Below are 143160 nucleotides of genomic sequence, written 5' to 3'. Positions count from 1 at the left end.
ACGACTTAAATGGTCAGGATATTTACTTAATGAAATGAACTTAAAGTCAGGATATTTACTTAATGAAGTTCTCCTTCTTGAGTCTCCTTCTTGGGACGACTTAAATGGTCAGGATATTTACTTAATGAATTAGTGTTGAGTCTCCTTCTTAGGACGACTTAAATGGTCAGGATATTTACTTAATGAATTAGTGTTGAGTCTCCTTCTTAGGACGACTTAAATGGTCAGGATATTTACTTAATGAATTAGTGTTGAGTCTCCTTCTTAGGACGACTTAAATGGTTAGGATATTTACTTAATGAATTAGTGTTGAGCCTCCTTCTTAGGACGACTTAAATGGTCAGGATATTTACTTAATGAAATAGTGTTGAGCCTCCTTCTTAGGACGACTTAAATGGTCAGGATATTTACTTAATGAATTAGTGTTGAGTCTCATTCTTAGGACGACTTAAATGGTCAGGATATTTACTTAATGAATTAGTGTTGAGTCTCCTTCTTAGGACGACTTAAATGGTCAGGATATTTACTTAATGAATTAGTGTTGAGTCTCCTTCTTAGGACGACTTAAATAGTCAGGATATATAATTACTTAATGAATTAGTATTGAGTCTCCTTCTTAGGACGACTTAAATGGTCAGGATATTTACTTAATGAATTAGTGTTGAGTCTCCTTCTTAGGACGACTTAAATAGTCAGGATATATAATTACTTAATGAATTAGTATTGAGTCTCCTTCTTAGGACGACTTAAATGGTCAGGATATTTACTTAATGAATTAGTGTTGAGTCTCCTTCTTAGGACGACTTAAATGGTCAGGATATTTACTTAATGAATTAGTGTTGAGTCTCCTTCTTAGGACGACTTAAATGGTCAGGATATTTACTTAATGAATTAGTGTTGAGTCTCCTTCTTAGGACGACTTAAATGGTCAGGATATTTACTTAATGAATTAGTGTTGAGTCTCCTTCTTAGGACGACTTAAATAGTCAGGATATATAATTACTTAATGAATTAGTATTGAGTCTCCTTCTTAGGACGACTTAAATGGTCAGGATATTTACTTAATGAATTAGTGTTGAGTCTTCTTCTTAGGACGGCTTAAATGGTCAGGATATTTACTTAATGAATTAGTGTTTTTTACCATCTGTATTTATTATAGTAATGTTGGGACATCTTGAACAAGTTTGAGCAAGTTCAAGACTTTATTGCTCCCGTGTTATTCGAAAACTACAAAACTAACACAAACCAAGAATTCTGAAAAATCATATATTAAGAATAGGAATGTTGAAAACGTATGACGAGTCTTCTTACCGCTGGAAGAGTAACACGATATAAAGGCGTGGATTGAGGTGTACAATATCAAGATAGGGTATATTGTACGATATATATTATGAGGATTGATAAAATAATACACACTGTAACCCATAGAAAGGTTGGCAACAGAGAAAAGGGTTGAGACATCTAGTACTTTCTTTCTTAAACCCTACATTCTACTTTTAAGTTAATATAAACCCCAGCAATAAGTGGGATTAATTGCAACATTAGTGTGTGTTTTTTTGTTTACATCGTTTTGTGTGTATTTAGAGAATATTATTACAAACTGTAACTAAGAACCATGGCGTCATAAGCTATTTGATGCTTAAATAGTCTTCAAAAATGTGTTAAAAGTCGATAGTGTCCAAAACTAATGCTAGGATTAAACGAAATAGATATTATTTTTAATAACACGATGTACTCATTGCAGCAAGCTTAGTTATTTTTGCAGAGAAACTAATTGTAACTTGTCTTATTCAATTTATTGGAATTTGTATTTTCTAAAAGTGGTCAAGGTGTCGAGTCTTTTTCTAAATAAAAAGGGTTTTATTGTCATAAAACAACATTTACCCTTCTAAAGTAATTGATGTTTTAAATTTTACCTGAAAATTGTTTACCGACTCTCAATAACATTATATAATAGTGACTTACAACAAGTTTAGTTGAAATACTATTATATCACATCCAAGTTACGCCTGTTCTCTAAATTTGTAGAAGATTCTCGAGTGTAAGAATCAACAATATGTTGTAGGGAAAGAATAGCGTGTCTTCCAATATTGTTGAATATTTGCGAATCTCACCTTTAAGTATATAAACCGACGTGCCGAGAGATAAATTATTGTTGGTCAGCTACAGTCAGTATACTATAAGCCTCCGAAGCTATAATTGGGATTAACGCTTCATAACCGGCAAACTACAGAATTTGACCAAGAACGTTTATAGATTAACATTACGAACTGTTCAACTTCACTTAATTAACTTCGGAGCTTAGTATTTCTACGAGAATATTAAACATATTCGTAGGTAAAACGTAAGCTTATAAGCAACATCAACTTTTGTATGTAAACCAATATTTTTAATAACTATTTCTAATAACCGTTATTATAAATTATATTTTTGTTTGTATATTAAGATATTTGTGCTACGAAAGAAGATTGCATGTAAACTTGTTGGCTAATATAAATTTAATACACGTCGACATTTAAATAACTTGTGATTTCCAATTCATTTGAAATCATAATGTGTAAGGTACGTAACATAATAAGTCAGAGACTCGTCCGGGATAGATTATAATGCATAACACATAATTACTGTTATCAAATTTTCGGTATCTGTCTATTGTTATGGACAAGGGTTCTTCAATATATATCATGTTCATACTTTTTTAAAAATTGGTTGAAGAACATTTTAGGGCTTCAGTCAACTTCCTCGTGCTGAACAGACGTCGGACGTTTGGTTCAGCACCATGAAAATGAAATGAAACCTTACATGAAAAAGCCGACAAGTAAAAACAGAAACGCGTCTACACGTTAACAAGTAGTATTTTATATTCAGCCTATCTGGCAAATTGTGTCAAGCCTGTCTTCTAGTTAACAAACATTACTTTGTGTTTAACCTGTCTAAATGTTCATAAGTCGTATTTGGCATCGAGTCTGCTGACATATTATTACGTAATATTTGTTATTCAGCTTGTTTATACGTTGAAGTACGGGGACATTTTCTACCCCTTTAACTTTAAAGTAATTTTCAAAATTATGTTATAACTAAAGGTCGGAAATCCCCTTTGACCAATTTTTTTTAATTAGCGGGTTAAGTTATTCTTAACCAGATTTTTGATGTGGCAGAATGATCACAGAAAAGGTTTCCTTAATAAAACATAGAAAAAACAAACAAAATTAAACAGCTATTTGTTTTAATTTCATAATTAAATCTTATAGAATTATCAATAATGTTAAAGTAATTAGCAAAACTGAGTATTTCATATATATCATGTCGCCAAATCAAAAGTGTGTCATCCAATGTATTCAGTCTTCAGTTTCAAACTGTCTATAAACAAGTCACTGGAAACTATCTTATTTTTAGAAATGCATATTACATAATCTTTGGTTTTAAAATATTCAAGAGTCTTGTTTTAAATATACGATATCATGTGGTTTGAATTTCGCGCAAGGCTACATGAGGGATATCTGCGCTAGCCGTCCCTAATTTAGCAGTGTAAGGCTAAAGGGAAGGCAGCTAGTTATCACCATCCACCGCCAACTCTTGGGCTACTCTTTTAATTAGTTACCTTTTCTCTAGTCCTACAGTGCAAAATTAGGGACGGTTAACGCAGATATCCCTCGTGTAGCTTTGCGCGAAATTCAAAACAAACCAAACCTTAAGATATGACTTAACCTATCAATGGAAAGGATCACTGTCTACATTTATATAATAATGTAGTAGCGTTGTTGTTTTTCCTTAAGTGGTTCTTACAAATTAGTTAATAAAAATAATTCAACGTTCAGTCCAGATAATGATATCAAATTAGATTACTTCCTCCTTTAACTTTCCTACTATATTAAGTACAGTGATAACTTTAAGCCATATTTACATCCACGTTAACTTCATGGCAGATTGATCTAGTACTTTAAGACAAAACTCGAACTGATTCACTGCTAACTGAAACTAAATCAATGTTTGTTTGATTCATTCTACTGAGTAGAAAATTCTCTATATTTTTTATGCTTCACTGAAGTTGCTATTTATGAATCATTATTTGATTTTTTATTTTTTTACAAAACTTGACCGTAAAAGTTTTAAAGCCTCCTAGACTTACATTGTTAAACTTATTTATCTCAATATTATGTGCTTTCTAGCTAACAATTCAATTACAACAAAAAACTATTCATCTCATAACACTGTTCCCTCCTTGAATTGAAAAGTCTCCCAAACGATCCTAAAACAAACAAAAGTTAAAACATGACACTGCAATGTCCATCATCAACTCTTTATGATGTTTTTCCTCTTCTGATATACATAGTATACAGGTGGAATGATGTTTTGTCCCTCGTCTGGATGTCTTGTTGCTGAAAGTTGTTCTCGTAGTCAACAGAATCTACTGGTGGCTCTATCCTTGATTATTCTCTGGAATCAGTCTGGAGGAGGTTGAGTTCTACTCATGTGTTTTTTTCCAGAGTATCCAGTTGATCATCAACACACTTACAAAGATGATAAGGTTGGATAACCTTTGGCTTGAATCACCTGTCCTTCTGCCTCCATATTACACGCCATTGATTCTTTTTAGGACGACGTTTGGCCCTTCTAAACATATATTCAACTTTGGAGTTTGTTCTCTGTTGCGAAGGGAGCTCTTGAGTTGTGCCATATCACCTAGATGGAATCCAGTTGGATTATTATTAACATTTTAGTGTCCTTTCATTTTATCACAAGTTGATTTAACTCTTTCCTAGTTAAAGCCATGCATAAAGTCAATAGATTAAGAAGTATTGCTTATAACTCCTGGTATGAATATTTTACTTCTTGATGACATAATTTCCACCTTATTTTTTGTCACTGGAAAGTTATCCTTTGGTATGGTAATTGCCGTGTAGCACATGGAAGATTTCATGACCATAAGCTGTTGGGATAATTCAAAACAGATTAATCTAGCATCCGTGTGTCCGTAAGAAGTTAGTTCACAACTTACACACTTTCTAGATGTTAACTACCTACACAACATGAGGTAGAAAAGTTTTCTGTTGTAAATATAACTTCCAACTTTAATTTTGCTGGAACTTTATAACTATCTGCTGCTCGCACAAGTCCCTAGAAGCAGGGTCTGACATGGCCAAATTGTTAGGGCGTTCGACTCATAATTTGAGTCGCGGGTTAGAATTCCTGTCACAATAAACATGCTTGTCTCTTCAGCCGTAGGGACATCATAATTTGACGGTCAATCTCATTATTCGCTGGTAAAAGTGTAACCCAAGAGTTGGCGATTAGTTGTGATGAGTAGTTGTCTTCCCTCTAGTCTTGCACTGTTAAATTAGGGAGAGCTAACGCAGATAGCTCTTGTGTAGCTTTGCGCGAAATTCAAAAAGAAACTAAACAAACAAACAATCGACGATCCAGGTCCACGGCGAGCAAATTAATTCTGAGTTGTTATTGTCACATTTCGCTTAAACCAGCCGGTTCAGTTGACTTAATGCCGTTTATAAGCTGATGTTTACCGTTGAAGATAGTTAATTTTCTCGTAGAAATGCTGACGTCCAAAGTTGATTAACTGAAGTTGAAAGGTTTATAATGTTTGAAATCTACAAACGTTTCTGGTATAGTTTTGTGGGTTTTTGATTAATAGACATTAACCACAATTATATCTCTCGAGGCCCATTATACACTGATTGTAGCTGTGTAATATTAATAACCTTATTTGTTTCTCGGCGCGTCGATTTTTATATACCAATTATACCTGACGCAAGAACATTCAACAAAATTCTCTAGACGACAATACTATCAATCACTAGTATTACATACACAACTAGTACTTTGCACTTTCTTATTCAAGAATCTTCAAAAAATTTCGAGAATACGAGGGACTTGTCCAATACACAGTTATGAATATACGTAAAATTCAAAAAAGAAACAATACAGAAACAAGCGAAGGTACTAAAATAAATGTATAATGGTAAATCCGTTACAATATCACGAAATCAAAACTAACGAAATAGTAATATTGTTGTACATGAGGATGTTAAATAAGCGTCCTTTTCCAGGACATTAAGTGGTTTATATGTGAATGGTCAAGAAATGTAAGTAAATATAGAACTAATGAAATAGTGTTTTATACTGACAGTATTAAATCTAGCCTTTGATGAAACACATTGATCTACTTCGTGAATGTCATTGTCTCTGACATCATGTTAACCTATTATAGTGGCCTAGCAACACGCCCCTAGCAATGCACCCTCTCTGATATCATCGCTGAGTGGCGCCAGCGCCATCTGGTTCTTGTTCATGAAACTCTGATATAATTGTCTCTGAAGTTTTTTTCTTGTTCTCTTTTCCTTGCGGCTTAGCAATAAAAAGCTAGTAATACGCCCTATTCTCGTGACATCATTGCATCTCCTGAATCCTATGGCAGTGGTCAACATATGCACTCGTAGCGTGCTCTAGTGGCGTGTTTCGCGGTATCCTTTCTAAGTACTTTTGGATTATTCTTTAAAATTATGGCATTTTAATCCTACTATAGCTATTATAGGAAATATTTTGGCAAATGGGATCAACTTAGATGGCCCTAACTGACTGATGTGTAAATAGACTAAAAAGCGACATATATCTGGAGAAATTAGGAAGAAAATAACAAAGAAGCTTTGTTTACATGATACTTGATATTTTCAATCCAGATGGTACCTAATGCGACACATGGGGCAAGTGGCCAGGTCATAGATCTCAAGATTGAGACATAGCTAACCCTAACATTTAAAATGGTGACTACAGGAAGGGCGATCAGTTAGCAGTATTCAGAGCCTACACAGTTTCTCGTAACCAAGAAGCAGGCTTGATTGTCACTCAGGTGAAGTATAAATGGTGTTTAGTGATGTGAATTTCAGATCCTTAGCCCAGCATGCTAACGACTAGGCCATGCCTAGCCCTTTAGTTCAACAAAGATCAACACTTTACCAGAAATTACACGTTCCTTCCTGAGCGTGTTTAGTTTGTTTTGACTGTTGTGCAAATGTACTCGAAAGCTACTTATGCTAGCCATTCCTAGTTGTGTAGTGATAGACTAGAAGGAAGGCACTTACTGAACAATGCCCTGTGTCAACTCTTGGGCTGCTTTTTTTTTTTCTAACAAGATTGACCTTGACCACCACACTATAATACTCCCATAGCTGAAAGGGTGAGGATGTCGAAAACTAGATTCAAACCAGCGATCCTCAGGTTGTGAGTCGTGTGTCCTGACCATCAGCTCTGTCAGTCGTTTTCGAGAAGGATACATCATTGATGAAATATGTATATATATTTGTGTATTTTACAACTAACCACAACTGTTGACTCTGGTTGTACATACAATAAAACTGTTCTATACTATTTAGCATGCCATAAATCGATATCAGTATTAGAATTTGGTTAATATTACTTTCAATGATCTATCAAAATGAGCATGGCTGATGTTAAAGAAATGGTTCGCCATGCCTATCAGTAATTATGCTGTCTCTAGTTCTCTGAGTAGAGTTCTGTGACTGGACAATGGCACATTTACAGTGCCAGTGAGAACAGCGTCACTGGAAATTGAAACTGATTCAAGGAAGAAATAGTCCTTCCGTGGTAATCATAGGAAACCAGACAGTCATAGACACGACATCGGTTGCACATAGAAAATGTCAAAATCGTGAATAATTGGCCTGCTTACCTTCTAAAAACTGAAACATAGGTTGCATGTCATAACCTGTCAGTACAACCAGTATATTCTAAACTGAGACTGACAGAACCCATCCAATAATCAAAAACTTCTACCTGTGTCCGGTTACTATAATAGTACTCCAGTATCACTGAAAAATAAGGAAGAAGTTGAATTGAAGTTGGAAGCTACTGTTGTAACTAGATTTTAATTTGGAAGTAGGGACAAATACGTTAAGTTTAAGGTTTCTATGCAAACTTGCTTTGTTATAAGTTAAATACCATTTGAATAAAACAAATATATCTAAGCCTGGTTTTCCTTTTCATTTAAAGATTATTATGTTGTTAACACAGAACATGGGATATAGTTACACAAGTTTTTCAAGTTTTATGAAATTCTAGAAATCAAGTTATCCTGTTTAAAATTACAGAAAAAGCACTAGTTACATCAAAGTTCCTTTCATGTAATGTATAGTTTAAAAGAACCATAATTTCTTTCGGTGAAAATTGACGTAATTAGGAATGGTTCATTTTAAAAATATTTGAAACACTACATACATAACAAATTATTCTATATATATATTTACATAACATACAAGACAAAAATAAGAATATATTGTAAAACGGACGTACTGCCATATGCGTAAGTAGAACAATGCTGCATAACAACCAAATGTATATACTGCTAGCTTAAAACAGACTTATTACAATTATACATTTTTGGTAATGTTGCGTGTTATAACTTATTTCATACGAGTAGTTTCCGATTTACTGTGTTACGTATTACTATTTCAAATAAACGAAAGTTTGAATTTAGAAGTTAATTATATTTATATTATTTACCGACATGATTAATGCACATAAATTTCTTTATTATCACAAATATATTGCAATATCGAACAACAACAACAAATATAATTTATTATTACGGTTGTTACTAATGGTGGTTTACATACAAGAGTTTTACAAACTGTACTGAGTTTTATAATCAGTCTAGAACTGAATATTTTATCGTCGATGAAGGTCTGCGACGAGCAAATTAATTTCGAGTTGATATTGTCAAACCTTCCCTAAGCTAACATTGTCTTTTCTTTGCAACCTCACATGGCCGTGTGGCTGGGGCGTTTGACTCGTAATCAGAGGGTGACGGATTCGAATTCTCATCACATCAAACATGCTTTCTCTTTCAGCCATGAGATAGTTATAATATGGCACTCAATTCAACTATTCGGTGGTAAAATAATAGCCCAAGAATTGGAGGTGAGTAGTGATGACTAGCTACAAGCCAATAAAATTTTATGAAAATGACTTTAGGAATGGATGTAACATCTACCTCATCCATAAGAAACGAGCTTTGGGATTGGATGTAGCATCTGTGACATGGTGGATCATGCCTTCCATGGTAACAGTTTTTTTCTTCAAATTATTGATTATTTAGATTTTGGACCATCACGGCGACAGCACGTGGCCCAGAGTTACCAGCATTATCTTGTACTAATCACTTCATCTCTTTATTATTTTGATGTGTAATGTTTGTTTGTCTGCAATGACATTTTAGTAATGTATATTAAGAATATGTTAAACGAGTTCAATCTGGAATATTTTGAGAGCTTAATCATGACCTAAATTGTAAGTGATAGAAGATCGATGTTATCAGGAAATACAGGTCACAAGTTAATACTGTCCACTGGACAAAGAAAGCAAGTTAGCATTCTGAATCAAAGCCCAGTTTGTTTATCTAGTTTTTAATTAGTCTAGCTACAGAGAACGCTTACTTTCCACTAGAAAATATTCGTCGAGACGAAAACATTTACTGGGAAGGAGGAAAATGATGTCCACTCATTCATTACGGGTATGAATAATGAGTTTTTGTATTTTATTTAAAATAAAAAATTGGTTCACTCTGTCAATAGTGTGCAGACTCAAAATGGAGAAACCTCAACTATCTCAATAAAAAAAAAATTCTCGTAAATTTCCTGCGTGAAATCTACATTTATTGTGAATTATTTTATCAAAAACATGTCGGAAAATCGGTTCTAACTGAAAATAAATATGATACATTTACTTCATTAATAAGAAGCAGCTTTATGAAATAATTTAACGTCTGAATTTAAGCCAATAGCATAAGAGAAAGGTGTAATATTTACGTACTGTGTCACAATGTGTCGGTTTGAAAAGAAGTTACTGATTAAATAAGGAGACATTCCAGTCATACAATATATACAGCACTGTAGATCTCTTGCAGTGAACATAAATCATTTTGAAAAATCTTAAATGTTTTATATTCCTGATTCATGAATAGCCACTACTGATATTATAAGTCTATTGTCTTTTTTTCTTCTTCTGAATTTCATGCTCGCAACTGGATTATAATAAAGTTAGTATTTAATACAGCTATACTAAGTCTTTAATTAATTATTCGTAAAACCACCAAGAGAACTATCGTTTGTAAACACTAATTCGTTGTAACAGTAGTCGACAGATTTTTATGTGTCTCACAACGGCTGGTGTCAGTAGAAACACTCCGAGATACATTTTTATTTCAAGTGGGTTTCTCGTCATCAAGAATCAAGTCGACATATTTAGCACCGTAGCTAGTTAGGCTACGTTTACTAACATTATGCTCGGATCCTGATACATATCGGTATATCCCAGTAATACTGGCGTTAAGATTAACATCATGGTTTATCTAACAGAACTCAACACAGTGAAAAAAAGCTTTATTTGTAACGAAATATGTGCAAAACGTTATAAAATCGTTGAATTGAGTGTCACATTATAACCATCTCATGGTTGAAAGAAAAAGCATGTTTGATGTGATAAGGATTCGAACCCGTCACCCTCTGATTACGAGTCAAACGCCCCAGCCACACGGCCATGTGAGGTTGCGAAGAAAAGACAATGTTAGCTTAGGGAAGGTGTGACAATATCAACTCGAAATTATTTTGTTCGTCGCAGACCTTCATCGACGATAAAATATTCAGTTCTAGACTGATTATAAAACTCAGTACAGTTTGTAAGTTTGTAAAACTCTTGTATATAAACCACCATTAGTAACAACCGTAATTTCGACATTTTCTTCAAATAAATTTGATTATGATTTTGTGTATTTGTGTACATTTTGATTGTCTATTTTTGTTCTTATTCTAATAAATACAGCATAAACAGTACAATAACTTTATTCACCAACATCTTACTTATCTGGAGTCAAGCAAGTATAACATTATGCTCAAACTTTATATATAATTAAGGAACTCCGTGTTCACCATGTCTAAGCCAGAATACCTGCTTAAGCCGGAAATGTTTATCGATCCCATGCAATTTCGCCTTCGACAGGTTTTACTGTATTAAAATGTTAAGCTGGTTGTTTCCTGGTTGGTCAGTGGTGAGTTTAAGATTTTACAACTTTTAAATCCGGGGTTCTATTCCCTGCGGTGGAAACGGCAGCTAGCCTGACGTGGTTTTGCTCTGAAATAAACTAAGTGAGTTTAATCAATATTCGTGGCTATTATATTTAAATAGATTTGAATATTATTACATTAATTGTAAAGTTATGACTATCATTTTGCATTGTTAACTTAACGTATTCATTTTTAGAAGTGACCTAAATATTCTACCTTGGCTGAAATTCATAAAACAATATCGACATAATGATCGAAAACACTGCACACAGAGAAGATACCCTATAAGATTTTATTTACTTATGCATTAATTCATGACACTGGGTAAGTTTTGTTAATTTGTTGTATATGATTGGCTTCATTAAACTGTAAGTTACGTTTTAGTTTCGATCAGAAAACGCTGATGTTCTTCCTTGTAACTAAAGCCAGTTAAACCACTTTTACCAATTACGTTGACTAACCATAAGTCATTACCAAATTGTTTTATCCGGTTATTTAACATTGTGCTTGTTTGCTATCGAAGGGATGTATGAACTTAATTAATTCTACAAAATATTCTCTTGAAATTAGAATAAAAACAATTTACGAAAGTTTGTATCAAACTATCCAAACTAATACTTATTTCTAATGAGTGATGCATAAACACAATTGCAAAAAGAAACAAGTAATTCATTCAGAAAGAGGAAGGATTTTCAAGTGATTATTGTGTCGGGAAATTTTTTCTCTGCATTTTGGGGCTATAGTTGTGGTATAAGAGTAGCCCACAAATTGGCGGTAGGTACTGTTAACTATCTGTCTTTCCTATGAACACTTTGCATCAGAAAGAAATATTACATAATCTTTTTTAAAGCGATTAGTTTTCGGTGTCATCACACCATCTACAAAACTTCTAACAATGTCTAAATGTAGTTCTGATACATTCCGTTTCACCACTATTTTATATCAACTGTGGGTTTCAGATAACCTGATGATTTTTATTTTCAAAATCGCTTTAATATAACTTACCTAACCTTCTGTATGTATATATGGAAATGGAAGGACATAGTTACAAAATTATATCAGTGGTTAAATTCTGAACATATGTATTGAGATCATGTATAAGTCTCTTAATTCTTAAAACTTACACATAATAGTTACACATTATTTGAACTAAAATGTGTGAAAAGTATTAATTTTTGTACAAACATTTTATTCAAAATTTTATTTAAAACATTACTTTCAAAGATGGAAGGCTGAAACCTATATTTTGCCACGCCTACGAAATACTGTTAAATTGAATGCTGTCCATTGCAAATACAAGATTAGACAAAAAACACTCATCACAAATTCTGGGTACACACGTTAATCGTGCTTGTGGAGGGAGGGGCAGAACATGCAGTTGTCCACCACTTGAAAAACAAAAAAGCAGTAATATAAAGTTACAACTATATTGTATCAACAATGCTTAAAGAGGTTAACAATGTAAACAAATAATCTGGCAAATTGTAGTTAATATTTAATAAAATAGAATAAATAAAGTCTAGGGCAACGAAGCATAACTTGTTAACTGATGTATCAAAATATTTAATTAAAATTATTAACAGTCTTATCGTGTTGCTATAATACATACATTACCAATCGTTCTTACTTTGAAAATTAACTTTCGTTTCACCATTTTAATTTTGGAGTATTAAATTTTGAAATATTGATCATTTTACGACTTTTAGTCACCATCAAGTCAAATATTTGTTGGTTATTCAACTTTCTTTTATTTTACTGTTAACAAATAAATGTGCAGTTATAAATACGTAATGCACGTTTTATATTTTATAGTGTGTTTTTTTTCTTACAGCAAAGCCACATCGGGCTATTGCTGTGTCCACCGATGGGAAGTGAACTCCCTGATTTTAGCATTGCAAATCACTAGACTCACCGCTCTCCCAGCGCGGGACTTCTGTTTTATAGAATATAATGAAGTGGAAAGTCTTTCAACAAATAGATACCGTGTGAAAGTCATATCTAGATGTCAACTTGATTATATCGCTCCTTTCCCAGTGTGCCTGGCATGGCCAAGCGCGTAAGGCGTGTGACTCGTAATCCGAGGGTCGGGGCGGGTTCGCGCCAAACATGCTCGCTCTCCCAGCCGTGGGGGCGTTATAATTTGACGGTCAATCCCACTATTCGTTGGTAAAAGAGTAGCCCAAGAGTTGGTGGTGGGTGGTGATGACTAACTGCCTTCCCTCTAGTCTTACACTGCTAAATTAGGGACGACTAGCACAGATAGCCCTCGAGTAGCTTTGTGCGAAATTCCAAAAACAAACAAACCTTTCCCAGTGGCACAGCGGCAAGTATGTTGGCTTAAAATGTTAAAAATAGGGTTTCGATACCTATGGTAAGTAAATCAAAGACAGCCCATTACGTAGCTTTGTGCTTAACAAAACCCACAGCCATTTAAACCTACTGAATTCAGATAACTCTATGTTGTTAACAAATGTAACTTTATTCAAAATGTTCTTAACTGTCACGTCCTAGATATATAAAACAGTCTGTGGACACGTACTGTTCAATGTGTATATAATTTTGTATTAAACAAACAAAAAAATAGACGTGTTGAGAATCCATAAGTTAGTATAAGGACACAACTCTCTAAATATCTCTAGCTTTTTGGTGTCCCTTTTACACATAGTTGACGTAGTATGTATATAATGTAGAAAACTATTACAGGAGATGTAACATTAGTCAGATCACGACCACTTCATGTACTTTACAGAACAACAAATACAACTTATAAAACTTTCATCGGAGAAAAATATGATGTATCCGTGGAATATAAGTTCCCAAACGTAACAATAAATATGCCTTCACCTACGATGTGGTTCCTGTCTAAACATATATCAAATCTGTTTAACATCTGTTCTGCGGTTTCCGAAAGTTTAGCTACCATGAATCAACATGGTATCTCACAAGTGAATTAATTATCGTATATGTTTGTTTGTTTCAGCACAAACGAACACGATCTGTATTTTTACAGAGCGAGAAAGTGAGCCCGGATTTAGTGTTTTAAGTCCGTAAACTGGCAGCTGACCCACCTAGGGGAGAGGTAAACTGACCTAGGGGAGAGGCTTCTCACAAAAGTGAAAAACCTAATAATGAGTAGGTATATCATGTGTGCAACAGTCATTGTAGATCGAATGATGAAAACAAGGAATATAATAGGAAAACTTCAGTCAATCCTGTATCTACTAGCAGCGGGGACATTTATTTTACGATGTCACGTGCAAGAAGAAAATCACAACAGAAACCGTAGTGAAAGTTGTTTGAATTAAATGGTTTTCTTTTCAGTCAGTCGAACGTTTTCTTTATGGAAATAACAATGTATAGAATGTTAGAGTTTGTTTTTCTCATTGCGTTCATACACGGCTTCAATAAAACACAAGTGTTAAAAATACTTGCTTCAAGTTCTATGTATCTTTTTCGCAAGAACTACTTGTGCAAAGAAGTCTTTAATGTTGCACTAGTAGATACGGGAACTTTTGAAGCACTCTTAGATGACCCAAAAGTGGACTTTGACTCTTATAGCGCACCCACGGGCTCAAATTGAGGGACACGTTTTTGGAGAAATGGAACGCGAGCTTGAATTCTCGGATTTACTGTCCGCGTACTCTTACCAATCGCAATACACCCGGTCCTAGAAAACACAATCAAAGCATTTTATTGTAAGTTCTCTTATTTACTATACAAATCACAAAATTACTTTAGGATCTTTAGGTTCAATGTTGTTTGTGAGCCGGACTTGTATTAATACTCAGTTGATTACCGTATATGTTGGAAGATAAAGATAATATTTTTCTTTTTAGTTTGCAGAGTAAAGACACAGTAGTATCTACTGGCTTACACCGTTAAAAACCGGATTTCAATACTTGTGTTGGGCAGAGCATGGATAGCCCATTCTTTAAAGCTTTGTGCTTAACTTCGAACAAACAAGCACTCGTTATCTTTTCCCAAAAGGGACAAAAAATAGTTGTAAGATGGATATTTTGCCAAGTCCAAATTTCCCATCACATGTATTACTTGCTATTTATATGGAGGTAAAAGCTGTGAACGTGTTTTGGGTATTTGATTCCTAAAAAACATTACCCGTTATGTTTATAGATAAATGAGTCAACGTGACTCGTTAGTTGACTTGTATGAAGAAATTACTCCTTCAGAATAGAAACAATAGTCTATAGTGTGCATGGTACAGCGATAATTGAAAGTATCATTTGTCTAAAACTGCATATAATTTATTTTTATTGAAGCATATTCATAATAATAAAAGTGTGGTGTAAAAATAAGTTAAATTGTTATTCTCGACATAGATTACATACTATATATATATATATACTATTACAAAGTACTGATATTTGTTTGTCAATGTTTCTGTATCATGCTATCCTGAAACAAGACCAAATAGGGACTCGTAGAAATAACTAAAAATTGGGTTTTTAACTCATTTGAATATGCGTGTTTTGAATGGTACGTATATGATGGAGGTGATATAAAGATGATGAGATATCGCACTAGGATCAGTCTGATTCAAAAATGGAATGCGTATATAATCCTGGAACTCTGTTCTGTCTCTTTCTTACCTCGTTTGGTTTGGTTTGGTTTGAGTTTCGCTCAAAACTACTCGAGGGCTATTTGCGCTAGCTGTCCATAATTTAGCAGTGTAAGAGTATAGGGAAGGTAGCCAGTCATCACCAACTCTTGGGCTACTCTTTTACCAACGAATAGTGGGATTGACTGTAACATTATAACGTCCCCACGACTGAAAGGGCGAGCATGTTTGGTGTCACGGGGATTCGAATTCATAAGTCAAGTGCCTTAACCACTTGGCCATGCCAGGCCTTCTTGCCTCGTACTGACGTGAAAAATCCTGCTCTACTCTTACAAAAACGATAAATATTCTCACAATGAACTGAAAAGTCAACCAATAAGTTAAAAATTTACACTGTTTAGAATGAATAACTATCACTACTTTTACATTTTCTTATTTGTTTTCCCTTCGTATTCCAAACTCATATTTTTGTTCTCTGCATTGACTTCCAAACTTGCATTTAATGGATACTCAATGGTTTTCTGATTAACATTAGAGTATGTGCATGCAATATGAGCCAAATGCAATAGGATACAGAGAATAAAAACAGTAACTTTTCTTAAAAAATAAACTTTATTTACGCAGTAACTTAACTGTAAGGTTGTGCATTATGAACTGTATTATGTATTCCTAGTCTTGATCATCTAATGATCAGTATTGTGTTGTATTTTACTTAAGGAAGAGTACTTATTAAAATGTATATTATCTGTAATAATGAAAAAAAACTATATGCTTTTATCCCTCAAGTTATATTGGAATTAGTTATTGATTTGTACTAGATAATACTCCTAGGATTGCAAGGACAGACACTGGCTCTAATATACAGGTAAGGTGCCTTACAAAAACATGAAGAGCCGAACTGTTATCAGTGGTCTTTTGGTTGTATAGTATCTTACTGATTCGTCTTTGTTTTTTGGTTTTTTTTAGACCATACAGTACTTTATTGTTCAACAATCTAATTCATCTGAATGTTGAGGAAAACCATCCATGGTTGTGGTTAGTAATGCAGAGAAACTTGATATCCTTTCGGTACAATTGTGATAGATGTGATATAGGTGCTTTTCTCCTGCAGGGTGTGGCATATATGTTCATATCATTCTTTTTTAACATGCATTTGTCTTGTTTTCTGATAAATAGGAAGTGCAATCAATATAACATTTACAATTGACTTACAGACAGTATACATAAAATGGTTTATCTCCAGATGGATGGCAAGAAGCAAGGCATTGTGGCTTTACACTGCATCTTTGTACTGCTTTTGGAAAGTTTGATGGTCAACAAGTCAATTAAAGATTGCTATTGCTGTACAAAATTATAGATGCTCAGCTGGTTCTCATGCTACCTGTGATGCAGAACTATCTGTGGCTGCCTGTTGACAAGTGATTGTCCATCACGATCTCTAATTAAATATTCACTCACAGGGTTTTTGTGCTTCACATTTTACCCAGTTTTGCAGTTTACATTTTTGTTGATTTCTATAGATCCCAGTGGCGTCAACTCTTCATTCCAAACAGAGAAATCTGAGTGATGGAAATAAATAATATTCTCGTTGATAACTGTATAGTAACCATCTACCCTTGGTTTTTTACTCAAGGTGCTCTTTGAACAATCCCCTTCTTGGTTGATGTATACAGGGTGTTTGTGGAAGTTTGTGTCCTAATTAAAAGGTTTAGTGCTTGCGATGAAATGCACAATCTTTAAACTACAAGAACCTAGTAAGGAACTGTACATGTAGATATTTAGACCGAGATTTGTTAGGTGCAACAGAGCCTTTATGATCATGGTTGAATCTGATAACTTAATCAACCAGTTTTTCACTATGTTGAGTAATGACAATGTGTTAAAGTTGATATGTTGACATAAATGAAAATATTTTTATATCCAACAAACAAAAAATATAGTGCAGATGAAAAAGCAATTTATATTACCGTGTTACTATTCACAGTTGAATTGACTTCTATTGAACTTATAGAATTATCTTGAAATAACTCTTTACTCTATGATCTCTAAGTAGAATTAAACCAAGGACCATGCCTAGATTGAAGATAACTTTGGTTTCTTCATTCAGTCATCAGCGTCAGCTCGTGGTTTTCTTCATAATATTGGTCAATTATTATATTTAGATATTTTCAGCTTGGCCAGCAAAGGATATGACCACCTTAATAATTTAATCTCAGCTACTACCTGTTATCTACGACAAAGAACAAAGGAACATAACAACTATATATATTCATGCACAAAACACACAAGAAAACAAAAATGAATAAATCCCTGTTTTTGACATCATTACAGAGGGTACTCAATATAAAATATACATAATAAAGCTCAATAATCAATAAATACAATAATCATTTTACTTCATGCACCTCACCTCTGCCAGTAAAGCATTTAGTGTTGTTATATTTTTTATTTAGGTTATGGGTGTTTCGAGATCTGCTTATTTGTTAACCAAGTTCTACTTAGGTTTGGCTAGTCTGTCTCACCCCTCGGTGTGGATTCCTGTATGTGGTGAGGGGACCTCCCAGATAAGGTTCTGTTATTTCAGTTAACCTCCTTTGGGATATAAACATCTATCGATTTGTTTGCCATGCGTGGCGACCCGTGTAGGAGAGAAAAGGTTCTTGGTGGTTGAGGGGTTCAACCCTAACACACCCTTTTAACTGGTCCACTAGGGCTAGGGCCAACCAAGTACCAGTGTTAGACGTTCTCAACAGGTGGTGTGGACATAGTGTCTGATGCTGGTGTTCGAATATAGTGCTAAATAAACCCTGGCGTTGCTGCAATGCCTTTGTTTGGTATTGTACTGCATTCCCTCTTAGGGCTCTATGCTGGGTAGGATCAGTGGGCACGAATATATTATTTCTTTATTATGGATCTCTCCACTCAAAATAAAAATAAAATGATAGAAACAAATCATAGGTAAACGACCACGTATTGAAGATTCTGAACAACAATTTTCAACTTATTCAACACCTGTACATCATTTTCTGACATTACATTCTTTATAAAGAAATCTTTGGTGCAAATGTCTCCCTTTTCATTCAGAAGGGACTAAAGGGGCTTGCTGTCTCTCCTAAAAAAGTTACGTTCTGGAGACATCTTTGTGGAAATATGATCTCCTAAACGGAGTTAACTGTTTTTACATTCGAAGGCCATTGGGGATATACCCATTGAGGTTATTTCTCTTGTTACTTTGAATTTTTCAAAAGCTGTTATTGTTGAGAGGAACATGAAGAACATCCCGAGTCAGAGATTCTTACTTGTTTCTCCACACACGGATTTTCTACAGTAAGGCATATCTCCAATCGCAAAGATGAATCATGATACCGACTAATGTCCTAGTTTTGACGTTTACATCACCACGTCCATCCGCCACCATCAAAGAAGGTTTTCTGAATTGCAAGGTACGGCCATATATTCTGGTTGGTTAATTTGGTGTTTTATGGCATAAAGCAGTTAGGCTATCTGCGCCAAATATCCGGAAAAAAGTTAAAATTAAACTAAATTTAGTAAAATTCATAAGAGGAAAATAATGTAAAACACAACAAAGTTTAAAAAAACATAAATAATATAAAACCATTGTTTGCATCTCATCTACAACGTTAAGAGAAAACTACAGTAATACAAGTTATAAAGAACTTTCTGTAGCATAATTGTAATTATCATAACTCGCCAAAAGGACTAACAGGTAAGTACAAAAACCACCATCAGTCACCTGAAGTTGGCCTTTCCAGTCCTGGTTTCGAGTTATTTGACGTTACGGCCATTTTATAATTTCAAATCGAGCTAGATGGACTGATTTTTAAAATGGAATCACAATAAAAGGTCTTATGTATAACTTACAAAAAAACTTAAATGGCATAAAAAAGATTAATGACCTTTAAAAAACTAAAAACATTTCCAAGGTGGACAGTGTCACCATCACCAATAATACTGTCTTACGTTATGGACAAACCTAGGGACAGAACATGTTTAAAATAGTGCCGTCGTTGAGAGTCGTAACGATGGCAAGAAAGTAAAACGTGACGTATTGTGATTTGAGTGTTACACAAACTACACACTGGTGCAGCAGTTCCAAATAAAAGAAAACGATGAGTTAAAAAACTGTGACCAATGCGTAGTCTAGTTAGAACAACTTCCTCCTTCCAAACCTTACGGAAGCTAAATGGCCAAATCCCAATGTAGGGTTTTATTTGGAAAAGTATTTTTCACTTTTCTCACTCCAAGTTGACTACCAGCTGGCATGGAGCCAAGCCTTAAATACGAGACCATAGTCCACGTATGGAATAGAAACAGCGGTGACAGTGCCAGAGCAGATAGATTTAGCTGCGATGTCGGCGAGCTCGTTCCCGTGAATAACAACATAGCCTGGTATCCAGAAAAAACTGGACAGAAGTAGATGTTAAAGAGAAATGGGCCAGTCGGTTTTGAATATCAACGAGAACAGGGTGTGAGCCAATTTGAAGCGATTCCAAAGCCAGTAGAGAACTAAACGAGTCAGTATAAATAGTGCAGTTTGAGTACTGCTTAGCTTCTGTTGATCCAGAACAAGAGAAATGGCGTACAATTCAGCAGTGAACACAGAAGCTGTAGAGGGGATTCTGCATGCAACTACAGAAACAAAACAGCAAACCATGGCACAGCCCACACAATCACCGGATTTCGAATCATCTATATAAATAGGAATGGAAGGATGGTTCGAAAGATGTTCAGCAAATAACAGACAGTACTTCCAATCAGGAGTGTCTGCGTTTCTCAGATGTCTTAAAGATAGGTCACATTTTGGGACTGTAAGAAGCCATGGTGGGATAGGCTGACCAGTGGATACAGCAATGTTATCCAAGGACAGACCTAATTCATCCAAATGTGTCTGGACACGAAGACCAAAAGAAGCAATGGCAGATCGTCTGTTCTGAAAAAGTATGGCCCACCAAGAAAGGAAAATACAACCTCAGGTGGGATGTTCTGGTAAGGAATGAAGTTTTGAAGCGTATAGTAAAGACAGTTGCAAACGGCAAAGGTCCCAAGAATGTTCATGAGACTCGATGTATAAGCTCTGAACTGGGGAAGTGTGGAAAGCCCCAGTGCAAATCTGAAGTTTTTAATGATGAAGGGGTCCAGCATCTTTAAGGCCAAAGTCCTGGCAGAGCCATTAAATAGTGATCCATAGTCGAGTTTCGAATGAATAGGAGCACGATATGTCTTTAGCATAGAACATTGATCTACTCCTTAAATGGTGGAAGAGAGGACACGGAAGATGTTCAGTGCTCTTGTACATTTGACCCATAGCTGTTTGATGTGTGGTATAAAGGTCAGCTTACAGTCAAATATAAGCCCCAAGAACTTGGTCTCAGGGACCACAGGCAGCACAACTTTGCCAATATGAAATTCAGGATCAGGGTGAATACTCCGTTAGTAGCAAGAGTGCATGCAAACAGTTTTAGAGAGAGAGAAGTTAAAGCCGTTTGCTGTGGTCCACTTCAGTAAATGATTGAGGGAAGTCTGTAGCTGCCGCTCAATATACCTCATGTTCGATGACTAACAGGAGATGTGAAAGTCATCAACATGGAGCCCATTTGCAACAGTAAGAGGGAGTTGTTCAGTGATGCCATTAATCTTTATACTGAAAAGTGTGACACTCAAAACACAGCCCTGAGGGACTCCAAGTTCCTGTAGAAAAGAAGTGGAAAGTGTCGAACCCACATGAACTTGGAATCGCCTGTCCATTATAAAAAATGTAATAAAAAATGGGCAAATGACCATGTAACCCATATATATATGGAGGTCTCACAAAATGCCATACCTCCATGTTGTATCATAAGCCTTCTTAATGGCAAAGAATATTGACACAAGATGTTGTAGTTTGAGAAAGGCTCCTCTGATTGACGTTTTAAGTCGAATCAGGTGGTCTATGGCGGATCGCTGTCGTCGAAACCCACACAAGTGGGCGAGAGGAAGTTAGTTGATTCGAGGAACCAAACAAGACGAGCATTAACCCTCTTTTCTGAGGTATTACAGAGACAGCTCGTCAAAGCAATTGGACGATAGTTTGAAGGAATCTTGGGATCCTTCCCAGGCTTGGAGAAAGGTAGGGTAATAGCCTGGCGCCAGGCATCAGGGAAAAGATTCTCCTTCCAGAACTGGTTAAAAACAATCAGAAGAATAGTAAGAGAAGCAGGAGATAGATGACGCAGCATTTCATAGTGTACATCATCAGGTCCAACCAATGTACTACCAGACCAATGAAAGGCTAGTTTGAGTTTTACCAGTGTATAGTCATAGATACAATCAGCTTGAAAGGAAATAGGTGTTCACTCTGCCTAAGCCTTACTGGCGAAGAAGGTGGAGGAAGAAGCAGAAGTGCTAGAGACCCGCAAAAGCTTTCACCTAGAGTATCGGCAATGCTCCGAGTAGAAGCCACGACCTGGCCATCACAGAGCAAGATCAAGAGGGGGACATAATTATACTGCACATTGACCTTGGCGAATCCTGTCCCATATGACTTTGGAACTGATGGCAGAAGAAATGCCATTTGTGAACTTAATCTAAGATTTCTTTTGGCCCCAACGTCTTACCTACCGAGCATGTGCGCGGGCCTGCTGGAAAGCGATGCGGTTCGAAGTGTGGTATACCTACAAAATGTATCCCATGCCCGTTCGTCAGCCCTCAGCACCACGTGGCAGGCAGGATCCAACACGAACGAGAATACTGCGGGAAACGCATCGAGGCTCCAGGAATACATTGAGCAGCTGCCTGTATAATAGTCAGTTACTGCTGCCACATAGTCGTCCATCTATGACTCACAGACAATGACAGGATCAAATTCTTCGAGAGCAGTGAAAGAGGGCCAGTTTGCGTGACTCAGCTTCCACTGGGGCACGCGGGTCGGGTTGCATCGACCACGGCCAGTCTCCCTCAAAAATACAGGAAAAGGATCATTGCCTCGTGGATAACTGTCAACTCTTCATAAAAATGAGAGAATAGTGAAGGGGAGCAAAATGAGAGATTAATAGCAGTAAAGGACCGATCAAATGCATGAAAACAAGTATAAAAACCAGTATTGAAAAGAGAAAGGTTGTGATCAGAGAGCACACGCTCTACAGAGCGACTCCTCTCATCAATATCAGCATCCCCAGAAGGGATGATGACCATTAAAGTCCCCCAGGACCAAAAAGGGAGACGGCAACTGTTCAATGTAAACACCAAGGTTTGATTGATCATATGTCTCTCCAGTGGACAGGTATAGAGAACAAATAATGATGGTACGACCCAAGGAAACATGGATAGCTATGGCCTCCAAGGTTGTGTCGAATGGCAAAAGACAGAGCGGGCACATGCTGACCAGCCAACAGTACCATCCCTTCGTGCACCGTCCATCGCACAGCCTGTCACCTCTTTACAAAGAAAACCGACGAAAGGTGACTGTATCAGCAGGTTTCAGAAATGTTTCCTGGAAGGAAAGACATAAGGATGGTTGGTTGAAGCAATCAGTGTTTTGATGTCATCCAGATTAGAACGCAAACCTCGACAGTTCCACTGCATCAAGGTAGCCATTTATATTTATGTGCAGGCAAATTGGGCGGAGAACACTCTGTTTACAACCACGTCTTTTTTCTTTACTGTATTTATTCGAGGGAGGTCTATCGACCTCCATGGATCCTGTACTGGGTCGATTAGGCGGGTCTTTGTTGTTGGGAGAGAATTCCAGTGAATGAGGAAGTAAACGAACGATTGTTCTGCATCATAGTGTGGGAGAAGAAGATGTATCTGAGGGAATGGCTGTACCCAGAACTGAAGGAAGTGGATCTTGGAATTTGTTGGCATGTATGTAAGGGACAGAGATGGGTGTTGAAGTTGACTCATCAACTCTTCCCACCATGGAGGTCAAAATACTTTTCATTTGTCTTGAGAACGATTCCTTTGAGATGAAGTGGTGGACAGTAACTTCCGAGCCTCAGGGTAAGTAATGTTATGAATCGTTTTCAAACACTCTACCTCTCCTTCTTCCAACCATTTAGGGCAAGAACGAAAGCAGGACAGGTGAGAGCCACTGCAACCGATGCAATGAGGTCCTGTTTCACACTCATAGGCATCATGGTCCTTGGCACCACAACGAATACACAACGTCAAGGAACCACAACATGACGTCTTCAAGTGACCGAACCACTGACACTGGAAACATTGGAGAGGGTTTGGAATGTATGGTTGTACTCTGCAATTAAGATAACCTGCCTTGATGGTGGCAGGTGGACGTGGTGATGTAAATGTCAGAATGAGGATATTTGTCGGTATCATAATTCCATCTTTTGAAGTGGAGATACGCCTCACTGGAGAAACCACTGGAGAATCTGAGAATCTCCGGGGATGTTCTTCAAATCCCTCTTCACAATAACTCCTCGTGATGAATTTAAAGTAGCATGAGGTGTAACCTCAATAGCAATATTCCCATGTTCCTTTGAATGCATGAGGAGTTCACTGTGTTGAGATGTGGATGTTTCCACCAATATGTCACCTAATCGAAGCTTCCTTACTTACTTTAGAGAGGCAGCAAGTCCCTCTAGTCGTTTCTGAATGAAAAAGGGAGACATTTACCCTAAAGGTTTGTCTGAAAGAGAATGTAGGATAAGAAAATGAGATACAACAGTTGTTACAGATGTTGAAGATTGCTGCTCAGAATCTTTTAGACGTGGACGTTTACCTATAGACTCTGATTTCACTATTTTATTTAAGTTTTTATTTGGGGAATCCATAATAAAAAAAGGAAATTTCGATGCCCACTGACCCCACCCACTATAAAGCCCTACGAGGGGACGCACTGCAATGTCAAGCAAGGACACTGCAGCAACGCCTGGGTTTCATGAGCACTATACCCAAACACCAGCATCAGATACAATGTTCACAACACCTGTTGAAAACACCCAACATTGGTTGACCCTAGCTTAAGTGGACCAGCCAATTGACCGAAGGGGAGTCATCCCAAGGCCACCCGTCTAGAGTTATTCAACACCAAAGTAGTGTGTTAGGGTTGGACCCCTCTACCATCAGAATACTCTCCTCCCCTTCACGGGTCGCTACGCACGCAAACACGTGGGTGGATGTTTAGATCCCAGAGGAGGTAAACTGAAAGAACAAAAGCTTCCCTGGGAGGTCCCCTCAACACGTACAGGAATCTACACTGAAGGGCCATATATTCTTAACCCTCTCAGATGTTTCCAATGTCAGTGGTTTGGTCACTCGAAAACATAATGTCGTAGTTTCTTGACGTATACTTGTCGCAGTGGCAAGGACCATGATGTCTGCCAGTGCGAAATTGGCCTTCATTGTGTTAATTGTAGTGCCTCTCACCCATCTTATTTTTGTTCTTGCACCAGGATTGGTGGAGGATAAAGAGGCACAGCATCTAAAACCCACAATGTTTCTGGCCTTTAGGCTTCAAAGTTACTGTCTACTACTCTGTTTCGGATGTATGCTGCTGCACTCTGTTTTATTGCAACAGTGAAAGTGCAGAAAGATCTCTTTGTGTCTTTGACTGAGTTTTTTCAAACCATGTGAAGAATCTTTGGCCCTTCAGGATTAAAAGAGTTGACGATTTAACGTCAACGATTTAACAGCTGCACTATCTATTCCTGAAACCTCGACACGTTTGCCACTGTATCCTCGTCTGTGGTGGAATCCTGCCTGCCACATGGTATGGAAGGATAAAAAAAGAGCCTGGGATACCTTTCATAGGTATCCCAAACTTTCAAACCACCCTGCTTTCCAGTAGGCCTTTGCACATGTTCAGTAGTTAAGACGTCAAAGCAAGAAGAAATCTTGGATTAAGTTCACAACTAGCATTTCTTTTTACCACCAGTTACAAAGTCATATTGGACATGACTTGAAAGGTCAGTGGACATTACACTTTCGGCCCCTTTCAATCTTGCTCTTCAATGGCCAGGAAATTGTCGATTTCCAGAGCATCAAAAATGCTCTTGACAAAAGCTTTTCTCGTGCATCTAGCACTTTTGCCTCGTTCCTCACCTTTTTAGCTATAAATACTCGAGCAGAGTGATCACTTCTTTCCTTTTGAGTTGATCGTCTCTATGAGTGTAATAACCCTTTTACAATGGAAGTACTCAAGCTTACTCTTCATTGGTTTGACAGTAGATCAGTCGGACCTTATGATATTCACTACGAGATGCTGCGCCAGCTCTGTCGTGCTTCTCTTGCTGTTCTTGTGGTTGGTTTTAACCTACTCTGGCAGAAGAATGCTTTTGGCGCCATGCTATTGTCTTCCCTTTTTCTGAGCCTGCGAAGGATTCCAAGATTTTTCAAACTATCATCAAATTGCTTTGACTAGCTGTCCCTATAACGTCTTAGAGAGGATGGTTAATGTTCATCTTGTTTGATTCCTCGAATCAAACAACCTTCTCTCGCCCACCCATTATGGGTTCCGACGACAGTGCTCGACAGTGGACCACCTGATTCGACTTGAAACAGCAAACAGGGAAACCTATCTCATGTGACAAAATCTTGTTTCTGTATTTTTTGACATTGAGAAAGTTTATGTTACTATGTCGAGGTATGGCATCCTGTGAGACTTCCTCTCATTCGGGTTGCGTGGCCATTTGCCCATTTTGTTAAACATTTTTTTAATGGACCAATGATTCAAAGTCCGTGTGGGTTCAACACTTTCCAATTCTTTCCCAGAGGAATTAGTTCAATAAAACAAGGAGGTAAGAAATGATATTTCTGTTGAGACTTGGATTTTCTTTCATACTATGTAGATTTTCTTTCATAAATAATTTACATATGCTTTAAATATGTACTAAAACCAAACTCAAGTTAACTGTAACATTTGATCTATGATTAGCAATTAGTTCTGTACTTATAATTCAACTCATTATTTTATATGGAACGAAGAACAAGGAATGGCGAAAGCAAGTCCTGACATCCATTTCTTAGCTAAGGAGTCAAAAAGATAAATTTGTTTAGTTTCTTGGTTCAAGAAAAATATGGTCAACTCATACTAAAAACAAACAAACACACTAACAAGAGAGTCCGACAAAAATAATTTAAAATGGAGAATCGTTTCATCTCAGAAAATTACTTCGTTTATTAACCAAGAGGTGCAAACATCTTGCCAAAATGGAAACTGATTAAAATCTAACGAATTTAGTTAATATATCTTAAATTGTGTTGAACTATGCTAAACTGTATTAAACTGTGTTAAACTTACGGACTTCAATGTTTCCCCACCAATTAAACTGAGAAGCAACAGTGGACCGACCCATCCAGCGGTACTAAACCAATCAGTTGCTTAGAATGCACTTATTACGATTATAAACAAATAATTACACGAAAAAACCAAATCTCGAGTGAAACACATCATACTATAGTAGAACTCTTGCTTATACGATAGTGGAAAAAGTTATTTATTACACAATGTGTAGCTCCAAAATTTGCAAATTTTTTATCCTGTGTGCATGTAGATTTGCATAGTGGTCACTATTTTCCCGTTTTGTCTTCGTTTCTCGTCACGGAGAACTTTATTATTCTCCATTCTCAAGTTGCAGATATGACATCATGAATACGTCACACGATGATCTAAAGCACTGGCGCTATGGGTAATTAAAAAAATAATCTTTTTGCTTACGAAATAGCAGAACAGATCTTCCAAAAAATAACTGTTAGACTAAATAGGTAGGTGTATAAACATCATTGTGATCACTTGAAACTCTTAACAGACTGTGAAGGTTTTCAACACAAAATAAACGTTATTTACTTTTATTACGTAAGTAGAAACACGTGAAACTTCTTGTTTAGTTAATCAAAGATTTTTGATGCACTTTATTTACGTGGTAGTCATTTAAACAAGTGTATAAAACACTTAGTTTTAAGACAGTTCAATGACTAACTTCTTCAAAATTTAAACAGTAAAACAATATGTTGACTACTTGGCAATATCTATAAACATAAGATATAAATATTTATGTATATGAAAATGAAGATACATTACCTATTGTGTTTAAGATAATATCAAAATTTACATAATGTGATATCTCAGGGATAAAACCTAGTACATTTACCTGATCTTTGCAATAATGGAGATTCGTGGACCAAGAGCATATCAATTTGTTGTACGTGGACTTAAACTTATAAGACATCGTGTCTCGTGAACGAAAAATGAAAACTGTTTTCTGAAGTTAAACCAAATAAGCCATCTTGTGGCTAAGCGGTAAATCTGAAAACGTATGGCCCAGCATGGCCAAGCGTGTTAAGGCGTGCGACTCGTAATCTGAGAGTCGCGGGTTCACATCCCGGTCGCGCCAAACATGCTCGACCTTTTAGTCGTGGGGGCGTTATAATGTGACGGTCAATCCCAATATTCGTTGGTAAAAGAGTAGCCCAAGAGTTGGCGGTGGGTGGTGATGACTAGCTGCCTTCCCTCTAGTCTTACACTGCTAAATTAGAGACGGCTAGCACAGATAGCCCTCGAGTAGCTTTGTGCGAAATTCAAAAAAACAAACAAACAAACTGAAAACTTACAACGGTACAAACCTGGTTTTATACCCGTGGTGATCACAGCACAGACAGCCTATTTTACAGTTTGGCACCTGACTACAAGCAATAAACTAATGAAAGACTGATAGTCTGGTTAGGTGTTATGGGCTACTGTATAGTTATATCGATTGAATTAAATATCTTGCATCTAACTTCAAAATAAATAAAAACTTTATTAAAAACATTAGCTAAAATGACTTTTTATTTGAGAATAAAAACTGGAAATGACTCGGTTGCTCAACTAAAAGGAAAGACACACATATGGCCAGTGAAGTATTATGAAGACAGTTGAAACACACATATGGCCAGTGAAGCATTATGAAGACAGTTGAAACACACATATGGCCAGTGAAGCATTATGAAGACAATTGAAACACACATATGGCCAGTGAAGCGTTATGAAGACAGTTGAAACACACATATGGCCAGTGAAGCGTTATGAAGACAGTTGAAACACACATATGGCCAGTGAAGCATTATGAAGACAGTTGAAAACAAAGACGATACTTTCCACTTGATTCTTACCTTCTCTTCATTAAAGTCCCCCCCCCATTGTCACAGCGGTATGTCTGTGGATCTATACTGCTAGAAACCGGGTTTCGATACTCGTAGTGGGCAGAACATAAATAGCCTTTTGTGTAGCTTTGTGCTTAAGGACAAACAACAATAACGCTTCTTTATAAATGAATCTAGCTCAAAGTGACAAAACTGTATTTACAATTCACCTTCTTTCTGTAGCTGGCCAATCAGAAAACTGTGCCACTAGAATCTGTAATCAACTATTCAACTGAAACTGGTGGCTCAGTATTATTATACGCGGTATAAAGTAGGACACAATGCAACTGTTCTATGAAACGAATATGGTTTCTGTGACTGCGTCTGCTACAGAACGTCACATTTAGGGCTGAATTAGCTGATGACAACTGGATTTAATACGTTCGGAATTAGAGCGTCAGTAAAATGTAAGTATTTTATAAACTTGAAATATACACTTCAGGTAAATGTGTTACATGGTATTTCCATACCACAGTATGCAATACAGAAACATCAGTTAATCAGACATGTTCGTAGTTTGTTCTTAGTTATAAAGGTACTGATTACATAAACAAATCTTAACTAACTCGATCGCACAAAGTTAAAAGTTCCTAGACTGAAATAACAGTTTGTCATTTAGTTTGACAGTTTTATCTTATGTGTATACTTGTTAAATATTAGTCAATTTTAAACATAATATTCATTCTAATTGTAAAAAAAAAAACTACAATAATGTTAATATTAACACTAGTACACGTTTTCATTCATCAAAAGCTCTCACTTTAAATGTTGCTTTTAAATATACTCTTCAAAACAAGAAATGCAAAAGAGATATTTTTTGTTAAAGAGAAATATATGTAATAACGTTACAAGCTCAGAGTATGTGATGTTATACGTGTTAAGGCACTGATTTACAGACCAAAATGACAATAAAAGTTGTGCACTTTGAAAACGGAGGAAAACATCGGATTTTTTGCCAAAACGCATTCGTGTCCAATAAATTTGTTTGAGAGATCTGCATGTTCTGCAAGTGCAACATGTGCAAAATCCCTATAAAAGTGACGGGTTCTCAGTTTCCATAGCTCAGTGTTAAGCCACCGACACGCAATAGACTGACTGAAGCACAACGCAACAACGCCATTGGTCGCTTGGAAGCAGGCGAATCTCGATCAGATGTTGCCAGAGCTGTGAATGTCCACCCAAGCACTATCACAAGGCTATGGAATCGTCACCAACAACATGGATCAACTCGTGACCGTCCACGATCTGGCAGACCTCGTGTGACCACTCCCGCACAAGATCGCTACATCCGGTTGCGTCACCTTCGGGATAGGACCACCACTGTGACGTCTACTGCCTCAACCATACCAGGGCTGCGTAGGATTTCCGATCAGACCGTACGCAACCATCTACGAGATGCAGGAATCCGACCTCGACGTCCAGTCAGAGGCGTCATCCTCACCCAGCAACATCGTCAAGCACGGCTGCAGTGGACTCGGGCGCATCGGGTATGGCCTCATCAACAATGGAGGCATGTTTGGTTCAGCAATAAATCACGTTTTATGCTTCGTAGGCAGGATGGAAGGACCCGTGTTTACCGTCGCCGAGGTGAACGTTTTGCAGCAAACTGTGTGCAGGATGTGGACAGATTTGGTGGTGGCAGCGTCATGATGTGGGCTGCCATCGCCTACAATGCCAGAACAGACCTTTTGCACATTCGAGGGAATCTTACGGCTCAACGATACGTCGACGAGATTCTTAGGCCACGTGTACAACCCATCATGGTGAACGTCAACGACGTTTTTCAACATGACAACGCCCGTCCTCACACAGCCTGACTCACCACTGTCTTCTTGAGACACCACAACATCAACGTTCTTCCCTGGCCCTCCAGATCACCAGATTTAAACCCCATCGAACATCTTTGGGACGAGTTGGACCGACGTCTGCGACGGCGACAACCTCAACCGCAGACTCTACCTCAGCTTGCAGCAGCTTTGTAGGCTGAGTGGACAGCCATTCCACAGGATGTGATTCGGCATCTTATCGCTTTCATGGGCAGGAGATGCCAAGCAGTTATTGATGCTCACGGGGGCATACTCGTTATTGACGTTGAGTGACGTTAAACTTCAACTAGTGAGCGTGGACTTCGCCTTTGCAGACTTTGGATGTTCAGCAGTGAATGTGCAAAGTTTCATACATGTCATACAGAACTACCCGGAATAAACTTGTTAACAATATGTCTCAAATTTTGCCTTTTGCGTTTCTTTTTTTGAAGAGTATATTTATCATCTTGTTTCGGATACACTATTCTATTATTGTAAGCGATGTTTTCATACGTTTTGATTTATATGTTTGCTAGGGGGGAGGGGGGCTGCTGATCGTGGTGATAATGTAATAATCGCAAAAAGCGGATAATATCTATATTTGTACATTAAGTATAATTATGAAAAGTTATTTCAGTGATTTAGAATTCAGTAAAATACTCAGAATGGAGGAATCAAGTAATTTTTGGTCGAGAGAAAACTAATAATGTTAAGTTATTCAGTAATAGTGCTAAAGAAAGCTAATCAGTAAGTTAGTCAGCGTTTTTTATCATTCAATAAAGGTTCTGTTAAGCCTTATTAGTGTATTAGGCCAACTTTAGAAAAGTTGTTGTTGTTGTTGTTTTTGAATTTTGCACAAAGCTACTCGAGGGCTATCTGTGCTAGCCATCCCTAATTTTGCAGTGTAAGACTAGAGGGAAGGCAGCTAGTCATCACCACTCACCGCCAACTCTTGGGCTACTCTTTTACCAACGAATAGTGGGATTGACCGTCACATTATACACCCCCACGGCTGGGAGGGCGAGCATGTTTAGCGCGACGCGGGCGCGAACCCGCGACTCTCGGATTACGAGTCGCACGCCTTACGCGCTTGGCCATGCCAGGCCTTTAGAAAATTGAATGCAACTTGTAGAACTCGTTATTGAAGAAATAAATTAATTAAACTGTATTTAGCATTACGAGGGCTGTTCAAAAAATACGCGGACTGTTTGAATTGCGCGGCTCCAGTTGGTTCCAGGGGAATCCGCTTGGTGTCGCTAGGTTCGCACAGATCAGCTGATTACGACGCCATTTCCCGATTGCAGATATCTTCATTTGTGTATTAGCTACGCGATTTTAAGTGAAGTGCGATTTTTTCGTTTGGCGGATTTCAAAATGAATGACCTGAAGGAGCAACGACTCACTGTGAAATTTTGTGTTAAACTTGGAAACTCTGCGACTGAAACTTTTGCTATGCTTAACACGGCTTACGGTGATGTTGCTATGAAGCGTACGGCATGTTTCAAGTGGCATGAACGTTTTAAGGATGGTCGACAGTCCATTGAAGATGATGAGCGTCCTGGACGTCCTTCCACGTCAACTGACGACCCACACGTCGACAAAATCAACACCCTGGTGCGGACAAATCGACGTCTGACTGTCAGGGAGCTTGCTGAAGAGTGTGGGATATCAGTTGGATCTTGTTACTAGATTTTGACCGACAAATTGAAGATGCACCGCGTTGCTGCGAAATTTGTGCCTCAGAACTCGTGCGTTTTTGGCCAAATACTTGATCACTGTTCTTCCCACCCCCTACTCACCTGACCTTGCTCCTTGCGATGTTTTCTTGTTCCCCAAACTCATAAGACCCTTGAAAGGAAGAAGATTTGAGACGATTCCCGAGATTAAGGCAAATGCGACGAAGGAGCTGGAGGACATTACAAAAGTGGCGTACCAGGACTGTTTCAACAAGTGGAAACACCGTTGGGATAAGTGTGTGCGTTGGGGAGGAGAGTACTTTGAAGGGATCCCAGACCTGTAACTTCTAAATAAAGTACATTTTGTTTTATGACGTCAGTCCGCGTATTTTTTGAACAGCCCTCGTATTTTAAACAAATATTCCCGACTTTATTGTCATACATACTTTATTGTATGTTACAACACAGTTATAACGATTCGGATTATTTTGTTAAAAACAAAATTAAATTGTAACTTCAGACTTCAACTGGAAAAAGACAATCTGATAATGAAGCATTATTGAAAATGATGAAACAATAAAAAAATCAAGGAGAGAGAGGCAGAAAATGAAAATAAGAAAAAAGAAAGTGCCAGAAAATTATTAAAAGGTGCTAGAAATCTTAAAGAAAACGAAACTTTAAGATACGGGAATTTAAAAGACTTAAACGAAAGAGGCGTGGCGTTTTAAAAAGAAAAACTAATATATATTTGACTGGATAACGGAAAGTCGACAGTACTGGGATGTACAGGCGGACATAACAAAGAATTACATGAAGACACCAATAAAATAAAACAAAAGACATAAAGACAACAATGACAAAACTGTAAAAGTACAGAGAGATTATAAAAGTAAGATTGAGGTAGAAGATAGCATCAGTGACAGAAAATGAATTGATAAATGAAATGATCAAACCAACCACAACGCTTTTTCTAAATACCCAAGAACTCTAACATAAAATACCATTTACTATTGAATATAAGAACCTATTTAGTGTACACTTGTTACCACTACAGTCGTGACATCTTTCTGGACTACTCTAGCTATGTCACCACTCAATCCAAAAACTAACATCCTATGATGTAAAAAATACCATGGGAGACATATTACGTTCTTTTTTAAATACTTTGCTAAATGAACAAGTGGAACAATGAACAATAAGCTATTCATCTTGTTTCCCATTTAATGAGGTCAGCTTTGACAACATTAACCTTTCGGCTAAGATCCATAAGAACTGTCAAGCATTTGTGGCTGACTTATCTAACAGGTTTGGAGTGATGTACCAGAAGAAAGTATCCAGAGTAAAGTTCTAGAAGAGGTGATAAAGGAAAGAAGAAACTTTAACCAGATTTGCAAAATATTTGGAAAGGCTTGCTCAGTTATCATATATGTCGTTCTTCATGAATAACCTATTCTTTGACAAGTGAAAAATTTATAGATGTCATAACGGACGATGATAAAAGAATTAGGTCAAATCAGTGTAGATATAAAACCTTTAAAGAAAGTTCTGTAGTTTGCAATGACATTTAAATTCATTAAAATTGCAGAGACTACTAAGAGCACCATCTAGACCTTAAATGGATCATCAAATCCTATGATAGTACTGAGACATTAGCTCCCCTCATCCTATACGATAGTAGTTTATAAGAACACAAAAAATTGATAAGGCAATTAATCACACAGATAGAGGAAATGGACCACATAAAAAGGATATTTCAAATATAGCGTGAAAGAACATGCTGAAAGGACCTGTGAAATAACTTCCGCCGAAGGACACTAGAAACAAATAACTGTTATAATATGCTGAAGATGTATCTCAAAACCGAACCAGATCAAAGAAGAAACAAAGAGCTAAATATGCATAAAAAAGACAAGAACTAGCAATATTCATGGAACGAAATTCACCTGTGAATACTTCATCTACCCCAACTGAGGTGAAGAGTTCATTATCTGAAGAAGGTTGTCCATAAATCTATGGGTTTGTTGATTGAAAACCTTACAAAATTTTGGTTCTACAGCTACAATTGTTCGACCGTATTTGTAATTAAAGGTGGGAACTGCTTCCAGCTATGAATTAAGAGGGACTGACGCAAACAGAAAATGTATATAAAATTCCAGCAGAACTAATTGGAAGTTACCTTTACTTCATCCCTATACTTCATGATGTGTAGATATTTGACACTGAGGAAAGATGCATACTTAGAACTGATTTTATATTGAGACATAAATATGTGATCATACTAGCTTCATGGTAGATAACAAGGAAATTCTTTTGTACTACATGGAAATTACTACATCATATTTTTAACTTATAATGACAAGTAGGACAATTATTGTATCACCAAGGAGTGAAATACTCCTGACAGATGTTGTTAGCAACAGATGTACATCAAGTAATGGAGTGATGTTCTGAGGGTTTAATAAATAGAAGGACACTCATGGATCCGAAGAATAAAGATGTTATACATGATTTTACCCTGGAAACACTTAAATAAGCTAGTGATAAAATGAAAAGTCGCTATAATGCTAATAATTCTGTATTCCATCAATGAGACATAGTATAGCTGTACATTTTCTGCTCCAAGGAAAATGAACTACGAAGTTAAGCATATGTTGCGAATGATCATTTGTTGCATTGGAAAGAATGAATGACTTGGTTTACATAATCCAAAAGGATAGATAGTCCAAGCCAAAGGTCATCTACTGTGATCATCTTTTGAAGTACGTTGTTAAGATAATTGTCAACTGGTTAACTCCAAAGAATAATTTATCAATGGAAAGTCAACCTGCTAAGGAGCCTAGAGTTCCTGTCGAGACCACTTCCAGAGAGTTAATAAGGATAAAACCGCCAATGGATTGACTCGACCTCGAACCTAGAGGAACTCTCCCACTGACAAGACTGCAGGAGACAATGAAGAACAAGAAGTGATTCCATCTGCATACCATAGACCTTGGAAGAGAGAAGAAATATATATTGGAAATTAAAGTTTAGTGTGGTGTTTTACTTTTACATTAAAATTGTTCAAGCAATTTCACAATCGTATAAGGGGTAATGCTTTCACTCTGTTTATTTAGATGTTTTCTGGAATAATGGGTATATCCTGATGGTGATAATGTAATAACCGATAATCTTTGATTAATATCTAGGTTGATACATTAGCTATAGATATAAGTAATTAATAATGAAGGGAAAATAGTTCAGTTATTGATAATTTGGCGGAGTATTCAGAGTAAAACTCTTCAGTAATAATTAGTGCTAATGTAAGCTAATCATTAAGTTAGTTAGCTTTAGTTATCAAGTAATAAACTTTCTATTAAGTGTTTAAGTGTATAACATTTATAACATTTGTAAAAATGAAAGTAGCCTCTATCTTTGAATGTGTTTTTCCATAAGGGCCTTTCTTTGGAGTTTGCTCAAAGTTTCATTGCATATTATGATAGGGAAACCTTTCTTAGTTAAGGTTTGCTACTGGTCATGGATTGTGAGTTGACTGTTTATTGCTGTATAAAGTCTGCTTGTCATTATATTAATTACAAATTCGTGTCAGTGAACTGCCTTGCGTAGGGACTTGCACATGTATGACTGACAACTTTAAATATCCAAACAATAATACCACATACGATGATAGTGATGACAATATGATGATAGTTTTTGTGAAAACGTAAACTAAAAACAGACAATCCTTTATGTATACACTATTGATATATGTATGTAGCATCTGTTGTTGTACTTGATTCATCCAACTACAATCATTTTGCGCTTATGTAACTTACAAAGTTATTAACCATTTTAAGGACAGATCGCGAAAAGTACTACACAGGTAGAATGTTCCATGAAATAAAGTGATGAAAGCTAGCCATTAGTCAGGCTGTCTTACGAGGACACGAAGCAACAATAAAGAAGTTTGTTTTTTATTAACTCATTTTATAAAATCGTACTTAATACGCGTGATGACTGTCTGCTGCATTTTCATTTTGTTTAAATGCGGCATGCCCGCCAGGAACATGGGAACCCGGTTGGTAGGTCGGCAAACTTCTTACTATGCCACTGGGGCACGTAAGTATTGGCATATTTAATAGGTTTTATACGCTTATAACTTTTTATCTCTTTAACTGGAATTTGTTGACCTCGATATTTAGATTTATTTTTCAGTAATTCACAGCTGACACTACAACATATTCACAGACAGCGAACAAGATTTTATTGTTATTTGAGGTCCTCATAAGTTATTCCAAATGGGGTGTTTGGTTTCATCGAAAAACTCCTACGGTTATTCAAGCGCTATCTGATGTGTATCGCAGCATTTAAATGATTTTAGTAAATAAAACTAAATGTTTGTTTAAGATGTTTATTACCTATCCACTAAAACAAGTCAAACTTATTAGGATAATAACCTAATTGACGCTTGTAAGGCACGGAAATAAGGAGAGCTACTAACAAAGCGGCAAATGTTTGGACAAACTTAAAATGTCTTTAAATAAATGTCTTTGTCACTTCAAAGTATGGTTATACTGAAACAGCTGATAAAACTATTGCATATAAAACTTACCTACATTTGTATCGATTAAACACTGGTACAAGTTGATTAAATATTGTTGCAGTTTGATTAAACAATCTTGTAATTTGATAAAAAATATTGTAATTTTAACTCTGTAAGAATTAGAAAAAAAGCTGTTTGTTGTTTTACTTTTGCGCAAAGCTGCACCAGGGTTATCTGCGCTAACCGTCCCTAATTTATGAGGGTAAGACAAGAGGGAAAGCAACTTGTCACCACTACCCGCCATCAACTCTTGAACTACTATTTTACTAACGAATAGTTCACGTTATAACGCCCTTACGGCTGAAAGGACAAGCGTGTTTGGTGTGAGGCGGATTCGAACTAGTGATTCTCAGACTAGGAGTAGAGTACCCTAACCACCTGGCCATTCCGGGCCCAGAGAAGTCTGATATTGATAGGAACGTAAACCTAAGAAATAACATATCTTGAACTTACAGAAGCTAAAAATTGCAAAATAATATTGTTATCTTACCTTTTAAATAGCTTAACGGGTTGACAAAATGGAGACGATTTTGGGTTTTGTTATTAAGTATATAGCTACAGAATGAGCTTTTTGTGTTGTGCCCACCGTTGTTTTTATCTTTCTAAATCTAAAGCCTTACAGCCGAACCACTAGTGGATAAATGTGAAGCACACATATTCTACAAGTGTACACTGGTATAACAACTATTGGGTTGATTTAACAATTACACAGATATTATACAAATAGCTTACTATCATTAAAAAAAAATCGTGAATTACTGCCGTAACACACATTGGAACAAGATTTGGCTCATACTTCAATGATTAAATGGTAGGATGAATAACATATTAAATGGAATATCAACTTCTACACCGCTAATCAGCAAATTCAATGTACGGAATAAAATGATATGTTTGAAAGAAAGCCTGTGTATTTGTGTAACATTTTTAGATATATAGATATTTAATCTCAATTTCAACAATACGGAGAGATTATAGGGATATAACTAAACAATTAAAATTGAAGAAAAGACTTTTCAAGATATTCTGTAAATGTAATTCTAACTGAAGAAAAGGTTAGGACACCCTACCCCCTAAGAGCTAGTATTACCCCCTTTGGCTGAAATAACTGCAGTGAGTCGCTTCTTGTAGCCATCTACCAGTCTCTGACATCGGTCTGAAGAAAGTTTGCCCCACTCCTCAATCCAGAATTCTTTCAGCAGTGAAATGTTTGAGGGGTTTCTTGCATGTACAGCCTGTTTCAAGTCACCCACAGCATCTTAATGGAATTAAGATCTGGGCTTTGACTCAGCCATTCCAGGACTCTCTATTTCTTAGTTTTCAGCCAGTTTTTGGTGGATTTACAGGTATGTTTTTGGTCATTGTTGTGTTGCAGGGTCCAGTTCCACTTCAGCTTTAATTTTCGTACAGATGGTCTCACATGATCCTCAAGCACCCTCTGATACACAGTAGAATTCATGGTGGATTCTATAATTGTGAGCTGTGTAGGTGCTGCTGCAGCAAAGCAGCCCCAAACTACGACACTTCCACCTCCAGCCTTCACAGTTGGTATGAGGTTCTTTTCCTGGAATGCTGTATTTGGTTTACGCCAAACATGTCTTCTGTTCTGGTGTCCCAATAATTCAATTTTGTACTCACCTGTCCAAAGAACATTATTCCAGAAGTCCTGGTCTTTGTCTACATTCTCTCTGGCAAACTTCAGTATGGCCTTGATGTTTCTCTCAGAGAGCAAAGGTTTCCACCTTGCACACCTCCCATGCAAGTTAAACTTGTGCAGTCTCTTTCTGATTGTAGAGGTATGCACTTTCACATCAACAGTAGCCAGAGCCTGCTGTAGGTCCCGTGATTATATGTTAGGGAGTTTGGAGACCTCTTATAACATCTTGCGTTCTGCTCTCGGAGTGAACTTGCTTGGACGACCAGACCTGGGCATGTTGGCAGTTGTTTTGAAAGCCCTCCACTTGTTGACTATTTTCTGGACAGTGGAATGGCTGATTTCAAAAATCTTTTGGGATCTTTTTAAATCCCTTACCAGACTCATAAGCTGCTACAATTTTCTTTCTGAAGGCCTCAGACAGCTCTTTTGCTCTCACCATGGTGCTCACTCTCACTTCAACAGTCAGGAGTACACCAAAATAAGTATCTGAAGTTTAAATAAGGCAAACATCATTCAAAACGCTGTGTAACGATCTTCTAATCATGTGCATCTGGTGTGATACACCTGTGTGTGTGTTGAGCCATTTCAAGTGGGAATAAATGTGGAGGTGTCCTAACTTTTTCCTCAATTAGAATATGCATTTTTGTAGAATTACATTTACAGAAGATCTTTAAAAGTCATTTCTTCAGTTTTAATTATTTAGTTATATTCCTATAATCTCTCAGTATTGTTAAAATTGAGATTAAATATATATATATCCAAAAATACACAGGCTTCCATAGGGTGTCCTAACTTTTTGACATGACTGTATGTTGGCAGATCAATCCACTAATAGGATATCGTGCACAGCAAACATCATTTATAAACCAAATAAATTCGTTATCATTACGTGAACTGTACTTAATATTATTTTTACGACATATTTCAAACAAACCTTGCGTAAATATAAAACACTATAACACTGCAGAGGAATAATATTGTAGTAAATTATGTGCACACACACACAAAAAGAAAAACTAAAGAGAAAAAAGACAAGAACAAAATAACAAGACCTTGGATGTGTTGTAAGGCCAGGCATGAATTAACGGTGTGTTCTGTTAACTTCCAGCCTTCAAAATTAGAAACAGTTAACGCAGACAGCTCTTGAGTAGTTGAACGCAAACAAACCCCCCCAAAAAACATGTCCAGACTTGTGTAGTGGTAATAGGGCCTGGCCGGTCGCCTTTCTGGGGTGGGCTGTTGGATTAAAAGTTTTGAAAAATACTAAATGTTATACTTTTAAAACTATTTTTATCTTATATAAAAGTTAGTGACGACAACAGAAAGTGTTTCAATTGGTATTTTTTTGTTTATCAAGCCAAATATTTGAGGATAGGTGGATGTAAGATGTTGGTGAAACAGGAATCAGGAGAAGTTGAACAGGAACGCTGCCAAAATATTTATCAAATAAAAAGAAGCTATAGATTTGTGATGTAAAATCTGTATACTTTTTACAAGCCCCCCGCTAGTCTCCGGATTTAGAACGCTAAAATCAGGAGTTCGATTCCCCTCGGTGGGTTTTGCAGATAGCCCGATGTGGTTTTGCTATAAGAAAACACGCACACTTTTTACAAGTACTGTTACTTGAACAATAATGCAACCTCATTACCTTCATTCTTGTCAGGGAATGAATGCAGCAGAAGACGAGGTCATGATCCCTTTACTTAAATAGTTAAGCAGCAGGCGTTTCATGGAGAATAACAAAACCGAACAGCAACAAAATAATAACGGGTCTTTAATGCACACTAACATCTGCTGTAACTGAAAATTGATACCGTATATTAATATTAGCTTCTGATAAAAAAAAAAAAACAACAGACAACTTACACAGCTGAGGGCTTAAACCAGCCCATTAATAACTAGTTACCCTCCGTTACGTAACGCTTTTCCTTCAAACTTTTAATATATTTAAGTTGCCGAAAAAGAAAAAAAACGTTATGTGTTTCTACAAGCAATCTCTGACCCACTTTGACAAAACCTGAAGGCATGTAAATATTGACTACCCTATTTATCTCAAGGTCTTTCACTCTCGAGTTCTAATCCAGTCTAATCAACTTGTTGGAGACTTGCCTCGTTTTGGTCCAGTCATTTTTACTGTACGTCTAAAACTTATGCAAGTTCTTGAACTGCAGTAAATTAATATCTGCAAGTTAATTAGAACATAATAGTTTCGCCAAATCCACAATAATAGATCGAATCAATCATTATATAAAATGGAAAAAAAACGTTGTTTGCTGTTAATTTCCATATTCATTATATATCGTATTTGCCACTCGAACGATTCTTCTTTTATTTAACAGTAAACGTCTATTTATATTAAAACATGTTATTAAGTTTTGCTTACAAACTAATTCACATAAAATATTTAGGTGATAAATAATACAAAGTTTGTTTTTCGAAAATTAAATGTATAATAATTAAAAACTAGAATACAAACACAAGTTAGATTATTTAAAAATACATTACATTATTTTAAAACACACAGATTATTTAAAACTCGAGATTCTCGAGTTTTGCTTTCTTGTGCTGCCTGTTGTTGCTTGAAAATCTCTGGTATGTTATTCGATAACACAGCTACAATCATTCTACGTTCTCAGATAACACAGCTACAATCATTCTACGTTCTCAGCATTCTGTAGGTAGAGTTATTTCTTTGATCACGTGATCAGAAAATAACAGTAAAATTGTTTGGATTTGTTTGTTTTTTTCTGCTACAGACTTTGTTAAAACAGCTTTTTTTTTTCTTCTCTAAAACCCCAGTCAATAAATGGAAAGCCAGATAACGTTATCCAAAAATGGAAAATTAGTTTAACGATCCATATTTTACTAACTCCCTCCCCTTTAATGGTCTAACACCGTTTGCTTTTCATAGTGTAAGCAAAATGTGTTTTCTTTATTTTGTCTATGAGATATCTGGTAAAATATCTGACATTTAACAACTGCCGATATCTGGGCTGTGTAAACCCACTCATCAATGTGTATGTATGTACAAGGTGATTTCCTTGGTGAGCCTGGGTGAAATAAATACAAACATTGGCTCAAATTCCTGCCCTAAAGCGATTTACTGACCTCAAAACCTTCCGTTTTAGGAAGTATAGTTTTGTTACCCTGTCCACAAACCCTCATTTTCAGTCACTATGTCTGACACTGAGTATTAAACATCGTGTTACGTACGCTGAGCTTACAGACTACTGTCATCAGCCTATGAAATGTTTGAATGAAAGCTTCGTTTTTTAGAAGAATGTTTTAAATTAATTCGTTAGATCGTTTACAAGTTTGGGTGTGTTCATCTACTAATAATTTAGGCCTGAAACTTTCAAACTTGCATCCATTATTATTATTTTTCGTTACTACCACATGTTATCGTCTGACAGTGATCAAGATGACCTCTCTACAGTGAGTAAATTTTTTTTTACCTAACGTTAACATAATTAAATAAATCGTAGTTTTTATTTTTTTAGTCACGATCCATTTTATTTAAACTTCATCTGTTTTAACAATCTATAATCATACCTAAAATACCTACTAATAGTAGGTAGATTATGTAAATATATTTGACTCATCTGTAAGAAGTATGTACTACGAAATGGTAATTTGAATTTCAATAGCTCAGTAACACTTCAGTATTTCTTCTGACTGTATTAACAGCATCCTGTGAATATTAATTTCAACGATGAAATGTTCGATATATGACAATACATTCCTAACGAGTATTGCATGCTTCGTAAACAACAATGATAAAACTAAAATATTTTACACCAATGAAATGTTCGCTTAACACATAAGCTTTTACCATTGTTCTTTTCAAAAGTATTTGTCACAAATTGAACAAGCCGTCTTTACGGAGTAAAACGTTTATTGTGGACCATATACACTGTGGCAGAAAGTTCACCGAGTATTCCTCAAAGACATAATTGTTAACGAAATCCTCGTACAATAAGTAGATCTGTTATGAAAGTCTGAGTAATTTTGGTTGATCATTTACGTCACTAAACTCGACAGATCACGATTTATAAAATGCAGATAGCCCTCGTGTAGCTTTGCGCGAAATTCCAAAAACAAATAATTCTCGTTATTTACCATCTTATCCTCACTCATGAAAAGCTTTTCTTTTGTCTGCGAAGGACAAAAATTTTTGCCATCAGCTGTTTGGGGACTTGAATCTATTAAAAGAGCAAATGGACTTTCCCGACACCCCTTCAGCACACTGTAACAGTAGGTGAGCTGGAAGTAACACAGGACACCGCAAACCTTTTCCCATCTTGCGTTAAACAAATACTTCTGTGCATGGCGCTTTCTGAAATGTTGAAAACCAGCAAAAATGCTATACAATTGAATCGCACAAATTACTGCATAATTGTAAAACTCTATTGAAACTATCTTGAATGTATTGAGGTTGGATCTTTTGCCATAATAATAACTTGAACAGTGAACTGTAAATTTTGTTCGATTGCAACTTCTTTGCCATCTGTAATTTCTTGTTGGTATATTATGGTAGTCTGTGGCCACCTTCGTCTGTTAACCGGCCAGATGGTGGTTCTGTAGGCCTGGATAGTTGGTTTTGTCACGTTCTTGCTCTCCTTCTTAGGACCAATTTCAGATACAACAGGCCGTAAGGATTTATTCATTATTTCTTATCAGGGTGTAAACGCAGTACTGTGGTATAGGAGTTCATTTATGTCATTAATTTACATTCTTTATTATATTCCCCTTTCTGGATAAACAATTATAAGGTACACCTCCTAAATGGAGAATGTTCATTCCTTCCACACCATTATAATTCACATCAGCTTGAGTGATTTTTCACTGCCTGAGTTAGTAAACGCATACAGAGTATCTCGTGTAATATTATTTTTACTTTATCATTAGGAGTGAAATGTGAAATATCACTCGTCAAACCACATCATTCCATTGTTCGTTGTCATAGATATGTTTAATATAAATTTTAATATACAAAAAAAAATTCAATTTATAAAAACTTTTATCACAAATAATTATTTATATACAAATTTTACAAACAATATCGTTTGAAACTGAATATTTTATTATCGGTCCAGGTCCACAATGAGCAAATTACTTTTTTGTTGATACAACGAAACAATTCGCTTGACGATAACGGTAATTCGCATGCAAGTTTTTCTCGACGAAGATATTTAATGTCTTCGTAGAAATACTAACGTCTGAAGTTAATTCACTGATGTTCGTAATGTTCAAAATCTATAATCGTTTCTGGTGAAATATATTTGGTTTTCCGATTAATGAGCGTTTCTGAGTTGTATCTTCCGAGACTTATAGTTTATTAACCGTAGCGAACAAACAATATTCTATTATCTCTCGGCGAGTCGGATTATATACTTTAAAGCGAGATTTGGAAAATTTCAACAGTAATTTAAGACACGTTAGTGTTTTCGTAAAATATATATTGTTGATTCCTATACTCGAGAATCTTCTACAAATTTATAGAATAAGCGGGACATACACAATACACTTCTAACAATATACGTCACGTGCATCAAACTGAAGCAAACGCAGATACTAAAATAAATGTATAATAGTGCATGTGATAGAGACTACCTAGGAGTACAATAATCGTAATGCATCGATTCAATCATCAGTTGGGTATCCGCGCTGTTAATGACATTTACGTTAGTAATTCCCAAAGTACTTTGCTAGATTCAGTCGAGAGATTTAGGTTAGTACAGATGTGGTCAGTGATGTCTCATGATACAGCAGGATATATATATGACAACTGAGAAAAAGTTTGCATAGTGTAAACCAGGTGTGTCTGCTGTATAGCTACCCCATATTTTAACTTTCGAGGTGTTGGGTTAGAGACATTACTAGTATTAATTAGGATTTGTTTCTCTTTTAAAACAACATTTAATTGAAAATGATATGAAGTCCACGCTGCCATCTATCCATTGTATTTTGCATCAGGAAAATGTATGTGCTCAGATGTCTAAAAGTGATGAATTGAAAAATTTGATGGACATTGTTGTAAAAATTGTGAATTTATACAGATTATAAGTGGAAGCTCTCTCATTGATCGACAGTTTGTTAAGTCTTTGACTGTACTTTTGATGATCTTGCTGATTTTGCAAATGTAATATGTTTAAGTAGAGGAAAAAATCTTTACTTCCTTATTTCCTCAAATAAATGAGTATTGTGTTGAAAAAGGCAAGTTGGAAAATTTCCCTGAAATTGAAACTTTGTCATTGCAGTGTGATTTGCACTTTCTGTGCGACATGATGGCTCACTTGAATAATTTGAATACGAAGCTTCAGGGAAGAGGTAAAATAATAAGCGAGTAGTCGCAGTCTGTTTGAATTTCAATTAAAGCTAAACCTCCTTGCGGAACAATTACAAAAGAATGATTTAACACATTTGCAAAGTTGAATAGCTTTCTAGAAAGTAATGAGGACTATGATTTCTCTGATGCTAAAGATGATCTCTATGTAAACTGGATCAAAATCTATCTTAAAAATTTGAATCACGTTTCTCTGAATTTAAAAAATTGAAATTGATATTTTTGCATGATGAATTTCACTTTGATTTGGGAAATTTCAGTAAGGAAATTACATCTTTTTTTTTTTTTGTCTTTGGATAAGTGTGGATTTCAAGACGAGATGCTCACCCTGCAAAGTGTAGAACGCACAAAAGGTAAAGAAAAATGTTCTATCGGAGAGACGGGGCTCACTATTCTGATAAATGAGTCTTCCAAATTTAAAGATAGCAATTTCGAAAGTATTTTCCATCGTTGGATCCACATGGGTGTGCGAGTCAACATTTTATACGCTAAGAGTTTCTCAAGTCTAGATACAGATCTCGGGTTACTGACATAAATTTAGAAGCAGAGCTAAGATGCTCATTGGGCACAGATATTAAGCTAAATTTCACGAAACTTGTTGATGAAAACCATCAATTTCCACATTGGAGGTTAGTTGAAATGCAATTATTTTGATTAAAATAACATTTTTCATGTTTGAATAGTGTGGCCAACGTTGTTTTCATTAGCCACAGTTGTGGCCACTATGAAAAATAAGATACCCACCCCTGCTCTAGAACATTCACCAAAGTTGATCTGCAACAATGATATAGCACTTGTTCGAAAAGAAATATTGTTGCTTCTCACATTCAAGAATTCTCTAGAAGTTTCGAGAACAAGTGGGGCTTGTGCAATATAGTTAAGAATATACCTTGCAGGCAAAAAAGAAAAGAAAATTGGAGAAATAAACGTAGGCACTAAAACAAATATACAACGGTAAATCTGTCAGATGCTATTTTCACGAAATTTTCCGTAATATCTCATTAATATAAAGCGTTTGGTGTTTGCCCCATTATCCTTTTTCTTGCCTTTAGTTCTGATTTAATCAGAAACTCTTTCATGTTGTGGAAATTCAGCCATTTCCTGACACTGCTAACCTTGTCAATCCATGGTCAGTTTTGTCTGCAAAATGTTAATTGTAAAAGGTTATCAAAGTTATTAGGGTGACGTAACTGAAAGATGCTGAATACAGAAGCAAAGTAGAATAGAATTTCGATTGTTCGGTGCATGTAATATTTTTTTTCCTTTTAGTGATGTCGAGAAAACCCACTTGTAGAGAAATATATATGTAAAAACGGCTCGTTTGGGTTGAGAAAATATTTTACGTAGAGGAGCGAACAACGTTTCGACCTTCTTCGGTCATCGTCAGATTCTTTGTGAACTTTATTAGGTTTACAGGTAATAAAATATTAATTGTCGTAATTAACAGAAGCTGCAAATTTGTATGGAAAAGATTGCAAAATACACAATATTTATGATAATGGGTGCTGAACAAGCAATATGATGATACAAAGTTTCAAGTGCAGTATCTGAAGAAATACTTGACTGTGGTCTCTCTCACAGGTATTCACTTTTATTTTGTTTTGTAGCAAACATTTTAAAATAATTTAATAAAAGGCTTGATTACTACAAATGTGATCATTCTCGCGTGAAGCCAACATTATTTCCAACAGGTAATTCGACTATTTGTGTTAAATCGATCAAAATATTTTATATCTGAAAAATCGCTGAGGTTTTCCAAATTTATCCCAAGAAATATTTTTCTACATTTTCTTGTTTTAAAATACAAAATATTCCAAGACTATGAAAAAAAAACAATCTTACTTAGGATCACCTGATATATAACCACCCCAGGCTGTCCCACCTGATGAATCGTCATCCTGCCAAACTTTGGGACGACGATTCTTCATGTGATCCGAAGCTAGGTAACTCTTATAACAGCATTAGGTTCAATGCATGATTTGATTTTTTCAATGTAAGGTAAACACCAGATGCGAAGGAGTGAAATCTATGATTTTGGTTAAAGCCTGTAGGTGGACCACAGTCATGGGCTGATATTGCAATAACTTTTTAATTTTTTTCCTTTTAATATGAAAGTTCTTGACAATTATTATATTCTTTAGGTCACTGTTGTGTGTTTTTTTCCTCTCCAACCTGTAGGGCAATGGGTGAAGTATCTACGCAAGCATTTGCTATGTTTCTTTATTCTTTCATCCTATTATTAGCAGTACACTTGGCCTTTCATATGTATTCTTTTGTTCATTTACATGATACAGTGTAGACAACGTGTTTTGTTGTTTTTTACGTGGAAGTTGGATGTTGCGACTTAAGCTTAGTTAAAATATCCCATAGGTTATTCGGGCTCTGGAACCTAGCTTGAATGTTAAGGTATTCTTTGTTTTTTCCTTTTTTCTAGATCCGTGGGATAGTTATCATTACAAAATGTGTGATGCTGTAGAAGTTCAGTTTTTGTTGCTGTACATTCTTCACGCTCTGCGTGTTGAGTTTTTAATGTTTATAACAGACACCAGGTGGCAGGATAGTTTGTATAATATACCGAAGTTTTTAGTCTCACGTCATCTCTATTCTTTACAAGCTGTACAACTAGATAAAATAAGGAGTTGCTTATTTCTACTTCCGATGTAAATTTAAAAGAAGCGTGTTTATAATTTAGATGTAACAAAAACTTGTCCAAACTTCGTGTTCCCAGAAGCCAAAGTCAAGGAAGGTGTAGTGAGGATGAAATAGCTAGCCTTAGTTTCAAATGTTTTAAGTATATTTCGGAAAAAACTGGAGAGAGAGAGGAGAACCTATCGGAGAAACATCCTTCATTTTAAACTATTGAATGTTCACCGAAATTAGTATTCTGTCAGGAAGAGAGAAAATTACTTAGTAAATCTTCTGTAAAACTAATGGTATCACACGTAACTCACGTGAACAGGGATATCACATCAGAACCAACAAGAATATCGTCATTATTAACCACTTTTTCGCTAATAGTCTCAACAAATTGAAGTGTTTAAATTTTCCAACCAAAGGTTCTAAAATTTTAGACAAAAATTCCACAGACCGTAAAGCGTCGAAGAACAATGATTAGATCGTAACCGTTGATATGTATTTTTGGTAATTTCTTCTGCTCTCATTAGTGAAAGGTATCTATTGAGTTCCTTCATAGTTGTTTTATACAGTCTCTAACGTTAATAGTATGTTTACAAGGTCACTTAATAAACCTGCTTCCTTCTTTCCACAATCTTTTTTGTTGAAAAGGACACTTTGAAGCGAAACAGCGGTCGATACCCGTGGTGGTAAGAGCACAGATAGCCCATTGTGCAACTTTTTACTTAATTACAAACAGTGCTTCCTTTGTTTGCAATATTGTAATCTTGTGTAATGTTGCGAAAAGCTTTTGTTCTTCGAAACTGACGTTCTTTTCGGTTTTTGTTGTGTTTAAACAATATTCAAATAGTTTCCTTAAATTCATAAAACATTTTAGTAGCAGCTGGTTCTTCTAAATAGGGTAAGCTGTTAACAGTTGGAGCAGAACTTAAACTTGACGATAAAATACTTTCTTCCGCCTTGAGTGGGAGGTTTTGTACTCCGTAAACATGATGTACAGCCCTACTCCTATACTGAACGCCGCACAATGTATTCGGTAATATGTGGAGTGGTAAAGTGTTGTTGTGCACAAGTCTGTACGTTAACACCTACGAAAGGATGGCGTACAATAGAAGATGTGCAATGAAAAGAAAGTGAAGAAATGTACCAGAGTGGATTCTGTGTATTCTTTAGTATGTGTCAGCAGCACAGAAGTTTTTTTTTCGGCTGGGCAGGATCCCAGTATGTGTCCTTAAGCCTCAATTAATTGATGGGTTGTAGCAGATGGGAGATTCACAAACGTTTGTAGAATATATCGACCAACTGGTTTACTAGAAGGTGGAGGAGGCCGAGAAGCTAGATGAAGACAAAATTGGTTTTATCTTTCCAATACCCAGAAGATGAAGGAGTTGAGAGCACATTCATAGTAGTTTAGAATCAGCATAATGAAAAAGTATTGAATCTGGAGGTGGGATTCAACTTTGACAATTAATAGTAAAGGGTTTGTTGAAAAGAAGTCATGTTTGCTAATTTATATTTTATTAAGTAATATTTAATAATGTTCAAAGTGTGCACTTTGTTCCATGATTAGCACTTTATTACTGCACTTAAAACGGCTTGCCGATCTTGAGGTCAGCAAGATTTAAAGGATCTTGCGACCCTTATTTTCCAAGTTATTGAGCAGTTTCATCTGAAGAATATTGTAGGATAGCTGCTTGACTAACACGGATTAGTTTGGGTGATGCAATTAATTGGAATGGCTATTATATCAGAATTATATATAACAAAGTTATAGCCAAAATGCTGATAACATAGTTTAAAGTGTTGTTAACCTTGTTTTCCAAACTACCAAATGATTTTTCTGAGACAAACAAATCGTTAGTTTGCGAGAGTTACTTGTGTAATCTAGATGAATGATGCTAGTTTTGTGGAACACAGTACCTGTTTATTGAGAGATCTTTTCCATTAAATCTCCGTAGAACGTTACTTCCCCACATGCACTGGTGAAGTTGATTTTTATGTTTGTTTTATATCTGCTTTAGTAAGAACTGTGAAAGCACTAATATTAACACTGGCTATTTTCTATAGAGGGGGTTGCAGTCCTTCAGATGTGTTGTCCTTCACTCACAACCTCTGTCCAGTTTCAAGTCTTCTACATTTCTTTTCTCATTCATCACTTTTAATTCCACTTTTCCAATGCTTTACTGGCTTTCCTTGTCTTCTCTTGCTGGCTGCTGCAGATCTAATAGACCTAACGTTCGTATTATTTTTGCTTTCTCTTTTCACCTGATTGAACAGCCTCGCTTCACTTGCTTTGACCTCGATTCCACAGACTACTGTCATCATCTTCATTCTATTCTCTTTCAGAAGTACTTTCAACAACCATCGTACTATTCTCCTCAACAAGCCTTATTCTTTCTTCTTCAGGACCCGAGTCTTGGCTCAGTTAAACACACTGCTCTATTGAGGGTCTTGTACATTTTCGTTTTCAGTGCCCTTGCTATCCTTCTATCACGAATAACATTGGTTCTTTCCTTCCATTAATTCCATCCCACCTGTTCTGGTTATTGCAACCTTTTTACTTTCACCTTCATTTTGTATTGTAAATTCCTAAGTACCAAAGTCTTGTATATGTTCCAGCAGTTTCTGCTTTGTTTACATGTGTGATCTCGAACTTTTTGTTTCTACCTCTTCCACTTATTAAACCATCACAAGTCCCTGATGTTTTATTCTCGTTCAAACTGAAAATGGTATAGTTGTATAAAAAATTTATAACTATACCAACAATATGGAATGCGTATTTATACACATTTAAGGTGCTATTTGTTTTGTTTTTTTATCATTTGTTGTTGTCACACGTAAGTTCTTAGACAGTATGAGTGTTGTCTGGCAAATATTGTTACTTAAATTCAGTGAACAATCCAGTCAATATTTCTACAGCTTTTTGTTCTTTAGTTCATGAAGTGGAGTAGCTGATCATAACTCCTTGGCTTCTGTCTGTTTGTCATCTATAAACCTAGATACTTGACTCAGATTAGTATAGTGGTATTACTTAACTTTCCATCTGAAAAACGGTTATAGACTGGTGTTCTTGGAGTTTTCATTAACAATTTTTATAGAGGCACTTCAAGGCTTTATTTCACACTACAAGTAACAGTAGTCTATGTACTGTAACATGTGTTAGAGGGAGGGCAGAATTGAATTTCAGTTTGTATTAGGAGATGAACCTCTTGTAAAGGTGCAGGGGCTATTATTAATATTATACGTATGGTTTACTGTATTAGAAAGACGATTTAAAATTATCGTAATTTTTGAAAACACTATCTTCACCTAGATAAATATTAGAACTCCCTTTCGAAAGGTTTGTTTGTTTTTGTTTGTTTTTTGCACAAAGCTACTCGAGGGCTATCTGTGCTAGCCGTCCCTAATTTAGCAGTGTAAGACTAGAGGGAAGGCAGCTAGTCATCACCACCCACCGCCAACTCTTGGGCTACTCTTTTACCAACGAATAGTGGGATTGACCGTAACATTATACACCCCCACGCCTGGGAGGGCGAGCATGTTTAGCGCGACGCTGGCGCGAAACCGAGTCGCACGCCTTACGCACTTGGCCATGCCTAGGCCCCTTTCGAAAGAATTCTTTAGTTAAAGCAGGGGAGGATTTTGCAAATATGTTATATTAATACTCCACAATCAAGTGAAATAAAATGAAACCAAGGGGAATGACTGCGTTAATAAATAAATTCAAACCTCTGACTAATGATGTTTTCTAACAAACAACCCCCCCCCCCCGCCAAAAATAAAAACCGTACAAATCAAAACAAACTCCATGGCACAGGCTATAATGTGGGATATAAAATGTACCTTAAGTTTTGGAGGTCACTGTAAAGTAGGACCCACATTGCGATGGGGATACACCATCTGTCGGTTTTATCCTATGTTTGGCAGTCCCACATGAAGACATTCATATTTATTAATAATAAAAAGATCCAGTTTTGACTCAATTTAATGTAATTACTTTTATTACATTTCGCTTTAATTTGTTGAATTGACTTCTGACCTGTTGGATTTCAATGCTTTACCAGCTATTACGTATCCCCTCTAAAATCCAGGGGTCGATTCCCCTCGGTAGACACACACACACACGGCCTGGCATGGACAGGTGGCAAAGGCACTCGACTCGTAATCTGAGGGTCTACAGTTCGAATCCTCGTCACATCAAATATGCTCGCCCTTTCACCTTTCAGCTGTGGAGACATTATAATGCTACAGTCAATTCCACTTTTCGTTGGTAAAAGAGTAGGCGGTAGGTGGTGGTAACTAGCTGCCTTCTCTCTAGAGCAGATAGCCCTCGTGTAGCTTTGCGCGAAATTCAAACACACACACACACACACACACACACACACACACACACACACAAACCAGCTGTTACATATTTGTCACAAAATGTATATATATTTGTTGATCATTTTACATAGAGGAAACTTCGAATAGTGAGAACTCCTTTTAATTCCTTGTTGATGAGATTTTGAGTGTTAATGATATCTACAAGAACGAGTGTACAGGTCCTTTGTTGCCCTTGGAACGACTAATTCTGTTGTCAGTCATTCTTACTTGGTTGTACTGTACGCTTGTGTGCAAAACCATATCTCCTATTGCAACAAGCTTCTGTGAAGGACAGCAAAGCCAATCTTAGACCTCGTGTATTGGGAGTCTTCAAAACCACTGTGTGCGTGGATATCATCTTACAATGTCACATTTAACCAGACCAAGAGACACGAATGTAATCGAGTGTTTATTGTGATTCAAAGTTATTGATATCAGAAGTGTAACTTTAACCTTTGGCTTATTAACCTTTTCGTTTAATACGCTGTTAATTATACCAAAAGTTTTGACCACATTCATTGAAATAGTTTTTAAATGGTTCTCATCAGTAGGAACATATTGCTGAAATTTAATCCTTGAACGATCATATTTACGTGCTATAATAAATTCAGTGTCAAATTTGGGTCTCGGTTTCGGGAAATCCCCGTAAATATTTTTGCTGTGTACTCTTGTACACTATTCCCTCTGACTAGTTACCTCGTAACTAGTGGACCCAAAATTTTAGTTGAGACTCATCTGTATGTTAAAACAAACCCAACAGAAAAACAGTTTGTTCGAAATTTTCGCCCTTTTGTATTTATAGTACCATAGTATCACTTTTTCTCCTGTCTGAAAAGTTCATTTTGTGGTTAAGTGTGTGTGTGTGTGTGTGTTGCACGTTGTTTGTGGAAGTTCTGCGGTATTGAGTGGGGTTCAAACTTAAAAGCTTGCCTTGAGTCATGATAAATTTTAATTTGGTGTTAAATGCAAAGTAAGAGCAGCTGAAGATGGCTTGAGGGAAGTTGGAGAAGTAAGGTGAGTAACTCAAATGGCTAAACATCTCTCTAACTTAGAATTTTAATACGTCTTTACTCGGAATTTTTTTCAAAACGTTAGTAAGGGTTTCTATATTCATTTCCAATTTTTAGACAACGAATCAACCTTGGACTTGCACTATCTTTGCCTTCAGATTTGTCTTTTTATGTTTATTGTATAAACATATAACCCCTTTGTCCTTGATGTCCGGGCTGCTTGTTAGATTGCTTGGGGTGATGGTATTAGTGGGATTTTCATAAAACGCAAAGTTTCTTTCCACTTTCCTATCAATGAAACTCTATTGTTGAAGTCATTATAGTTTAGGAAACTGTGATAGACTTAAAATTGTAGCTGTATGTGAAGTTATCGGATCACCATCCAATAACCTGTAATACAGGCTGGTGGACTAGTTAATATAATGCTCTCGTTTAACGTTTTATTCATATATCTTATAAATGAATTATTCAGAAGTTATAATAAACATGCAATTTTAGTATAAATGGAAATAACATAAAAGGTAACTGGCTTTCAAGTACAATAACCTTATTCTTGAGGTACTCGAACATTTACAATGGCCATTCTTCTTTTGATATTTCTGGAGTTTTCCATGAAAGGTGTCTGTAGACAATTACACAGACTTGTACAAATGTGTAAACCAGTCATATCGGTCACGTAGAAGATTAATAATACTATTTTCATTGCTCCCCGCTAGTACAGCAGTAAGTCTACGGATTTGCAACGCTAAAATCGGGGGTTCGACTCCCATCGGTGGGTTCAGCAGATAACCCGATGTGGCTTTGCTGTAAGAAAACAAATTATTTTCATTTATGGTGTGACGGGGTGATGTCACTTGTTTGTTTTCTACTTGTGAACCAGATTCAAAAACTTGTTTATACTTTGCCTAGAAAGTTCACAACTTCCCATCATTGTGGCATTTAGTTTTATGTTTTTGAATTTCGCACAAAGCTACTCGAGAGGTATCTGTGCTAGCCGTCCCTAATTTAGCAGTGTAAGACTAGATGGAAGGCAGCTAGTTATCACCACCCACCGCCAACTCTCTTACCAACGAATAGTGGGATTGACCGTCATGTTATAACGCCCCCATGGCTGAAAGGGCGAGCACGTTTGGCGCGACCGGGATTCGAACTCACGACCCTCAGATTACGAGTCGCACGCCTTAACACGCTTGGCCATGTCGGGCTATAGCATTTAGTTAACTTACCAGCTGTTTTGTTTTAATTCTCCATTAGATTATACCTATTTTGTTTTTAACGTTAAGCGTTTAACACCAAAAGCTGGTGAAGTATTGGAATCCAATAGGTCAGACGTCAATTCAACAAATTAAAGCAGAATGTAATACAAAAAATGTATTTAAAGTTATTTTTTCTTTAACTTGATAATTAAGAAAATACAGAAAACATCTGAATATTTACCAAAGTCTAAGCAAGGTGTTGTAGAAACTAAAATATGAATACTCGATAAAGAAAGTAAACAATATTTGTAGCATAAGATCAAAGTAACCATAGAAACAGCGGTAAGTCTTCCTATTCACAACGCTAAAATCAAGGGTTCGAAGCAGTAAACAGCCCATTGTGGTTTTGTATCAAAAAACGCACACAGATATGATAAATGCAAGTACACGTATTTCTGAGTAGATCAATATAATAAACTAATTGATAATTGAACAAAACGCTATTATCTGAAACTTTATCCAAATCTTATTAAAAGTTCTGTTGGCACTAAAATCTGAATGTTCATTGAGGAAGAGGGAATCCTTAATAACCGCGTCACTAAACTATTTTAGTCAGAATTAGAATAAATTAATCTGAGACCTTTGTTGTTTTTTTCTTTTTTATTAGCTATATATTTGTATAACCGTTGTACCAAACTAGGAGTGCTCGTTTACCCGATTCGAATTTATTCCTCTTCAAGATCTCTACCAGCCTACCCCTCAAATTAAAATTCTTTTAGGCAAGATCAGAGTAACTTAATCTGTGAGACCTTGGGCAATCGAAAGGGTTTGATTTCCTAAGCCCAAAACTGTAATTATATCTGAAATAGTCAAGAGATGATGGGAGCTATGAGCTGAGTTTGTGTTTGAAAACAAAAATAAAACTTTGGAACCATTTTATGAGCCGCTATGCCTTGGCTGAGAAAAGTACACAACAATAATTGTAGCATAAACATCGAGTGCGACAAGCTTATAGAAGTCTACAAAAAGGATTTGTAAAAGTTTACTTCAGTTTCAGTATATTTCTGGCTTTTCAATCGCTAAGACTTATTTGTCTCTGTCTGGTAAATATGGAGTTATGAAAAGGTTTCATTAAATGTTGTGGTCTAGATTGGCTGTTTCAAGATGTCATCCACAAACCTGAAATATCGTTTGTAGGATATAATGCTGGTGTTAAAATGTATAAGCTAGCGAGTTTCGTTATTAAAGAATAGAACCCCGATAAAATCAGACAGAAAATAAATCTATAAAGTTATTTTGCAACCTCGCATTTAAAATTGGTAATGGCAATTTGGTTTGATTTCTTTTGTCAGAAATATCAGGTATATAAATCTAACTCCTGTACTTAATGTGTATATTGAGCCTGTGATAAAACAAAAAATATTAGACTATAAATAAAATACATTGGAACAATAAAAAAAATAAAGTTTTTAGATGTTCACAAAAGTAGCTCAGTAACAAAATTAAAAAAAAAATAGTTTTAATGCCTATTAAGAGATGGCAGGAAGAGTCTGGCTTTAATTAAGAGATGGCAGGAAGAGTCTGGCTTTAATTTTCTCAGTTATATCGGTGATATTCAAAACGACGAATTGAAAAAAAACACAAAAATATGATATGATTTTTTTATGGAAAGATTATAATTAAACTTTTCCAAGCAAAAGTGAATCAATTCCATAGTGTAAATTAAGAGACTTAGAGGTGGGGATCTAAAGGGTGGCTGGGGACCTTGGAATCCAAAGAGGTGAATCTTCCCCCTCGTCTCATGGGTTACTTAGTGGCGAAACAATGTATGCGGTCATACAACGATAGTTAGGGTTTCGATACCCGTGTTGCGTAAAGCGTAGATATCCCCACGTGTAGCTTTTCACTTGATTACAAACAAACCTACTGACATTAACTAAGCTTCCTAATTTTGAAGGCCCAGCATGGCCAGGTCGTTAGGGTGCTGGACTTGTAATTTGGAGGTAAGGAATTCAAATCCAGTCACAAGAAACATGCTCGCTCTTTCAACCGTGGGAGCATTGTAATGTGATAGCGAATCCCATTATTCGTCGGTAAAACAGTAGCCACAGAGTTGGCGGTGGGTGATGATGACTAGCTGCCTTCCCTCTAGTCTAACACTGCTAAATTAGGGACGACTAGTGTAGATAGGCCATGTTGTTTTGCGTGAAATTCAACATGAATGAACAAAATCCCAAATGGGAAAATGATTTTAAATCGTTTTAAGATTGTTTAGACAGCAGCTTAGTGGTTCGTTTTTCAAGATCGGACGGCGGTGTTAACACTTCTATGAACAATAAAATCGGTTAACGCTAATTTTGCCAACCTGTAAGTATTATTAAAATTCACTGAAGGATCCAAAAAGTAATTATTAATTGTTAATATTTTTAATTTTGTGAAATCTTATGCTGAATATGTTAATTTTACCACAAAGTCATACTGATAAGCTATATCACGGATATCGAAATCCAATTTTAATGCTACATGATTAATACTAAAGTCCTCAGACTTGCAACTGAGCCAGCTGTTTGGTAGTTACGGAGACCGTTGGGATTTAGATACTATCTACATTCGGTTTACTTCTTAGTATGTAGTTAATCGCAAAGCTGCAAAAAGGGGTTATTTGTGCTATGCCCACCACTGGCATCGAAACAGGTTTTCTAGCGTCGTAAGTCTGCAGACATAACGCTGTGCCACTGGGGTCAGCTACTTTCGGAAAAAATACCAAATCATTTAACTTTCGAGAGTATAAAATTGTACGTGTATACTTTCTGTAAAGCTTTTCCGTAAAATTTTGTTTTATTTGTGAAGTGATAACTGGAGAAAGGGCAAGATGATATAATTTTAAAGAACTAAGGCTATTCTCGCCAGAATTTCAGACGAAACAATTATTTTTTTCTGTCTGTGATGTAGTGTCAGTTAAGGCCTGTAAATATTTATGTAGATCGTAACTCTAAACGAATTAAAAAAGAGTCAATTTTGTATAACATGCATAGATGTAGGAGGTAATTTAATAGTTTGGGGGGGGGTAAATTTGACTGAACAAAGCGAGAGAATGTGAGGTACAGGCGCATTCATTAGAAAAAGAGTTCATGGCTTGCCTTACGGTCCAGGATGAACTTTTTTGCATGCTTTTGCTTTTCTGAGAGTAAACTTTCCTAATTTTTTATGCTTTTTTTTTAACTGGTACAAATCAAGAAGTTCCTCATCCCAGATTCCTGCGCTGAATTATTAAAAACTTGACGCATAACTTGATACATAAACTAAGATTAGTAATGATTGGAATGGAATGCACTGCATCATCAGTTATTGACTTTCACCATAAACGATATTTTAAGCAATGTAAGAAGTTAGTGAGATAAATACCATCAATTGCCTCAGATTAACTTTTGTTGTTAAACTTTAAATACAAAATAGATAAAGTGAAGGAAAGGTAACTCAAGATCACTGCACATTTGTTTACAAAGATTATATTGGAAACAAATGTGCAGTTATCCTGAGTTCAAACTGAGGTAAAACTGGATCTTAACAATTTTATCGTGGGACTTGAGCAACAACCGGATTCGTCAGTGTCATTATTATGGACTTTCTTAGAATTAGGAGTAGTTTACGTGTTAAAACACGCTAAACGATTGTCACAGACGACGGGTAGTGAAACCAAAAATAGATTTCGGAAACAAACCTTTATATCTGTGATCGTTTTAATTTCCAGTCACGTGGCTTTATCTTCAAACATTGTGGTTGTTATTTCCAAACTGTTTATTTACTTATTTTTGATATTCTTACAAAGTTATTTGAACTAACAAAACAATCTGGACTTCTAGACTAGGAGGAAAGACTCCTTCAATCAAGTATTTGGAAATGATTAAAATTTTAACAGAAAGGAGGGATTGTTTGTTACTCCTATAATTGCTATAAGAAGTATCCAAAGCAAAATTAATGCTGCAATAAGAAACACACAGACAAGTAAAGTGACACTAATTGGGTAGATTTTAAAATGGGTTTCAATTCGTACTTAAGTTGGCAAATGTGGACTGCTTCATTTATCTATACATATAATTGTACAGGTAGTGTGTGTGTTTTCATCTATGTATATGGATTTTTATTGATATAGCAAAACAAGTATTTACGGACCAGTCAAGTAAGCTAGGGAAATCTTGTAGTGATATTCCGATCTGTCCAGGCTCTATTCCCGATGACGTGGTCAAGTGGATAGGTGGTAGAGGGAAAAAGTTGCTGTTTTGAATTGTTATACCAGCAATGCTGACTACTCTCTTAATGTATTTGTATATATGCACATAACATACCATATAGTAGCTACACTTCGAGATTACCCAATGATAGAAAAGTGTGCAACATCGTGTACGTCTGGAGATGACATAGTACAGTCGGTAACGGAATGGTTTCCTTGCCGCGTGACTTGCATGAGATAGGAAATTGCGCTTTGTTAAAATAGATATTATAGAGTAGTTATTGTGTTGTAAGGCACCACATAGATTAATAAGATATATTGAATATTCGTAAAATTAGGCCAACTTACAGCAGTGAAACTCGTCTGTTGCTTCTCCCCCATCTCCTGCTGAAGAGACAGGAAGCCTACTTGATTAATAACGAGGTTTTTAATTTTTTTCTTTTGTGTGAGATGAAATCCATAACCAGCTACTCGTTCCTTGTACAAGTAACATGTTTGATATTACTTATGCAAAGCAGTGAAACTTTTTCCACTGTAGGAAAGTCAAAGGGTCATGGACCTAATTGCAAACCTGTACTTTTTCTTTTTATCCAACTAATTTCGAGTTCTCGCTCCCTTGTTGTTGTAAGGTGCAAGTAAAATAAAAAGTAACTGATCTGAAGTGTTAAGATTTGGTAAGTGTCTTGATTCGCAGATAGTTAATCTAGTGTTAAGTTCAAACCACAGATAGTGCGTCTTCGCAGCTAAAGGTCCAGTGCAGCCAATCCAAACAGTTAAGTTGGACATATTCCAGCATAAAATGGGTTGGCGCCACTTTTTAACCACGATAAACATATGCCAGAAGCACTTCTTTTAGCTCCTATACATATGAAATTTGACTGACTATTACTGGGGTGATATTGTATTCACTTACATTTGACTGTCCAGTGTTACTTTTAGGGTACATAGATCCTTTGGACTTGAATTACTTGTATCATCCCATAGTTGCGTTATTCATGATAAACGTTTTGGTATCGGCAACAAAACAGCAAGAATTCTGGTTGGCTCAATTTGGTCTTCGTTGACAAAATGTTAAGCTTTAATCCTGATTAGGCCAAAATAGGATAAATGAATAGACTTTACGTTGTCAAGCCAATAATACTGTATCACACATTTCGAAGTTAATTCGTTTAAGTAAGTTATTTCATTTTGAAATGTGTAGAACCGTGTACTCAAACGTAAGAACATTTATTCTGTAATGTAATGCTCTGTAGTTGTGTACGTTAACAATTAAGAAAGAACTCGTTGTACATCCGTCCCGTTGAGATCAACCCTTTGGGTAGGGGACGCATGGGTGATTTCGAAAATGGTTATAACGAACTTTGCTGTCATCACGCTAACAAACTTGAGTTACACCGACCAGTTAAGCTCACTATGGGAGAGGGAGAAACGTTCTTTCTCGGCTTGAGCTGCTTGTCGGTAGTTGTACGTCGTTTAAAATGACTGCTGTTGTGCTTAGGTCATTAAAGATGAACTAATCACACACAACACTAGAGGTTTATGTAATATATAAGCAACGTTTGATGGACTAGGGACTGGGCGATTTATGTGAAATTAGAACTCGCCCCCCACCCTAAATTCTTAAAATATCCAGGATTGTGTTTTTGTTTTTTTAAATTAGTGCTGTTTAATTTCATACATCGCTAGATTGATAGACGATATAAAATCCCTTGCACCAAGTACCATAGTAATGTTACTGGTTATTCTTCTCACTATCACTTGTTATAGTAATGTTACTGGTTATTCTTCTCACTATCACTTGTTATAGTAATGTTACTGGTTATTCTTCTCACTATACTAGTAATGTCATTCTTCTCACTATCACTTGTTATAGTAATGTTACTGGTCATTCTTCTCACTATCACTTGTTATAGTAATGTTACTGGTCATTCTTCTCACTATCACTTGTTATAGTAATGTTACTGGTCATTCTTCTCACTATCGCTTGTTATAGTAATGTTACTGGTTATTCTTCTCACTATCACTTGTTATAGTAATGTTACTGGTTATTCTTCTCACTATCACTTGTTATAGTAATGTTACTGGTTATTCTTCTCACTATCACTTGTTATAGTAATGTTACTGGTTATTCTTCTCACTATCACTTGGTATAGTAATGTTACTGGTTATTCTTCTCACTATCACTTGTTATAGTAATGTTACTGGTCATTCTTCTCACTATCACTTGTTATAGTAATGTTACTGGTCATTCTTCTCACTATCACTTGTTATAGTAATGTTACTGGTCATTCTTCTCACTATCACTTGTTATAGTAATGTTACTGGTCATTCTTCTCACTATCACTTGTTATAGTAATGTTACTGGTCATTCTTCTCACTATCACTTGTTATAGTAATGTTACTGGTCATTCTTCTCACTATCACTTGTTATAGTAATGTTACTGGTCATTCTTCTCACTATCACTTGGTATAGTAATGTTACTGGTCATTCTTCTCACTATCACTTGGTATAGTAATGTTACTGGTTATTCTTCTCACTATCACTTGCACAACTTCCTTTTTATAGTACCACAATAAATGTTTCTTTAGACGGTAAGAAAATATTAAACTTGGTGACAAATTTAATATAAGTTTATATATTAAAAAACGCCAAAAAACTTGTGTGGAAAAAACAAACAACGCAACACAAATACAAAATGATAAAAATGTCAATGTTTATGATAAAAAGATTTATATAATTTTGTTCTTTGAACATATAACGTACAAACTGAAAATAATGTTTATTATAACCTATACATGTTGCTGGTATTTTTTTATGAAAACAAAAATTAAAGGTTTCAGAACTTTCACTCCACGTTATAAAAGAGCTATCTATACATAGCCGTCTATGATTTTGAATTGATAGAGCAGAGAAAAGAAATTAGTCAACAGCAGTCACCGCCAGCCTTTGGTCTACTCTTGTTTAAATGTGAATACTGGTATTTATCGTCGCTGTTACAGTGTACTTAATCTTCTAGTGAAGTACGGGCTTATATGGTAATGAAACCAAAAAAAAATGTTTGGTTTCACAGTTTGTGTATGCTAACCAGTAGGGCACATTCAGTCCAGTTACAGATGTAAAGATTTATTTAAACCGCAAGCTCCAAAACCAAAAGAACAGTAAGTATAGATTTGGTTAATAGCTCTCTGAAATATATTACGTGAAGCTGACATCAAGTGCCATGAATATCAAATCGCAAGTCTAGTTATAAAATAATTGAACATAAAAAAAAAAGTGAACAAAATTAAGCCAAGCTCCGATTCGAAATGAGAGATAAGATAAAACACGTAAAATATCCTAGGCTAAATTGAAGTTCATCTGAACAACTCCGTACATTCCTTGTTTCCTACAAGTTTGAAGTTCAGAGCTTCTCAACTTTATCCTGACAACTATCTTACTCTGCCTGCTAAACTGATCATAATCAAACTCTGTTAAAGATGGCTCTATCTTCCCATATGGCTGACGAACTAGTGATCTCATGAGATCAACTTTATCATTACCAAAGCCTGACAGACCAGTCAGAAGATCTACAGACAGTGCAGATTGGTAATGAATCTAAAGCATACTTCCTGATAAAAACCAAAACCAGAAAAATTCGTGAACTTTTGTTTTAAGTCTAATTACTGGCATAATATACATATGACGGGGAGAAAGCTCTATAACCCCTTCCCAATTTACACATGATGACTGTGATGATCAAATTAGATGTCTGAACCTTTCGTTGTGTTCTTTGACCAAATCCTTAACAATCTCAGCAGTATGGATTGGTTATTCGTCTTCATGAAATAAACCATTTCTGTTTGGGAATAAAATCATCATATGGTGCTTCTATTCTGTATAAATAAACGTCAATATCTGTGTAGATCTGTTCCTTGTACGTTTCCACATTTCTTGATCAATCAGCACCAAACATGACACAGTGATACAGGATGACACGAGTTAGGTCATGGGGGGGGGGATGGGTGAACAACTGCGTACATTATTATTATTATTATTTTTCCTTTCGGGGTCGAACTACATCTTCGCAATTCGAACTTTTCCCCTCTTAGATATACTTCACCTGGCAACCTCTGTTAGCTGAATCAATCAGTCTGTCTAATTCGGATCTGTTCCAACTGAACCAACTGCAGTCGGTCTGACCTTCGTTTAATTTCACATATAATGACGAAAGCATTGCCAATGTTGTATATCCGTCAGTAGGAGAATGAACTATGTAAACACCAAGTCTTGCTTTTCATTACTGGTACCTTTATCCGTTTTTATTTAGCTTTTTTAAGTCTATGTTAAGAAAACATATAAAGCACAATTTCCTATCCTTTGTTACGAATCCTCCAGTGGCACAGCTATATGTCTGCAAACTCGCACCGCTAAAAATAGTTTCGATGCTCGTGGTGAGCAAAGCACAGATAGCCCATTGTATAGCTTTGTGCTCCATTCCAAACAAACAAGTAAACCTTTGTTACAAACGACTTTTTATTTCACCTTTAGAAGAGACTGGGTATTCCACCTAGTCTGAAATACAGTGTAGGTATTTTCTGTTTCCGTACCTTTCAATAAACTATGGTAACACACTCGAGGTTGTAAGCTTCTCTAAGTTTCCAAACACGAATACGTCCATTTGTTGGAAAATGTGTGAAGTATGACTCATTCTTCCATTGACCTTCGGCCTAATTCTTCTATTCTTGACACCATTATATTCAGGTTTTCGCATTTATGATCATTCAAAGTTATCGATACTATTCGTATGCAGGTAAGTTCAGTGATATAGATTAAAGCAAACTTTAATTACCATAAGGCTTCAATTTGCTCTCTGATGCACCAAAACTTGTACCTACAGAGTTGAAGTATTTCCCACTGTGTTCTTACATGTATTTAACTCCTACTTTCTTCCAGTCCATCTGTATAAGAAAAACTTCAAGTTACTAAAATGTGTCGGTCATTTGGATACTAAGATCCATGAAAGGTTTATATTTTAAGGTTTTTATGTTTATCGACTCATCAGGATTCTCTTATTGTTTGAGATTTATCACCTGTTTCATTTAATTCCACAGTGCTTACCTTTGAAACCCCAACAGATTAGTCAGGCTCTTAAACCTTAGATTTGTAGTAATCATTTGGCAGAAACCAAAATTGCAAAAGGACGATAGCAAAAAATGTCGTCAAACCTTTTAGTACCAGGAAAGGCTTAGATGGTGAGCAACTAATCATTGTCGCGTTTCTTGTGTGTAGGAGCATAGTCATTTTGTCGTTAAGCTATACGTAGTGTAACTGTATAAACGTATCTTCACGAAATATATCGAGGTGTTATATACGTTACAATTCTATTGCATGCAAGAAATCTGTTTCAGTTAATATTTTTACTAAAGGTTGTTCTGTAAATTGCTGAGAAGTCAAAGCGGATGAAGAGTTTCGTGTTAAGTTTGGTTTCTTTCGAATTATACGCAAAGCTACACCAGATAACTGTCCCTACTTTAGCAGTATAAGACAGCTAGTCCTTACCATAACTTCTTGGCTGCAGTCCTACCAATAAACAGTTTGTTGAATAACTTTTCCTACGAGTGAAAGGACGAGCATGTTTGGGTGAGTATTAGATATTGTTGTCGTGTGTTTATACCATGGTAACTTCAGGCCGTACGAGATATCACTATCGTGTACGAAATCGGGACCGCTTGACCTTGTAAAGCATAATTCTGTCACCTTTATATGACAACAGAAATCTCTTCATTTATATCAAAGTAAATAATATACACGCAAATGTCTAAACAAAAGACAATATTTTGTTTCCAATAATCATTACCTTTCATTTTTCCGATAAGATCTGTTATAATAGTTGATATCAAATAATAAGAGACCCAATGCACTTCTAATAGTGATGAAAGATGGATTTCCCGGAAATCAGTGGCGTATCGTGACGCGTAGAATCAAAATATTACTGTCTGTCACGTTATCTTGTAGCAAGGTAAGGTTCTATTCGTGGCAGGAAACTTTTTAAAAGAAAATGTTATTTCTCATGCTTATTTCTTGATTTTGTGAAGGTGCAGTTTCAACCAAGCGAATGACCAGAATTTACAAAGTGAATTAGTTTTTAACTTGGAAAGAAATAAAAATGAAGCTTGGAGAATTAATAACATGCAAGTGATCTACTGAAAATGTGAATTATTGTGAACGAGTATTGCTAAATGATGAACTCGATTTTTGACTCTAAGAGTTGCAAACAATGCTACACCATGGTCAGTCACATAGAAATATTGACAGATTTATCGTTTGTTTTTGTTAGACTAACTTTGGAAAGTTTTTACTTTCGCATATTCCAGGACAAGAATGAAATATTTTGTTAATACTAGATTCTAACAGTTGAAACTTCTCTGAAAAAATCGCAAAATAAAGAACGAGTTTATTCGTACATGATCTGGTGAGAGTGTTATAATGTGACGGTTAACTCCATTATTAGTTGGAAAGAGTAGTCCAAGCAAGCGATGGTAGTGAGTGTTTACTTAAATCTGTTACTTAAAAACAAGGGACGGCTAGCTCAAATAACCATTGAGTGACTGCTCAAAATTAAAAGAACAAACAAGTTACTTGGTCGTAGGAAGCTATAAAACAGTCAGTCTGACCACTTTTTTCATAGCAGGAACAGCTAGAACGTTTCTTAAAACCTGCTTCTTTTAACTCAATACATTTATATCGTGCGTGTGTAGCACTTGTAGTTAAAATGGTTTAAAATTCAATCTCAAACTAAAAAACATCATAGATGTTTAGAGATCGTCGCCCCAGACCCTCCCCCCCACCAACCCCGTCCCTACAAATGGCATGCCGATAGGTTTTTTGTTTGTTTTTACACCGTGTGTTACATTGTTTAGCTGTAGCAATAATCTTACCATTCAAAAATTGCTTCGTACATCAGTGAGTTAAACATATGTGTTTGAATGACGCTTTATGAAACTTAAATACAGTAACCTACTTCCTGGTTCTCCAGACGATGTTTGTTACACACAAATTGTTATAATCACCATTCTGATTTTCTTTTGTCGGCGAAATACAGCTTGTTTGTGGACGGGTTAACTGGTAACAGTTCTTCATGAACATTATTTATTAATGATGATATTAAAATTTAACGAAGAATTTAAAAATGTGAATCAACAGGTTTGTAAAAAGTCGGATATCTGTATATGTTCGCAAGATGCAGTCAACTTTGGTTCCCGTTCTACAGTCTGATAAACGTACGTAACGTGGTATAGTTTACTATACAAGTAACATTTGTTGTCGAAGTCTTATCTGTGTTTTTACGTTATTAAACTGCTTGTTCGTACAAAATACCCTGATCCTAATTGTTTTATAGTTACTAGTACAATTAAAGGAATGTATTGTTTCATGAGCGAATAATTATCAAAAATAATATAGAAATTGTAGTTATGAAATACTTATCACACTCAGTTTTTTGGTTGTTGTTTTTTTTTGCGGTTTCAATAGACAGCACGTGACTTCAGGGTGATTTAATCACTGGTCTCGTCTTACGTCATCCTCAGTGTGGTAGTTCCTAACTGTGGTAGGTCGCTTTGTGTGGGGGTGGAAATATGGCTACTCTCTTGTACGGGTGATGACTAGTCGATCGTCACTTGTGGTTTACGTAGACCTCCAGTTGACCTGCCAGAACAGTACTAGATTTACTTGTGCTGCGTTATGTTCCGCGCTACAGCTGTGACTAGCCCGGCTAAGCCAGTGCCTCCGCCGAAAACCTTTCGTGTCTTGGGTGAAAATATACAGGAGAAGTCGATTACCTGCAAACCCGCATCTCCGGAACCGGTAAAGGTACTGGTTCTCGGCCAACCCTCATCTCGTCAGCCAACATCCCCCGTATCCTCGTACGGTGGGCTGGGATATCGTTTTGCTAGCGTGGAGCGACTGACACAGCGACATAAAATATATGACAACAACCAGAATAGTCTCGTCCAAAATGCATTCATAACCGAAATAAACAGCTCTTCAAGAACCTCGTTACCAAGTGTGACTGTAAGTTAACTTAGCGTTTTTTTTTTCTATGCATTTAAAAATAATTACGAACCCTCATCATTCTATGACTCTGCACATTATGCTAATAATGTGTACAGCGTTTTGATTTCAAATCTCAAGGTTAAGTTTACTTTACGCGTGAGGTTCTCGCATTACCGTTCACTATTATGAGTCCACATTTTCTTATACTTTAACGACTTACAAGTCGTTAAACTCCTTATGAATTTGGTTGAATTTCCTTCTTACCAGTACAAATTATATTTCAAAACGTCTGACTTCAACTTTACGTACGATAATTAAAACCTCTGGGTTGTCAAGTCAGGATGAACTTAAGGATCCCGGAAAGAAATCCATCTGAAGTTGATCTCATTTCTGTCTTTACTGTGCCCAGATTTATCTCATCATCGTGAAAGTACGATATAAACCCGTGCCTTGCTCCAATCGACTTCCGTGAATTTGATAGCATTCGCAATGCATACCATTAAAAAAAAAAAAAAATCTGTTTAAATCATGCGTAAGGTTTGGTTACAGGATATTGTCCTGTTCCTCAGTTAAACGTTACTTAGATACAAACAGCAGTTCCTACCTTCACATATTATGGCTCTTTTTTTTTTAGCGTGTTGTTCATTCTAATGTTTTGAATGTTTTTCAATTCTTTCTGCTTTTGCTAAAACTTTTAATAATATACAGCCATATTTAATGTAAAAAGTGAACTTGTGTCCAGAAGTTTCTTAATTACCCTGAACGTCATAAAAGAAAAAAAAAATCAGTCTTCCTTTTAAATTAAACCCATTTTCACTTGTATTGTGATCTGTTGTTACGGTGTCACTGATAGTTCTGTATTACAAATCTGATTAGCTATCGTGTATATATTTTATCACGTTTTTTGTACACTTTTTGGGCATTTTTTTCAATGTACACGGATCTTGTTTTTTTTTTTTCAAGCTGTAAGAATTATTAGTTTGTATTCTTATCCGCTTTTACATTGTGTAAGAACCTTTCTTGACGCGTGTTTATTGTGAGGTGTATCAATATTTGTTAGTTTTCTCCACTGAATAGGCTGTTCGGTTATAACAAAGAATTGGACAACGTTTTTATCAGGAATTTCTGAAGTAAGATCGAACATAAAATTACTCCTACAAAAATCTCATAACGCATTTACTTTACATATAGTGATATCGTAATTAACAGGATGGATATTAATATGAACCTGTTTACAGAAGTATCGACCGATTCTGTTTTCCTATGATGCGTTTGTGCTTTTCAAAGCAGGCCAACACTCCGCACTGTTTTTGGGATTACGCCCGAAAATGTTAACAGCGAGGTTCCCAGCTGTCAAAACAATGCATGCTAATGTTTATAGGTTTTAGTTTTCTTATGCATAGATCCATAGTATTTATTCTTCCAGCCACCTTGTTGTCTAGTTTATTAATGTATAAGTTACTTTATGATTATAATATGTAGTTAGCTAACTATTGGTCAGCAGTCCATAATAAACTCCCATAATTATAATTAGTTAGAACTATTGGTGGCAGTCCATAATAACAAACACACTCGTTCTCACAAACACACATAATACTTTCTATATCTTTATACGTGTGTGCATGCAAGTTTCTTAGCACTTTCTGGAGGTTACAGGCTTTCGTTGTATAACAAATAACTTGTTATGACTACTAAGCTGAACCTATGTTTTGTGTAAAGGTCTATCCTGAAACCCTGTATTTTAAGTTATTGCCAACCGAATTATGGTTTCCCGAAAAGTTTTTTCTTTTGTGAGTGAAAAAACTTTCATTTTTTTCCCAAAGTATTTTAATATTTTCCTTATATTTCTGTCGTTGTAACTTTGTCTTACAATAGAATTAGAAGATGGAAAGCGACGTGGGGAGAATATTATGGATGGGGTGGGGGCTGATGAATCGAATCCTTGTTGTTTTTTTCATTTCTGTAATTTATTTTTCAAAGCAGTGAAGTGGTTATTGATTATTACAAAACGTAAAAATAAATGTAATATAAGCTTTTATAATATATACAAGTTGTAATTAGTAGGTTTTTTTCTCGAGTTACAAACTGAAACTGGCTACCGATTCCTGATGTCGTTGCTTAAAAGGCGTGTTTTACTAGTTACGTTGGAATAGGAAGTTATCTGTTAAAACTACTAATTAAGAACAAATAGTATATGCTTCATCTGCTTAGACTAAAATGTATTAACTGAAAATTGCATAATCGAAATGTGTTACCACGCCACTGGGCTGTTACGTGATACCAGTTTCATTGTACGACGTCAAGCAGAAGGTTACTTCTCTTCTGTATCGTTACCAAGAAACGTGTTACTAATACCACATGTTCTACATCCAGTTGCTGTGGCTACGTCAAGGGAGCAGCGAAAGGTGACCATCTGCTCTCAAATGTTTCCTGAAAATTAGAAAAACTACGTTCCCAGGATATAGCATTACTAGGCAATCCTACCCAAGAAAACCTAACAAAACATTATCCAGTCTGTTAGCCCTGTTGTTTTAGCGACCAATAGCAGCAAAGTTTAACAAACTTCCGAAGCTATACACTCGGGTTGGAGCGTCAGCATTCGAGTTCAGCGATTGGAACCTTGGACCACAACAGATACTGCAGAACATACCCACAACATTAAACGAAAGTTGTTATAATTCGTACTTCATTTGAAAGCTAAACCTAAAAAGGTGACATCAGAAATATAAAAAGTTGGCACTTTAATAATGCTGAGAATATCCTCCTAGCAGGTAACTTTGGTACTAACTAGTATGAAGATTTGAGAATGATATATTTCACTTAAGTTTTCGTTTATTAAATGATAACTTTATTCAGAAAACATGCGTCCAAAACCACCCTCTTTGAATTTGTTTTTAATATTCAACAAATTGTATGGCTCCTGGGGTACTAATACAAGTCCACGTTAGAATATTGTATTTAAAGTCAGTGCGATAACTCACTGAAAAAAATAAATTAGCAGAACCTATAAAGGATCTTATAGAATAGAGAGGCGTGTAGCTATAACCCCCTCCTCAGTTTGTAAACAAAATTTGTGTTTATGGATTTAAGCATAAGAAATGTGCTGATGAGGAAGGTTTGATAAGGAACGTGTATGACTTGTAGGTTATATTATTTTTTGCGGGTATGTATATTTACCATAATTCTTAATAGAATATTCGAGTCTAAGATTTACCACTGTAAAAACGTTACACAATTATCCAGAATTACTTTTGTGATAATTAAACTAGTCTAAAAATGATATGTATATGAAATTACTTGATTTTATCGTGCTGAGGAAAACTAAGTTTGTTTTAAGGAAACAATATGGAAAGTATGCTCTACTGTGACACACCTTCTTGTTCAGCATAGAGTAATATGAAAAAATAATCGATTTAACAATTATATTATTTAAAAGGAAAGTAGGTGAATCCCTTTACCTGAAGACCAGAATTAATGGAAATGTTAGTATGGTTTCATAGTGAGTATTTAACGAAAGGTGAATTGATACGACATAGAGTACTTGTATTAATAGTAATGGGGCCCAGCATAGCCAGGTGGTTAGGGCGCTCGACTTGCAATCTGCGGGTCAGGGATCGAGTTCCAGTCATTATCAAACATGCTTGCCCCTTTTAGCTGTGGGGGTGTTTATAATGTTACGGTCAATCCCACTGGTAAGAGTAGTCCAAGAGTTGGCGGTGGGTGGTGATGACTATCTTCCATCTAGTCTTATATTGATATATTAGGGACTGTTAACATAGATAGCCCTCGTGTGGCTTCGCGCTAAATTAAAACCAACAAAACAACAATAGTAGTAATGGCGTTGCATTAATTTTTGTATGCAATGATTGGCGTAAACTTGGATAATACATATAAATGTAATAGTACTAGCTGTTGTCTGTCCATATGACTGCTTTTAGAGTATGGATGGATAATGAACGTTCATTAGGTCCATATTGGGGATTACACGCATACAGTTTTTCAGCTTTGACTGTTTCGGTTTTAGTGGGTGTTTTTTTACGTTTGCTACCACTACCTAACCTCTTGTTAATGGATCTTCAACAAATTTGGTATGAAGGTTTGTTGGGTCCATGCAGATATACGTGGAAATTAATCCCGAATTTACTTTCATCCAGTGGACAGATACTCCAAGTAGTAAATAAATACACCTGTTGGTGTTGATGAACATAAACTATAAGTAATAATTAGTCTAGCTTCAACTAGTGGCCTGGCATGCCCATTTGGTTAAGGTACTCGGCTCGTAATTTTAGGATTGCGGGTTCGAATCCTCGTCACACCAGACATCCGTGAGGGCGTTATATAGTGACAGTCAATCCCACTATTTGTTGGTAAAAGAGTAGCCCAGGAATTCGGTGTTGGTTGTGATGACTAGTCTTCTCTCTAGTCTTCCATTGCCAAATTAGGGACGACTAGCGCAGGTAGCGCTTATGTAGCTTTGCGCCAAATTCGGAAACAAACAAACGAAACCAACTCGTGTACGATAATTGATTTGTTGAGTCGAGATGTACTTAATGATCCCAAGAAGAAATCCATTTGAAGTTTCTAAGATCGTGCAAACACACGAGTTCTACCTATGAGCCAGTACGCCCAAGTTTTTCTTAAACCAATAAAATGCGAAGTAAATCTATGTACCTATCCTCTTTCAAACACTATGTAAATAGATTTGTTTGACTTGCATTTGTTTCACAAGATATATATGATTTTGCTGAAGTCCCTAAAATATATAGTATGTGATAAAAGACAAACTGAAGTTTTAAAAGAAGTCAACCTTTCACTTTTTTCAGCCCAGTGTCTCGGGTAATTACACTGGTAGAATTAAGATATCGAGTTATAAAGTATTTGTTGAGAAATTTCTCCTCGTATTACATCCAAAATAAATCAGTACTGTTATATTATCCTTAAAGTAGTCCCGTCTGTCTACAATAACTTTGCCCTCCTCGCACTTTTAGGATTTTGGAATCGCCACTGGTCGTATGTAATACTGCATCCACTGTGTCCAGTTATCGAGGGTAAAGAAAATATAAGATACCTTGTGTCCAGTTTGTTAGTGAGATGTTAAAACTTCAGACTATGGATTTAGTTAGTGAGACAGTGATAATAGTATTTATTAAGGTGTGTCCAATATTGAAATAAAATCTTTATTAATGTAGGAATATAAAGATTGTTGATGTGGAATTTTCTTGCCAACATATTAACTAGGGTCCTACAACCACTGAAATAATTTTCTTTTATGCGAATAACTATGGTCCTATTGAGTGTTAATTTTCATATCTTATAGATCAGAGTTGCTAGTTGTTTTTTGTTAAACAGTTGTACTTGCTTTGCTTGATTTAATGTTAACTAATGTAATCTCCATCCTTTGTATGAAGGTTCTTCCCATTTGAATAGTGTTTTAAAACTGATCGCATTATAATTTTAACTTATCTGTGGAGCTGTGCGATTTTCGAAGTCGTGGTATTCAGGGCAAGTGGTCATAGCTGGAAAGCAAAACGGTTCTTAGACCACTTGTTTATTTAGAAGAATAAGATGTATCATATTATAAACTCAAATTAGATGTTTTATACTAACATTTGAGTTAAGTATTTTGTAATGCAATTGAAATGTTGCCAAACTTTGGTAGACCAACAACAATATCGATATATAATTTCAGTTGTCAACTAAGCGGGAGAACTTTCACCCTAATGAAGGTACCAGTGTCACTACATCAACGTATGATGTACCTACAAGTGCCAGCACACCATACTACTCTTCTGAGCCATCGAATTCTATAAAAGACAGTTTCTTGAATAAAGAGAAAGAGAAAGAAACGGTATGTTTAAAGGACATGGAAGGCTACGTTGGGTTTGCCAACCTTCCTAATCAAGTGTACAGAAAGGCTGTCAAACGTGGATTTGACTTCTCTCTCATGGTAGTAGGTAAGTTAATCAACTTTCTTAAGTGTACGGAGAAGATGGATGAAACAATCCAATAAGGTCGCAATCCTTGTATGTTTTCTTGTTTGGCATGTCTGTTAAATGTATTTTGGTAGCTTGAAGTTACTGAATGATTGGTTAGTATTCTATGGCTCAGTTTCTCTTGTTACATGTGGGTATGTGAACAAACAAATATCTTGTTTTGGGAGTGAGTTGTTGTTGCCGACAAAGGTTACTGTTTCATTGATATTGGTGAGGTATCAGCCAGTGCTTTTGTCAACAATATACCTTACCGTTTGTTGAACAGAAAGAGTTCTTAATGATAATGTTTCACATCATTAAATTTAGAACACTCGAGTATTAACTATTTTTGTTACTACAACAATGGTATTAACGTCTCGTAGATACTGTCGAAGCATGGTATAATTCATTATATTTTATCCCAGCTGGTATCATGGTATAATTCATTATATTTTATCCCAGCTGGTATCATGGTATAATTCATTATATTTTATCCCAGCTGGTATCATGAGCTCTGGACTTAATGAAATGAGCCGTCGACAGCGAAAATGACGAATGCAATGTGGCTGAAATACTGTTGTTATACACTTTTCTAACTGCTGAAAATCAGTAAATGGGGTGTAATAGGAATGTAGTGTTAAAAATGTATTAGGCCTAACATAATTTTTATGACAAATGTAATGCACTTTGTTTATTACTTCTGTTTCCATGTTACGACTTCGACAACTAAACGTAAGAGAGCAAATAATGAGAAATGGATAAAAAGAATCGTATTTTGATACCTAGGTAATTTTTAATGGGATTTAAGAAAATTCATATTTAAACATCGCAGTAGTTCATTTAAAAAATAAACTTTCAAACGTGTAAAAGTAAACTGAAATATCCGATGCTGTTTATAATATCGGGTTTATAGAGAAACCAAAACATCGGTTATACTGAATGATAATATGGACAGTGAAGTTGGACGCACGGAGTTTCTTTTGAGATTCATCCACACCTCACTGCTCAAACCATACATGAGACTGTGTGCCACTTGCTTCCTGATACTTTCTTCGAGGTCCTGGCGTTCCTTAGATAGTGTTGCTTATTTCTGACACTATGAGCATGAGTTCTTTTGAAGACACTGAAATAGAAGACCACAGCGTGATGTTGGATTCAAGCCAAAGTGGACTCTATGAATGAGTGATTGTTAGATAAGCCTTAACATTTAGCAACTAAATACAGAAGTTTTGAAATGTTCAATTATTTGTTTTGTTGCCTATTGTCTAAGCTTTTTCATTCATCTATTTCGTTAACCGAAAAATGAATAAACGTGGCGTTTCGGACAGCATTTCGGGAAAAAGGTAACCTGAATGAGTAATTGTAAAACAATGTTTCCTGATATGCATGTTATCAAGACACGCTCTAGTGTTTCTCGTGACCTTTTGTAACTCGTACTGTGGTCATCCAAATTACATATTTTCAATGGATCTGAACTATTGGAGTCTTACTTCACAAACCAGATTTCAAGGCAAAACATTAAGAAATACGCGAGGTATAAAACGTAGAATTTTGACTGACGTTTTTCTCTTTGTATCCAAAGTTTGAAAAATCTATTTGATAGAAAAACATACTTAACTTGATACATCGATAAATTTTTTAAACCTGCAATTAGATGTCAAATTTGGTCTAAATATAAGGTACATATGCAAAGTTCTTCTATTAAAAAACAACACTCAATTGACCAAAATTGTTGCGCATGCCTACATAAGTCTTGTGAGCTATTACTCTTAACTTTTTACTATAGCTTCATCTAAGATTTAAAGTGGACCGTTTTAATATTTCGTCATTCGGATTAAAGGTTGCTGATTCAGATCAACAAAACCATAGGGTGAAAGCACGTGCAGGTACATAAGTGTTAGCTAGGTCAACAAACTAATTATCACTTTTCAAAATAATCGTACAGGAGGACTATTATTATTCACTATTTACACTTCCAACTTTAAGCACAAAGTTTCTAAATTGTATGAAATTCTTTTAATTAAAGAACGTTTAGCGTTACGTGATATTACTTGAAGCAATTGCGTAAATAATGATACTTGATACAGCCGTACCCAGTGCATGCGGGTGATAACAAGGAAATATTAATCTAGTTTCCATGAAGTTACTACGAAGGAGGTTAATAACACTGTTTTACAACGAAAAAAAATACTACCACCATATATTTTTAAAGAGTCTGGCTGGTTCTATAAAGTAAAGGTCTGTTTCAAATAAAAAGGTTGCAATCCTAAATCTAATGTCAGTTACTGTCGAGTGTCACTTTTCCACAGGTTGGGATTTGTTGGTGTGTATTGACAAAATGTCATGATATTTAATCAAAATCTAAAGCTCCTCAGGTGTGAAAAGACGTTGCGGCCAAGAAATAGTGTGCCACTTAAAGAAATGACATTTTCTACACTTATAACACTGACAATAATTTTACGTCAAATATCATTCATGATTTAGCTTGGTGGCGCATTTTCTTTCACCCACCATTATGCCCGATGGTGAACAAACAATGCGACCTGGCTGACTAACGACTAAATGTTTTCTGTAAAATTCATGTTAAACTTATAAGCGTGACTACCCGTTTAGTCGCCAGTTTTGTTTTCATTCCTTTAAATCGCACATTAAGTCGTTTTTTGCCATCACTTTTTTTCTGCCCCCTAAGGTGTTTCTGTTGCAGTAGAACTTGTAATGTTCTAAGTCACGTTTAAACTGAATAGTCCGATCTTATCTTATCACAATAGTTTGTTCATCAGGATTTACTGCTTAAAGGTTTGTGATTTTTCTGTTTCATAACATTTCCATTAAGTCTGACTTTGACAATCATATTTCAATTTGCTGCTCTATCTATTTATCGAAAACTGACTTCATGAAGTTTATTCCTCAATAAATTATATAAACAAAATATTAAATCTGAACATTTCAATAACTACAAGAGTGCATGAAAGTTTGTAGAATTTCCAGCGCAAAAGGAACGTTCTGAAGCATACATCAGGGTTTTACTGTTGTGAGAGTATTACTATTGTAATAGTTTACATCTATAAGGGAAACTAAACCATATTTTATTTACTTTATCCACGTGTTAGAAAAGAATAATGATCTCTACATATACATGCCAAGGATAATATTGTACACAAATAATTGAACATTGTACGTAACTAGTTCTAACATAGATGTTGGATATCCAACACTGCTTGTTTTAAGTTAAATAATAGGGTGTTACTTGATTTATACTGTGCGACTGTTAAAGTATTGTTAGAAGCGATAGTTATGACAAGTTTGCATACATATCTGTTTGTTTATTGCGTAGGTTCAATTGTTGTGGAATATATGTTGCGTTACTTCAAACTACTAAATCTTTTAAGTGTGAGTTGTTACATGATAACGTCTCTTAGTTTGTAAAAAGCTTTAGGGGTATTCCTGTGACGTATGTAATAGGTCTGAATGATGTTCCGGGATTACAGAGTAATGCTGTTTTACTAGAAACAACAACACGTGGTATCCATTTCAAGTTATCTGGAACTTACAAATACATTCTCGGATAAGTTTCTATGACGCATAACATGGATGACGTAATGACGTGCCTTATGAGTTCAAATGTTAATTGAAGACACAGATGTGTTCTGTTTGTCATACAAGCAAGAAAAGCGTTGGATATTTCATTTGAAGCATTACACACTAATAACTACTTGTTTAACATTGTGACCTATAAACGCATCATAACTGCTGTATTCTTAAGTTGGTTTTACAAGCTAGAATTTCAGTATATAGCACTGTGTGTGTTTTGGAAATGTTAATAAACGTGGTACTTGTAGTGGAAGGAACGGCCTTGTTATTCAGACATAATAACCATTGACTGTATGACTAAATTTTCACTTCTGTTCGATTCTCATGATATATTAGTATAAATGAAACGATCTCACGCCAGCATTTGTGTCAACGTTTAATATTAGCCCTAGGCCTAGCATGGCCTAGCGCGTTAAGGCGTGCGCTTCGTAATCTGAGGGTCGCGGGTTCGCGCCCGAGTCGCGCCAAACATGCTCGCCCTCCCAGCCGTGGGGGCGTTATAATGTTCGGTCAATCCCACTATTCGTTGGTAAAAGAGTAGCCCAAGAGTTGGCGGTGGGTGGTGATGACTAGCTGCCTTCCCTCTAGTCTTACACTGCTAAATTAGGGACGGCTAGCACAGATAGCCCTCGAGTAGCTTTGTGCGAAATTCAAAAAAAAAAAAAAAGCCCACTTTTACTTGGAGTTTAAACGTATAGGTGTTGATGTGCTTAGACTTGGTACTTAAGAGATGCATAGTCATCTGTTTTTACTGAATTGTTGAGATAATTAAAATAAGAAACTGACGAAGCCCGTTTTATTTTGTTGTTTTTCTGGAGGGGGAAACTAAACTGAAATAAACGCATGAAATTTGCTTACGAAAGTTGCCACAGAGATTTAACAAGTATAGCGACAACACACCCAACTTAAAGAAATAGCACCATATCACTAGCAGTTTCACTTGTGACTTTCGAGGCACATTTTGTTGCAACGTTTAAGATACCGCTCTATCAGAAAGTACAATAAAAAAAAAATCATTTGAGCGCGAAAAACTCCTATAAAAACCGGATAACATTACCGCATGTAAAACAAAATTAAAATAAGTCTGTTTCAAAATAAGTTTCTATTTTTGCGCGGTGTAAATATGACCGAAGTTAAAAGACAAGGACCATGTGAAAAACATAAATGCATAAAGAAAGGAAGTTGTGAAATGTATTAACACTGTGATCCCTCAACTGTGTGTACAGTGAAACGTCGAAATGTGTTTACACTGTTATTTCCCCAGCTATGTGTGTACCATTCATAATAATGCATTTTTAAGTGTAATTATCGATTAGTTATTCCAGTTAGTATAAAACTAATCATAAGAGAAGGAAAGATGGCGATAATGATAATATACTAGTGTATAAAAACTGATGGTACAACATTTTGTCTTTGATCGAATAACCCTAAGAGCTAAACGAGCAAATTTATTCTCTGAATTCGTCAAAACATGGATTTTAATGAGAAGTTATCGTTTGTTACAACTCGAATGACGTGAAACTGCCAGACTTGAACACTGACGTGCACCATTTGCTCCTATGTGTACCGATAAAACTTATTCCCATAGAGACATGTTATTTTTATAGTTGAATGAGATCTTCTTGATGGCCACTTCACAACATCGATGGTTCTTTTAAAGTAGTTTATAATAATCCTAAAATTGCAACATTATAGTTCTTTAATGAGGATTGCCTCCTAATATATTGTCGAACATTAAATCTACCTTTTGTGAATCCGCGATAAAACTCGCATCTCTTTCATAACTGAACCAGCCCTAATGTTGGATGGAATATTATCACTCATCAATTCTATTGACCACGAACTCTTCGGGTTACGGACAGGAGCCTTTATTCTGTTGTGAATAGCATATTCAGCCATTGTTATAACTTTGACGTTTGAGTGCCATTCTTTGACTGACTGCTTTATTTACACCTAATTTCATCATTTACATTTAATTTGTATCGCTTTTTAATACATTGTTTAAAATAAGTTATTCAAAATTTCTTTTTGAATTTCAGGGGGTATGTCCCCCTGCCCGTCCAGCTCATGACTCTTCTCAACCATAGGCCGGTCTCGTGAAGTATTTTGTTAGTAATATTGACCCTGTCCTGTTATAACAGGGGTTCCCAACCGGTGGGTCGCGACCCCCCAGGGGTCGCGAAGCCTTGGCAGGGGAGCCGCGTAGCCTTGTTAGAAGTAGCTTGGGATAACATTAATTTTATTTCATCAATTACATTTTCATGCTCTTACATTTTTTTGTTTCGGTGCAAAGCAAAACGTGTGCTACGTTAGTTCAATGTTATTGGGTGATATTATGGGTGTATGTATGCGCTCCTGTGAGTGAATGTGCCTGTGTATGTGTCTGCAACTGTATGTATGTGTATACTAGTGAGTAGCGAGTATGTGAGTGCACGCGCATGTGCGTATGCTTGTGTGTCTCTTTAGCTGTGATTAAGTGTGTGTGTGTGTGCTCGCTGTCGACACGTGAGTCACATGTCCGTTGCTGATTAGTGGATGACGAATCGCGCGACTGGCCACGCTCCCTTCCCTCCCAATACTTACCCCATCATTACTCTACCTGCACCCCCCACAAGTAGTCAGTGTAAAATCTACAGTTGCCAAAGCGTTCATTATTCAACATTTTTATTTTATTTTAACAAGGAGATAAGTAAGCAGTAGAGGTGAGTTGTGTCCATGGCTAAACGGCGCAGATACTCAGAATGCTACCTCAACATTGGCTTCAACACTGTGCTCGCCAACGACGGCATCGAGAAACCACAGTGAGTTTTGTGCCATGCTGTCCTGAGTGCAGAGTCAATTAAACCATCAAAACTCAAGCGTCATCTCGAGACGAAACATCCAGAACACGCAAAGAAGGGTTTGTATTTCTTCAAACGGCATGAACGGTGTCTTAAAACCCAAAGAATCGATAGAAATGAGTCGTTTCAGCAGCAAAGTGCAGCCGTAGTGGAAGCTTCATATGAGATTGCATTCGAAATTGCTAAACAAAAAAATTCTCACACGATTGGAGAAACACTTCTTAAACCCTGCATGATGAAAGCAGTAAATCTTATTCTTGGAGAAGCCAGTGCAAAGAAGATGCAGCAAGTATCCCTGTCAAATAATACTATACAGAGGCGCATTTCTAAAATGTCTATGGATGTGAATGAACAGGTTTTGACTGAAATCAAAGGTTCCCCTTTGTTCTCCTTTCAGCTCGACGAGTCAACAGATGTAAGTTCATGTCCTCAGTTGCTTGTCTTCGTGAGATACATTAATTCAGGTGACATCAAAGACGAATTCTTATTCTGCAGTGCACTTGAAACCACAACAAAAGCTGATGATGTCATGGAAAAAGTTTCAACTTTTTTCAAGACGAAGATCTTCAATGGGAAAACGTGTGTGGGGTTTGTACGGATGGGGCACCGGCTATGCTGGGATCGAAATCAGGATTCCAGTCGAGAGTGAAGAAGCTAGCACCTCAAGCAAAGGACATCCACTGCATTATTCACCGATATGCTCTCGCCAGTAAGACTCTCCCTGCCTCTCTGCAGGAAGTGCTTGAATCTGTAATCAAAATTATAAATTATGTGAAGACTCAAGCACTCAACACTCGCCTATTCAAAGAACTATGCAAAGACATGAATGCTGACCACGAAGTCCTTCTCTTCTACACAGCAATACGTTGGTTGTCGAAAGGAAACGTTATCGTGTCTTTGAAATGAAAGATGAAATAAAGCTATTCCTGGAGACTCAAGAAAGGAAAGATCTTGTAGCTCACTTCGAAGATGAAGCATGGAATAAAAGGGTTGCGTACCTAGCCGACATTTTTGACCAGCTGAACAAGCTCAATTTGAAGCTTCAAGGAAGGAAACACATGTTCTCCTTTTTCAAGGTAGTCTTCGAGCCTTTGTTTCCAAACTGCAGAACTGGCGTCGGAAAACCAATCTTGGAAACATCGTTGTGTTTGAAAAACTTTGTGGAGTGACGGATGAGTCTCAGATCCAACTGGATCAGTTCCTCAAGGATGAGATTACCGAACATCTTCAGTCTCTAGAAAAGGAAGTCGAGCGTTACTTCCCTGAGCTATCACAGGAACAGGAGGCCCTGGTAAGGAACCCATTTTGTACTGAACTTGATGTATCCAGCATCCCAGATGATATCCAAGATGAATTTCTGGATCTAAGGAACGACTCTTCAGCTCGTGATTTCTTCAAGGTGAAATCCGTGACTCAGTTCTGGTGCGCTATGTATCAGTCATACTCCAAAGTCAGCATGATAGCTTTACGTTTTTTCCATTTGCTTCTACCTACTTGTGTGAGGCAGGATTTTCCATTCTTGTCAATATAAAAACAAAGAATAGGAACAGATTGGATGTTGGAGATGACATGAGACTGGCTCTAACAAATGCTCGGCCACGAATTTCAAAGCTTGCTGCTGAAATGCAACATCAGGCATCTCACTAGCTGGGTTGTATAGCTGTTCAAACCTATGTTAATATTATTTTAAGAAATATATGTTCTTTTTGTGAATTCAGGTTGGACCAATGTGATTTAATTTGCTAATAAATAATTACAGAATTTTAAAAATTTTTTAGATGTTTCTTTCCCTCTCCTTCACAGAAAATAAAAGAAAAATTAAGCTGCTGATAGTAAGCCCTATGTAGGGGGTCACATGGGTTTCAAACTTTTAGGTAAGGGATCGCGAGTGCCAAAAGGTTGGGAACCCCTGTGTTATAAAGTCCATATTTATGTCGTGCACAATGGACTAGCAGTTCAGACAGCAGTGTTGTGTACGTAGCGTTCATTATGTTGTGTAGTTGACTACCAATGTATTTCAGAATGGTTGGTATGAATATTAACAATTTGGTTTTGTTAACCTGAATATGACCGAGGAAGGTCGAAACATTGTTCTCTGCTTCATTAGTAAGAGTTAATACTGATACCAGCAGTTGTGAGATAATTAATTTTTGATGATGAGAAACCCACTTGAAATAATTTGACTACCAGTTTTTCATATTCGACTGTCTTTTGACAGTCTGTATTTCATTTCATGAAGAAAAACTGGTCACCTTGAGAGGACATTATTGTTATATAGAACAATAACCAAAATTTAGAGCGATCAACAAGGGTGTCCCATTTCATCTCGACTCTATTTCTTTCAAGAGTTGTCATATTGTAGAAAATGTGACAAAACAACATTGTGTTATTTCAACAAGACGAGTAAGACGTGTCCGTAGCTAGTATGTTTTGTTTGTTTGTTTTTTTTAATTTCGCGCAAAGCTACACGAGGGCTATCTGCACTAGTCGTCCCTACTTTAGCAGTGTTAGACTAGAGGTAAGGCAGCTAGTCGTCATCACCCACCGCCAACTCTTGGGGTGCTCTTTTACCAACGAATAGTGGGATTGACCGTAGCATTATAACATACCCACGGCTGAAAAGGCGAGCATGTTTGGTCTGACGGGGATTACGAGTTGAACGCCTTAACCCGCCTAGCCATGCCGGGCCGCGAGCTAGTAATAAGTATTTATTGGATCTACAGTCTTATATGCACCTTTTTATAAAATACGTATTGATTTAATTGATGTATATGGTACATAAAGTTTATCCATTTAATTTGTCTATGTAGTTTCTACGCAATGTAAACCAATTAGGCGATTTGAAACTTTGTGATGCTATTACAATGAACTTTTTGAAGTAGAGGGAGGTCCTTGCTGTTGTCAAAGGTTTATCATAACAAGGGACCAGTATCGTATATACATACAGACTTAAAGTAGTACAACGCTAAAATAATTATACAATAAATAATTTTATTAAAACATAAACCATCCCTAAAAGAAACTACGTTTCGGTGTTCTTATGTCATCATCTTCAGAAGTAAAAGTTTGGTCAAGTTATAAACTCTACACGATTATTTGCATTTCTTTAGCGCCACCTAGGTATGAAACACCCAGACTGTACAAAACATTTACTTGATCCAAAATTTCGAATTTTTACACGTAAGTCAATATGACCACATACACAAGGAATTTTGTAAATTCCACATTTATCAACTTCTATTTGATCTTTCTATAGCGTGAAAAATATTAGTTTAAAGCACGCAGAGAATGTTACACTACATGTATTTATTTAGTTATTTTTTGTCCCCTACTATTGTTGACAAACCTGGAACATATGGCACTCAAATCCCCAGGCTATTAACTTTATCATTTCCCTTTAACTTTTCATTTTTAATTTGTCTTTTTTTTTTTTTTGTACAATCAATAATTTCGGGATTTTATCATTTATTTGTAGCTGTATGTTCCATTAACTCCTAATCTCAATCTTGAGTGCAAATCTTTTAAATTTCTAAGTTAAAATGTGGAAATGGCGGATAATGTTTGTGTCCTTGGGTGACACAATTTATTGTGGTGGTGGTGGAACAGTCTCAGAAAACGGTTTTCGCTCAACAGACGTCGAGAGATTACCTTTATCTCGTTTAACGGTTATGTCTCGGATGTTTAAATTTTAAACGAATCCCTTCCCTCACAGTGGAACAATAGTATTTCTGTGGACTTGCAATATTAGAAACGTGTTTGGATACCAGGAGTGAGCGGAACAAGACACATCATTGTGTTTCTTTTATACTTCAAATCAAATGAATTTTCAACGCTGTATTTGAGAATTAGGTGAAAACAAGTATTTCTGACAAATAAATATTGGATGGAACGATGAACTCCTCATTTTTATCCAAAATTGAAGAGAAGGAGGTACAATTTTTTGGATCCTAGGTAGTGCGATAAACTTTAGAAAATACACTTGAGGAAACGAGTTCTTTTTTTTTCAGTATCAGAATAACCGGTATTTCGTTTTTACTGCAGTTTTTGACTTGTTATTAACCAAGGTGGTGAAATCCCTTTATATTTCTTCGTAAGAATCATCTTCTATTAATTCTATAGTCTTTTACTCAAGAACTCTCTTATCCAAAAATTACAATTTGACCTTCTTTATCTGCCTTAATAATTACAGCTAATATTTAACGTCCTTAAACTGTTATACATCGCCGTTATTTAAATTTAGTTTTATCTGTCTGGTTCAATAATTCCTTGGTTACTTCTGTTCTAACAGTTTATCGCTAATTACATGTTTCTGTTCACACAATAAAATCCTCTTTCACTGTAAAATTTAAGCCTATATTTAAAGCTTCCAATTGTTTACATGAAACTTTCTCATTCGATGAATTAAGAACTTCTTAGGGTTCAACAGTAATTAACTATAGTTATCCTTTTAAGGCTGGATTTTCATTGTCAGATTTACATTCTAAAGTTTCCTCTTTTTTTTTCTTTGATCAGGCTATTCAATTGATTCTTCCATTCACCGTATTAATTATCAACTTTTCACTACTTGTGGAACAGCATGAATTCATTTTATCCTACAATACTTTTCCAGTGCCCTTGATAAATTTTAAATGCATGTCATACAGTTTAGCTTTTATTAATGCAATTTCTCGTTTATTTTCTTTAATCGTAATGCTACCAATGTTCCATTAGTTCGCTGAATAATTTTTACTTTATCTCTATTAGATTGGATCTTACCTTAATACTTTTCCTTCTGGAAATTCTGGCGTAAGAACATCGAAACATATCATTATAGAGCAGGTTCCTGTTTTAATAAATTATTTATTGTATAATTATCAAAACATTGTACTTCTTTTGTGTGTGTGTGTGTGTGTGTGTGTGTGTGTAGCCATACTTTGCTTATGAGAGAGATTATAGCTATCTGGCTGGTAAAGCATGGGCCAAGAAAATAGTATCAAAACCTCTTTTTTTTGTTTTTTTAATTTATCACATTTTGAAAGGATTAGCCACTGATAAAACTCGATTCAAGCCTATAATATATAATTTGATCAAATTTCAGAGTAAACACGAAATAGGAATGGATGGAATGATGGCCTCAGTCATTCTGAGATTGCATTATGTCGGAAACCACGAAGTGTTGTAATGTTATCCTGCCCATTCCTGCCTTGTTTATTTACTTTTTGATGCTCTCATTAATACTTCCATATTTTGTATTTAATTTTTTTATTCACATTTGTCTTGTAGCTTTTTTGGGTACTTAAATGTCAAATGTTTGTAATGTAGATCTGTCGTTCTCGTAACTTTTCTTGGTGCTAATTTCAAAACGTTCGAGGAAAGCCCTGTCAAACTTCAGCAGTGACAGCGTTCGTTCTCATGTATGACACTCGTATGACTGCTATGATAGTATTGGTTTGTCCAAGATCCAACACAGAACAATCCAGTCATATGTATTGACCTGAAAATTTTGCTTTTAGATGTTAAAACATAGCTAAAACATAAACCTACTGAGAATTCGTAGCCCTTTTTTTTTTTTAACTTGTACAGCTATAGGCATAAGCAATTATGCACGCGCACGTGATATGATGACTGAGTTATCACTTAGCAACTAGCAGAGCGTGCGCATAATCATAGAATAGCTAGAAGCAGTGTTGTAAAATGATTGTAATGAATTATCACCAAAGTTGTATGTAGAACAAAGAGAAAACCTTTTAATTCAGTCATGTGCATTTAGATTTGTACAAAATGAATGCAAGAGAGAGCTAAGCCTTTCCAACAACGTTAGTCAGACTGAAGAATTTGTGATTTTGTGATTTGTTTTTTTATTATTATTCTTAGTCTAACTTTCCCAAGTGCTTTGGTCGCTTGTTACTCTGCAGTTGGTTTCTGTACTACTCAGTGTGTAAAGTAATTAAACTTGTTTATAAAATAAATCGAAATATTCAAGAAATTGGAATTGTTTTAAGTAATATCACGATAGTTTTATCAAAGTGAAATTAACTTGACAAAACGCAAAAAATTTTGAAAGAATGAGTATGACGTAAATTAATGCTTATTTATTTATTGGTTAAGTGACGGTTGCAGCAGAATGATTTTGTCTCTCATATTTTGTACGTTATTAAAGTAATATTCTTAGAATTGCACGCTTGTTTTTACGTTATTAACCGTTTGCTTATTTGGATGTTCTACTTATTGTTCCAGGTGAGTCAGGTCTGGGAAAGTCTACTCTCATCAATTCCATGTTTCTTACGGATATCTACTCTAACGACTATCCAGGCCCTTCCCAAAGGATGAGAAAAACAACTCGAGTAAGGCGAGGGAGTTCGGTCGAGCCTCTTATTACTGTAATATGAAAGTATAATATTGCTATAAAGTTCATGCGAACGTTCAGAACTTGGCTTTTATTGGTGGAATAATTACCCCGAGGTGTTCACAAACTGAATACATAATTACGACACTGCTTTCAACACTGAAACTGTATATTAGTTATGGGCAAACCATTCCAAAACAGTGGAATATGCCAGCATGATATATCAGTAGTACATGTATACGTATGTGATAGCCAATGGTCGAAATAACTAATATACTATTGTTGTACAGACTTGTTTAAATTAAGTAATATCTACTCTACATATAGATAGTACAGCACGTTATTATAATGAAACATTAATGTTAACTCTAGCTCCCCGTGCAGTGTTACAACAGAGTGATGATTTGTTGATGTTTGTCGATTTTATGTGGACAGTCATGCAATTGTTTCAGCTATATACTTAGTCATGCAAAATCGTTTCCAGATTTAATTTCATAGCATCTTTTTTCTCTCACGAACAGGCTGGAGAAGCATGTGTATTTCTGTTTTATCACAAATTTTAGATTTATTGGCATATTTTTTAGTCACGTTTATTGTGAGTATTAGAAATCAATTTTGCAGAAATCTGTTTTTGTTTTTTAATTGTATCATGAACTAAAGAATAGAAGAAGAAACGATAACGTGTTTGGTGGGATTCACGGGTGGTCAGAGATCTTTTACCCATTTTCTCGCGTTAGAAATAAAATAGGCTAATAAATTAGGTTTACAACGATGGATTGTAACTAGTCATTTCAGGAGCAGTGCCACAGAAAAGTAATGTAAGTAATGTTCAAGGCAACTTGTCAAGAAATTTGTAAACAGTTTTTACTGAAAATCTCCGTTTTAAAATGATTTTATTTAACGTTAGTTAAATTTACAACTTTAGTTCTGCAATTCGTGTCGTCAGATCTAAGTTCGTCAGGGGAAATTGGCATGCTAATCGCTTCCCGCCATCAAAATCTTTGTGTGTTGGACAAATTGACTTCCTTTTTATAAGTGTGCTTGCCCATTATGTCATAGAAAGGAACTTCTGAGTTTTGTGTGCGGATGGTAAATGGTGTCTACAGAATCTGTGAGTATTTACATTGATTCCATACCGCTTTGGCGGAAGTCAGAATATCGTTTTTACATTATAACTTTTCTTTTTTTGATACCTTCAGATGTTTTTAGTTGCTCTTTTCTCACGACAGTAGTTTGTTATAGCTGAAACATATTCATATAAAAATAACGTAGCATCCTATTCGGAGAAGTTAAGCTTCAATGTGAACTATCTAGAACATTTTCCAGGTATTTTATTGTACTACATATCTTGCGTGTGTTAAAAAAAAAAAAAAAAGACACACGAAGAAACTGTTTGTTTTAATGTACTTTTCCTTGAATGTTTTAAAGTAAGAGTTACTAAAAGTTCTATCCCATGTAAAAATATCGACTCTCTTTATATTATTATTGCTGGTAGTTTAACATTAAACCAGAATTACCGTATTTTACGCCTTGTAAGACGCACTTTTTTTAAAACATCTTCAAATCCCCATGCATCTTTCAAGACAAAAGTCATAGGTTAGGACAAGAGGTTCGCTTAGGGTCTACTGAAAACGACCTCTCATACAGATTACAATCTCATTACTTACCAATTACAAATATTTTAAATAGCATAAAACAATTGTAACTCATATTGGCTATATACTGTGAAGAATACTATGTATTTGGCTGTATTTACTCAGTTGACTGGAAAAAAAAAAAGAGTCAAGGCTGCATCAAGTTATTAGTTGCCGAGTCAAAATATTTTTTTCTTAGAATTTTCTTTCCAAAGTTATGGTGCGTCTTCCACGATGTAGCGTCTTATAAGGCGTAAAATACGGTACTTGTCGGCTTCTTTACAAAATTCTCACGAGGCGAAATACTTTTTATAAAGTTGCTTAAGTGGAATAAATGTCCAAGTTTTTCAGTATTATTCAAAGAGATTAAATAGCAGTAAAACTATTGTAATTAGTTAGTTTCTATACATAAACGTGTCTGATCTAAAAAGGTAAAAATGAATGTAATATTTCATCTTATGAAGGAGGGAAAGGTTTGTGAACCACGTACAAACAGTGCTAAAAGTGAGTAATCTACGTCTTATTAAAGCAAGTTCTACATATGGTAATACAAAAATCGGGTTTTGTAGCTGTCTCATGACATTTTATTGAAAAAGCGACCTCTACAAGAACTTCAAGTATAGTATGTGATCATAACAATAAATATTTTTAATACCGGAATTAGTTTTGTAGTTAAGAATAAATAGTGAAACACGTTGAAAGAATATTTTAACAGTCATTAATGTTGATTAATTGGTACATAACGGAATTACACAAAATATAATTAAAATAAATGTTATTTCTTAGAGGTGAATAACTCAAGAATATTGTTTCGCTAATTGGGAAGAATCCCGACAACCAGCATTACAGAGAGTTGTAACACTAATTTATTCAGTTACCTTAAATAAGGTATTTTGTGTATTTAGTTAATTATGTTGGTGTGCATTCACGGATGGAAATAAGTTAAATTATATTAGAGATTCTCCAGATATCTAGTGTAACTAACCTTGAGAAAAAATATTGGAATGCATTTATTGTAAACCCATTTTCAGTTTGTCACAAAAACATATTCCGATAGATCTGATAGCTTACAAATAACCTAACGAAACAAACTTACTTCTTACTGCGTGTGGAATTTTATCATTCTAATTTAATATTAACTTCTGATCGATAAAGAGACACCTGCTCAGAGCAAAACAAAAACTTTATACTGAGTATAACTAATTAAGTATAATTTCTTACATCTTGCTTATAAAGGCTAGAATGTATGTTTTTCATCTAATTAGTTAAAAATAAAATAGTTTACGTCTATTATTATCGGAACAAGAATCTTGTATGGAAGTAAGTTTCGACCTTTCACATGTCATTGTCAGTTGAACTTTTTTTTGTGAGAGTAGAGTTGCCAGATTGATTTCATACGAAATTTCCAAATATCTTTCCGGAAAAGGCCAAATTATAATTCAATTCTACATGTACATTTTTCTTTTACCTAAATAATACTTTTTTCAATAGTTGACAGACGTAAGTAATTAGTCCCAAACACATGGAGCATGTGAACGTTAAAGACATTTTGAACGATTAACGTACGACTATGACGCACATAGTTGGTAAGGAAAATTGAAACACAATTCAACTACAATGCGATGCAGTTCAATAAATAGAATATACTTGTGTATAACGAAATTTTGCTGTTATCGTATGCTTATTCATTTATTTTTAACTTTTAAAGTAAAAAGTAAGGCTAAATAGGTTTGGCCTACGTGCAAACATTTCAAGGACAACAAGCTTCCAAAAAGACCCAGTTAGGCCTGAAAAGGTCAAACTTGGCAGTTCTGTTTGAAACGATTTATTTCATAGCTAGTTAGTTCCAAGTTTCTTGAAGGTATGTGATGTCAGTAAAGGGTTCAGTTTATAGTAATCTGAAATGTTGAAGTTTGACAATTTGTGAACCAACAAACTTTCTACAGTTCTTTTTTGACATAATTTCTTGTTTTATGTATTATTTTATTTGTAAACTTTATTTTATGTTGCTCTACATGTATTGTGCATTTACTTCTTATCAAAATATGCTTTAAACTAGTTTTATGTTGTGTTACTAAAATGTATTTTTGTCTTGACAGGTAGAAACACACTCAGTCTTCCTTCGAGAAAATGGTGTGAATTTAACTCTTACTGTAGTAGACACACCAGGTTTTGGAGATGCAGTTGACAATAGTGAATGGTTGGTTTATATCTTCAGTTTTTGTATATTTCAAACTATACTTGAATATATTACCAAGCGATTAGTGTTTTAAGAGAAGTACCCACTAATACATAGTTAAAATACATCTTGAGCGTTCTGAGACTCCATTGACTGTCTCACAAAGTCCATTACAGCTGGAGTTGTGTGGGGGTGAGCTGCCTATTGCAGATGATACTGCACACCTCTTGGATCACTTATAAGGTAAATTGGGTTCCTCTATCACTCAAGACTTTTAAAAAGCCTACTCTGCAGAACAATTCCAGGAAGGTCTCTGCTACTCTGTCTCTTATCTTTGGCCAGTGATACAGTTTCCAGCTAACCTGTCATATAGTGAACTATATCAGCATGTGCTGTTTGCCCTTCTCATATACAGGCACTAGTGGTTTGATTTTAAATCAACAGCACTGTACTGAATGGATCTATTATAATAGTTATCTCACCCAGTGGCACCTTGACAACCTTTTCTTTAGATATTATCCTTTGGCAAATCTCCCATGACCTGCTGAAACTAATCTCATTTCCTATCCCTTCTGGCCAATGAAAGTTGCTTGTTATTTTCTCATATTTGCTCCTAGGTATCTTACCTCCATTGACTCATAAGCCAACTTTTATGTCTCAAGACCAGTATTCTGTTTGGTACTGTGATCTGCTTATCTTCTCCAGTGTAATTTCCTTGATAGTTCTTGTACAGCACTCCCTTTTAGTCCTTTATTCTGTAAATTTTTCTCCTTATTTTTCTTCTGCTCAACTTTTTTCTTGGCACTGTCCCAAAGTTTCTGGAGTGAAGGATTTTTCTTCAGTGCTTCCTTCAGTTCCCATAAACCTCAATTTAGAGTGCCACTGTTCAAGACTTGTAGAGGCTTTGTTTTGCTTGCATTTCCTTGGTTATTATGGTGACTATAGATGCCTCATCAGTCTTCTTTGTGATTTTTTTTCTCAATACTTCTACGGCTTGATACGTTACCCACTCAGAAAGCCACAGATGGGTACCTTCATACACATACCTTCAAGGTTTCCCACATATGGGAGTGCACATCTTTATTCTTGCTATGAGATAACTGTCCCATCAGTAAACACAAACAGATTTACCTTGCCTGTCATCATATGGTCATCTGATATTAAACTGGTTCTCACTGCTGCTCCCAGTGTCTTGTAGAACTTTCACTTTCTAGTCCCTCAATGTAGCCTTCACCTACTGGCATGTTGAAATTTGTTAGCATCTCTGTTTTTCTCACATGGTTTGATCATCACTGGTGTTGACCCATTTGTTAACTTTAGCTGATTATTGCTGTACAATTTAATCATGGTGATAACACTTTCTTCTTGTGGTAAATTTGTGCAGTTGTCCTCTAGCTAAGCATCTGAGGTGACAGTCACTCTTTCTTTTTCTTTCCAGTACCATCTTTGTAGATAGCTCCAGCTGCTTTGTTGAGATTTATGCTGTTCGTGACAGATTTACACTCACTTATGATGTGCTTCATTTAGTAACAAACATAGTATCTCTTCTCTCTTTTTGTATGTTGACTCGTCATATTTGGCATCATTCTGCTTTTGGTCAACAAACACTAGTTTTGATTTTGGTTATTCTTGGAATTTCCAGTTATGCTCCCTCCATTGGCTTCCTAATACCATTATTTTAACTTTGTCATCTTGTCCATGTCTTTGGATGGTCTCTTTTTCAGGAACATTGACATGCCAGTAAAGTATGTGGTCATGAACTGTTCATATATTAGTAGATCCTTGGTCATATCAATTCACCTTGTGAAGTATTGTTGTCAATGTGCCACAAACTGAAGTACAGTTTCTTTAAAATCAGGTTTGACTTCTCTGAACTTCCAGTGAAACTTTCCTTAGTAAATTCATAGCATTCAGCAAGGCTACATTTAACTTGTCATAGTTCATAGCATACACTTTTAGGATTTTTTCTGTGAGAATAAGTCTTGAACAGACTGCTCAGTTACCTTTCTCCTGGTTTCAACTTTGGGCAAACCTCTTGTACCTTATCAAGATAAGTATCCATGTTGTCTTTCTGTTCATCCTGTTATGGAAGCTAGGCCCAGCTGGTTCTCCATCTTTCTGTTAGGTTAGCTTGGTTATCTCAGTTTGTAGTCTTATTATCTTTTGTTTCCAGTCTTTTGTTCCTCTCCTTTTCTCTGCTGAAGCACTTCTTTTTTGTTATTGTTTAACAAATTCTTAGAGATCACCATCATTAAGCACAAGTTGTTCACCCCTCTCTCTTCACTTATCAAAGTCAGTCAGCACGGTTGTATAGTGTAATTGTAACCTCTACAGCATTTTTGCTTACAATATAGCTGTATGCATATAGTCCTTTTTATCTCATTAATTTGTGTTGTTTAACCACTTTTTACTTCTATAGGTCATGGCTGGCTCACCACTGTCAAGTTTTATGTATGAGCTGGATTCTTTACAATAAACAAACAGTACCCAGTCCATTTGTTCTAAAATAATATATTAAAATTACTCAAATGTATATAGAACTGTTCTTTACATTATTTTTATCAAAGTTGTATCCAGAGTTTTAGGTAATTATTTTTTCTTTAAAGTCCACAGAGGTTGGATCAAGTAATTTAGAATATAGTTGCAACCTACTGTTCTTCTCAATTCTGTTATCACCATATAGTTTGTTATAATTTTACTTTTTAGTACTAAATGTGTAGTGGTGATTTTTAAAGTCACAATCACTCAGTCTAGATTTATCTATCAAACTAAATTTTTGATGCATATTTATACTTTGGCAGTGGTCTTGAATGTTTCACACACTATTAAATATTATGATTCAATAATACTCAAAATGATGATAAACATGATGCAATAATATAACAATTGCCAATTCACAATAATTGAACTATTCAATGTATAAGTAAACAGTTATGTCTCATCAGTATATTCACACCATATAAACTGTCTAAATTATGATGCTTTTGTTCAACTTGGACTGAAACAGTTGTGTATTTCTAAAAATTAACATTGCCATAAATGCAAGTTTTATAACTCAACAGAAGGTAACAACAGTTTAATAATATAAGTTGCATGTTTTATTTAATTGGTACTTGAAACTGTCTCTGTATGGTGGACCTACGTATTCACAAAAGCAATGGTGAATGTCATGCTACTTCTAACTCTTTGGTTAAACTTGGATCCTATAAACCGATATACCCTATATTCCAATGTGTACTTAATGACTCTTGTACTGGAGCAAAACTATGGTTGTAGTAAATGTGTGTGAAATGTACAGTTGGGCAACAATGCTCACGATTGCTTAACTCAGACAAGAATAAAAAGGTTAAAAGGTAAAATATAAATCTTTAAAGTGAGAAAGCAACTTGTATATTTAAATTTATGTATGAAAATTGTAGAAACAAACATGGTAAGGAATTCAAAGAATATGCGATGAATGTCTGTTTTATATAACAAATTATTTTACATAATGAGCTTATTTCTGTAAGTTTGATGATGAAAAACTTAAGGTTAAAACTATTTCTTCTGGTGATTTATTAGTTCTTTATGGTTTTATATATATATTTTCTAACCAACCATACTATCATTTAAAAATAATGGAATGCTAGGTTTTTTGTTTTGCCCTTTCTAAAGTTTTAACATCTTTATTCTATACAGTTGGCAGCCTATCGTAGACTTCATAGATACCAAATATGAGGATTTCTTGAAAGCAGAAACTCAAATCCATCGTACCACAATAGCAGATTTACGGGTTCACTGTTGTTTGTACTTCATCAGTCCTGGACATGGGTAGATTTTTTTTGCTTATTCTCTAAGGAATTCTTCATGAGGCAAAAAGTATTTTAATGTTCTATCAATTGAAAGAAATGAATGCATTATTATAGTTTTCTGTAGCATAAGAAAATCTAAATTATCAAAATGATATACATTTTATTTTTAATGATGAAATGAATTTCAAAAATAAGGCATTTGATTATTATTTTGTGCTAAAATCATGTTTAATAGGTTTTGTTAAACAAAATAGGTTAGTGTCGTCTTTTCCTTTTAGTTTGAAGCCTTTAGATATAGAGTTCATGAGAAGATTGCATGAGAAGGTGAACATCATTCCTATCGTTGCTAAAGCAGACACAATGACCTCAGAGGAATGTAATCAGTTTAAAAAAACGGCAAGTATTTTAGATTTTTAATATTTATAAGCCTTTATTTGTGTTAATTGGAAAGTAAAATACTTAATTAATTAATTTAAAGTCTATTAAAGTTTTAATTTGAAACAATTTTTAGAGGATATGGATTTGTGAGCTAAGAAACCATAAATAGCTGATAAACTTAGAACTGAAGAATTACTTTATTTAAGGATATTTACCTCAGGGGAAAACATTTTCTTGAAACAAGATCAAACAGTGTAATGGCATTAATTCTTAACTGGTTATAAAAAAAAAACAAAAAAAAAAAAAAAGTTCCTGGGTGAGATAATATTTTCCCAATGGTTCTGATGGAGGTTCATATTGGATATGGGAGTTGCTTGCTACTATCTTTTGTCAGTAGTTAAATAGTGAGAAGGTACCAGTGGATTTGAAATGGGCTAATGTAACTCCTCTTTTCAAGGGAAGGGTTAAAACTGTCCAAGTAATTAGTATTACATCAGTTGTAGGAAAGTTTTGGAAATTGTGTTAAAAATTCTTTGCAAAGTCATTTAATAAAGTTTTGAGTTATTGGATAGTCAACACAGCTTCACTAATCAATTAGTATTCTTTGAAAAGGTTACAGCTTGTGTAATGAGGGTAAGAGTATAGATTTGGTGTATCTGGATTTTCAGAAAACATTTGACAAAGTGCCACATAAAAGGCTTTAAAAAACAAATTAAAAAGTATATAAGTTTGGGGTTAAATTAGCAAATTGGGTAAAAGAGTGGCTGGATGGAAGAAAGCAGATGGTTACTACAAATGGAGTCAGATTAATGTCACAAGTGGGGTACTTCAGTGCTTGGTTTTAGGACCTTTGCTCTTTTTTATTTATATCAATGACATAGATGAAGGAATAATCAATAAATTATTTAAATTCGCTAGCTGTGAAAAGGGTGCTGCTGTGGGTTATCATAATTTAGATAAGAATAACTTTAACAGTGTTATAAAAGAAAGGGATCTTGATGTAATAGTTGATCAGTCTCTTAAAGCCATTCAAGCAATGTGTTGTTGCTACTATGGCAAACAGGAGTTTTAGGTTGTACTTACAAAAATATTTAATATGCATTTAAAAAAGTTATAATTTTATTGTACATATCACTAGTTAGGCCACATTTTGAATATTTTGCTTAGTCTTGGGCTCCTTAGTATAAACATTGAAGTTTTGAAAAGGGTTGCTCAAATGTTGCCCGGGATGGAGGGGTTATAATATAAGGAGAGATTAGGATCTCTGGAAATATTTTTTCTCTTTAAAAAAAGAAGTTAGAGGGGATCTGGTTGAGGTGTTTAAGTTGATAAAGGAATTGATTGTGTTGATGTATCGTTTTTTTGTTTTTTTTTCATTGTTAATGATGAGAATAGTAAGACTAGAAAGACAAATATAAATTTTGGCAATGCAGGAGTTATTTTCAGATAAACACTTTCTATTTTTGTAACAAAGTAGCTGGCCTTTGGAATGGGTTGCCTTCTGATGTTGTACAAGCAGTAAATACAAGCGAGTTCAAGAAAAAACTCAAGTGTAAGAATGATAAGGGATGGCTTTAAGGCTTTAAACACAAATTATTTATTAATAGTTTAGAGTGTGGAACAGGCAAGATGTGTCGCATGTTATCACAAAGTGTTATGTGCCATTATGAACTGCTACAACAGACATGAACTTCATACAAAATATTCGTGTACTTCAGTGCTAGAAGAAGTACCAAATTTTGAGTAAATAATAAAAGACTAATTTATTTCAACATATTGTAAAATCAAGCTTCATTCAAAACTGATTTACTAAATACATTTCTGATAATTTGAAGCTATCTATCAGCAATACACGAGTAAAAAGCATGTTATGTACATTGTTGTTTGTCATTAAAGGATTATTTCTATGTATATTTTGAACACTTGCAAGCCTAGATAATATACTTAGTGCTAATACCATATTTTATGCCTTGTAAAATGCTACATCATGTAAAAACAAAATATTTTCACTTGGCAACCAACACCTAGATGTAACCTTGACTTTTTTCAACCTACTGAGTAAATACAGTCAAATGCATCATATTCTTCACGACACATAGACAGTATTAGTTAAATTGAATGTTTTATGCTATTGAAAATCCTTGTAATTGGTAAGTAATGAGATTACAAGCTGTATGAAGGCTGTTTTGAGTAGATCCTAACCTAACCACTTACTTTAATCCATAATTGTTATCTTGGAAGACCATGGGGATTTTTCAAGGTGTTTTTAAAGAAATAAAAATGCATCTTGTAAGGCATAAAATAGGATATTTTGTTTTGGCAAATTTCAACTTTTAACAGTGAAATCTCACTGCTGTAGACTTGTAACTGAAAGAAGATATTACAGCTTCTAGGGAAGGATGCATGTTTGGTGAGATTATTAACATAAAGCTAAAGGAGACACAACATTATACACAAGAAAGTCTTCAATGGTTTAAGTAAAAAAAAATTGTAGATTATATCACTCACGGCAACAATAGACTCCAAAATTATACCCAAGATAATTTGGAATGATACTCATCTACAAAGGGAAGACTATGAAAAAGAGCCATTTACTGCAAAGAGCCATTGTTATCAGCAAGACTGCAAACAAGAATTTTAAGTTAAGTGCTTGTAAGCTTGAAGATGGACCTCAATGTAAATGGCTGTTTATTAAGAGAAGTATAATTGAAGAAGCTAAAATTTGTGATGACTAGAAATCCACTTGAAATAAAAAAAATGTATCTCAAGATGGCTAGTATGTGTATTAAAACTTTTATTAAAATAAAGTATAGAACAACATTTTGACCTTCTTAGGTCATCATCAAGTAGAATTATACTAACTTCATTTAACCAGTTGCATACCTATAAAGTGTCTGATGGAGTTATAATAAATATTTGTTTTGATCTGCTTAAATATTATCTGGGATGCTTGTGGCCAGATACAGGAGAGGGTCTAGCTGTCAAATTGTTATCAAAATATGTGGCTTAAGATTGATTGCATTGTCCTTTAGCCAATACAATAATTTCTATTGTGATAAAACTTTTGCAGTGGTGTGTAATGATGCATGGTCATCAGAATGAGCACAGTTGATGACCAGACAATAGTTCTAAGGGAAATAAGGAAACTGGGCATCATTTTTTATAAATCATGAGTAAGGCATTATGTAAACAGCAATTGAATGTTGCTGTGAAAAACAACTGTATTTTATTGTTAAAAGTTGATTGGTGTTGAAAAATTTTGTGGCACATCCAAAACAAAATCTTTTGTCATTTAATATTTTATAATTTATCTCTATCCACTCCAATTTCTTTTTAAGGTGTTAAATGAAATTGCTCGAGAAAAGATCCGCATCTATGAGTTTCCAGACTGTGAAGATGAAGAAGAACTTAAAATTCAGAAACATCTCAAAGTAAGAGTAAAACAAACGGGAAAACGACATTTGTTACTGTTTGGCTGTTTTGTTTTTATATTTTTAACTACACCATTTAACATAGTTGAATTATTAGAATATTTGATTAAATCATCTAAACACCTCGTATGCTATAGTTGAAAATACAATGCTAGATGATGAAGCTGTTGCATTGTTTTTATGTAGGGATTATTTTAGGTTTAAACATTTTCACAAAACCATGTCTTAACTATGTGCATATTTTTATTTACAAATTGTTGCAATTTAATTTTAACAGACAGTTAAGAAATAGTTCATGTTTATAATTTAATCTCTGTGAATTGTTTTGCAAATCATAATGTGTATGAACTGTTTCATTTAAAAACAAACAATTGATCCTTCTTTCTAGGAACGAGTACCATTTGCTGTAGTAGGAAGCAATTCAATAGTAGAATTCAATGGCAAAAGAGTGAGAGGCAGAAGATATCCTTGGGGTGTTGCAGAAGGTGAGAAAACCGATTCCTCCTGCCTCCCATATCTCAAAATATATTGTGATTTATGGTTTAAAAGATGCATTTGTTCTTATTGTATTGTACATAAAGGGTATGGAAATACTACTTGTAATTAAACCATTTCTTAAAAAAATGTATTAAAATACTAAATACTTGATGTGAAAACTAAAGTTGTTTCTATTTACTTTAATTAAAAAACAAGCTCTAGAGTAAAACATTTCACTTCATTATGTATTAAATAGTCCAGGATTATAGGTGTCTTCACAGGTGTGTGGCTGAAATGAAAGATTGTTTTGTAAAAAAATACTATTAAATTTTTAAGTTCACTGTTATGTGAAACTTTCTGTATATTGGTAAGGAAAACTATTTTATTTTTCAGAATAATAAAAAAATAGCTTATTCTTTATGAAACTGTTCTTTTATTACCTAGTTGAGAACTTGGAACACTGTGATTTTCTAGCTCTCAGAAATATGCTCATAAGGTGAGTTTGTTGTGTTAATTACTATCTTGTAGGATCAGTTACTAGTTTCAGTTCTTTCAGAACCTGGGAAAACAGTTATTTTGAAAATCTATTGGGAAACTTCTAATGCATGAGCAGAGCAATTAATTAGCAGTCAGCATGAGACTATTTCAATAAATATATCTCTGTAGAAGCTTCATACCAGTATCAATGATATTGTGCCTTCATCGTTATGGTGAGGATAGCTTTTATAAACATACTGCATACACTGATTACATCCTTGTCAGAACAGGCAGTAGCATTTTACTGGTTACAGTAAATTTTCCATGGTAGTCAAAGGCAAAGGTTTTGCGTAAATTTATATATTAAAAAAATAAATAAATGGAGAACATCTAATTTATTAACAAGTAGTTTATTCTTTTGAATTTCTGATAAAACTTGTTACAATAGTAAAAAGAATCGATGCTTGTGTAAGTACATCAGAAAACTATTATTATGCAATAATTGTAGTCGAGAAAATAAAAATTATTTGTCTATTTCATTAAACTAGACTACTATAATTGTCATAAACAAACCAGTAGTATTTCCTTCAGGTAAAACTGTATAATATAAGAGAATAATTATGGAAGAAAGAACTGTATAATAAAAGAGAGTAATTATGTATGTATTTTAGAAAAAGTTATCATGATATTGAAGTAAATGAATCTATGTATTTTGCTGTGAGAATCGTTAGGGAATTCAAACAGTATACAAGAGTTATCACAATTGTAGAGAAATAACAATATGGATTTTGACCTTCTTTATTAGTAAAAGTGTTAATACCTATACTAGCTATCCTGAGATACATTTTTACTTCAAGTGGATTGCTCATCATCACGAAATGTGTATTTGTTTCAGGAGTGATACTATCATTGTTGTCAAGACAATAACAATTGTATTCCTACCTTGTAAATCAGTACCATAATGGTCAAAAAAGATAGTGCTATTTAATAGAATATCAGTTATTTTCTTCTTGATAGGTTATATGCAAATCTACTGTGAAATAAAAAGGTGGTATTTAAGTTGTCCGTATCTTAATCTGCATTGTATCATCCAGATACTTGTATACACCCTTGTGCAAATTAATTGAAACAAATGGTCATTTTACAATATTTTCAGTATGACTGCTGGTGTAGGCTCGCTGGACCTGCTGATTTCCTTTAATAGTCATTTTTTTCATACAGATGGCGTTATTAGCTGTGTTTTGCAGTACGGTCGATCTGTTTTTGGGATATATGACAAAATTTTGAGGAATATTACGTCATTCGAAATTGTGCTAGAAGGGCAAGAAGACCAGTCAAAAAACAACTTCTTACCAACTCAATGAAGAAAAAACTGTATCAATGGGGTCTGAAATACAAGAACAGGATGCAAGAACAATCGAGGAAGGTGTTATTCAGTGATGACTCATTTCTTCATACAGGGTCAAAGAAGTCTACATGTTCACAGATCACCAGGTGAGAACTTTCGAGAATCTCGCATCAATCAGTTCGTAAAACATCCCTTGAAGATGTTTTGGGGCTTTTTCAGCTACTATGGCATCAGAGGCTTACATATTGTAGAAGGTATGATGCAAGGATTACAGTACATCAAATTTTTGCAGAGAAGAGTCATTCCAGAATTGAAAAAGAGATTTACAGATGGATCTGGCATTTTTCAGCGAGATCTGGCTTCGTGTGTGATCGAAACTTGTGAAGAATTTTATGACTACAACGTGAATAAGGGTGCTGGACTGGCCTGGAAGCTCTCTGGACTTAAATCGTATTGAAAATCTTTGGGTGATTTGTAAAAAAAAGACTTTGGTGAAAAGACTGTACTACAAAAGATAAGCTAATCGAGGCCATAATTGAAATGTGGTACCACAGTCAACTCGTGGACTCGATGCCAAAGTGTATTAATGATCTTCTGAAAAATAAAGACAGTCATATCATGTATTAATTTATGAGTAATTTTTGGATCCTCAGAAATAAAATGCAAAAAATTGAAAAAATCGTAATTTTTCCATCTTGTTTTAATTAATTTCTACAAGGGTGTACATTTGATTACTATATTGCTTTAAAGAAGAGATAAATAAGAAAGTAATTTTTGGGGTAATCTGTATCCTCTTGTTATTTGTGTCTTTTGATTAATAATGAATGACATTTGGTGTTTTTTTTCCCAGAACTCACATGCAAGATTTGAAGGATGTTACTAGTAATGTTCACTATGAAAATTATCGATGTTTGAGATTGGCAGGAGTTCATGCCGAAGGGAAGCCAGAGGCTTTAGAGAACAGGTACGTCTTGCACTGTTTTTGAACAGTGGTATAAGCATTTCAGCATTTCCTTACATTCAGATAAGTAAGAGTTTAATAGATATTGACACTACTTGCAACATTGAGAATAGTGGAACTTGTCTTGTTCACCTGACATCAGCAAGCAATGCATTATTTGCTGATTGTAGACAACTGTTTGGGCATAGATATTTATATATTGGTCTCTATAACCTATTTTAATTTGGTGTTCATTTCTATTCATCATACAATTTGATTACAGTGTGCCAGTATATGACAAATTAATAGCTTTCAATGACTTAATAATAACTATTGTTAAGCATTAATACTGTATGTAGTTATGAAGTAATGCTACTGTTGAATATTTATACTGTATCTAGTAATTGTGTTGCCAAAACCAGTTATGTAGTTGTGCTATTGATAAATATTTATGTATACTTACAAGTTAATGTTTGTCAATTTACTATTGCATTAGTGTAATATGTTTCCATATACAGGTATTAAAATTATTTTATGTAGAAAACCTATTATAGCAGGGGGCGGCCAAACCATGGCTCATGAGCCACGTGCAGCTTTTTGACATATAATGTGTAGCTTGCAGAATTATGTTAGCTGAGTTCCTTTTTGCATCACAATTAATATAAAAGGTAAATAAATAAATTCCAAGCTTTATAATTATTTACTGGATATAAACTGAGAGTCCACTGGATTAAAACATAAGTTTAATGTTCATGGTGAGTAAGTATATTTAATAATTTAAATTGTAATTTTAATGTGAGATTTAAGTTTGGGATTAAAGAAATTTTGGATAAGCAATGATTACAGAAGAATTGTGCTGGAGAATCGGTAATCGTACAAACTGGTGCTGATAATGTTGGTTTTAGTAGGCATGGCTTGTGATCGTGGTGTGTATAGTTGTGTAGCAGGCAGTGAAATTAGCGGTGTTAGTGTGATAATGGGTGCTGTAGAGTTTGGTTGCATTGCATGTGTTGGAGCTTATTGTTTCTTTTCACTTAAATTATTTAGAATTGTTTGTGAACATTTTGTGAAGGAAGATTGTCATGAAATTGTGAGAAGCAAAAGTATGAAAATGAAAGCAAATTTTAAGCCAGAGTGGGAGGAAGATTTTCCTTTAAAGGAGGTAAACCTTTACGTCTTAGCTGCACTGTGTCATTACAAAGCCAGTAACTTGAAATGCCACTATGAAACATGTCATAATATTCATCTGATTATCTAACTATATCTGATTATCTAACTACATCTGATTATCTAACTACATCTGATTATCTAACTATATCAGAATTACAGAAAAAGTTTAACTGTGTCAACAGTATCTGTTGGCTATTTAGTGATGATTTTAACAAAGTTCAATAAGGAAGTTAATACACAATGACTGAAACTAGTTTTGTTATATCATGGAATATTGCTCGTGCTAACTGCCCATATTCTGATGGTGAATTTGTTAAGATGAATATAGCTGAAGTTGTTGCAGTGTTAGATCCAAATAACACAAAACTTCAGCGACTAATAACACAAACAACAGCTTCATGCCACACTGCAAAGAGACTCATCTCTCAGATCAGTGCTGATGTTGCTGGCAAAATTCACAATGATTTAAATAATTTCCTTGCATTTAGCTTAGATCGTGATGAATCTACAGACATACAAGACAACCCACAAATGGCTGTATTTGTTCATTATGTTTCCTCTGATGTAACTGTGAAAGAAGAGATGTTGGACTTAGTGGCACTAAAAGAAAAAACTTGTAGTGTTGACATTTAAAAATGTGTTTGACAGAACCTTAACAAATGCTGATATTCCACTGGATAAACTTGTCAGTGTTGCAACAGATTGAGCACCTGCAGTTGTGGGGTGAAATGCAGGATTAATAGCACTTATGAAAAGTGACCCCAAGTTTCCAGAGTTTCTCCCTGTTTCATTGTGAACACCTGGCAGCCAGATACTTCAAGTATGAAGATGTTATGAAATTTGTTTTTGAAATTGTCAATTTCATACGTTTAAATGGAAGACCCACCGACAGTTCAAAAATTTTATTAAAGAACTGTAACTTGAAGATAAACCCAGTGATGTCTCTTTCTACTGCATTGAGGTGGCTGTCAACTAGCAGTGTCTTAAGTAAGTATCTGTTGAAGTCGGATACTTTTCTTGAAGAAAAGAAAACCTTCTGTCCTTAACTGGGAAATAAATGGATGGATGTAAGATCTAATATTCCTTACTGATATAATAAATCCTCTACAAACTCTCAATTTGGCCCTCTAGGGGAAGGGTAAGATTGCTTTTGATCTCACTCAGACAATTATCAGCTTTCAGAATAAAATAAGGTTTTTTCAAAGAGACATATTTTCAAGGAACTTTAATTACTTTCCCAATCTCAAAATGAGAGTAAATACATTCCCTGATACTGAAAAAAAAAAAAAAAAAAACTTGAAGAATACAAAGATAAATTACAAGACTTGCTTGATAATTTCCTAGACAGGTTTGAGGACTTGCAGAAGTTAAAGCCCGTCTTTACCTTTACTGTAAATCCACTGACGTGATCAATGATGGTTGTCCAATTCTTGAACCTGTAGTTACAGAATCATCTGCTGTAGAAATGGAACTAATAGAACTACAGGAGGACCTGGGTCTAAAGATAATCCATAAATCCCATTCTACAACTGAGTCCTGGAAACAAGTTCCAGAAATAAAATATCCTGAACTGAAGAAAACCAGTGTGTGACTCATCTTAATTTTTTAGCACAACATACTGCTGTGAATCACTGTACTCTAATAAAGGTCATGAAGTCGTGAAATCAATACCTGACGGAGCTAATTCGCACAGCATTGACAACATATCAGCTGGAATTTCAATGACTCGCAACCAAGATGGAAACTTGCAAGACCTCTATTACCAGTAAATAGACTAATAATTATATCAATGTCTATTTGTGTGAGAAAAATATTATAAGACTAAAATTTTGTGATATGGTATCTGATTAACATATCTCTAATTTTATTATTTCACATATTTTCTTCCATATTTTGACCAGATATTTACTGAAACAAATAAATATCCTTAAAAATATCTGATTTTACCTCTCTTATATTTGGCAGTCTCATTTAATGTTTATGAAATGAAAATTTGCATATTATTCTTAGATGTTTCTGTAATTCATTACTGTATTAAGTATGCTCAGTATAGTTAAAACAATAATCAGCCAGGATAGGGAAAACATTTGGTGTGTGTGTGTGTGTGTATATACTTTGTGATTATTGAAACTAATACAAATTAAGTGTAAAACTACATGCGTGAATAAATATCATTATGTACATGTATTTATTAATATTTATATATAATTTATGTAACAATAAGAACGTGTGTGTAATGTTTGTGTTCTCAAAATCTGAACTTTATCATGTGTTGCTCTTACATTAAGCAAGTTTGGCCACCCCTGTACTATATATTGTTTTAATCACGTTTGGCCACCCCTGTACTATATATTGTTTTAATCAAGTTTGGCCACCCCTGTACTATATATTGTTTTAATCAAGTTTGGCCACCCCTGTACTATATATTGTTGTAATCAAGTTTGGCCACCCCTGTACTATATATTGTTGTAATCAAAGTACTATATATTGTTGTAATCAAGTTTGGCCACCCCTGTACTGTATATTGTTGTAATCAAGTTTGGCCACCCCTGTACTGTATATTGTTTTAATCAAGTTTGGCCACCCCTGTACTGTATATTGTTTTAATCAAGTTTGGCCACCCCTGTACTATATATTGTTTTAACAGAGCATTACTCTTGTTTCTTTGAGAGATGTATAACGGAGACAATTAGTTAGAGAGGGTACAGAAGGGATGTATCAGAACTATCCAAACGTACAAAGTGCTTTAGTTGTCATTGCATAGTTTTGCAGTGATCTGATGGTGTTTCAAACTATCATTAAACACCCCACCAACCTGAATGGAGACACTTTTTGTGGTCCAAGTTATCTAGTTTTAATACCTCATCCATTTAGAAAAACAAAACAAAAATTAAACCATTAACACTTTCCTGTTAAGTTTACGAAGAATTTTGAAACCTTAAAAGATTAAACCTTGTGATTTTGTATAGGAGGTACTCTATTAGAGTAGGAATCTGCTCCACCACCACCCCAGTAGAAACTCCCTTATCAGTTTATTTAAATTAACATCTATCAATACCATTAGTTGTATTTGCAATTGTTGATATTTTATTATTAATAGGACCAACTCATTTGAACTTTTAGAACTTTTAAAAAAAACAACAAGAAAACAACTATTCATTTTGGGCTGCCCAGTCCTTACAAAAGACTACAAGGAGGGGGAGTATGGTCTTGGCATCTGGTAACTTGTCTTTAAGTAATTGAAGGTGTTTACACTGACCCAAATATTCCAGTATTGCTATATAATTAAATTATTACTTTTTTTTTTTTATAGCTTTACTTTCTGTCTTCCAAACTCTAACATTACTAAAGAGAAATATGGTAGAAGCCATTTCTTTTTCATTTCAGTTTCAGTAAAGCAGTTTGCATTGATACATTTTACTTGTCTAAGAGGATCTCGGAGAGTTGTAAATAGTAGTGCCATGTGTATCTGAGGAAAGAGTGATAGAACAACAGTCATTCTCCAGATAAGTGGCTGGTGTGCATAAGCCTATAAATTTTAATAATTTTTCTAACATTTGCAAATGCATGAACAAGTATTTTAAAGTTTGGTTACTTAAGTGAATCTAATTAGTAAATATTTTACATAGTAATGCCCTGTGGTTTTTCTCTATTATAAATGATACTGGGCATTCTTGTTTTGTTGATAGACTGTAATATACTGATATTACACACACATATCTGACCTAATAATGAGAAAATATCTGTAGTTCTTCAGATAAACAGGTGGCTGGTATACATTTCTTGTAAAATCCAGTTAATTTTGTAATACTGTAACAGCAGTTTTAAATAAATTTATATAGTATTGGATGGAGTGAAGAGTTGAGAAATGTACAATGTTAGATCAGTGCATGATAGATTCAGTGTCATATGTTTTTGATATGTAACTAATTCTGTTTTTACGTAACTGGCAACTTGCTACTGTCTTCCTGCATCTTGTTCTTGGGGGGGAATGTTTGACTGAACATTTGATCAAACCTAGAAACTTATGCCTACCCCCTTGTTAATATTATCCATTTGGACATTACTTATTTATGGCAGATTCAGATGTTGTGCATTATGTTTTCCATAATGGTAACAGGTTCTGGTAACTGCTAGATGGATACGTTTGTAAGATATGACTCTTGCCATAAGGCTTAAGTATATTTTTCAAATTTATTTAGTAGTTTTCATCCATAGCATGCAATGCAATCTGCAGAATGGTCACTGTTGCAGATCCAGTTTCTGTGTGCACCACAGTTGCATAATTTTAGCACATCTTGACCAGTTGTGTTATTTGTATGTTTTGCCTACTATTATTAAAAAGTGTATTGTATAATTTAGTTTAAATATTCCTTGTTTGCAAATGGTTCAGTAATTAGATGTTTGTCATTATATTAATATTTGAATATATTTAATGCTTTATGAAAATATGTTTGACTTTTCTAATGTCAACTACCTTCATGACAGTCGGTTCATCAGTATAATTTTTTATCAGTATGAGTATGTATGTATGTTTGCTTGTTGTAAGAGAATGTTTAACTGCAGTAAAATAGCTTTGGGACTCGTATTGCATCTACATAATGAAATGATACCGTGAAATGTATTTAAAAAATATCGTGAAGTACTTATTACTGGTTTTGTTTAGTTTTGATTTGAATCTAAATATCACATACTTCTGATGTTAATGTAAATTGAAACAAAGTTCTAAAATTGTGGAAGAACAAGTGTAAATTATGTTTCAAATTTGTGTGTGTGTGAAATACACATTGTTTAAAATGTGAGCAGGTATGATAAGCTGATATAATAGCTTTGACTTTCCATGTTTAATATGTTCACAAAGGAATTGTTGAAACAATTTTTGGCTATTTATTAATGTCTTATACTTAAAATATGCAGATACGTGTTTTTAATACATAATATTAAATAATGTACCCCCTCTTTTTTTTCTTTCTGGCTTCATTGATTTGTAGAACACTTTGTACCAAGCTGAAAATACTGTTTTTGATTGGATTCTAGGATATTAGTCATTAGACATGCTCTATCATTTGTTCCAACAGGAATCCCCTTGCACAGATGGAAGAAGAGAAAAAAGACCATGAGACAAAGATGAAGAGAATGGAAAGTGAAATGGAACAAGTATTTGACATGAAAGTCAAAGAAAAAATTAACAAGCTGAAAGACTTAGAATCGGATGTAAGATTAAATTATTCATCGTAGTATATTAATGAAATGTCATCACTGTTGTGTCTTGCCTTTTAACAATAATTTCATGTGGTCGTTCTGTCATTTCAAATACATCAGCAATGTATTGTATTGAGAGAGTTTTAGCAGAAAATTCTTGGACTTATAAAACTGTTTTCATAGATTAAAATATTTATCTGAGATGCATTTTCTGTTTGATGAATAAAACAAACTTTTTTACTTTTAGCTTAACCGAAGACAACAACAGATGAAAAGTAGCATAGAGCAGCAGAAACAAAAGCTTTTTGAGAAACGAAAGGAATTTGAAAATGAGAGAGCAACATTTGAGCTAACAAACAAAGATTTGGATAGCACTTTTCAGAGGTTTACTCTAGATACTAACTCTAAAGAGTAAGTGTGTTACTGCTCAGATATTTCAAATAATTAAGTAAGGAACATACAAATACTTTATTACTTAAGTAAAGAAAAGTAATCATGATTTTTCTATAAAATGCTGTATAGTAGTTTTGTACAAGAAAAATATATAAAATATCGTTGGTTTACTAATTTTGGAGAAAATAATTCACTTGTGTAAGAACAGTAACAGTTAAAAATTTTCTGACCATTAGAAAGAAGACTTTGAAGTTTACAGTTTATAAACGAATATCTTTACTCAGCTTGTGAGAAGAATTGTAGATTGTGAAGTTATACATTTACAGTTTGTATTCATATTTACATTGTGAAATTTTGAATTCTAGATAACTTTCTTTAAAGTTAATTTATTATCATTATGGCTTATGAGAAACACCAAAATGTAAACCATATACTTTAACAATTACTCCAACATTCTGCTGCAAGCTTCACTACATACTATATTTTTTATTTCAACCTGCCAAAGGTTCATGTACATTACTGATTTCTAATTTAACTAACCATAAGAGGGCAACCAGTTGGCAACGTCATTCCATGCATCCAGTTACTATAAACCAAATGGTACAGTTTACTTTTATGGTTACAATGAAAATATTTGTATTCCTCAACATATGTCTTGAACCTTTTGACCTGTTGATCTGCACTCCATCAAAATATGGGTTACAGAATACATAGTCTTTCTACAAAGATTTCCTAAATAAAATAAAATTATAGAATATAGTAAAGTTTTAATAGGAGAAACTTCTGAGATAATACCTTTTTATCAGAGTTAAGCACAAAAGGAACAGGGCCTATGGTACTGTTTTCTTACTTTGGCAACTGTCTGTGTTAACCTCTGTATAGCAGAACTTCGTACATATGTGATAGAAAAACAATATTGTGTTGTGAATTGTTTTTCACAAAGCAGTGATTTCATAAAATACATTTTTAGCAAGTTACATGAGACTTAAAGGTTAGCTAATCATATTATTAAGTAAAACATTTAAACGTGTTTATATCAGACAGAGGCAGACTAAACAAATTTGATTTGCAATTAGCAAAGTCTCAAGTCCTTAACTGTTACTCACCCTCATCTCTGATGGTGATATCACATTCTTTTAAAGCATGCCTTCAAGGACTATGAATTTTTTTGATTTGCTTCTTACACAGTAGCTGATTTCAATTTGTTTTGGAATGGAATAACAACTTTACTTATTTCTTGATGTTGGCTTCATTAATAATATTGGTCAAAATTTTAATGTTTTCTTTTAATTTATCACCATTATTATTTTCCATTCATTTTAATATATGGATTTAGGATCCAACTTAAATTTCTTGTGCTGGTCAACTCTTGTGAAATTTGGAAATTACAACTACATGGATACTCAACTAATACATTAGTACATCCTAATCTTTAAACGTTTTAAGTTTTTATGATGTTATGTGATCCTAGTTTGTTAGTATTAAATTAGTTATATTATTATTACAATTACTTACATGCTTAACTTTCAATTCTGATCTTTAGTAGTTCCATATCAATGGTTTATGGTACTCTAGTTATCTATAAATTTTATGCCCAACCCCAACCTTTTATTCTAATTTATTAGTAATTGGGCAGTTGGCATACCTTTAAGTTGGTGCCCTCTACAAATAACCCATAATATGGACCCGCTCTGTAGTAAGCTTGCTTTTGTCAGAGATTAAAACTTGGACATGCATCATTAACTTCTGTGTGTCTTATGAATATAAGTGATTGACCATCTGGTTAATAATATCAATTGTTTCTGCCACAACTGAAATTATTAGATTGTTTCATTTTTTTGTTATCAGTTAATGTGTTGTTCCAGCAGTGATGTATTTTTTTTGTATTTCTTAGATATTTTGATGGAAAAGAAAACAAGAAAGTAAAGAAGAAAGGTTTATTTTAGATTCTATGGAAATAACCAGTTGATATTTGGCTTACTTGCATCTGGCATCACTTTTGTTGTACTTTAATGTTCAAAGATCTCTTGCAGCATGCTCTTCTCTTTCTTACATTAATGTAGATATTGAACTGAAGAGAACATTTCCGAAGATCTAACTTAGCTGTGATGAATTATTTAGTTGCTGGTGACAGGACATGTTTCAAAAGAAACCACAAGTAAAGTTACTCGCATAGCATTTGTATATTACTGTAACTAAAGTTCAGTTCATTTGTTACTGTTGGAGAAACTAATGGTATGTAAAACAGTTAATTTAGGTCAATTTACACCAATGTAAATGAACTTGTTTGGATTTAATTATTAATAATATTTTATTACAAGGTATTCAAGTGATCCTATGTTGGGAATAAGTGGTCATAGTAAAATTAGTGTATGGAAAACTGTTGTATTCCTTATATGAAATTAGTTTCATTTATTAGTTAACACATGTAAATTGTGCACATGGATTATTTCACTGCTGGAAAGAGTAAATTATCTCGCTGGTAGATACTTTTTAATAGATGTAATTTTTTGTCTTCTTATTTACTTACCTTTCAACCTATGAAATACTTGGCAGGCACTATTACAACTTACAGTAATTTTGTAGTATTCTGTCTGCAATGTTTAAAGTATTTAACTAACCTTGATAAAGAGGTGTCCTAACACAATGACAGAGGAACACTTGCAAATAAAGCTAGCATAGGAAAATGGCAAAGTTGTAAGAAAAGTGCAAAAATGAAAAGAAATACTGAAGTGTAGAAACCACTTAGATAAAGAATGCATCTTTGCTTCAGTTTGTCTAGTTGTCAACATACGTCTGAGTGTGTATGATGTCATTTGTTTTAATTGCACTTTCTGATGTACAGTACCCAAGTTTTCTTTTTTAATGTATAAAGTTGCATATGAAATGAATATGGAAACATCTCTCAATAAAATGTCTACATTTAAAACTGTTCCACTTCTTAATATAAAGTCATGTTTAACATCTGTTAAAACTAAGGTAACACTTGAGGATTCACAAAAGTGATCCTGCAGGCCTGGCAGTATTGATTTTTAAACAGACTTGTTCCAGCTACCAGGTGGAATCATTAGCTAAAGACAGTAAATTTTTATGGTCATCTAAAAGTTCTGTCAGCCCTTTTGTAGCAGTGTAAAATCACTCCAGGTTTATTACTTTGCAAATGAAGCACAATATTTTCGTTTTCTTATTTTCCTAACTTGTGACTGTCTTCTCTCTCTCTCTCTCTCATTCTCTACAGTGTAAATTCCAAGCATGTATTATTTTTTAGTGTATTTCGTTAAAAAATTAATTAAAGAACATGACAAAAAAATTGAGATTGTTTGTTTGACTGTTAAATATTAAAGTTTTGCATGTAACAGACTGGTGCTTAAAAGTCTGTCTTGCCTGTTTTTTTTCACATAGATTGGTATGCTAGAAACAATGACCTTTCATATTGTTGGATGACAACATTACTTGCACATGTAAGAAGTTGCATGCTTTTAAACGACAAACAAAAAATCTAAGGATAAATCCTAGCAGCCTACCCCACTATTTAAAATGTATGAACCAATTGAAAATATAGATTTTTCATTTCATGAATATACAAGTGTAGTTATACTTGTTAATACCTAAAAGCATCACGTAACATACATTATTGTACAAGTTACATAAAGAATAAAGAAACCATTGATCAATATGTATACAGCTGATATACAAACATCACAATTGTGTAACAATCCCTTCTTCAAGCTGGTTAAAACATGTATGAATGTTACACTTGTAGAATGTTTGACAATTATTAATTCCACTGCATCAGTTTTTATAGAAGTTAACTAAAACATTAGACTTTTGTTAATATTATCCATGTAACAACTATGTGTACCAATAATTAACAACTGTATAACACCAGTTTCTCAAGTCAGGTAAAAAGTAAATACGAACAGTGCAAGAAAAAAACATTCTCTCATGCCTATATTTTAACTGTGTGTGTGTCTTCACAATAACTGGGTATGCATTGTACAATATTGAATGTTTCCTATATTATATAGTAATCTTAGTTGTTTTTTTTGTTTTGTGCAGTTTGTATTTGCTTTGCTTCTTTTATATATAGTGGATAATGTCTATTCTGCCTGAGAGGATACACTGGTAATATATATGTTAAGGTTGAAAGATTTAGTACAATAACATTCTTTGCTGGCATTGTTCAAATGATGCAGTTGACCATTACCTTGAGAAAAAGTTTGAGACAGTGCTATTGACTGGACCAAAACTGAGATTACCTGTTGCATTCAGGCATGTGTTCTCTTCACCCAGTTTTTCTAGAGAATATTTGAGTAAAGACTTGGATCAAAATCATCATGTACAGTTTTAAAGAAAAAATAAATTTGTGGGACTTAAGCACAGCTTGGTAGAAGTGACCGTCTTTTTGTGTTCATAAGTAATATGCTACAGATACGAGATTGTTTCCATTTTATAAACATTTCTAGTCTCGGTATCTGACGTGTGCTATGAAGATATGGGTTAGCCATCCAGTTCAGAATTACCCTTTTTACTTCCTAAAGGGATTTGCTTGATTTTTTTAAATTTTTGAACTTTAAAGCAGTATTTCTTGCAGAAAGAAAAGGTATTTTTTTGGACAGAGAATTGCTTGTGACAGAAAGGAGCTTAATAGTGGAAGAAAAAGCTGTTCTTTTGGCGAGGCCGAGTTTCATAGATCCTCTCCTTAATATAATACTTTTGTTGATATAATGAAAATCTGTGACAATGGTCAACTTGTTAGTACAGTACTGTTGACTTGTGAATATCTACTTCATCTGGTTCACCACAGAACCAGAGCAGATGGTACCCCTGCAGATCAATCTTGAAGAAAGGGAAGGGTAAGTGACACAGGATTGCTGGAATGGATTGGCACTTAGGAATTTGCTACTATGTGGAGTGGTCTGTTGAGCTCCTGACTTGTCAATAGTCGAACCACAGGAACTCTACTTTTGTTGAAGACCACCAGCATCTGGAGACCTTAAAGTGGATGTGCTGCTTGAATGAGGCACTTTTCAGGAGGGAAAGCCCTTCCATGGGATCTACAGCATCCTGTGACACTTGGATTTGTGCATGACTGTATGATGAACAATCCCAAGAATCTCATTTTCATGGACCAAGGACCAACCATAGACGAGAATTATGAATATATAATAAATAAATGAAAATGAAATGTGTTTTCCATCTTGTAATGTAATACAACTAAAGTAAAAATGAAAACGAAGACAAGTTAAAACCTGCATGTAACCCTACAAGAATGTGAACTTTTGTAAATTGTATTAAGTGATTTACTTATAAAGTGAAGCAAAAAAAAAAAAAAAAGCATAATAAGACCATCTGCCTGTAGGATTTTATTAATATAATTTGTCTAATAGCATCTTCCACCTAGAGAAACATCGTCTACTTTTGTAAGACGTATGTATGTTAAAACTTTGTTTTTGTGTTTTGAATTTCGCGCAAAGCTACACGAGGGCTATCTGCACTAGCTGCCTCTAATCTAGCACTGTAAGACTATAGAGAAGGCGGTTAGTCATCATTACCCACCGCCAATTCTTGAGCTACTTTTTTACCAATGAATAGTGGGATTGATCGTCACATTATAACGCCCCCACGGCTGAAAGGGTGAGAATCTTTAGTATATTTGTTCATCAATGATATTTCAGCTGATATATGATTGACTCACTTAAACGTTTGTATTTCAAATGCAATTCTCAAACACGCACTTGTACGTTATAGATAGCAATTTGTTGTTTTTTCTATTTTCTTCTCGTACAAATATTTAAAAGTTTTAATTTTCTGGAGTACAGACTGGAGTATATTGTATACATTTAATGACCACAAACTACATTTCGTTTCTACCGTTTTGTGAGGAACGATTTACTAACGAAAATTTAATTGAATAGAAGAATATTTAGTGAGATGAGAAACAGATTTATTTTAAAGCGATTATTCGATGACTAATATTTATGGTAATCTTTGTTATAATTGCTGGTGTTGTTAAAACAAGGCTCATTTCAAAAGAATTACAATAATTCATTATAATTCAATGAAAGACTATAATGTTTTAACATCATGACAAGACCACACGTGACACAGTTTATTGAAATAACTGAGAAGTTGAAAACATAAACACAGTATGAAACATTATTTCTTCTTTTTTAGATCGGCGATTCACAATCACCCATATTTATAGGTTTGCCCCTAAGGACACGGTCCCTGACTTTTAGAATGAGACCTTCCAAAACTTTTGAGATCCTATATAAGAACCCTCTCTTAATGGCTTCACAGGGAAAATTAAATAATAGCCATTATGAGCTGAATAGTCGTTCCATAACACAGGCGGTACCTTCAAAGTTCGGAAGAGGGACCCAAATGGCAGTTTCTATGAAACATGTCTTTTCAGGCCGAATTAAAGCATATTCACAATTTTCGTGATAGGATATGGTCCCCAGATGAATTGAGAAGAAGGAAGCACAAAAGGTCAGTCCGTCACACCATAGATTTTTTGTAAAATGATGCTTCTACTTATTAATTGTAACTTGTTCTTTCTAAATAAATAAAAGTCGAACAGAAACAACGTTCTGTTGTCATGTTGAAAGACGGCCTTGTTTGGTGTCAGAGAGGATTTAAAGAAAATATTTCTATAATGTGTTGAATGCTCTTTTGAGACATTCACGAACTTCACTTTGGGAACCATTGCACCACTGCTGCATGAAAGCAGAAAACAAGAACAACAATAATAAAAACGTTTGCGCAACATCTACCCAGTTAATCACATTACCATGGATAAAAAACGTAATTACAAGAATATAAAAATCCCGTGTTCGAGACCACTGAAATAAACATTATTATTAAATAAACTAGGAATAATGGGTTACACCTTTATTTATAAACTGAATCTAGCTACATATACACTGCTGGCCAAAATCTTAAGGCCAATGAACATAAAGAAAAAATATGCATTTTGCGTTGTCATATCCAACCACTTATTTGAGAAGAGCTTCGAAAGATGAAAATAAGAAAAGGGAAAATAAAAATTTTTTTAGCATTTAGTAGGGAAAATGTGAACACTATAAAATTAGCCTAAATACTAGCTGGTCAACAGTTTAAGACCATACCAAAGAGAAGTCCTAAACAGGGTAGGAAATGCCCAACAAGAGGTTTCAGTAGTGAGTTGCATGGCCGTAATTGCAAATTACTGCAAACATTCGCTTTGGCATGGTCGATATAAGCGTTTGCAGAAGGCTGGCTGGCATGTTATTCGAAGTGGTGAAGATGGCTTTACGAAGATTATGCACTGTTTGGATTTGACATCCATTGCTATAGACTTCCCTTGCCATCCACCCCCAAACAATTTCAATGGAGTTCAGTTTGGGCGAACACGCTGGATGGTCCAAAAGAATCATGTTATTCGCCATGAAAAAGTTCTTTGTCTTGCAGGCATTGTGGATTGCAGCGTTGTCCTGTTGAAGGATCCAATCATTTCCACACAAGCGAGGACCTTCAGTCAATAAGGATGCTCTCTACAACATGCCAATGTAGCCAGCCGCTGTTTGACGCCCCTGTATAACCTGAAGCTCCATTGTTCCATGGAAGGAGAAAACACCACAGATCATGACCTCCACTATGTCGTGTAGAAAATGTCACCGGTGACATATTCTTATTGTGCCACTAACATTGGAAGCCATCTGGACCATCCAGGTTAAATTTCTTCTCATCAGAGAACAAAAACTTCGTCCACGTTTCTATGTCCCATGTTTGGTGCTTCTCAGCAAAGTTTAACCGAGATGTTTCGTGGTGTGGTAGGAGGCGTGGCTTTTGAAGACGTTTACGGTTTTTAAAGCCATTCTCTCGTAGATGCCGCCTTATTGTTCTTGAGTTGCATTCTGCGCCTACAAGGGCCTTAATCTGGTTCGACAATCGGCTGGTGTCTTGCTGGACAACCCGTCGAATCCTACTGCTAACGCCGGCGATATGTTATTTTGCTGTTGATGGATAGTTAGGCCTAATCGCGTTGTCTCGGATTGTTCTTGTAATTACTTCCTTATTAAGTTTCCTTGGTTAAATTATGTACATCAGGTTGTCTTAGTAACACCAAAATTGAGAATATTTTCAGTTTCAGCTTTTCAACTGAAGTTCTAATCGGGTAATGTGTTTTAAGATTCGTGTTTGTATTATAATAGTGTCAATAAAACACTTGAGTTGTGGGTAAGTAATTTTCTCTGAAGAGACCAGGTTGAGATAGTCATTCTCATTTACAAAACATAGACACATATATATTCATATAACAATTTTTATTATATTAATATTTGCCAAAATGGTGAACAAATATTTGAAGAGGCTACCACATAAATTAATAAAATAACTTCATCAAAATTAAAACTTTTTTATCTATATAGTTATTAATAACAATAGCAATATCTAAGGACATCTAAATATATTGACAATGATTATTAGATTACATAAATTAAGGAAACTGATTGAAAAGTTAAAAGAGATGGCCACGGAACTAGACATTTTGCACTTTGTCAGCCACATGGTATCTACAGGAAATGCCGCTTTGCGAGATACAAATTATGTATGGATTATTTCATATTTTCTATAATGCAAGTCTATTTTTAATGTAGAGCATTAATTAAGGAAACTTCCTTTGATATTAAGTTATTGCGTGTATTCTTCCTTTAGAAAGGATCACTATAATAACAAGCTATGCTATAAATAAAAAACTAGGCTGTTATTGTTTCGTAGGCAAACCATAAGATTACCTACGTTATTTTCTGTATCATGTTGACATGAAACTGGCCTTAAGTTACGTACAAATAGTACATGTTCCTAAAGAGAAAGAACGTTGTATGTAATGTAATTAAAGATATTAATAAAGTCCTTTTTTTTTTCTCTCAAGGCAACACTTAAGCACTTGCCAAAGTGAGAGCCTAATTTTAAGCTTTTTTTCGTTTCAATAAAAACTGTGATTGTTCACAATCCTGTGTTCAGTCCATTTCTTTTGTGTGCAAATTCAATCAATACAGAGAGAACAGGATCATAATTTATGATGCTTTAACAGAAGAATTATCCAGTTTTTGTGATTCCTGTAGTGCACCTGAGGGAAATCTAAGAATATTGCAATAAGGCTGCACACCAACTTTTACTGCTTTATATCAGTATAGCACTTCTTAATTACATTTAATGATTCAGAATATCTGATGACTTGGAGATAGAAATGTGCATTGTTGCGAAATAATCGTTTCAAACGTTAAACGTGTTAATTGTAAATTATGGGATTGTTTACGTAAATAAACTGAAGGCTCCAAAATTCGGATTAAGTTGTAAAGTTTGGAATCTATTGTCATCAGGTTAACCTTTAAATAGGATGCGGCCAAAGTTCTATCAATGGTAGTAATTCTAGAGGAGAAAAAGAATTGTGGCAAAACAGGTGGGTTAAGAACATGAAAACTTGAATAATTTCTTGTAGGTACAGATTTGGTCCACATTTAGCGCCTTCCAATAGTCAACGACCATGGTATAGAACTAAGCGAATGTTACTTAAAGAAAAGCATAATGTATTTAGCCTCAAATTAAACAAAGGTCTACCTTTTGATGTTATTCTTTGTCTGCTAATTTTATTTGTTTTATTTTTATTTTGTAATTAAACAATGCGCTAAAGTGTAGAGTTATATCCACGACACAAAGGTGGTCTGTCTTCTTTACAATTCTTTGGGCTGCTCTAGAGGCTAAAATTAGTCTATAATCTATATAAATTACATACTTCTTGGTTATTTATTCTTAACACTAATGTAATTTAATGTGCTTTCAAAATAAACAATTATTATATTTTTGTATATCCTGAAATTAAAAGGCTTAAGCTTTTGTACTTCGTTTGTGTTACTGTACACCAGATGTAGTCCGAAGCAACAAATACTAAAATAAATGATATTTTAAGATACAAGATCATTTTTACCTTTTTACATTATTTCCACTGTAGGCTAGTTTAAAAAATATCGTTTAAGTTAATTAATTTTATCTCATAACCATAACTTTGAAAACTTCTTGTTCCGAGGCCTCTTTGTAACATAGAGAAAAGTAGTAATTTGTGTTGTTGCATGTTTCATTGAATAACTAACAACTTCACATATTTTTTACGCCTTCGAGGCAAAGTACAACAAGGGCTCTATTATTCGACATCTCCCAAACCTGGGATGTACCAAATAGACGAAAATTCCTGTTACGAATATGTTATTTTTTAAAATATTTTACAAGAAATATTTGATATATTATTGATGCTGTAAAGTACAATATTTCTAAATCAACTATAATGATGGCAGTTTCAAACAAAAAATGTGAAAATACCTTAAAATAAGAAATCTCATTGTTTTTTATGATAAATTTGGATACTCAGCACGACAGCTCAGCCAAAAATTAATAACAAAACTTGACCAAAACGGTCTTTCAGTGCAGTGTCACAGGACAGACCAATAACAGAATCAATTTCTGATTCAATGAGTTGTAATCCTTCCTCATTTTCCATGTCAAGAATAAAAGGGTTCTTAGTCCACATTTTACTGCTGTCAGTTGGAAAAGTATATTCCTTGAAGCATGATTTTAGCCACAAGATGCTCTTTGATTGATGAAAAAATCTCATCTGAAATATTACATTTTTCATCTTGGTTCTGTGATTCTCTTAAAGTAGAAAAGGAATTATAATTTCTCTTTTCAACTCAATGTACCCACAAGTTTTGTTTTTTTTTATAGCTGCTTCAATCTTTTCCTGGACTTTAAAAATATTTATGGTAGCACCTTGTAAGTTTAGATTTAACGCATTTAAGAAGCCAAAAGTGTCACATAAATGGGCCACCTTAATTAACCAATGCAAATGATAAAACGTGTCTAAATTCAAATATTACATCCTTTGTTGAAGGGTGATGTTGCTCCAAAAACAAGGTAACTTTATTTTTCATTTCGATGAGTCTTTTTAAGATATTTTCTTTTGACAACCACTGAACTTCACAGTGTAGTAGGAGAACTCGTGTTCATTTCCTAATTCTCAACACAAAGCAGTAAAGATTCTGGAAATTAATGAACTAAATTTTATATAGTTTATGAATTTACTACTCTTGCACAGTTGAATTCATAAGTAAGGGTATTTTCTTCACAGCTAACGCTTCTCTGTGAATGCTACAATGCAACCATTCATAGTCTGGTGCCACTGCTCGGATCCTCTGGAAAACTCCTATGGGAACCTGCCATTGAACGAGCTCTATTACTGATTAAATTAAAAATATCGTCATTCGTTGGTCTTGTTGGAAATGGTTTACAAAACAATAAATCTCGAAACTTTGTTGAATGGACGGCAACTGCCTGTTGTGGAGACACATCTGTAGAGGACGACGTTTCGAAAGTCTTCTGCCTGACCTGAAGACGAAAGACGGATAACTTTCGAAACGTCGTCCTCTAGAGTTGTGTCTCCACAACAGGCAGTTGCCGTCCATTCAACAAAGTTTCATAACGAATACTTTGCTTAAACAGTCTATCAAATAATACAATAAATGTTCATGAACTGTGTCCTTATAATAATATCTTATAAAGCACATTGAATTGACATTATCTGCTGTGTCTGTACTTTCATTCATTTGTAATGAAAGAACTGACAACAGTAAACTCGATCAATAAGAGTTTCTTCAAAATTTTTCGCTATATCCATAATTCTACGCTTCATTATATTATTAGACAGGAACAGTATTAGAGATCCATATTAGAGATGGCTCTTACTAAAAATGAACAACTTAAAAATCTTTTAGTTAGTACACACTAAGTCACAAATAATTCTCTGTCTTCTCAGAACAATCTCATAGCACCGGCCACCAACAACTTGTCTGCTTCTATCTAGCGCTATCAAACGTAAGACTCAGGCCGCACATGCCTGTGGATTTCTATTAACATAGTAAACAAATTTAACACGTTTAGAATAAAATTCCTAAAACTTTGGTTTCAAAAAACTGATTAACTTGAATTAACAAATGGTATTTTTATGTGAGACAAAATCCCTTCTCTGATCTCACGTATGGACACGAGAAGATCAGCTTGGACTCAGCAGGGGGCGTGTCTAGCTAAAATGTGGTTTAAATTTACGCATTTCAATTGACTGAAGGTTATCAACACCTTAAAACTCAATCTTAGGCTGTCTAAATTGCACTAAGTGCGAACACTTTAATTCCTGAGGGACTGAAAGTATGAAGGTTTGTTTCTTTGTTTTTGAATTTCGCACAAAGCTACTCGAAGGCTATCTGTGCTAGCCGTCCCTAATTTAGCAGTCTAAGACTAGAGTGAAGGTAGCTAGTCATCACCACCCACCGCCAACTCTTGGGCTACTCTTACCAACGAATAGTAGGATTGACCGTCACATTATAACGCCTCCACGGCTGATAGGGCGAGCATGTTTAGCGCGACGGCGATGCGAACCCGCGACCCTCAAATTACGAGTCGCACGCCTTAACACGCTTGGCCATGCCGGGCCCGAAAGAAAGAAGTAAGAAGTATTCTGTAAATAGCAGGTGGTGATTACAACTGTCACTAGTCGTGAAGTTTTCACGACAATCTGATATTAGATTTTCAGCCAGATATGTTTGTTGAGGTTTACATGTTAGTTTCTCTAAATGTTAATACTTTCTTTTTGTGTTTTATGGGAAAAAATATAATTTAGTAATAAACAAGTGATAAGTTTTGTTAGTTATAAATATAAATTTTACATTAGACATTAAAGTTAAATAAATTCTCAATATAAAATTCTTTAAATACATACTTTTTATCATCGTCTTTTAAAGTGTTACTTCAAAAAATTGGTATGTATAAGTTAAGTGCAAAATGTGTGACTGCCCCACGAATTTTCTCATCGGGTTCCCCATGTGCTTGCTATGAGTTCCTAGTTAGCATGCGACCCCGCATCACGGGATATGCAGTCAGTTTCTACACCCCCTATATGAGTACGTATTTATATATACAGTATTCCCTCGCTATTCGCGGGGGTTACGTTCTTTACCCCCCCCGCGAATAGCGAAAAACCGCGAATATTGGATGCAGTTTTAAAATTTCTATGTATGAGATTATGTACGGTACTAAATGCTTCCCAGACACTTTCTAAAGACACTCTTACTCATTAATACAGTAATAATGTAGTAATATTGCATGCAGTCATGTATTTCACTAATGTAGTAATGATAATGTAAACACATTTTATATGCAAAAACGGCTCGTTTGGGTTGAGAAAATATTTTACATAGAAGAGCGAACAACGTTTCGACCTTCTATGTAAAATATTTTCTCAACCCAAACGAGCCGTTTTTGCATATACATTTCTTAACAAGTGGGTTTCTCGACATCACTGATTAAACACATTTTAATTTTGTACTGCAACAATATTTTAATTAAAAAGAAACGTACATAGTATAGTTACCCATACTGTATTACTGTACAGTAAAGTCATTTTCTATGCGTACAACACATGTATTAGAATTGACAGAAAGTGGAACAAATTTAAAGGCAAACTTAGACAGATAAATACAGTACGCACAGTTCAGTAATAATTGTTCGATAAAGACGTCAATCGATAAAACTGCTTGAGAGAGTAAATACAGACATACCCTCGAAAAGCGCTTTTAGTCTCTATGACCTACAAAAACCCGGTTTACCGAGCATTCGTTTTTTATGACGTTATGACGCTAGCCCGGTATACCGGCATACGATGCGATAGGGTTAAGAGCCTAACCCGCGAATAGGTGAGGGTATACTGTATTACTTTCCGGAAATATTTAATATATGGCACATAAAAAATAAGATGAACTGTCTCAGCAGTGGCGCTGTTGGTTTTTAAGAAATTATAGAGGGCTGTTCAGTAAACTTTTAAAAGGATAAAACCGTATCAAACATTAAACTTGGTTTTGTATTGGGGAATAGGTGGAAGTGTTTTTGTTGAGACAAAATTGATGTAATTAGGTATGAATGATATTTCGGTATCAGTGGATACATTATTAAATATTACTTATAGAATGCCAAGGAACGTCTGTTTTGCAAGTAATATTGGAATAAACTTGTGTATGTTTGAATGAAGTCAGCGTTTTAGAAATTTTTGTGTTCAGTGTGAATAACTTCTTTAATTAAACTTTTTCGCACCTTGTTTTTATTACAAATTTATAATACAGTTAATATTATTCAACCTGTATTGTTAGGCTTACCGCGTATTTTACTTATATTTTTACTTAGATTTATAATTATATTGTTTAGGAAAGTAATTTTAATACGACAGATAAAATAAACATGCACAAAAATTTTGTAGTTTGGTTAGAACCACAAACGTGTTTTGTATGATGATAACGTAGATTAAACTAAAATATATAACGAGTCATGTATATGTTGAAAGTTAGGGTGAAAAATAATGGTTGTATTAGTGAAAATAATTAGCAACTGCAAACAACACCTTAGCATAGTAACTAGGCCAATTAGATGCTGCTCATGTGATAACAAATACATCAGCAAGCAAAACGCAATGGTGAAAAGCCACAGTCAGTGATCTGTTTTCTACACTTTGTAACAGTCCACTGTTTTAAACTTTGTTTTTGGTATACAATTGGAATTACATTTTTATGAAAACACTAAGTATCAACTTGGTCTCTGATTTTTAACTTCTCATATCATAACGTATTATTTGTTACCTCTTGACAACTTTTGCTTGATAACGGAAATAGTAAATGCTTTTTTTTAATTCATTGCAGTTGGAGTATAAATTTGCAATAATCATAACATTTAAAGGTTTAAGGTAGACCAGTAATCATTGCACTTGTTAATTTAAAAAGCTTAATAAAAGTAGAAAAACTTTGTCAGTAAAAAAATGTAATTGTGAAATATGCTTTGAGTTGAGTAAAACATATTCATACACCCTAAAAATAAGAATAACGTACAATATTGTTGATTGAGATTAAGGAACAAATAATTGTTTATTTACAAAATGTTGTATTTAGAATGATGGGAAATTCATAACTGTACATGTAGTTCAGATACAATAAGTTAAAAAAACTGCTACATGTTGTTATTGCTGTGTGCAATTTGTATAGTGCTTACATACTAGTGGTTGCATAACTTTTAAAAATACTACAGACTTGTAAAGAAGTGCCTATTATTAGTTAACTGATTTATAAATTTCTACTGCAGTAGATAGAAACAAATATAAATTTGTGTGAATATGTATCAGTCTCAACAGAGTTTTGAACACTGCAAGTGAAATAACCAACACATAACCATAGGAAACACTAACATATTAAGTATGGAAACAAATGCAAAATCAGAGAAGTCCTACTTATACAAGAACTCAAATCAAAATTAAACCAATATGAAGGAAGTTCTGTATATGTACATTAGTTAATAACGAAGCATCTAACTGTAGCACCCCTTACAATTTCTAACATATTCACCCTTGTCCAGCAACAGTGAGTTTCAAACTCTTTTTTTTAACCTAAAAAAGATGTAAGAAGGTTGAAACATTGTTCTGTATTTTATTTTAAAATTTTAATACCCATACCAGCCATCTTAATTTTCAATAACCTCGCCAATTTGATACATTTCCTAGATGATCTTCACATCAAATGAGTACAATCCCATAAAGATATTTTGGTTCACATGACAACCATTGATTCATTGTGTATAGATGAATGTGTACAGGAATCAGACTCTCATAAAATTTCATGCAAATACTTTGTGTACTTAAGTTTTAATACCAACTACAGTGTGGACCAAATTGGAGAAATATGTGGAAAAACTAGTGGTGATTTATGTAATGTTAAGTTTTTCAAGTCTCATGCTGTAGTTTTTGAAAATGTTTATCTTGAGGTCTCATTCTGTTATGTTCATATTAAACATTTTTTTACTTATAAAGTTAAATTCAGTATAATTAACATTAATTCAAACAACTTGTATATTTTGGTGTAGAACAAATCCAGCAGTATTTCCCTTTGTTTCTATAGATATAAATTCCCGGTCAGTACTGTACAACTTGTTATTCTGATAATGAAAATGTAAGGGCCTTTCATAATTTGGTTACTGTTCTTCTGCTGGATGTTTGTGTGTTTTTGATGTTTCTTCCTTCAAGCTGTGTATGGCTAGGTCGTTTGTAAATTGTGTGCATCCTGTGAAGAAATGAAAATCGTGCATGTATAACATTGAACAGTTTGTAAAGGGTTGGTTCTTGCAGATTAATAATGATTTAAGTGAGGGATGAAGTTGCATCTGTCTAAGAATTGGGTAATGCAGGTTTCTGGTACTGTAACAGGTTGTAATCTTTACTTGTACTATGAGTTTCATTTAATGTTTAGTTGGCTTACACTATTCTGGAGTGATTTAGTTAGTGCTGTAGTGGTCAGTTACTGGTAACCAGTGATATGGTTCTTAGCCTGATATTGAGTCATTTATGTACATATCTTTAACTGTTATAGTCTTGATGGTAAGAGAAGAACTTCAAAGCAAAGTATTTTAATTTATCAAGACCAAACACTGTTTTGACAGCTGTTACTTCTGTGGCATTGATTCATTTTAACAGTAATGCTTGTCAAGTTTCCAAAGAAACTGAAATTTTCTACATAATAACATTTTAATACATACCTCACTAATGGGTATCACTCTAGTGCAGTACTGCTACTATCTTAATTTTCAATCAGCTCCAGTAAAAGTCAATAAATGAAATGTATTCAGATCTTAAAGTTTTTTTTGTTTTTTTTAAAGAATAACAGTACTATTATTTACAACAAAATTTGTAGGCATTGCTCAACTGGCTTGCTGACTTATTAACCTGTGTCCCTCCATAGTGCTGGATCCAGACAATTGTAGGGCATAGGCTGTAGGTCCTATCAGCCATATCAGTTAAACAAAAAGTTAGATAAATTATAGATTTTGGTTTGAAATTTCATAGGCTCTAGGAACTGTGCCTTTCATGTGTAATAAATAATCTGACCCTATCCCTCTATTTTCTTTTTTAATGTGTTGATTTCAGTGAGGGTAAAACTGACCACTCTCACATTACCATTTTTAAGAACTGGTGTTGGTCATTCTCATGAGCTGGTCAGTGGTTCTTGTTTAGATTGTAGCACTAACCACTGAATTTCTTCATGGTGTTGAGGCCCCCTCACAGCATGTAGTAAAATTTGTTCAACAAAACCTTAGTGTTCTGTGGACTTGTTTCAAGGGTTCTACAAATAAAATTGTTATCAAAGAGAAAGCTAAGATTGTTCTGTAACTGTCAGTTTTCTGGTTCTCCAAGTATGTGAGAAAAGCCATAAAGCCATTAAACATTTGGATGAACTCCTCAAAGCAAAATATTTTTTTTTATTCTCATAAACCCAAAATGTTGGTTATCTGTAATGAAGTGATAGAAAAGATAGACAATTGATTGGTTGAAATCTAAGCTTTCCATCCCTTATAAATATAAGGAGGGTGGACATTGGGCATTTATTAGCAAGTTATGAAAGAGGTCCATGTGTCATTTGTTTGTAAATTTAGTTAAATAAATTTAATGTTTAATTTTGTCTGCAACAATAATATAACATGTTTCACTTGTATACAGCTTCGATCCACTGCAAATAAATTTAGGAATAAGAGTTCTTTGGTAACATAAAGGTTTAGAATCCCTGTTCTATATCATAAGGATGGTAGTTGGTGGTCACATCAACACTTGTTCAAATGTGTTTATTACTATAAAACTTCATCACTTCTGTAGTTTGTCTAAAACATCTTTGATGGCTTATAACATTGTTGGTCATCTGTCAGATCTTTAATTTTCACATTATTTAGTGAGTGTCCTCTTCAATTGTCCAGTTTGACAGAACTTGTTTTTCCTGGGATGGCTTTCCTCATTTTACATTGGAAATAATCGTGGCCTGTGCATTTACTTGTTTTGTCAAAGCAGTGGGTATAGTAATGTTATTATGGTATTTCTGGATACAGTTTATCTCGACTTGCCAGGGAGTGACCTCAGTACCTAGATTTGCTCAAGAATTATGTGGAGAAATCTCTTTTTTTTCTCTCAGTTTTGATTGAGGTGATGGTTAAGAACACTGAACACAAATCTATAAGCATGGTGAAAGCAATCTTTGTTTAACAGTCAAAACAATAAAAAAAAAGAGCTTCAGTGGATTCAAACTGAAGTAGTAGACCAAAGCATAACTTAAAATCTGACTGAAGGTCTTTACATTGTTGTGTTCTCTTGGAGAAACAAGAGGTAATACTATCCAGGTGTCATTTGACTCACTAGTGGAAAAGTTTACTGACTATTTTTGCTTAGGGAGCTATAGTGATCTTCTCTACAAGAAAGTACAGGTGACACCAGAGGGTAATGATCCAGAATAATGATTAGCTAGGGCAAAAGGAATTTATCAACATTCCTTTCCAATATTTTACTGCTAAAATTAATTTGGTCTGACTTACAAGCAAAAGGAGTTTAGCACATGATCTCCTTCTCCCAATTATGGAATTTCTTTAACACATTGGCAAGTGCACAGTCCAAGTAGCATTGCACTGTCACTTATTCCAAAGCATTGATGACAGATGGTTTTAATGTCAATTTCTGCTACTATTATACATCTGGGATGTTGGAACAGGCTCTCCTCGAGCATCTTCTGGTAATAAAATATACATGTTTATACAAGAAAATATTGAAAAATACTAGAAATTTGTGTGTTCACTTTATTAAAGAGATGTCTAATATGCTAGTATACAATGTTATTTTGTTGACACGATGAGAATTTACTACTTTTATTTTCCAAAATCACCTCAAGCCAAACAAGTTTTTAAATCTGAGTTTTCTTGTGTTAGTTTTGGTTGTTTTTAGAAAGTGTTCTTTCTGCAGTATAATGCTTAGCCAGTTAGTCAGAAGCTTAGAAAGAGTAGTTTGCTTATGTTATATTAAACTACTTCATATTTCTCTAAGCATCTTTGAAGAATTTTAAGAGAACAGGTGAATGGATGCCCTTGATTGCAAATTCCAACCTTTGAGCTGTGCTTGCCAGCAGTGTGTCACCATCCACTCAAAATCCTCTTATCTTGGGTATTGATTCACTTGGCATAGAATTAAAATCCTTGGTTGCTTCCAGAATACTCTCAGACGTGGCATTTTAATATCCACAAGCTTTGAGGTATTATTTTCCCGTATAAGCCTTGAATTATGTAATATGATTGATTTTTTCCTATTACCTAGAAATTCGTAGTTTGAGTCATTTGTATCTGTGCAAACATCAATAATTAATGAAAAGTCAACAGTGTGTGGTTCTAATTCATTGTGCAGAGTACACACAATTTCTGTGGTAAATGATTTGCACTCTCTTCTCACATTGACTAATCTCCATTTATAATACACCTCTGCCTTCTTTTATCTAGCCAGTTATCTATCCAATGAGCCAAATTATCCCCATAAAGGTAAATAGCATTTTTTTAATACAAGACTTTGGCACTTTGTCATATACTTTCTGAAAATTCAGATATAACCAATACACACCCTCATACATAAGCAGTAACCTCTTCAAAGAATGTAAGAAAAAACGTTAAGATAAGAATGTTTTGTAGTGAAACGTACTGAATAACCAACGCTATTTTAATCTTTATTAAATGGCTTTGTACAGCATCATTTATCATATTTAAAACTTTTTTCTTCACTGTTGTAAGACCTAGAATTATTGGAAGTTTTTTATTATCATCTGTGTTTTATTACCTTCTTTGAAAAGAAAAATAACACTAGCAACTTCTTGTTTTCTGAATTCTGTCCATTATTCAAAGACCAAATAAATTAGTAGGAAGTGACTTGTATAACAAATCCTTAACCTTCAAAACCCTTGGTTAATATTAACTGCCACAAACCTTTATCATTCTTTATGCCCCTCATTCCACCCCGATTTTTCTTAAGTCTCCAAATTAACATGATCATCTTATTCAGTTTTGTTTTCCTCTAATAACTGCTCCAGCCAAGGAATATTTCTTAAGTTTACTTGGAAAAGCTGGAAAAAAAGTAGAATTTGATAACAGTGATCTATAAATATTGGATATTAACCTTTATGTCAGTGACTTACTTTTAAAAGTATGTATGTTGTGTGCTCAAGTGTTTTAAATATTTTCATGGGTGTGTTGGATTAAAGGTTCTTCTACAGTAGGTGTCTGTAATTTGTTGGTGATAAATTCAGCAATGAAAGAAGAGCATGCATTCTGCTTGTTTTGAAATAGCATATTACAGAAAGTCTTTGCTCTGTGTATATCACAGTTGTATCTTAAATACTATACAGTTCTCTTATCAAAAGTCCATTTAGACCAGTTCAGTTATTTCAGAATCAAGTTGACAAGCTGAACTATTTTCTTGAACATTATCAATGTATAATTCACTTATGCATTTTCTTCTCTCTTTCTCTCTTGTTTCTTTCTATCACAACAGTATTATTGTCCTCTGCTTCATGAGTTACCACAGTTGTATTCTGAACTTCCAATACTCATCTGCTTCTTCATTTTTAGGCCTAATTCCAATAAATGTCTGCTTTTGCATATAGGCATATTTCCAAATAATTATTTGTTTTTTGTCAGTCTACACAGGCAAGTTTGATTGCTTTAAAATACTCTTTGACAAGACAACATATTCTCCTAAAATGTCAAAAAACTGTTAATCTTGCTTTAACATATCAACTGCTAGTCTGCTTATTCCTGTGATAGTTAATTTTAAGTTTTGTAACCTTTTTCTGACCAAATCTCTGTCAGCTGGCTTAACTTTTTCTCTTTTTTTCACCTTCTTTCATCTACTTGCTGCTATTTATATGCCTGTCACATAGGCCTACTAGAAATCTCTATATCCTCAACATCAGTAACTTGCAAACACAACTTCTAAGAATTCTTTACTTTTAACACATTATAAAAAAAAACAACACTAAATCATAAAATATGAACTTGCAAAGTAAAGTAATACTACCGACACTAAAATTTTTGTTTGACCCTTCATGTATAATCCTTTAAAAATCACACTTCAATCCTGACATTACCATCAAAGCTACCATTACTTCCTGTTCCTGCACCATACCCCCCCTCTCTCCAGTGTCTAGTCTTAGTCTAGTTTAAAGTTGCCCTTACAGTAATATCCCTTATAAAAAAAACAAAAAAACAGCAGCAAGCCACCTTTTATCTTATTTAAATGTAAATCATCCATTTAAAAAGATCTATTTACCCCTGAAATGATGCAACCAGTGAACCTGCTCTTCCTTGTACATAGCATTCAATCTTAGTGACCTACTTATAATTTCATCCTCACAATTACATCTCTGAGTCCCCAATAGTTATTCTGTTTGTACATTTAGTAGATAATACATATTAAGATTTTTTTATATATCATTGGATTTGATGAATATGTAGCAGTTAGACACTTTTTGTAATACATTCTTGATGACAAGAAACCCACTTGAAATAAAAATGTATTTCAGAATGGCTGGTAAGGGTATTAACACTTTTATTGATTAGCAGAGAACAACGTTTTGAATTTCCTAGGTCATGATGTAGAATGGATGACAACTGTCTGTTGTGGAGATACAAGTGTAGAGAACAACGTTTTGAAAGTCTTCCGCCTTTCATCTTCAGTCAAAGATGTTAACCTGGAGATGACCTAGGAAGGTCGAAACTTTCTTCCCTCTTTAACAGTAAAAGTGTTAATACCCATATCAGCTGTTCTTGAATACATTTTTTTAATACAGCTGTTGCTATATTTATTGAAGTATATGGTGATTGCTGTTGTCATTTAATCATATTTTTAAAGAAAACCTTCAGGGATGAGCTTTCATCACACAACACAAATCTTAAATGTTTTAAAGTAGTACACAATCTTATTATGTTGAATATTTTTTTGCTATAGATACATGCATGTTTCTCTCACTAGTCAAGAGACTTCAGGTTCAGATAGCAGTCATACTAATGGTCACAGCAACAATAATTGGGACGATTATGAGACCTCATCATATTGAGCCGAATGTAACATGCAGTCTCATAGAAATCAGTGTCTTAAGCCTAAAAATGGTGAGAATAGTGTGCCTGGCAGTAGAATTAGTAACAGATTTAGTTCAACTGTTGGCAGTGACAGAGAAATTCCTCAAGGAGGAGATACTGGTGATCATTCGAGCAGAGGTAATAGCATTCATAGATTTTGTTTTCGTAGCCGAAAATTTATTTTCTTGGGCTTTTTGATATATGGAGAAAATCTTAATATCATTTGCACCTTCTAACAGCTATGAATTATATATGTTAGAAAGTAGTTATATTAAATATAACTGTCCAACTGCATGTTCAAAATATTTTATAAAACTATCTAACATACAGTTAAAGCATACACATAAAACATTCCATGTACATATTTTAAAATTAGTTTTTTAATATTGGAAATTATTGCAGTTTGCTACAAGTGCTACGAAGAGGGACACATGAGTAGAGATTTTCCAAAACGTTGTGGATCAAGATGGAATAAAGGAAATGGTAAATTGGTTAATCTAATGTTTTGAGAATTAGCATTTGTTAAAAATAGAGGGATTAGTCAATGGAAAGTTGCCCATGGTACATACAAATGAGTGTTACTGTGACAAATTTTGGAGTTGGTAATTCTCTCTTAAAATCAAATGATTGCTAGTTCTTGTTTCTGATTTAAAAAAACAAAACAACTTCTGGCATGTTTCTAGAGAGAATTTACTCCACATCACATCTATGTGATACATGTGGTTTCTAGAGAGTATTTACTGCACATCAACATCTATGTGATACATGTTCTTTCTAGAGAGTATTTACTCCACATCACATCTATGTGATACATGTGGTTTCCAGAGAGAATTTACTCCACATCACATCTATGTGACACATGTGGTTTCTAGAGAGTATTTACTCCACATCACATCGATGTGATACATGTGGTTTCTAGAGAGAATTTACTCCACATCACATCTATGTGATACATGTGGTTTCTAGAGAGTATTTACTCCACATCAACATCTATGTGGTACATAGAGTATTTACTCCACATCACATCTATGTGATACATGTGGTTTCTAGAGAGTATTTACTCCACATCACATCTGTGTGATACATGTGGTTTCTAGAGAGTATTTACTCCACATCACATCTATGTGATACATGTGGTTTCTAGAGAGTATTTACTCCACATCACATCTATGTGATACATGTGGTTTCTAGAGAGTATTTACTCCACATCACATCTATGTGATACATGTGGTTTCTAGAGAGTATTTACTCCACATCACATCTATGTGATACATGTGGTTTCTAGAGAGTATTTACTCCACATCACATCTATGTGATACATGTGGTTTCTAGAGAGTATTTACTCCACATCACATCTATGTGATACATGTGGTTTCTAGAGAGTATTTACTCCACATCACATCTATGTGATACATGTGGTTTCTGGAGAGTATTTACTCCACATCACATCTATGTGATACATGTGGTTTCTAGAGAGTATTTACTCCACATCACATCTATGTGATACATGTGGTTTCTAGAGAGTATTTACTCCACATCAACATCTATGTAATACATGTTCTTTCTAGAGAGTATTTACTGCACATCAACATCTGTGAGATACATGTGGTTTCTTCATCATTTTCTCATTTCTTATCTCTTCTTGTGAATCATTTGTACACATGATCTACTCTGAATATTCTGCACTTATTTCTTACATCAACTATTAGGGATTACCCATTTGATTTATTTCCATTGATATTTGCCATGTGCTTATGGCATATTAACTCTTTTGGCTGGACCAGATTCTCTCCAAAGTTTGGTTTCTCCTCTTTCAGGTGTTTTGTCAGGTTTGCTGTCCCTCTCATGGAGGCTTTTGCCACTCATCTCAACATCACTTTTTTCTTGAGCTCTGACAGTTGAAGCTCTTAACCAGAACTGATCTCATCATTTTCTATATACCTGTCTCACCTCTCTATTGCTCCAACTTAACACACTTTTTTCATCTAGGGGTGTTATCCTTTCATCTTTATATATTGGATTTGCCTGGTCCATAACCATCTAGACTTTCCAACTGTGTACCACTTTCTGTATCACATTCCTCTTGTCCTTCAATTTTTTTTTTCTCTTAACAGAAGTGGCAAACTTTTCACCACTGTTTTGTCCATCACTTTTTTCCTCCAGGTTGTTCTATTGTGACTTACCATTCAGTCCTTTTCACATGGTTGTTTAGCTATGGATTGTCAGCCTTCACTGTAGGTGGTTATTGGATAGCTAGGTTTTCTACATTTTGCCCTTCCCACTTAATTCTGGCCCTTTTCATGCCTAGTTGGGACCTGACAATGGTTTTATATTCTCTCACACATGCTCTGTTTGAATTATTGTCTTCCAGACTTATTTTCATCTCCTTACCTATGGTCTCCATTGTTCTGATTTTAGTATCATTAGTGTTTTTCACAGTCTTACATTGTAATTGTACTTACTTTACCCAGACCAGGCTTCTTTTCTTCTGTTACTTGGGGTGGTGATTGTACTTTTTCTCCAATTTCCCTCCCCCTCTTTCTTTCCCATTTAGACTCATCTTCTGCATCTGGTTTGGGCTGTCTTGGTGCTATTTGGCACGTACGTATTTTAAGGGCTCCCGTCATTTTTTCATTCTACCTTTGGACCCCTCATTGTCTAGATCTGTTGATTGCTACTATTACTGTGTGGATAAGCCAACTCCTTCAGTTTGCATATTATTCCCTGGATGTTAATGCTTGCAGCCTGTTTCATATTTTGTCAATTTAAATTCATCATGTATTACTCTCTTGTATTTCATTTTCACTGCCTGTGGATGATTCTCACATGTCTTTCATACATTATCTTTAAAACCTGTTTTATTTCCTGCTGAGTTTTAACTCTCAGCTATTTTTTTCAATCTTCACATGGCCTTTGAGTAGGGTAAGTGTATTTTCTTTTTCACCACCCCTTTTCCTTTTATTGGATCCTGCAAGACAGCTGGCATTGCCTCCTACGATATACTTATTTTCCAAAATTTGCATATGGTGTAGGGTAATAATAATAATAATAACAAAAAAGTTGTCAATCCCTTTTGCCCTGGCATTACCAGTCCTCACTGTCAAGTTAGGGTCTTCTGCAAGGTTGCTGGGGGTATCCTTGGAATTACATTTATCTTAATTGTCTGGTCCAGCATGTACCATTCCATGGACTGTCACGGAAGAGACCAGTGCCAGGAAGGTCTGCCAACTTCTTGCTCTTGCAGACTTTTAAAAATAGTCTCATGTTACATGTGAAGTTAACATTTTTTTTACTTGAAAATTTATTTCCAATAGATATTGATCTTCTACACAGAAATAGCTTGATCTCTCAGGTATGTGCCCAGAAGACCTGCATACTATTAGCTGTCAGCTAACACCATTTTAAAAATCACATTTAACATGAACTGTACATGATGAAATCCTATAATTCTTCCTCTCCACCAATAGGAAAGAAACTCAACCTTCTAATACAGCATCTCCCCTTAAACACTTACACTCGAAATAATGTAATTCTTACAAGAGGCAAGAAGAAAGAACACCAGAAGTGAGGAGGGTGGGTAGGAAACTATCATAGGTGAGTGTCCATTTGAAACACATTCTCAGGTCACAAAAATGTTAACTGCTAAGATGATATCTCATCTCTATGGACAAAACATATGGAATCCTATAACAAAATGATGGAGAGGTTAATGCAAACATAAAACCTATATGAGATCCTTACAGAAAGAAAATTACGTATGACACTTAACAGTAAGGGATCTATATGGCATGCATCTATGGGAGACTGTCTAATCTTAATCATGGTACACTATTCTCCAACTAAAGACAAAAGACCCCTATGGATCACAGAGATAGATGAAATTTGATCGTAACCAACAAAGCACACTTGCACACAAGTTGTCAGTGAGCCAAGAAGTGTAGTGTTAGGGCACAATCAGACCATATGGTGTGTGGTTAACCTCAAATCGACTGGACACTCTTGCTGCAAGAGTGCTGTTTGGAGACAGATCTAAACTATACAAACAGTATCACAATTAATGAGGAACTCTCTTAGGTTTACCACCCTAGTAGCTAAGAATTTGAACAAAGGGAGAAGAATTTACACTTGGGAGACCTGGGGATGTATCAAGATCCTCATCAGACCTCATCAAAGGTCTTTTACTTTCACATCTCATGTCAGTCGTCGAACATGAGGTATATTGAGCGGCAGCTACAGACTGCCCTCAATTATTTCCTGAAGTGGACCACAGCAAACGGCTTTAATTTCTCTCTCTCAATAAAACCGTTTGCATGCTCTTTTGCTGCCAGCAGGATATTCATTCTGATCCTGAATTCCATATTGGTGAAGCTGTGCTGCCTGTGGTCCCTAAGACAAAGTTCTTGGGGCTTATCTTTGACCATAAGCTGACCTTTATACCACAAATTAAGCACCTACAGGTCAAATGTACAAGAGCACTGAACATTCTCTGTGTCCTCTCTACCACCACTTGGGGAGCGGGTCGGTGTTTTTTGCTAAAGGTATATTGTGCTCTTATTCAATCGAAACTTGACTATGGAGCTGCCAGACCCTCGACCTTAAAGATGCTAGACCCAGTTCATCATGAAGGACTTCAGCTCTGCACTGGGACTTTCTGCACCTCCCCAGTTCAGAACTTATACATAGTCTCATGAACCTTCTTTGCACCTCTGCTCTTTGCAACTGTCTTTACTATGTGCTTTGAAACTTCGTTCCTTATCAAAGCATCCCACCTGGGGTTGGGTCTTTCCATGGATAACATTGCAGTATCACTGGTCAGTCCATCCCACCATGGATTATTACAGTCCCCAAATGTGACCTTTCTTTAAGTCATTTGAAAAGAACTGATACTCCCAATTGGAAGTACTGTCATTTATTTATTGAACATCTTTCAAACAACGTTTCCATTCTTATTTATTTGGATGGTTCAAAATCAGGTGACTTTTTGGGTTCTACCATGGTTTGTTGTGGTTTGGTGGTTGTGCACAGTATTTTCTCTATAGCTTCTGTGTTCACTGCTGAATTGTATGCCATTTCTCTTGCCCTGGATCACATAGAAGCTAAGCAGTACTCAAACTGCACTATTTATACTGACTTGCTTTGTTCTCTTTTGGCCCTGGAATTGCTTCACATTGGTTCACACCCTGTTTTTGTTGATATTAAAAACCGACTGGCCCATTTCTCTTTAACATCTACTTCCATCCAGTTTTTCTGGATATTGGGCCACGTTGGTATTCATGGGAAGGAGCTAGCCGACACTGCAGCTAACTCTATCTGCTCTGGCACTGTCACTGCTGTGCCTATTCCATACATGGACTATGATCCTGTATTCAAGGCTCGGCTCTGCGCCAGCTGGCAGTCCACTTGAAGTGAACAACGAAAAAACAAACTTTTCCAAATAAAACCCTGTATTGGGCTTATGCCGTCTTGCTTCCATAAGGATCAGAAGGAGGAAGTTGTTCTAACTAGACTACACATTGGTCACAGTTTTTTAACTAATTGTTTTCTTTTATCTGGAACTCATGTATTAGTGTGTAGTTTGTGTAACACTCAGATAACAATAAGCCACATTTTACACTCTTGCTGTCATTACGACACTCAACGATGGCATCATTTCAAACGTATTCTGTCCCAAGGTTTGTCCATAACGTTAGACATTGTTATTGATGATGGTGATACTGTCCACCTTGGTAATATTTTTAGTTTTTTAAAGACCATTAATCTATTTAATGCCATTTAAGTTTTTTAATTTATACATTACACCTTTTTTAATGTGGCTCCCTTTTAAGAATCACAGTCTCTCTAGTTTGATTTGAAATTAGAAAATGGCCATAACATTAAATTACTCGACAGCAGGACTGTAAAGGTCAACTTCAAGTGACTGACGGTGGTTTTTGAACTTACCTGTTAGTCTTCCTGGCAGGTTGTGATGATTACCATTATGCTACAGAAAGCTTTTTACTTTTCTTTCTGTAGTTTTTCTCTTAATGTTGTAGACTAGATGTAAACGTTGGTTTTATGCTATTTATGTTTTAACTCTGTTTTCTTTCACCTTCATTTCCTTTTATGAATTTTACATTTACTTTAATATTACCTTTTTTCTGGATGTTTGGTGCAAATAGCCTAGCTGCTTTGTGCCATAAAACACTAAATTAACCAACCAAACCACTAAGATATAAAAATTTCCAGATCTTAACACACAAATTATTGTAGTCAAATGCCTAGAAACCAATGAAAATATTGTAAAGAGTGGTGAGGTTGTTGGTGTCTTGATCAAAAGTTTCATTTCAGATTCATCTTAGTTAAGACTCTTAAGTGTCATGAAGAGTAATGATGGAATTGGTGTGATGTTATCTTAGTTAAGTGCCTTAAGTATCATGAAGAGTAATAATGGAATTGGTGAAAATGAAGAATATGGTGTCCATATTTTAAAAATTGGATTAATTAAATTTTGTATTTTAATGGATTGAACCTGAGAAGGTCTTGTGTGGCTAAAAAGTCTTTCTGCTAATTAGATCAAAATTGGGGGCTGAATACCTAAGACTTGTGAGATGCGGTACGGAGATGCGGCTAGTTTAATGTTTTTATGGCTTCAGTTTTCGTACGTTATATTTGGGTTATTGTCTCGTTTGGTTTAGTTTTATTTGCTTTAGTACTGCATTATTTGTGTGTTTTGTAATATTTTTATAAGCGTTTCTCACTGAACCTTTTCTGAGCCGTAATTTATTTGGCTTCAAATAACTTGCTGTTAAAAAAACCTCCTTTGTATGTGAGTTCATTTTGAAATTTATCATACCAAGAAAAATTTTAGAAAAGAATGCCACTTTAGCAATACCACTGTTTATAGATTACATGTAACCTATCAGAGTATTGGACATGTATGTATACTCTTGTGATTATGTAATTATATAAACACATCTGAAACAGGTTTACTTAGGGGTAAATACAAGGGTGCCATCTGGTGATAATTTTTATGAGACAAACAAATAATCCGAGACAGGGACACAGAGGCAAAGACGACAAATTTTTAGGTGTAATTCAAGTATTTTGTGGCTATAAATTAAGATCAGTATATGCTGTATTACACTTCTGAAAAGCTGGGAAAACAACTGAATGATCAGAGCAGTCTAAAGGCGATAATTCTACCTTTTAGGTCAAATTATGTGAGACTTCGACATTTACGACAAGAGTCCTAACATTATGTATACACCATACTACTAGTATGGTATTGTGGCACCGTGGTCATACGAACATCTTTTTAAACTTTGTGTTATAAAAATAATGTTTGAATGTTCCCTAGAGATATTCTTTTGAGAAAGTTTCTCAAAAATACATGTTTAAAAATGTAAATTTCTTAACACAGATATGATGTTTTACCTGAACTCTTGATCATAATGTGGTTTGTTTTTATATCACCAGGAACATCCAAGTCCAAAATATTTAGCAAAGTTATCAAAAGTAAAGAAAGGGAAAGTGATCTTTATTACAGGGGTAAGAACATCACTATTATCAATTTATAATAAACATCAAAACAAAAATCCGACTTTTTGTCCAATTTTTCCCACAATTTGTCTTGTTTTTATACAAGCCTAGATTTATCTGTTAATGATGATTTTACAGTGTTGTAGTTGGTTTTCAGATTATAAGTTTTATGATGACAACAAAATTAAAGATGTGAAGAAGTACAGTAAAAGTGTTTGGTATTCGATTTACAACAAAACTGTAACTAAATATACTCTATCAAACAAAATTAACAAGCTATGTATCTATGCATAATAGACATCATTTCCACCTAGATATACACGCCAGATGTATCGTGTTGCATGCAGTTGCCTTGCATCTGGTTCCTTGTGGTCAAAATGTTGTTGCAGTGATAGAAAATACTTCTATGGATGATAACTTTGAAACTAACTCAATAAAAGGGTTGTACCTTGCACAATTTGATATCCTATGTCAATAGGGTTAAAGTTTGAATCTATGTAAAAGGGTTGTAACTTGTGCACTTTGATATCTCATGTCAGTATGGTTAACTCTTTCGGCACTGAATAACTTTTAATGTTTAGCATGACGCTGAATATATATGTTTGATACTTCAACTAATTACGGTATCAGTACTAAAAGCATGATATCTTGGCAATAACTCAACAAAAGTCCCTGAAATATTCAGTGATTGTACCCAATACTATATATGTTAAATTTAATACATAAGAATAACAGGAATAAAGGAAGGTCACCTGCCGCGCTGAGCCTTCAAGTTGACTGCAGTTGCCAAATGCACTGAAAGGGTTAAAGTAGGAATCTATGTAAAATGGTTGTGATTTGTGCACTTTGATATCCCATGTCAGTAGGGTTAAAGAGACACCACACTGATATCCTGTGTCAGTAGGGGTAAAGAGACACTACACTGATATTCCATGTCAGTAGGGTTAAAGAGATACCACATTTTTTTCTATGCTCAGTTACAATAAAGCAAAAATTAACACTTACCTGCAATATTCCACACTGGTGTCAGTTTCAGAAACTATATTCATATGAACAGAAAAGTCACTGATATTGAAATCTGACAGAGTAAAGTTCAGAAATCCATTCAGTGACCCATCTGGTGAAATGAAAAATGTATAGAATATTTTATTAACAAAACGTGAAGTACAGGCGATGGTCAATGCCTGAAAAGTAAGAATATAGAACTAACAGTTCAGAAAATAACACACTTTCACCTTAAATAATATACTGCAACATTATTTAGTTTGATAGTGTAGGAACAAACCTTATTGTTTCACACCATTAAGTAGATTTGACAATGTAGAAAAAAATATTCACATATTTAAACATTATAGTGCACGGTTTTATAGGTATGACATTATGGATAATAATAAAATTCACTGTGTTAAATGTCTATTGCATCACTAACCATGCTTGATAGAACAGAATATAATAGCATTTTCATTTTAAATTTATTATTACATCATTACTTTTTGAATTACATGAACATCAATTTACTATATAGAATTATTATACTATATAATTCCAAAATAAAGTAATAATATGATGACACTGTACTTCAAGTGATCAGAAAGGTTAAAAACGATTTATTGTTTCTATTGACATTAATATGTAATACATTATAAACTCCTGTCTCTTCATGATAGTAACAATTAAATCTTTATATTGCATCAAAATTGTGATAGATCAACACCATGACTATTCTTTAATGCACAAGATTTGGTCTTTAATTAATAACAACCGATGGTCAGTAGGTGTAAACCTGTAAATTGACTCATAAAAAGAAATCACATCAATGTATTTTATAAACCCACTAAAGATGCATTAGAAAATCATTGCAGAAAAATACACAAGTATACAGAAATTCTAAAAGAGATCATATTAAGTTACAGTTTTGGAACTGACCTATACTTATAACATTAATTACATTAATTTAATAATCACTTTAAACATCAAACGTTTCTCAAAATAATTTCATAATTTAGATAAAATTTGAAAGGAAATGCAGAGTTTATTTCACTTATAATGATTCTTAAGGTGTCTCACTCTAATATCATACATGTGTATGAAGTATTCCTTTATCACTGTAATCAATGTATGTGATATTACTAACAGTTAGTATTAAGAACAAGTACAAACATTGCTCATAATTCTCTGTACTTACATTTGTGATGACAGAAATCTTTCCAACAGAATTAAGAATTCTGTACCATATTCCTATCAAAATAGAATCAACCTATTAGGATAACTGGAATATATTTCAATAACTTTACTGTCTAATCTTTTATTATTTTTTGCTTACAAAACAATTCTCTTTCATTAACATTACATTCATGTATAGAATGGATTATATATATCTCAGCTAAGTTATGAATTAATACTTATCACTAAAGACTAATCAGGAGTTATTAATTAACTCTAATAATTCTTCTCTGTATATTTAGTGTAAAAAAAATCGAGGTTTAAAATAAAACAAACTTCAAAGTATGAATATTAGATTACTTCACTATCTGGGTAACTAGAAATGTCATAATGAAAATACCTAAAAGGCTAAAATCTAAATATTTCTTACAACTGATTGGTTCACACATGACTGTCAAATGATTGTTATTATTTACTAATAACAGTCCTCACTCAGTTAATGGAAGAGTGTTTGTATGTCATAGAGAAATTTTGTATCATGACATTGTTGTCTACAGTTTAAGAGCTTCAGACTGTGATTTCTCTGTTCTAACAGATTTACCATTATACATTTGTTTTAGTACCTATGCTTGTTTCAGTATAGTTTTCTTTTTTGCATGTGACGTATACTGTTGGCCATGTATTGCACAAGAATAAGATTTAACAATATTTATTTTACGAAAACACTAGCATCTTCCAACTTTGGTGAATATTCTAGAAACTCACAATAAACTATATAAACTAACATGCCAAGAGCAGGAAGAATATTATTAGTCAGTTAAAGTCAGTGTGATATAGGCCTCAGAAGCTATAATTGTGATTAACACCAATTAATCATAAAACTACAAAATTGGAGCCAAGGTACGTGGTAGATTTTGAACATTACAAACCATTCAATTTCAGCACATTAACTTGGGATGCTAGTATTTTTACAAGGACATTAAATAGCATCCCTGGAAAAAGTCAGATTGTAACCAATGCAAAGCCATACAAGATAGCCAGCTTAAGTGAGGTGTGACAGTCTCAACTTGGATTGAATTTGCTTGTCATGGACCTGGACTGTCGATAAAATATCGAGTTCTAGACCATATATAAAACTCAGTATTGTTTCTAAAACTCTTGTACCTAAACCATAATTTGTAGTAACTCTTATTATAAATTGTATCATTATTCTTTTTTGTATATTTTAATATATTTCTGTCAAAAAAGAGAATAGTACATGCCAGTCTTGTTGGCAAATATATTTTAATACATACTAACATTTAAATAACAACTAAATTCAAATTACCAATTATTTACCAATATTATTGAAAAAGCTTTTGGGCTGAGAAAACACTTACATAGAAGAGCTTAACAACGTTTCGACCTTCTTCGGTGTTTTCTCAGCCCAAACGAGCCGCTTTTATATAAATTCTCAACAAGTGGGTTCTCGTCATCACTGAATAATACATAATGTATGTAACTTAATAAATCAGAGACTTGTCTGAAATAAAATATATGAAACATTGTCAATTTACTTTCTTCTTAACAGACTAAAACTAAACAGCTTGCTGTATTCACCACACTGTGCACTCACCAATGTTCTTAACTCTTTCTGCAACAGGTCGTCATAAGAAAGTGATAAACTTCCTAGCATCGAGCCTGATTTCTGTGATGTTGTTTAGTAAAGCAAATAATGGTGCCAGAGGAAATGCAACCACAAAAATTGTGACAAATCCAAACTGCAACACTGGAGAAGGGGAACAAATTACAGAAACGTTTATTAACTAAACTGTACATTTAATGTTTAAGGAAGTTTTTTATGATTAGACAGTTAAATATAGTCTAAAGTTACTGTAATTAATGGAGAAAATCTAACCTAATGTAGTTGATTCAGGTCTAGAGGTGGTTGAATAATAGATTTAATTTCTAGTATGACATAAAAGTCAATACAGAAACATTAACGTCAAAATCAAGTAGCATAATAATGTTTCATTTAAAAAACAAACAAACTAAAACACAGAAAAGGACCTTTAAAATTGCTGTACCAGAAAATACTAATCATTGAGGTGGTGTAGCTGTTTTACAGGTATTTAATAAATGTTTCCTCTATACATTATACTGTTCTGAAAAACAAGCTGAAACCCATAAAAAAAAAAGTGTTTGTTGTTAAATGCAAAGTTGTACAATGTGGAATTTGACCCATAACCACAGCAGGAATCAAACACTTAATCTTAGCATTATAACCCTTCAGGCTTAGCAATGAACACAGTTCATATCCATTTCTGCGTCTTCAAAAAACTTTCTAAATGCTGCTCCAACTATTGTTTTCACATGCATTATCATCATATTGCACATTTAATCTTTACTGTTAATTATATATTAAATATTTAAAAATATTTTAAACTATGGTGGAGGAACTTAAAATAATATATCATTCATTTCCATAGTAGTCAGTTACTCAGTTAACTTAAATTAGAATAACTTTATTTTAAGGCTCTTGAATGATGTACAAACTACGAGGTAATTGTTAAAGATTTAACATTTTTCACAGACATGGAAAAAGTACCATTTTAATCTGTTCAAGTTCTTATGTGGAACATATGTATCTATTAGTGTAGTTATTTTCACATCATTATTTTAGTTAAACTTAAGCCTCACCCATTTCAAGATATTCACCAAAAAGACCCAATTCTTCTTGGTTTATTAAGTTGTAGTCACTCTCCCACTGAGTGGGTGCAAGGTTTTCATGAACACACTCACCCTTTTTATGCACTGACCACTTCTTGTAAACCCACAATAGCCATCTAGATATATAAAACAAAATTTTTTACCTAGTTTTAAAATAATATCAGTTTTGTTGTTGACATGAATGTATAAATAGTTTAACTTTACATACAATCTGACTTACTACATGTTTGACTGAACATTAATAAACTACAAATCTTGAACACATCAAAATCACTTTTTGAAAAAAACCTACAACACAGTTCTTAAGTTTCAAAATGAGCTGACTGTCATAGAAAATGTTCTTACATGAAATTATTGAAATAAATATCTTTTAACTAAAAACCTTATGGAACACCCATTTCCATCACGGCATTAACGAACTGCTTCCCTACCACAATTATAGCTAGTTGCAAAGAGTGTTCAAACAAACACCCTCCTGTTCCACACTAGAATGAAATGTAGAAAAACAGTTTCAAAATTACTGTGGCAATACCACTTTAAAAAATATTTTAGAAAGGACACAAGACTGAAAAGTACAATAAGATATCAGTTAGTGAGCGAGAGCAGGATCAAATGGTCCGAAAAAATAATGTTTCAAACCTAAATATTTAAAGAATGTGTGTGACTAATATAAAAAACTTTGCAGAGATTGATTCTTTATAGTTTAACTTTTTCACAACAGGCTCAATCCCAGGAACTGATCTAATAATTATTCTGTGCTTGTTATATTACAATGTATTCACATCATTTGGCAGGCTTTAAGTAAACATAAGTTTTTTTGCACAACAAAGATTATATTTTTTAATGGAGTATTTTTACTACTTACTGTGAATACTTACACACATACATATATATAGAGAGAGAATTTCTGTATACTAGTCTGAGTATTGATTTCCATGTTTAGATTTAAAATACTTTTCTTAGTCTCAAAAATTTCAAACTTTTTTCTGTGTAATATCTAAACCTAAAGCAGTAAAGAATGACTGTCTGGAATGACTTCAAATTGTTATATTAAACTACTTATGTTTATACTAAATAGTTTTATGATCATAATAGTGTGTGTATGTATATCTGGTTTGGAATTATGAGCATTGATTTTCAGTCACTAACCAAGTGGATAAGGTGTATTCTACTTAACCCTGGAATTATGTGGAACCTGCACTCAGCTAAGGACTTAGGATGGAACTGCTTTGGTTTCAGAATTACGATATAGTGAACCAACTTCCATGAATGATAAACGAAACTTGCACTGATCAAAGAGAAGGGTTTTGCACTCCCCATCTAGATAACTGTGTGCAAAATATGAACCAAAATTATGAGTAGGTTCCCAGGAAGGCTGGAGTTACTCTAACTGAAATCTGAAAAAAATATCCAGGATCCTTAGAAGGAGGACCCCTGACTTTGCCCTTTTCTCCAAGAGTGGTTGAACACACTCAACTTTGGTGGAAAAGCCTCTTGTCTGCAACAGATTTTCAAGCTCCACTAATACAGCCTGGGATGCTAATATGCACTGGGGAGTCCTGAAAAACAGAGCTCTGGACACTGTGCAATAGGTGAATCAAGTTCTCTACATTTATTTTATTCAAAGCAAATTGATCACAATTTATTCAACATGAAGATTAGCAAGATCCTCTTTAGCTGTATTCATGAATACCACGAGTGGCAATCCATAATAAGATAATATCATCTGGTAGGTGTCTAATTGATCTTACAGGGCACCTCATTTTGACAGAACCTGTTGCATACTGGTGGTAGTAATAATAGTAAAAGTAGTTACTAGTATGAAGTTGAAAAGATAAAGCATACCAAGAATGGGATACCATGAAAAATAAAGGAACCCTGAGAATAAAAGAGTATATGACTGAGGAAAATACTCATTTCTGGTAAAAGCCTAGCAGATGTGATAAAAAACAACTACAGGAAGTAGTGGAAAACCATCAGAAGAGGAATTGGCCAGATCACGTAAGCAACAAGATAGGAGAGTAATAGAAGTATTCCACATACCAGCTGACATAATATCTTCACAGAACCACTGAACTGGGCAGCCAATGACACTGGAAATTGAGAAATAGCCACAGTGTCAATAGACATGAAGTATGTTTTGTTTTCTCACCTAGATATTATGTGCTAACCAATACATTGTTTAGAGGTTAAGGGGTCATCTGAAAATTCATTTCCAGCATTTTCTGTTATGCT

General features: G+C 34.7%; 1 protein-coding gene and 1 long non-coding RNA gene across 4 annotated transcripts; one reads left to right on the top strand and one right to left on the bottom strand.

Annotated features, from left to right (window-relative positions):
* The first annotated feature begins 41776 nt into the window (after positions 1–41776).
* On the top strand, positions 41777–110064 carry LOC143231630 (septin-7-like). Of its 3 annotated transcripts, none has more exons than XM_076466168.1 (13): positions 41777–41958; positions 72027–72291; positions 84957–85063; positions 88799–88899; positions 92557–92688; positions 92948–93065; positions 96386–96478; positions 96867–96963; positions 97400–97451; positions 99631–99744; positions 105969–106104; positions 106340–106503; positions 108380–110064. In XM_076466168.1, exons 1-13 carry the CDS (start codon positions 41920–41922, stop codon positions 108429–108431), a joined length of 1470 nt encoding a protein of 489 aa, XP_076322283.1. In that variant the 5' UTR covers positions 41777–41919; the 3' UTR covers positions 108432–110064. The 3 variants fall into 3 exon arrangements, with proteins under 3 accessions (XP_076322283.1, XP_076322282.1, XP_076322284.1); XM_076466167.1 differs by lacking the exon at positions 41777–41958 and adding an exon at positions 65864–66355; XM_076466169.1 differs by lacking the exons at positions 41777–41958; positions 72027–72291 and adding an exon at positions 84490–84535.
* Positions 110065–136814: 26750 nt separating this feature from the next.
* Positions 136815–141038, bottom strand: LOC143231413 (uncharacterized). Its single transcript, XR_013016909.1, has 4 exons — positions 140896–141038; positions 139832–139984; positions 138239–138291; positions 136815–137170 (listed from the first exon to the last, which is right to left on the bottom strand). It is a non-coding gene; the product is annotated as an uncharacterized LOC143231413 (long non-coding RNA).
* Positions 141039–143160: the final 2122 nt, after the last annotated feature.

The sequence above is a fragment of the Tachypleus tridentatus genome, chromosome 11 (assembly GCF_004210375.1).
Source record: "Tachypleus tridentatus isolate NWPU-2018 chromosome 11, ASM421037v1, whole genome shotgun sequence".
In the NCBI taxonomy this organism is placed as follows: Eukaryota; Metazoa; Arthropoda; class Merostomata; order Xiphosura; family Limulidae; genus Tachypleus; species Tachypleus tridentatus.
This window is presented reverse-complemented; position numbering and strand designations above follow the sequence as displayed.

Excerpts from the sequence above, each read along its gene's own strand:
- LOC143231630 (XM_076466167.1), top strand. The coding sequence starts at position 66,026 with ATGTTCCGCGCTACAGCTGTGACTAGCCCGGCTAAGCCAGTGCCTCCG. Across the intron at positions 96,479-96,866 it reads AAATTCAGAAACATCTCAAA|GAACGAGTACCATTTGCTGT; the intron begins GTAAGAGTAAAA and ends CCTTCTTTCTAG. Across the intron at positions 97,452-99,630 it reads CTCAGAAATATGCTCATAAG|AACTCACATGCAAGATTTGA; the intron begins GTGAGTTTGTTG and ends TTTTTTTCCCAG.